General features: G+C 41.8%; 1 protein-coding gene across 8 annotated transcripts; it reads right to left on the bottom strand.

Annotated features, from left to right (window-relative positions):
* Window positions 1-44,325: 44,325 nt before the first annotated feature.
* Slc35b3 (solute carrier family 35 member B3) lies at window positions 44,326-76,117 on the bottom strand. 8 transcript variants are annotated; one of them, XM_076939155.1, is made up of 10 exons: window positions 75,896-76,117; window positions 70,886-71,173; window positions 69,369-69,490; window positions 56,809-56,963; window positions 55,393-55,500; window positions 52,284-52,381; window positions 50,194-50,286; window positions 49,693-49,804; window positions 47,108-47,177; window positions 44,326-45,082 (listed from the first exon to the last, which is right to left on the bottom strand). In XM_076939155.1, exons 1-10 carry the CDS (start codon window positions 75,938-75,940, stop codon window positions 44,932-44,934), a joined length of 1,242 nt encoding a protein of 413 aa, XP_076795270.1. In that variant the 5' UTR covers window positions 75,941-76,117; the 3' UTR covers window positions 44,326-44,931. The 8 variants fall into 8 exon arrangements, with proteins under 8 accessions (XP_076795270.1, XP_076795275.1, XP_076795272.1 ...); XM_076939160.1 differs by having other exon boundaries at window positions 71,058-71,173; XM_076939157.1 differs by lacking the exon at window positions 75,896-76,117 and adding an exon at window positions 75,728-75,846.
* Between the last annotated feature and the right edge of the window lie 68,062 nt (window positions 76,118-144,179).

Genomic DNA, 144,179 nt, shown 5'->3' with positions numbered 1-144,179 from the left:
TTAAAGAAAACTATACTCCTGAAGCTATCGACCGTCCATAGTTTCCCAGTTAGTGTTGGGGAGATAAGGAATACCTTCCCGCTATATGCCTGAATGTTGATTGGCTTCATCTTGTCCAGGACTTGTCCAGGTAAACACAGCTATTATGCATTCATGAGTGTGAAGGCTCTGGTCCTTCCTGACTTCTGGATCTTACAACATTTCTGCCCATATTCCATAATGTTCCCTGAGCCTTGGGGAAGGAGTGTTATATAGACATATCATTAGCGGCTGAGTATTCTGTTGACACTGACAAATGTTTGTTTTCTACACTTTGACCAGTTGTGAGTTTCTGTACTAACCACCGACTACTGCACAGGGAAACTTCTTTGATGAGATCTGACAGATGAGCTAATCTATGAGTATAGAAATTTGAATGTACAGGGCAGTTTGATACTATGTCCATTTAACAGGACAGTAATAGAGGTTTACCACTTTGGCCTGCAAGTTCCTAGCCATTAGTTCGTAGCCAGATTTACAGTACCAGGCATGTGTTTGTTTCTGTGGACTCTTTACTGAGCCATCTCCTCAATCACTCTGGTTTTATTACAAAACTATAAATTGCTAATAGTAATGAGCTAAACAGTGCAAAGTCTGATAACTACAACATTTACAATTACCCATGCTTCTATGGAGTGTGGAGGGATTGACCAATAAATATACTTCCAGACTCATTTTACCAAGCAAGGCTCATTGAGCCCATACTTGCTTCCTTTCCGATGTTACTCAATGCCAGTCAGTCTCAGCTTCAAGACAAGAGTGCAGTGTCTCTGTGTTATTGAGCGTTCAGTGATGGTAGGCATCCTGGGAATGGGTATCGACAGCTGAGCTCCATGACTTATTTCATGATTTGTGCAAGTGCTTTGTCTTCTTTGACACATGTGACTCATGTAAGTAAGAGCGTTATAATAACACATAAGGTGTATTTAATTAATACAGAGTATCATGGACAGCACCAAGAAAATGCTAAACAGCAAATGTCTTTCTCATGAAAAGGACAAGTGACAAGAATGGCCCTATGGTAAATGGGAATCTAAGTACACACAAATGACACCAATAACAGCTGTAGCTATTAAGTCCCCTTGAAAAAACTATGTTTGCATAGCTCTAGAACTCCACAACGACAGGAAACCTCACCACACTTCACAACTTAAACATTATGCTTCACACTTAATCAACAGGTGAACATTTTGAATTGCATCATTTTTGTCTATTATCTATTATTAATAATCTGAAATCTGTAATCTAAGAAAACATTTTTTTTTGCTCAGAATTTTGGTGTCTTTCTGAACTCATTCATGTCTCTGATGAGTTTTAAGATTTTTTTTTTCTGTTTCTTTAAAGAATGACAATGGTGATTAGATGGGAATTGCACTGAATCCGTGCATTATCTCATTTCTAAACAGTTTTTATTAGCATATATTAACAACTGTAATGGATTTCATTGTGACATTTTCTTTTTTGTGCTAATTCTCAGTTTTCCTTTATTTATATATATATCCTTGTATCCCCTGGACAACAAGGAACAATTAGATCTTGCATCTAATTAAGACATGTGTTTTCACATTAACTGACATAATATAGGTAATCCCTTGAAGTTATCCCCAGAAACCCTTATTTCAGGTAATTGTTGACTCTGTCAAGATGACAACACAGAATTATCATACATATGAGAAGATTCTTCCTTTATCTTTCTTACCTTGCATGGCTTCATATTCATAGTATATAGCTCAGTCTTGCCTTGATTCATTGTGACATTTTCATGTACATACATCAACTATTTTGGTCATATTTTTTCCCATTGCTCTCTCTTTCTGCTGGGCTTTTTTCTCCTCATAACCAGTTCCCCTAACTTTTATGTCTTTTTTTTTTTTTTTTTTTTGAGTTTACTTGGAGTTACTCACAGGAGGAAGAATTACTTACAGGAGCCTGGGAAGGTTACCACGGAAGAAAGTGCATCTCCCCCAGCAACTAATAATTGCTCATAGAGCCTCAGGATTGGGTGGGGATTCAGAGGCTTTCCTTCTGGCAGCTCTTACTGTGGTTTTACTTCTTTGGGTTGGATATTTACAACTAGAACTGTTGGTTATAAGGCAAATTTATGTTTGATTTGATACATTCTCTTATATGGATATAATTTGTTATGAATTGCTTTTAGGAATGATAAAAACATCAGTAAAAACTTGAGCATAATTTTAAGACAACTATTAAAGCATTTGTGTTGTAGAGTCTATCAATTTTAAGTGCGTAATTAAATGTTCCTAGAACATTCAGTAAGGCATGTACCTATGACTGCAGGCTAGGCTTGGGACATTTGCATCCTCCTAATCAGATAGTGTGCACCTGCTTGCAGCTAACCTCAGGTCCTACCCAAGATCCAAGTACTCCTAACCTACCTTCCACTTCTAAGGCTGCCTTTTCAAGACATTGGATAAGTGGACCATACATAATATGCTTTTGTGTATCTGAATTCTTTCAGAAAATATGATATTGTCCCCATTATGGACTCTATCAATATTTCTTCCCTTGTACTGATGCATGGTTTCTTACTGTATGACTTCATGTCCAACAATTGATGTATATTTAGATTGTATCTCATTTCGACTGCTAAGGATAATAATATCCCATGACCATTTATGCATAAATTTTTGAGTGGTCTTATACATAATAATTATATTCCACCATGATATTCTGATTGATGTATACATTAGATGAATAATAACTAGGGTAGTTGAATACATATACCATAGAACTTTCTCATTTCTGTATGATGAATCCACTCAAAATTCATCCTTCTGGCTGTTTTGAGATACAGTTTGCACTGCTGCTAATTGTGGTTGCTTTACTGGATCACAGGACACACAGCTTACCTCTAGGGAGCAGTGGGATGTTTGGCTCCAGGTAGTGTTCAGGTTATATTGCACCTTTAACTTCAGCTGCTAACCTGTTTTCCAAAGTGACTAGTTGGTTTTGCATTTCCCCAAGCAATGCATGAATGTTCTACAGACACAATTTTAAAGTCAAAATTAAAAAAAAAAGATATACAAATTTAAATGGTGAATTTCCATTCTCTGACGTTAATTATCTGCTACAGTTTCCCTCTCATGAAAGATCAGGGAATAACTTCTTTTAGGGCACCAGGATTCTCATTTGCTATATATTGCTGTTTTTATAGAGAGGGGCCTCTCTTGCCTTGTTCACCCGGCTAAATCAGTGATAGCTGCCTCCTGCTCTACCATTTCTGGCCATCCCTAAGAGACTCTGGAAAGTGCAAAGAAGATTTAATAAATGAAAATTTTGCTCTCAGGGTCTGGCAAGAAAGGAGTTAATGCAGTTTGTAACAATTATTGACTACAAGATCTGCAAATGATTGCATAAAAATTTTAAAATATGCCTGCAAGCTTCTCTTATCGATGCGGTGCCCTGGGGGTATACACATGGGTTTAAGTATCTAAACATTTTATTAATTAAATTGCTATGATTTACCTCTCCCATGCTAGCATTTCAGTTTATGAAACAACCCCATAATTAGAAAATGACGTAGCACCGTTGCTTGTTTACTTGTGGGTGAAATATTGTACTCACACATACATAGGTATTTATATACACACTCACACATGTGGAGACTGTATTTTCCCTGATCAACCCTCACAGGCTACTTTATTTCTAGTCCAATTAATAGGCAATTTCCAGTGGTGCATTAAATTGCTTTTGGGTGGGGGAGGATGGTGGCTGAGAAGCCTCTGCCCTGCTGAGGTATGTAATAGCATCTGTGTATGTTTGTTTATATGTTTCCCTCTACAGGCAGAAAACTAAAATCATAAGATTTTATTATTAAAAATGTATCTGCATACAACAACCAGAGATGCATGGAATGACTGTAATTTGTCCTGTCTGCAGAGGACTAGAACAGAATTTGTGAGTGGTACAGAGCAACAGGATGAGAGATAATATAAGTTTAGCATCGGACTGTGTAAAGCAGGTGCTTCTTATACTTCCATTCACCTACTTTGCAGATATTTACCAAGAACCCAAGCTATAGTTGGCACCATACTATGCACTTAAGCATATAAAAGGATTTTTTTTTTTTTTTGGAGACAGTCTGTGACATTCAGAGTCCACAGTTCCATAGGAGAATGTTTTGTTCACAAATATTGAACAGAATACATGGAATTCAGGAAAGACAGCCCAGCAGAGGAAACAAGAGAATCTTCCCAGAATAGAGGCTTGGGGTATTTAGGAAATTCATCTTGCAGAAGTTTAAATCTGAGTGGAACTGTAATGTGTGAAGAGTGAACAGGAAACCCCAAGGACAGATCACTGAAGTGTGGGGGCAGAGTCAGTCGGGCAAGCACTAAGGAGCTGATGCAGGAAAATCTGTCTTTGGTGATCATCACCATGGAAAAGAAAGAACAGCTCTCGCCTTTATTCTGGGTAGACATGGGAAAAGGTCAACATTTGAACAGTTTTTTGAGACGAAGCAACTTTCCTATGGATGGGACTTGCTGTGGTGTATCTGATACAAACAGTCATGGGGTGATGGTAGCAGTTGGCTCAGTCCTTTTGTAAATTCTCTGAGATGGGTAATTAACGTGAGGGAGGGTGGACGGCTTGGGGTAACTGGTCATTAAGGCTGGCAGATATGTATAGAGTGAAGACAAGAAGGACTGAGTGATGAAGGGTGGAGAAGCAGCATCTACAGCAAATTGTTTTTAAACACGAAAAGCAGTGTTGAGCTCTTTATATATAAGCTAAGCCAATTAAAACTTCATGCTGGATAGCTGTGCAAGGGTAATATCCCCTGATGAGCAAAAGTGGACATATCCTTGTAATTGTTTGTGTAGGCATTTGTCAGGACCCACATGTGTGGCAGGGCATGACCAGGACTCCCAGAGATACCACAGGCCCCACACACTCAAGTCCTTTACATAGAATGGCACATCTTAAGTGTAATTCAAATTGTCTCTAGATAGCTGATGATAACCAGTGCAGTGTGAATGCTATTCAAAGCATTTCAGTACTGCATCACTTAGGAACAAGAGGCAGAAGGAGACAGACAGATAAAGGAAATGGGGCAAGCTATTGATATTACCTACTCTTGCTTCTGGGCGTATGAGAGTTTGGTTAAGCCTATTCTGTTTCTTAATTTTTCATAGTGAATTTCTTTCTGTCTGTCTGTTCTTCTTTCCTCCTTCCTTCCTTTGGTCCCTCCCTCCCTTTCTCCCTTCTTTCTTTTTTTTCCCTTTCTTTCTTGACAAGGTCTTACTCTATGGCCTGCCCTGGCCTTGAATTCACAATCTTTCTACTTCTGCCTCCCAAGTGCTGGGATCACACACCCAACTTCAGAATTTGTTTATAATTTCTGCTTCTATCTCACAAAAAGAATCTTAAGATTCTATTATTTTAAAAGATTTAGTTTTAACTCTCTCTCTCCCTCTGTCTCCCTCTGTCTCCCTCCCTCTCTCTCTCTTCCTCCCCCCGCCTCTCTCTGACATTATGTGCATGGGAGTTATATTATGAGCTACTAGACATGGGTGCTGGCAACTGAACTCCAAGTCCAGCCACTCCTTAAGGCTCTTACTAAACTTTATTTTGGGAAGTCCAGATTAGGGTTAGGGTTAGGTTATTTAAATCTTTGTCTCATTTTGCTTGCCTCTTGAGCAGCCTGTCACTTGGGACCATTTGTGTGGTTTAGAGCACACATCCCTTGTCTCACAACATCACCACGCTCCAGATTCCTCCGTTGAGTGACACTCGTCAGCTCTGCTACAGCGATGCTCATCAAGTCCCTTCTCTTGGTCACAAGGATGAGCCTGAAAGTTATCTAAAGGACAAACACTCCCTCCTTTAAATCCTTTCTGCTTTCGTCAAATGTCCAAACTCTTGTTACAGTCGAAGGGACCTTGTGATCTGCTTGTATCATTTGATCACACTTGTCTTTCGATATTATCCCTTTTGTCTACAGCTGGATGTTCTCCTACCTTCTGTCTCTTAGATTTCAGCTTAAAAGATTCTTTGTCAGGTCTTCAGACCTGTTCTGCTCTTTTATTGTCTGCTGTGGTTTTTGTTCTTAATACCAAACACAGATGGAATTTAACTCGTATAAATGTTATCGTGAGTTTATTGCCATTCCCTGCATTAAACTCAAGGCATGGTCTAACATGTTGCCTGATGCACAGCATCTATTCTATTGATTATCTGCCCCAGAAAGTCGGGGCATATCAAAGTGCAGCAGGTAGTAGGTGCTCATATTAGAACTGTTATGGGAGGTTGTTGATGTTCTGAGTAAATGCCGGCTATGATCATCAACACTAAAATGTTAACAGAGGAAACCGTGCAATGATTGAAGGGTGAGGTGTTTACCTGGGTAGCTTCCCCTCATGAGCCAGTCCCCTCTCTTCTACAGTTTATAAACCTCACCCTGTCTTCACTGTAGCTGGGCTTCATTGGAAGTAAGGTGGGAGATTTGGAAGGGTTCAAATGTTTTGCTCCCAAGACTGAAGATCACATATCGGAATCCAGATGCCAGAATGTCTGACTTCCATCTTGAAGCCTGTTACAGAAGGTTGGAAAGCCCTTTGAAAAATAAGCAACTTTCTCTCCTACTACCACATCTAGCCCATTTAAAACCATACAGCTTGCTGTCTGTGCAAAGATCCCAATGAGGGCATCTCTGTCAGAGTGGAATGGAACTGAGCCACTATGTATTCCCAAGTCACCAGTCTGTAGGCTTCTTCCAGTTCCACAGCCCTCTGATACTCAATGTCAGGGTAATCAGATGTCTGGTTTCTGGTCTTGGTTTTGCAGTCTCAAGGCAAGATAACAGATAACATTTAACCACTTAAGTATCAAAATCACAAAAATGTGCAGGGAAATGTGTTGTTTAGTAAATCAGTGGATATTGATTGCTAAGAAATAGATGCTGCAATTTCTTTAAAACCCCAAGATTGCTCTAGCTTGAAGCTGTTTTGGGGGTTCATGTGCACTACAGGTACAGTGGATGACACAGATGCTTCAGCCACATCATTTTGCCTGATGATACTTTGGTAACTATTCCAACAGGCATAGGTCTGTTCCTGCATATGCTACAAAGAACTGGCCTACAATGGTGAGCTTAGCACCTAGTCTTTAATTCCTTTTTCTTTTTAAGGATGCTTAAGGGGGAATGGGTCTTAAGAATTCCTTCAATCTGTATAAATGGGGTTTTTGGTAACATGACCTAGCTTTGCATTCTAGGTATTTACATTAAAAAACAAAAACAAAGCAAAACAAAGAAACTGTCATAATGGCATATTCTGTAACCCCATTTTTTGGGAGGAAGAGACAAGCAGATCTTGGGAGCTCATTGGCCAGTCAACCTAGCCAATGAGTTCCAAGTTCAGTGAGAGATCTTATCTCAAAAAATAAGGTGGGAAGCAAGAGAGGAAGATGTTTGATATATGCCTCTGGCTTTCACACTTGAATGCATACATGTACACACCCACATACATGAACACATGTATACACACACACACTTTTTTTTTCTATTTGCAGATGTTCTACAGGGCTAGTTAATGGATCATAATTGCCTCTGTCTATCTCTGCGTCTCAGATTAACATAGACAACCTACTTCTCCAAGCCACAGAGTGTGTTCACTGGTCTCAGTTCTTGTCTAGACTAACAGTGAGAATGGACTCAGTTAAAATTCATAGACTGAGCTAGTGATGGGGAAACCCAGGTAGTGACTCTTTCTGAGGTACCTGAAAGGTTCAGGTGAGATGAATTCCTTGGGCACAGGTCCCTGTACCTGCAGTTTTCCAAATACCAGGGGCCACATTAACCACATCCACATACAAGGCAGCTGGAGGAGAACTTGGTCCTGATGCCCGGTCACATGTCATAGCAGAATTGGATATGAACATATTCATATATTCATATGAGTGAACATATTAGTTCATGTTCATTCTCCATATTAGTTCATGTCCTTAGATACATTCTGTTTTAAAACAAAACAAAACCTGTTAAACTCTGGTAATATGACCCTTCCTGTTCCTGTTGGTTCCTTGACCCTTTATGTGTCTTTCCTGGTACTTACAGCATAGCTTATATTTCTTTAATTTGGAATTGAGCTGGAAGCTTGGAACTGAAGAAAAATTGTAAGCAAGGCCCTCAGTTTCATTTGCTTTCAGTTATTTGACTTTAGATGGTTTTCAAATATCACCAGTTCTGAAGGTCTTGCACCCAAACCACATGTTACTAGACTCACAGCCTCCATGCATGAGTTATGCTGATAACAGTTGCTTGGGGGTATTTTTCAGGGACTTGAAGGTCCCTTCTGCTAAAATCACCCCTCTTCACTGGCTGCTTTGCAGGAGCTACACAGGTGATCTTGTGATGTCAGGGACGAAAATGCTGTTTCAGATGAGCTGCCACCATTTTCTGATACACGTCCACAGAAATCCGTGAGGATCAATTACCCATGCATGACCACTGTTGACTTATCACGGATTGCCCTTGGCAACCCTCAAACCACCTCGCTTCTTTACTCCATAAAAATCCAAAATATGTTTCTCAGGGAGATGAATGTGACACCTGGGGAATCCAGTCACCTTGTGCTTGGCTACACTATAAACAGGCAGCTTCTTTCCATTTTGTAAAACGTTAGTTTCAGGGATTGACACACTGTGAAGGGAAATGGGCCTGATCAGAAATAAGCTCACCACTGACTTCCTCTATCCCAAATAGAACGGTTTCACCTCAGCCTTCATTAGCATTGATGTCTTCCCAGTGACTGAGGATCTGCATTCTGCAGATGGTCTGTCTGCTCAGTTACCTTTAGGATGAAAGTTGATATCCACATAAGATTCATAAACTAAACCTAACCATGAGAAATAAATTGTTATTTGTATGCTTCATACTTTGTGGCATTTGATTCTGAGTATTTGGATGGGTCAAGTCATGATTTACTGTCATTTCCCTAACATCACATGCACCTGGCCTGTCACTTGCTCTTCTTCAGTCTCTTTGTCTTATACCCTTTGTCTGTCAGCTCCCTCTGCCTCAGGACTTCATCTTTCTCTGTCTGTTGCAGTAGGGAAGGTATCCATTCTCTCTTCCTTCATAATGGTGGTCTCTAGCATCCTACTGTTACCTCCACCTAAGAGGCATCTCATACCCACTGACCAATGCCGACAGAGAGGTCAAGTCATTAGAGAAACCATCACAATGCATGTGTTGTTTGCATGTCTCCAGCATGCCAGGAGCCCTGCTAGGGCTTTGAAAACAAGAACTACTGAATTCTCCAACAAGTTGAGAACGAAGTATTGCTACCCCATTGGGCTGTGAACGATGGGAAACAGAGATGGGAGAATGCAGAGGAGTTTAGCCAGTTGGCCCAAATCCCACAGCAGCAGCGGTGGAGTTGAGAAAAAGTTCCTTTTACATACTAGAGCCATTATAGCCCAGCAGCCAAGCTATGTCCTTGTGTGCACATTCAGTCCTGGGTTCAAGGTCAAGCTTCTTAAATTAATGACTAAATCCCTCAACAGTCAAACAGCGAAGGTTAATGACACCACCTACCTCCCAGAGCTAGTGGTTATGAAAGAGTCTGGTACAATGCCTGAAACAGAATTCTCAATGAAATTTGTCAAAATTATTTTAATTGCACAATAAGCCTGAGTCATGTTTCTTCCATGATGACTCTAACTCTGCTTGCTCATCTGGAACTTTCATTGTATATATAGCAAAATACCTAAGAATCTGTTGTGTGCTATACTACCGATACGTGGTTATTTCCTTATTTTTATTTAAGATTATTGTGAAGATGGTGACCCTGGAGAATATTTGCTCCTTGGGTCTCCCTGTAGACGACGGAGCATTCTGTCTCTCATGGGCTCTGCTAACCCCGCTCAGAGGAAGCAGAGCCCGATACTAACTCCATATCCTTACAGGGACCAGCAGCTGTCAGGACACATGAAAGGACTTCTGAGAAGTGTCTCTGTAGTTTCAGAAAGGGAGACAGGGCACCTCACTTGACAGATATGAAAGACAGATTCAGAGCACGTTCACTCTCCAGCTTGTGAGGAAAGCAAGGTCGGCTCTAACAAAATGCTTCTCTTTGGGAATCCGGGAAGGTAAATTTCTCATGGACTGTAAAATGACTCTTGTCTCCTATATTGGTATTTTCTGCTGGAAAATAGATGTGTTTTTGCATTATTTAAATAGAACATAATTAAGCACCAAGGGCTCTGTGTTCTTTGCACCTAGAGGACAGGCAGTGGGGTATGCAGTCCTAGAGGGCTGTGGATAGACATGGCTTTCAGATCAAGAGTGTGTGTGTGTGTTGTGTGTGTGTGTGTGTGTGTGTGTGTGTGTGTATGAGAGAAAGAGAGAGAGTGCGCGCACACGAGAGAGAGAGAGAGAGAGAGAGAGAGAGAGAGAGAGAGAGAGAGAACAATAGCAAGAAACAGACAGAGACCTGGGGCCAAAGGAAGAGAGAGGAAGTGTTTAACATTCAGAATTTGTCCACAGCCGATAATTTATTAGAACTCATCTATAACAAGGCCTGGCAATGATTTATAAGTTGATTTGAAAAATAAATAAAAGTGATAGAAACCTGCATTTGGTTTTAATGATAGACTGTTGCAGCGTGAAAACTGAGGATATGAAACATTGCAGGGAAATTAGATATTATGCCCCGCAGACAATCGCGGCTACCAGCCCATTAATTGTTAGATATTTATTATTAAAAATTTCTTTTCATGAGTGACTGCAGAATATTTGTGTTACTCAAACTGTTGAGTTCTGACATGAATGAAGGCTGGGGAGACCATTTGCTTCTCTCTCTCTCTCTCTCTCTCTCTCTCTCTCTCTCTCTCTCTCTGTGTGTGTGTGTGTGTGTGTGTGTGTGTGTAAAACTGACAGAGCAGCTGACCAAAATAGGAGACATAGCTCTTATGGCAAAAAAAAAAAAAAAAAAGAAAGAAAGAAAGAAAGAAAGAAAGAAAGAAAAAAAAAAAAAGAAAAAAAGGAAAGAAACAAATTACAAACACAGAGCAGCTGCCTTTTAACCCAGCACAGGAGGGGGATGCTACATGCTCACCATTTCTAAAGCCACACCATACTACTGTCACAAGTGTCATTGTCACCCCTACCATCCTTATCACCACCACCACCACCATCATCCTCTTCCCTACCACCACGTGATCGTTTTTTTCCCACTCAGCTATCAATCTCACTGTAAAACAAGCGAGATCTTCCAACATCCAACATCGATAAAACACAGTTCGGAAGTTACCACCAACAGCATCTCAGGAGGGCTCCACAAAAATTAAAAAGCTGCATTCTGATTTCATCTGTATTTAATTTATCATGTTCCTCTTTGGTCTGGGAAGACCCAGAGGGTTGTCAACTGAGCATGGAATGGTTTTGATTATCATACACAATGGATGTATCCAAAGCAAAGGTATTCCTCATCTGTGTTATGGTATTCCTAAAACTACTTGCTTAAAAATAAAATAATGTATTTATTTTCTCACTGAGAGGGAAAAAAAAGCCCATCTTTAATTAACTGGAAACAGCATACCATTATACTGTAATGTTTAAATAATTTTTTGTTTCATTTTAATCATATTGAAAATGTCCGTGCTTCCTTGATTTGCTAGATGTTTTGGTGCAGAGGCTGTTTTTGGACAGATCTATATTTTTACTATGTAATTAAGAATACTGTGTATCTTACAATTACATATATTACAAGTTCACACATACATATTTATAAATTGAAACTCTCATTCCAGCTAGTCTTACTTCACAATTCATCCAGGGCCACTTTCAGTTTAAATTTGGAGAAGCAGGTAGACATAAATGTCCATAGAGAGGTCAGGATAGGAAAGACGGTGGTTTAGGCCAATGGCATATTTTAGCCTTGAGAGCTTGTCTGGTTGTCCTCGTAGGGAGCACAGCCAATTATACAGCCTTGATTGGAGTTTGGGTCTTTCTTTGTCCAGGGAGGGCCGTCCCCTTTAACTGAGTGTTCAGCTTCAGGACAGGTACACACGGAAGGGAGAAAGGAAACACCTAGCCAGCCGGATCCGCTGAATGAACTCACATCACAGCCAGATCATCCTCATACACAAATGGTGTGTTTTAAAACAACCATGGTGAGTTGCAATTTAATGCTTAACTTGCCATTATTACCATCGAATTAAAACAGTCTAGCCAGTGGAATCTAGTGACATGCAGCTTAACCATCAGACACTCTGCAAATTGGGGATGTGTGTGTGTGACATGTTGGATTCTGTGATAAACTGCTCAAGACTGGATCAGAGACTTGGACTTGAGTCTTAGGTGGACTGGGAGCTTTTAGAGAGCGGAGACTGTGTCTGTGTAACCTTTAGCCATGTAACTTTGTGTATGTGTAACGGTGTAACTTTATCCGTGGTTAGGTGTGCTGTGAATTCACTACCTAGGCTAATCTAAATCAGCCCAGGCTCAAGTGCCAGTCTTTCTCAGTCTTTCCAGCTAAAGTAAAGCATAAATTAAATGCTAGTGAGATCACAAGACTGCCTTCACTATTTCTACATTGAGTATATTGAGAAAGGGCCGATACTGTACCTTGTGCAGGAAGGCATGAAGGGGTCGTGGAGAGCAGCTGAGCCTTGGCACTGGGAGAAGCCAGAAGAAGCCACTGGTGAGTGTGCAGCCCCAGTTGAAATAGAAACCCAAGATTTAAGGAGTTCTTGGAGAGAAGTTGAGGCTTGGTACATGGAGCAGGGTCTGCATCTCTGAAGGAAGCCCAGGAGAGACTATTGTGAAGATGCAATCCTGTTGCAGAGAAACAAGAGGAAGAGCTAAGAGTCCCCATGACTTCTTCTATTCTCTTAGGGCACTCTCCCATGATCCAGTGATGATCAGGATGATCCACCTCTTCAAGACTCCACCACCTCTTAAATAGCAGAACCCTGGGGGGGGGGGGCAGGTAAGCCTTCAACACCAAAGGGGACACTTACCATCTAAACAAAGGTGGTTTCTGATTTCAATGGTATGTCATAAAGTTGGTAAGACTTTTTTTGAGGTGGGGTCTCGTCATGTATTTTTGGTTTGGCTACTTTGCAACTTCCTAGACAAGGCTTGCTTCAAACAAACAAACAAACAAACAAACAAACAAACAAAATCTGCTTGCCTCAGCTAGGATTATAGGTAGGCCAAAGACTTTTCCTCTAATGATCCAAGTAAAAAATATTCTGCGCCTCTAGGCCATAGTCTCTATTATGAGTATCTGATTGTTATAGATGAAAGCAGGCACATAGGATACAGAAAAAACCAGGCTGCAGGTCTCTGAATAAGTATTTGTGTCTTACAGGTTTCAATTGGTCAAGGTTGTTTTTTAACATGACTCTTGCCTCTTCTGTAAACTCTGAGTACAACTAGAGAGAGAGAGAGAGAGAGAGAGAGAGAGAGAGAGAGAGAGAGAGAGAGGTGTGGAAAAGACTTGTCATGGCCACACCCCTAAGGAAGACTGACCCTCCCCTCACCTATACCCACCAGCTGTCAATAACTCTTCAGCTAGGGATGGGTCCACAAGAGCCACTACCTCATCCCTGCTCGAATACCAACTGGCTTAATCTTGTACGGGTCTTGTGTGGGGAACCACAGCTATATGAGTTCATGAGTGCCACAGCCCTGTCTTGTCCAGAAAATACTATTTTGCAGCAGCACTTCCTGACCTCTGGCTGTTAAGGATCTTTGATCTTTCCTCCTCTTCTCTGCTGTTGCCTGATTGGGGGTGGTGGGAGGAGGATTATTCTATAGAGGTCCGATTTAGTCCTGAGCACTCCACAGGCAGTCTCTGTGTTTTGACAGTGTTGAGTCTCTGCAATCCACTACAAAAAGAAGCTTCTCAGTGGAGGGCTAAGCATCACACTTCTCTACCACCATCACTTCCTACTGGTAAGCATGGCCAGAAGTGCTTTTGGAATACCAGCATAGAATGCTGATGTCAGGATAAATACCCCCACCCAACTGAATAATTTAGTCTCCGTCCTTCCTTTTCCTTGTATTACCATGGTTGCTCAGAGCTTCTTAACAACATCCCAAATCTCGCTTTCACTCCTATTCTCCTTCTTCCCCATCATGCATAAGACTCCATCCTTGACCTTCCCAAACATCATGTCCATCGACTCATGCCCTGGTCCACAAATATCAGCCGTTCTTGTTCCTACAAAGTCAATTCCAGGTGATTCATTTGGAATTTTGAATGTTGTCTGACCAATTCCATTTAGTAATCTACCAAAGTCCATTAAACACAGTGAAAATCATAGTATAGCAGGAGATGTTTACGCTGCATCCAATGTAAAAGCCATAAAGTGGAAAAAATATCTGCCATAAGAATATGTCTCCCAGGCTGGCTTTATTTAGCGTCTGGATCCTCGTCTCTAATTTCCCACGTGCTGGGGTTACAGATATGTTCCAGCACGTCTGGCTTATTTCCAGTCACTCAGAAACTTTCCTGTTACATTTTATTTTTCAATAATGTATAATATTTATTATTTTTGAGACAAGATCTCATTAGGTAGCCTTGTCTGGCCTGGAACTCGATATGTAGACCAGGCTGGTCTCAAACTAGCAGTAATCTACCTGCCTTTGTCTGCCGAATTCTGGGAATAAAAGCACGTGTCACTATGTTTGACAATGGTGTAATTTTTAAATGAAAAACGAGATAACATCACTGAATTCAAGAATTTATTTTTCTATAAACTGATAAACCAACACTACTGTTTGTTTGATTTTTATAAGATGATGCCTAATCTAATTCATCTTCTGTGACAATGCTGGTGTATATTCAGATCTCATAGCCTACTCTAGTCATATTCTTTTAAAAATACAGTTTTCTACCTCATGGAAGTGAGTTCAAATCCAATCAGAAAGTGTCTGGTTACTCCTGTAACATTATCACCACTATTGCACTGGTGGGCCAGGCCAGGTTATTATTGTACCTTGCAGGACTCATTCTTTATCACATCTTCTAAGATTAAGGGATCATTGCAAAAGGAATGTAAAGATTGTAAGATTCAGAGGGCAGTGTACAGGCGCAGAGAAATAGTATGTGTTTGGCATGACAGGGCCATTGCACATATAAACTCATAGCACCTGTGACTACATGCTCAGGTCCTACACATGATTAAATCTGCCCAAATCCCGGCATGGAAGGAAGGAGGGCTCATAAACTCCAAGCCCTAGGAAGGAGCTAGTGGCAATTGATGGCTGCAGATAGAGTGAGTCAGTTTCTTTACTAATGTAATCACAGAGCTGCTACACATGCTCCAGTAGTGAATCCTACACCTACATCAATAGAAGGAGCTCTAAGGAGATTCAGTGTATTTACAAACAAAGCATGTGCAGTTGGGCAGGAAAAGTGGTGAAGGGTGTGGTGGGGGAGGAATTGGGGAGATTGGCACATGGCTTTCATTAAAACACAATGAATATATATATATATATATATATATATTCATTCTCCAGTCCAGCTGGACAATCAAATAGGACCCTTAGACCCTGTAGAGAGGACTGAGATGTGTGAGAAAATAAGGAGGCACAGCAAGTCGAGAAGTCTGATCAAGTTGGCAAAATTTTTATTGTTCACACAGGTTATATACTCTGAAAACAGGATATGGGGAGGGGTAGGAAAGGAAAGAGGGCTTTGCAGGTGGAGGAAGCTAGCTGCAGCAGTGAGGTCTAACTAAGTTATTCTCACAAAGCCTTTCCATTACCAGGGGTTCTAAAAACATCTAGCAGGATGTTGGCTAAATCTAGAGATCAGGAGGAAGGGTTACTAAGGTGGGTTGCTATGAGGCCTTGTTTGAAGTTCTGAGAACTGACAAGTGAATCCTGGAATGTAAGCAGAAAGAAGAATAGTAGATAGGAGAGCCAAGGGTGAGTGTTTACCAAGAGTAAGGCCTTGCCATGGCTTTCCACATATGTGTGTGTGTGTGTGTGTGTGTATTAAAATACATATTATGTGTGTGTGTATGAAATTCTCAAACATTAAGAATTTTTAAAAATATAGTTTTTTTTTTTTCATGCTACAGTCTACCTGCATTTGTATCCTTGCTATTCAGAGCATAGGCAAGGACCAGAGGCATCAATATCACTTAAAAGGCATCACTATCACTGAGAAAAGTCACTGGTCTAATTGGCTCTGATCTAATCCTAAGATTTTAGTTAGCTTTAACTTGATCCAGATAACAGGAGAGCTTCAGTTGAGGGGTTTCCTGCATCAAATTGGTGTATGAGCCTCTGGAGGGCAGGGGAGGATGCCTTGATTATTAATTGGTGTAGGAAAGCCTACCCCACTGTGGGCAGTGCCCTCAAAAGGTCCTGGGTTGTAAAAGAAAGATAGCTAAGCATGGCCTGTGAGGCAACCAGAAAGCAAGCCAGTAAGCCACATTCCACCATGGTTTTACATTCCTGGTTTGATTTTCCCTTAGGGATGGATTAGGACCTGAAAGTATAAGCCAAAGAAACCCAATTGTGTCAATTTGACACACACTGGATTCACCTAGCAGAAGGCAACCTCACCTGAGGAATTACCTCCATCAGATTAGCCTGTAGGGAAGTTTATGGGGCCTTTCATAGATTGATGGTTTGTGTGAGAGGGCAGTGCTGGTCCTGGACAATTGGTCCGGACTGAGAAGAAAGCAGGCCGAGGAAGCAAAGCAAAGCAGTGAACAGTATTCCTCCATACATCTTGCTTCTTTTCTTTCTTGAGATCCTGCCGTGACTTCTCCTAGTGAACAACTATAATAAGAACATGTAAGCCAAAAACAAAACAAAACAAAAACAAAAACAAAAAACAAAAAACCCTTTCCTCCCCAACTTGGTTTTGAGTAGTGTTTTTATCACAGCAGAAAGCAAAATAGAGCAATAATGGTATCAGTCAAAACAGTGGAGTAAAACCAAATATCTGAACTTGAATCTGTGTTTGGAAAAAATCACCAGTGGCCTTTCTCATCACTGTGACCCAATACTTAACAAGCAGCATCCTCAGAGGAGGAGGGCTCCCTTGGCTTTTCCTATGAGGGCGTCAATCCATCATGGGGAGGGAAGCATGGGGCCAGGCCACTCTGTGGTAGCAGGAGCTTGTAACTGTGACTCCCTCTCTCCTCACATCTCAGTGGCACTGAAAGCAGGGACAAGAGAAGACACAGGATTGAGCTATAAACCTCAGGGTCCACCTCCCAGAGACCTGCTTTCTGCCTTTGGGCCCCAGAATTCCACCATCCCCAAAGGAATACCACCATCTGTGACTAAGTGCTCAGTCAGAGGAGTGATGGGGACATTTTACATTTAAACCACAAAGATTGCCATTGTAATCAGTGTATTTGCAAAACCCTGTTAAGAGGCAAAACCCAAACTTCACTTCTAATCTTTAAAGAACAGTCTCTTCCTCCTGGGTCTGCTGTGACCCAGAGCATTGTGCTCTGTAACTGAAAAGTGTATTTTTCATTTGGGGAATTTGCTGCTGGCATGATGTGTTTGCCCTCCTCTGCTCCCTCCTTCCCTCTGCCTGGACCATCTTCCTGGCTTTCCCGCTAATATTTGAACTGCTTCTGTCTACTCGGGGCTGAACTGTGTCCCTCCCAAATTAATGCTGAAGTCTCAGTCTACATGGCCTCCAAGCAGCATGTATTTTGATATTGGGCCTGGGAAGGGAAAATCCAGTTAAATGAATTGTTTAGAGTGTGCCATAATCCAAACAGATTTAGAGGAAATTAGGAACAAACACACACACACACACACACACACACACACACACACACACACACTCACTCACTCACATATATGCACTCATATGTACACTCAAACACACACACTCACATACACTCATACACATGCATGCACAAACACATGTACACTCATTTCACACACTTATACAAATGCTCTCACACACTCAAATATTTACACACACAGTCACACACTAACACACACACTAACACAAACTGAAACACGCAGAGACAACTCTTATACACATACATTTATATATACATACTCAGACAAACTGTCTCACACACTTACACATACTCTTACACACACGATCACACATTTTCACAATCACTTCCTCACATATACACACTTCCACACAAACTAGCACACACGCTTACATACATACTCACAGACATCTCTCACACACATACTTAAATACACATACACATACTCTCATACAGACTAACACACACACAATCACACATTTATAAACACTCCCCCACACTCTCAAATATTTATAAACTCACACACACTCACACATACATACTCACATATATTTATATGTACATACTCACACACTCATACACTCTAATAATACAATCACACATATTTATAAACACACAAACTCACACATACTCATGCATACACACACAGAGAGACACACATACAACTTATAAATATTTACACTTATATTTATACACATTCTCTTATAAACACCCTTACACACATGTTCACACCTATATTTATATACACATTCACACACACACTCAAAAGTTCATTGAAGCACAGTTTAAGGACTAGGACCTAGGGGAAATCAGCCTTTTATAAGCTCAGACTTCAGCTTCCAGACCATGTGGGAATGACCTGGTGCTGCCCAAGTCCTGTCAGCAGTGCATTGCTCAGCCATACTTGGGAAAAGAATGTGTTGTCTTCCCTTCTTTTCCTCATTTCAGACCATGTGCTGTGACTCAGCCCTGTCTCTGCACAAACACAGTGGATGAACTTTTAGTTGACTTGACAGGGACACATGTCACATGACATAACATTTGCATTATGATTCCAGATACTTGAGAAATTGTATCCAGTGTATCCTACTTGCCTGTGGCCATCTCTAATCAATAATTCTTTGCGGATCAATTGTTTAAAGAAGAGTACCATTCAGGACTTCACAGCCCTATCTCAAAGGTACCAATTTGTCCTTCTGACTCTAGATTAAACAAAGCCAAGTTTGCATTTAGTCCATACTATGTATGTGTTGGGATTGGTCTTGTGACATAACATAGGAATAATATGTCATTCAAATTTGAGGAATCATACACTGTGGAGACAAGAAAATCTTGATAATTTTGTTTGTTTGATGTGTTGTTCAAATGTGTTGTTTGTTTGTTTTCTTCTGCTTTAATTTTTTTATTTTATAGAAAATGGATTCTTCTCTCATACAATTCATCTCCACAGTGTCCCTTCGCTCCACTTCTCCCAGCTCCTGCCACTCACCTGTCCTCTCCTCAAGATCCACTTCCCTTCCATTTTCCCTTCACAAAGGAGCATCTCTCCAAGAGAAGACAGCCAAACAGGACAACCCAAAATACAATATGAATAAGTACACACTCTCATATCAAGTCTGGACAAGGCAATCCGATAGGAGGAAGAAAGTCCCAAGAGCAGGCAAAAAGAGTCAGAGACAGACCCATTTCCTCTGTTAGGAGTCCCACAGAAACGCCAAGCTAACAACCATACAGATACACAGAGGACCTGGTGCAGACCCATGCTGGTCCTGTGCTTGCCACTTCAGTGATAATTTATCTGTCAATTTGAAATTTTTGAACTCCTTATTTTATCTGGCCTCTCATTCTTACTTTATCCACAATAATCTCAGTTAAGTAAAGATTTTGTGGCTCCTACTTGAAAGATGAAAATCAAAGGTTAAAGAAAGGCCGGGAGACAGCCACTAAGACTATTCAGTCGGGGGACGAGGGTACTTGTCACCAGGCCTGGCAAACTGAGTTCAATCATCAGAGCACACATGATGGAAAGGAGAGAACAGATTCTTATAAGTTGTCATCTGACCTCAACATAACCTGCCCCAAATAAGTGAGTAAACATAGTTTTACATTCTATATATAGAAGAACCTTTGGTGCCTACAGTTAATCACAATTCATTATCCGTGCTGAGGGCAAAGGTACACACTGTTATGGCCATAAAGCAAACAAATAAAATGAATGTGGTATATCAGAACATGCCTGTAATACCAGCACTTGAGAGGCAGAAGTTGTGTTTCAGGCTATCCTGGTCTACAGAGCCAATTCCAGGCCAGCCAGGGCTACATGGTAAGATTCTGGCAAAAAAAAAAAAAAAGAAGAAGAAGAAGAAAGGAGGGAGAGGAGGAGGAAGGAGGAAGAAGAGGAAGAGGACTATATTAGACCATGCATTTATTAACTAATTGTGCTTAACTATTTTATAATATATACTTATTTCAAAATGTCATGATGGAGGTGATAAATCCTGACAACATTTAGTTTACAATTAAAAAGAAAGGAAAGGTTGAGAGGTTTCTCCGAGGACCATGACTAGTGAGTTTCAAGAAGAGCAAACAGGGAGCTTCTGGGGCTTTAGCAATGATCCAGTCGGGTGATGACATCCCATCATTAAAATAGAAAACAAAGGAAGCACAGAAGAAAACCAGAGCGCCAAAGCACCAGATCTCGCCTATGAACAAGCAAGAAATATATTTTTCTGTCTCGCTGTGCTGCAACTTCTTGGATTTAAAAGCAGTGAGAGAGATGGAAAGCAATCTCCACAGAGTCTCTCTCAGGAGAAATGACCTACTTCAGCTGACATTACTCCCCGTCGCTGCCCTGAGCCGTGGGAATTACCTTGTCCGTGTATTTTCATTCAGAATGGATGCTTTAATATATTTCTTTAATCATCTGTTGCATCTGAGAACACTGTTTCATGCATATTAAAGACCCGAGCATGTAAAAGACGGGAGCTCTGACTAATACATGCACTCAAAGCATGTCGCCGTTCTTATTGCCTTTCTTAGCTGCAGGATAGATGTATTTTATTTGGCAACAGATAATAAGAAGAACAGGGATGGGGACAAGGACCATAGTAGTTCTTCTGTTAAACAAAGGAAAGTGTTTTATTTTAAAATGGTGTTGGGGCTTGCAAAGATGGCCGCCTTTTGGAGGACTTAGTCGGTACCCTCTTTCCAGGCTGCGTCATCCCCCATTCGAGAACATCAAACGACAAATGTTGGAAGTTTCTGTGGGCCCAGCGTGAGGCTGGGTGACGATGTTTAGATGCAGCTTCTCCGCAGCCGGCCTTCTACTCTGGTTTGGACATACCATACTTACAGGAAATAAGGTTGAAAGATATGAATCGCATGCTCCAGGGAAAGACTCAGAAAAGGAATCACAGAGGAATAGACTTGAGTGGAGTTTAGTTAAGAGTGAAGCATGGGAAGGCTGGACTGAAGACTTCTGGAGGTGCGAGGCCGGTTAAGAAAAGCAGAATTTGGTTTCCGGTTTAATAAGCGTTTACGGTTCCACTCACCCATCTATGAGGTAGTGTCACAAAGATAAATGCCATGGTCTCTGCTATGGAGTTAAAGATGAAACTGACTATAAAGAAACTATTGCCACCCTAAAGCAGGCAGGCATGGTATTCTCCCTGAGAGCCAAGGGAGGTCACGTGACTCTGCTGTGGTGAAGCAGGAGGAGAAAAAGTTTCTTGCAGTTGTTTTGCTTTACAGGAATTTTACAAGAGAAATGCTAAGACAAGAAGGAATTATCTCGAATTTGGTTGGAACTGACACTAGGTGAATGGAATCATTTGGTGAGGGAAAGAAGAAAGAAATACTATATCGTCCTTCATAAAATGAACGATTACCATATTTATCAATTTAATCCAAGTTTAAGGAGCCGGAAATGCTACTAACTCATTTGCTTCTGTCACATGCTATACCCGTGTGCCAAATTATTACACCCTATCCCATGGTTTTCTGTAATTAAGATAACCATTAGTAAAAAGGGACTTTTTAAATGAGTGAGTGTCTTCCTTTAGTTACAGTGAGTCTTGTGTGCTGGAAACAATGAGAAAGAATTATGGAGAGGCAGGCTGGAGCCAAGCCAGGGCCACAGTGGTCTACTGTAATAGGGGATTCTGACATCAGTGATGACAGGACATAGATAATCTACCAGACATGGAGAAAGGGGTCAAAGACAGCGCAGGCTTGTGAGAAGAATTGGAAGGCAGCAGGGATGAGGAGAAGAAAGGGAAGTCACGTGGACTCTCTCTACCTTCTCATGACATTGGTGTTGATCTGGAAGGCCGTCAGAGTCCATGGTCTTGTTCTGGCATTCTTGTTGCTAAGGTGATGTGAGTCTCCTGTGCATGATACCATGCAGTCAGATGATCAGTTCAGGTTGCAGGAACAGGGCCATCAAACCCACCTGCTCCAAGTTGGCCCATAGCACACAAGACCTAAACAGAGAGTTCAATGCTTCACTATACCAGTTAAGGCCAACCTTCCTCAGCTAACTATCTGTTTTCTGATGTGCTTAGTTTCCATGTACCATTTAGCATGTCTGTGTGTGTGTGTGTGCTCAAACAAACCTGAATTTCATAGAGACATTTTTTTTGAAAATTTGCCAATTTAATAACCTCAACAAATTGCATTTGCCCAGACCATGTTATAATTGAAAACAAACAAACCTTGTAGACATTGTCTTCCTTCCTTCCTTGATTTAAATGCTGTCAAGAAAATGGTGGGAAATCAAAATATTTAAGAGAGACTCTGCATGAACAATTTCATTGTGGTCAGTAATGAATTGATGAGAAATGTCCCCCATATTTTCTGGTGTATGAATACTTGATACCCAATTGGTGGCAATTCTTGGAATACTTTAAGTGACGTGACCCTGCAGAAGGAATTATGTCAATTATGAATAGAGGTTTCGAAGCCTTTCCCCATCCTCATTTCAGCCCCTTTGCTTTATGCTTGTGGTTCAGAATGCGAGTCTTCAGCTTCCTGCTCCTGACTCCATATTACTCTGCCACTATGGACTTTAACATTCTGGACCTGTGGGCCTAAGCAAGCTTCTCTAAGCTGCCTTGGTCGCGGTGTTTTATCACAGCAATAGCAACATAACTAATGCATGCTCTCTTCATGTGATTCTGAATAAAACCACGCAATCTTGTCATGCAGTTTACTATGAAATTATCCCCTAAAGCTCTCTGTTAGAAACTTGCTTGGGATGGATGGTGTAACAGTTACGCTGTAACTAATGTCAATTTCTCATATTACTTCAGGATTTATTGGCGAGATGGAAGATACTGGCATTTAGAGTTCTTGTGATTTCCAAGGATCAGAAAAGAAGTGTCTGCCGCACGGCAGCCCAGTGTGCTAGTACATAGTGACAGTCCCAGCACTCAGGAGGTAGAGGCAAGAGACTTGCTGCAAGTTCAACAGCCTGGGAGGCTTACTGAGATCTTATCTCTAAAAACAAAAGGGTGGCATTATCCTAATGGGCTTCTGTACTTGCTAGGAGTGGGGTGAGGAGATAAGGGAGCAGAGACATTAGAAACTCTTTATCAGGTCCATGAGACATCCAGTAATAGCTTATTTTCAGAGAACCTTAAGTATCAATGGATATTATACCATCTAAAATTGTATACAATAGAATATTTACATAAGAACAATATTTTAAAAGTATTTTTAGTAACATTTATTAGGTGTACCTATTAATAAAGTTTAACAAAATACTTAAACATTTGGGAGAAGCAGATAAAGTGCCACAACATTTGATGACATCCCTCAAACCGTGGGCAAAAAAATTAGATGAGCTGTTTGGGAGGTTGTCCCATGGGTAATGATCTTACTTTGAAACTAGGAGGACCGGAGTTTGGATTCCCAGCATTCACATAAAAGCCTGGTGGGTGTGGCTGCTAGCCTGCAATCTTTGGCTTGTGAAACAGAGCCTGGAGATTTCCCCAGGGGCAGAGTGGTGAGCTAGACTAACAGTGAGTTCTGGTCTCAGCAAGAGAACTTGCTCCAAAGTAATGCAAAGAGCAATTGAAGAAGATATCCAGCATCAATCTCTGGTCCCCACAAGCATGCAAGTACACACATGTACACATGTACCTCCTCATATACAAGCATGCATGCATATACCATTCACATGCACACACGCACTATGAACGGTAAGCCATTGAGAACACTTCAGTAAATGGTATACCTAAAATAAATGTAAGAAGTTAACAAACTGTTAAGAACAATTGAACAAAAAGTTTTATTATAGAACTATCTACAGACAATCATACTAATAATATCTAAAGGTACAGACCAGTGGTTCTTAACCACTGACCCTAATACAGTGGATCTTTATGTTGTGGTGACCCCCAACCATGCAATGTATTTTATTGCTACTTCATAGTTGTAGTTCTGCTAGTGTTAGGAACTGTAATGTAGATACCTGATATGCAGGATATTTGATATGTCACCCCCAAGGGGATGGCAACCTGCAAGCTGAGAAGTACCACTCTAAGAAGAATTGGCTCTAGTCTTAGATCTTCACATACACGCACTTTGTCTCATGGAGTCCTTATACAAGGCTTCGTCTAAAAACCCAGGACCAATGTGTACAACTGACTAATGCTAAGCTGTACCACTGGACCTATGGAATAAAAGAAGTGTTCTACTACAGTAGTGGGCAAAAGGCCTGGCTGTCAGACTCCCAGAGAGCAGGGGACGGTTTGGATACAACAGGGTGAGAGCAGAGGAAACCTTGTACAGATGTTTCTTCAAGGAGAACACAAGAATTGGTCTGAAGAAGCTCACTCTTGATTAAGTTCTCAGTGCTCAGGGCTTGGAGGTGGGAAACTGTGGATTCACAGGGGGCAACTTAGCGTAGAGAATACAGAAGCCAGATTCTCTTCCAGGTCACTCTTGTGAAGATTACATTAAGAATTTAGACACTATGTAGTTCTCCATCTCCTTATTTTCTTTTTGATAAAGCAAGATTAGGTCACCATGAGGTGCTTTCCCCTACCTTGTCTGATTCTGGGGATTGCACCACCTCTGTGAGAGAAGGCATATGCTACTTTTATTTTTCTAGAATATTTCATAAATAACCCAAGGAAGCCACTCCTCCCCTCTCAGATGTTGGTGGGTCTATAAAGCCAAGCCTCACTCCTAAAATCATGAAATTCTGAAGTACAATCTGGAAGCAACTATAATTTGAGAAGTAGTAAGGAAGAAAAGCATCATACAATACCCAGCCAATGGCCTTATTTCCCCCAATGCCATCATGTAGTTAGAAGTCCTTTATTTAGAAGTCATTTAGCTTTAATTAGCCTAATATGGTTTGTGTAGAGCTCAAGATCAAAGGCTGGACTAAATCTAAGTTTATGTGTTTAAGACAGGATGTTTTTCTTTACTAGCTCAGAGTTTTATTTAGCAAATGCTGCTTTTAGCTTGTTAGACAATTCAAACTATGTACACGTATGGAATAAAGACACTAGTGTGTGAGCACACAACTGTAGGGTAGGAACACATGGCCATCTTTCATGTTTAAGAAGGGAGATTGTGTTTCCTGACTAAATTCATCAAGTTAAACATCTTACTCCAATTTATTCTTGAAGAATTCTTTCTCCTGCCCTAGGATTTGCCATAGCCTCTATCAGCCAATATAAAGTGTGCTTTATTATTTATAAGAAATTTACTTTTCTTACTGCTGTGACCAAACACCTGCCAAGACTAACTTGAGAAAGAAATGATTTGTTTTGGCTCACAGTTTGAGGGTATTGTCCATCAAGACAGGGACGGTGCCCATCAGGAATGTAAGATGAATACCCCACCACAGCCACCATCAGGAAGGAGAGATGAATTCTGGTTCTCAGCTGGCTTTCTCCTTTCTGGAATCCAGGGCTATAGATGAAGGGATCCTGCCACCAACCTTCAGAATGGGTCTTCCCCTTTTAGTAAAGCCTTTCTAGAAACACATTAACTTCTGGGGATTTGTTTCCAAGGGGCTACTAAATCCAACCAAGTTAACGATGAAGACCAGCCATCACAAATCTACCTCTTGTCAACCCGACACTCAGACCTACCACTTTAAATCGTAAGATTACACTTTTGGCCACTAAAGTTTCATTTTCATCCCATAATGTACAGACACATTAATCCAGTCTTTAACAGTCCCAATAAAGTATAAAAGTCCAAAGTCTCCAGATAAGTTTCTAACTCCAAGTCTCTGTAATAATCAAACAACAACACCCCGAACCCCCCCCAAAAATCACAAGTTACATCTAATAGCCAGTGGCAAAAAGTAAGTAAACATTTCCATTCCAAAAGTAAGGGATGGGGGATGGTAAGAGAAACACCACTGAAGCAAGACTGAAGCCCAGCAAAGAAGAACAGCAAACTCTACAAATCCATATTGCAAATCTGGGATCATCTCGGCTCCATAGTTTGGGAAGCTCCATCCTTCCAGTTCTCTGATCTTCAGCACACATGGCCTCTCTCTCTCTCTCTCTCTCTCAGGCTGACTCCCCTCCATGACTGCCTCTTGCCTCTGAGGATGAACATGGTCCTCCATTCGCCAACATTCTGGTGTTTTTATTGTACCTTGGGCCTCATATGCCCAGCGTCATACAGTGCTCTCCCAGGACCTCCTTGTCAGGAATACAACCCTGTCATATATTGTCTGGCCTCAAGAATTTTCTAGAACCTTGTTGTAAGTTTTCATTAGCACTTAACTTTTTTTTTTTTTTTTTATGTTTCATGCCTTAAAAAACAATCCACATGAATGATGCTGCCGAATTCTGCTGTCCTTTTGAGATGTAGCCTTGCCTTTCTGGGCCACAGTAGCTGCTTGCCTTTGTGTGCTTTTGAGGCCAACCATGGGGAAACTAGTCCCTAGGGGGTAGTTTCTCCTGTTAGTGTATTCCTTCAGGGGTCTTCTTAACAATGACTCCTCTCTTTCAAATGAATTTGCATTTTCACTGGTTGGAGCCTTTGATGGATGGATCTAGCCCTGAGGGCTTTTTTTCTATTGTCCCAGCACAGAACACTAGGTTTCACTTTAATGGGGGGGGGGGGGGAGGAATAATCTATTTAACAATTACAGCCGCCAGTTCACCTTCTTCTCTGTGGCTTTAAACTTGTTCATGCTGTGTCTCTCCTCTCAGACAGAAGGTCTGAATACAAAGAGCCCACAAAGGCTACATCACAGCCTGGATGACACACAATTGAGTCAAACTCTCAAGACAGCAGCAGCCAAAATATCACACCAATGACCGGTAACCCAGTTTCCACTAGTGTTCTCTAAAACTTCATCAGACACAGCCCTCTATTGTCTGCTTCTCTTGTTATTATTCCACATTCTCTCTCTCTCTCTCTCTCTCTCTCTCTCTCTCTCTCTCTCTCTCTCTCTCTCTCTCTCTCCTCTCTCCACCCCCTTTGTTTTTCCAATACAGTCTCTCTATGTGGTGCAAACTGTCCAGGAATTTCCTGTGTAAACAAGGCTGGCCCCCAACTCCTAGAGATCTGCTTGACTCTGCCTACCAAGTACTGAGATTAAAGAAGTGCCTGGCTCATACCAATTCTCTGTATTAGTTACTTTATCATTGTGTGAGCAAATACCTGACAGGAACAACTGAAGGGACAAAGAGGTTTTTTTTTTTTTTTTTTTTTTTTTTTTTTTTTTTTTTGGGATGCTTAATTCTGGCGGGGAAGGTCTAGCAGGAGCACACGGCAGCTTGGTCCTATCACTTGTGCAGTCAATGGGTAGAGAGGTCATCTCTGCATCTCAGCACCTGCTCATGTTCATTCAGTGCAAGATCCGAGTCCACTGGATGGTGTCATGCGCGTCCAGAGTGTGTCTTCTTTCTCTAGTTAAAACTTTCTGGAAATGCTCTCACAGATACACCCAAGGGTGATTCTAAGTCTAGTCAAGGCAACCACGAAGATTAGCCATCACAGCTGCTAACTCAATGGTAGTTAAATTGATCTAATCTGAAGAAAGCTTTTCTAATCCCTTGGGGAACGAGCTTGAAACTCCTTGTCTTGGATTCTTCTGTAGAAATCACAGTGTTCCTAGTAATAAATCTGCCTGCCACCTTTCCAAGCCACTTAAACAAAGCTACTTAAATGTGACTTTGGTGTCACAATTCCCTTCTCTGCACAATTTTTTTTTTAGCTCATTTTAGAATTTAGCCAATTTTAAAGTTGTTGTTTTTTTTTTCAGCCAGCATCTCTTCATTTGCTCTCTCTCCAAAGCAAGTCTGCATAATTGACTCAAATAATTAGCAATACGTGCTAATCCAGCCAAATCAGGCCACAGATTGAACTTTAATGGATGTCTAACCTCAGCAAATGATCTGGCTCAGTTTCCAACTTGTGTGGTTGGTTAAAAACGAAGGGCTGGTTCAGAAAACACATTTCCACTGCAAATCCATCACCAGAAATCTAATTAAAATGCTGAGTGAGTGCAGGCTAGTCATGTCTGTGGGGGGAGTGAATCAGTTATTTGTCACATCTGTTGAATAATTTATACCCACAAATGCCTAACAGTGATTCCCAGACCTCACTGAGAACCAGGGAAGCTTTGTAAACACAGATTTCTTGGCCCATTCGAAGCTGTGAGTAAAGAACCTGTAGAAGACAAGGTCAGGTCTAGAAATCTGTAAATAATTCTATAGGTGATGCTGAAGATTAGCATTAAAGACCATTATTTTAGAATATTTATGATAGCCAGTGGAAATTTTATAATTGAAAATAAAATTCTCATCAATATAGAAAAAATGTGTTTCTATATACCAACAATGCACATGGAGAAATTCAAGTTAGTATGAAGTGCAACTTACAGTAGCTTTTAAAGCCACAGTTGGCTCTAAATCTAATGACATGTACAGTGCACATGATGAAAGTAAAGAAACACAGATGAAATTAAAGAAAGCATGAATATGAAGAGAGACAGACAACAGGGAGAAATAGAAAGTTAAATAGTGCTAAGGTCACTATTGTCCTTAAAATTTCCGCTCAATTCCAATCAAAATCATAGCAGCAATTTTAGTGTAGAAATTGAAGAGGCAATTCTACAATACGCATAGAAACATAAATTCAAATACCCTGCAAATTTCAGGAGAAGCAGAACAAATGTACAGAATCTACCAGATTATTTTAAGACTTACAGAGATACAAGATAGTACTAACTTACAGATACACAGGCAGAATACACACAGTGCAGAGGTGGATCCACGTAGAATCCATTGAGGAGTTTAACAGAGGAAAGTACATCTCTCCAGCAAATGATGCGGGTACATGCTGTGTACGGGAACATCAATGAAGTTGAGCCATGCTTTGTATCGTATGGAATTATTAACTGTGCAATTATATAATCGAACTAATTCTGCTGACCAAAAGTAAGACAAGTATGTCTTAGAACCCAGCAGACCACGTTCCACAAAAGAAGATAAATCAGACTACATAAAACCAAAAGGCTCCTGGTCACCAAGAAAATGAAATCAGTGGCCAGAGATATAACTCCGTGGTAGGCTCTTGCCTGAAAGCCATAATGTACACACGGAGGGGCAGGGAGGGACAGGGGGAGGGGGAGGGGGAGAAGGAGATAGGGTGGGGTTGGTGAGGGAATGACTGGGCCAGGCATGGGCTTTTGAAATCTCAAAGTTAACTCCTGACAACATACCTCATGCAACAAGGCCACACCTCCTCCAACAAAGCCAGACCTCTTAATCCTTCCCAAATAGTTCCATTAACTGGAGGCCAAACATGCTAATATATGAGCCTATGGAGTCCATTTTTACTCAAACCACTACAGTAGGTATATCCCTATCCACATATACATGTAATAATGAAGAAAACAAAGCCATGGATTTGAAAAAGAACTGCAAGAGAGTGTGTGGGAGGGATTGGGAAGGAAGAGGGAAATAAGGATATAATTATATTATAACCTCAAGAAATAAAAGTAATAAAAATAAGTAGGGTGAGAAAAATAAATAATAACTGAGCTTACTTATCAAACACTGAAATATACATTCTGCTGATTTCTGGATAATATATAAAATCAAATTATATCATGGCATATGGTATCCAGGTGTCAAGTTGTTAAATTAAGTATGCATGCCATAAGCGTATATACTTAATAAGAGAGGAGGGAAGAGTGTCACCACAATTTTACATTTCAATTAAACTCAGGGCCTAGAAGAACCTTCTAGAATTTGTCATCATTCTCATTCTCCAAGAAAATCCGGCATAGCTTTAAATCAAGTAAAACTTTTAAGTTGATGAAGACAAGAGAACACTAAGCCATGCTCCAATGAATTCACTTTAAGTGGTGCTGGGAGGCCCTCAGCCAACTGCCTTTTGCACACGTGCCTGTGTCACAACCTTGACTAGAAAGAAAGGGCCTGTGTGCAGCCTATCATCAGGTATTGGGGTAAAATATAAGCGAATCTCCGACTATCAACAAATATTTGTGTGGACAAATGTAGTGACTACAGGACAAGAGTTGAGAATCTTACTGAATTATAAAGATTTATATATACTTAACACATTTAATCCCATAATTCTCCATCTCCCTGCAGGATCTCAAAAAAATTTAACAACTCCCCCTCAACTGTTCAGCAGCGGGGATTGCACTCAAACATCTTGTGCCTCCAAGAACCTCTGCTTAAGTGAAAATGTAACAAAGACATAGAGGCAGTTTTCTTACAAGGTACACATTGCATTGTCTTCTCCCATGAAGTCACAGTAAATGCATCTCCAATCAAGGGATGCTGTGGGCCAAAGAATGACCATGGAAAACACATTCAAGATCTAATAGACACAGGACTTCCCAGGGAAAATAGACAGACTTCTTTTCTCCACCACTAGTTCTCAATAGCACAGCTAGTGTTGTCTGTTTCCTACAGCCGACATAATAAGATCTCCAGCTGCATAAAGGAGCAATTGCCATGGACAAAACTTTGTGTGGTTTGTTGTTAAGGAATTCTCCAGTGCCTTAGCTTCTTTGTGATGCCATTACTATTTATGTTTGACGTCAGTGATACCAAGCAGTTGCGTGCACATGTATCACTATTTCACTGGAATAAATCATTGTAATATCAGTTTAATAAGATGTCCAGAGACACAGATGATCACAACCATCACTAGCTTGCAATGCACAGATCAGGAACAGTGGCATATTGAGAACAGTTTAATAATGTAAGATAAACTTAGGGAGACACAGGACCAGAAGTCCACGTGGAGATATGGTCAAAGTGAAAGAGAAATTCCATTTAAATTGATGGAAGCAGATAGTTCTTCACTTTGGCAGGTGATAAAAAAGGGAGGTACCCATGTTAAAGTAGATGGGACTGAGGACTGTGGTCAGGGAAGGTGAAGTCAGACCAAAGCCCTTGGTTTTCTGGGACAAGCAGGTTTTATTGAATGGTATTAATACAACAGTGTTTTAAGGTACTGAGACCGTTATCAGGAGCAACAAATCTGAGAGAGTGCAAACAACACTGCCATGAAGATCAGGGTGGTTGCCCCCAGCCTTGCTACAGTGCAATGCTTGCAAGGCTATTCATTGTCTGAGCCACAATTAGCGAAAGAAGGATTTGCAGTTCTGGGACCATTGCAGTCTCAGTGGAGAGGGGGTTTGCACGTGCATGTTTTATAACTAAGGCTGATTCCCATTAGGGTAGAAAATCAAGTGTATGATTCATAATAAGAGATTGCTGCCTTTGAAATCGCTTCCTCCTATAATATGGGGCCACTTCATTACAATGGTAATTAGAAAGGAAAGAACCAGAAATGGCCATTTGAAGGGAAATTAGTGCTTAATTTCCAGGACTGTTTTGTTTCAACGTATTGCCACTCTGGCAAGATTTTGCACTTAAATTGCAAGCCTAAGAACGGCGGGGCTGGTACTTCTGATCTGTCTTCTAAATGGACATCATTTAACACAGCCTTCGATGATGCAGTGCACGTCGGGTAGTTACATAGACTGTGAAGGAAGGGTTTTGAAGGGAAGATTTCTGTGTAGTTATATAACCTGTCACTGCTGTCATTAACCAAAAGACAAATGTTTTAGTGTACACATGGAGCTTGGCTAAGAAGAGAGTTTGGTTAGAAGAAAATGTCATATTCTATTAAAATACCCAGTGCAACCTTAAAGGATGCTTTCTCTGATAAAGAAAAAAAGATCTAGGATGAAGAAATACCATAGAGTATTTTTTTTAAGCCACCTTTTAAAAAAGTTTTTTATTTCCCCTTTTTAGAAAATTCTACTTTATTGGAAATTAGTATGCCTTCTGGAAACTGCACTGTGTTAGTCAGATATTCATTACTGTGACAAAAGAACCAGCTTCAGAGATTTTTTGGGGTGCGGGGTGGTTCATGGTTTCAGATGATTTGGTACCAACTCCAAGCCAGTATTTTGACCCTTGCTTTGGGCTGGTGTCAGCACTGTGTCTTATGGAGAGATTGTGTGGCGGAGGATGCCTGGCTTTCGTGGTGGCCAGAAAATAAGAAAAACCGGGCAGAGAGAGTTTGTGGGACAGTTAAAGTGGGATCTGCCATTTTCCCCAATAGTATATAACCAAGGACTAACAAGCAAGCTTTTGGAGGTGGGCAGACTTGAGGTCATGCCTTTAGCATCTTCTCTTTGGTCACCCTTCAAATCTCATGTCCCACCAGAGTGAAACTACACTCAGTTCACAGTTCAAAATGTCCTCAGTGTTTCAGCATGACTGAAAATCCAATCTAAGATTGGATTCTTCTGAGACTCCTGGCAAACTTAGATAAAAAAAAAAAAAAAAACAACCATTTACATGTCTGAGACATGATGGCATGGGTAAACATTTCCGTTCTAAAAGACAGGACCAGGGAAGTAATAATGAAGAGTGAGACCAAAGCAAGACCAAGTAGTCAACAGAGTCGCTGTTGACTCACAGAGGTCCATGTAGGGCATCCGGAGCACACGCTGGCATGATCTGAGGTCTCTGGAACCTGGACAGCCTCACCTTTGCCTTGTTCTCTGGAGTCCCCCGGGACACTCTATTGAACGTGCTCTGCTTGCTTCTTGCAGTATTTTTTTCAGGTGGGTGCTCTATAATCCTTAGTGGGATTTCCATGACAACACTGCTATGCTACACCATCATCCCAAAGAGCTATCTGCAGGGACTCTGACACTCCCATACCACACCTGGTCTCCTAGCCTTTTCTTTGAAATCTTGGTGGCAGCCTCCACAGCCTTGGAAGTCTTGAATTATACATGCCTGGAAAAGCAGCACCATGTGGAAGATGTTGAGTTCTGTTGCTGGCGTGAACTACACTGGGGACTGTCCCGAATCACAGCTATGGGAGCAACTTCTGTATGTCCGGGTAACTGAACACATGCAGCAAAGTCCCAAGGAAACAGGTCCTTGGTCAGCCCTGTATGCATAGGGCATGCTGGGGGATGTAGTCTCACGAGAAAGTCTTTGGAAGAGTTCAATCATATCTTTAACTTGTAATTTGTGGTATCTTGTTGATACCGGAGATGCCTTTAAGGCTTCATCTTTCTTAGTGTTCTAATGCAAAGCACTTCTTAAAAAACAGTGGTGCCAAACACCTTAAGCTCATGTACCCTTCTAGGCAAAACCATGATGTGCCTTCCTTGACCTTTTGTTTGTTTTTGTTTTTGACAGACTGTAAAGTTTCCAGATACTTTTCCTCTGCTCCTGTTTGTACCTGCATATATAATACTATATATATATATGAATGAAATAAAAATATAAATATATAATGAATGAAATAAATACATAAATGCAACAAAATGTATTTTATAGAAGTAAGCCATTAATACCCACGGTGAAGGCTGTGCTGTCTTAACATTTCATCAACCAGAGCCTTTCAGTCCAGTTCCCATAGTGGCCTTGTTTCAATTAGAAGCCCCCTGAATACAAGCGTTGCAACTGCTTTTCTGGAATTCTTGTCTTCTCGGTGGCCATGGTAATGACCAGTTAAGTCCCTCTCTCAGCAATCTTGGGCTTCAACTGTTCATCTCTCCAAATGTTTCAGACTTTCTTCCAAAATCCCAAAGGCCTCTGATCCACATTGTCACATTGTAGTCATAACTATGATTCCATTCTGGGTGCCAATTTTCTGTGCTGGTCAGCTTTTTGTTACACACACACACACACACACACACACACACACGAAAAAGGTAGGCACAAAAAGCTGACCAGCACACACACAAAAGAAATATATATTCACACATATATAAACATACATGTATATATATTTTCCTTCTTTCTTTTATCTTCTTTTCCTTTCTTTCTTTCTTTCTTTCTTTCTTTTCTTTCTTGCTTTCTTGCTTTCTTGCTTTCTTGCTTTCTTGCTTTCTTGCTTTCTTTGTTCTTTTCTTTCCTTCCTTTCTTTTCCTTTCCTTCCCTCCCTCCCTCTCTCCCCTCTCCCTCCCTGCATGCATGCCTGCCTGCCTGCCTTCTTTTTTCTTTCCACTGTTACTTTTCTTTCTCTTACTCTTAAACACATGGGAATTGAACTGAATAGCTTTCTTTAGAGATGACCATTTACCTCCGTTCTTTTTCATGCATGACCACAGATATTTTAAATTTACACATATACTCCTTGATTACTCTCAATAACCTATATTTTTCTGGTAGAGATCTTACATTTACCTTTTATATATTTTCCAAATAATTTCATGGTGTTTTATTCTAATGTAAATAAAATTTAAAATTCAATTCAAGATTCTCCAACTGTTTGCCGTTTCTGTCTACAACAACAATGTAATCTTTGTGCATCTTAAATCTTGGATTTAGGGTTTGCCAAATCCACTTTTTAAACTTAATGTATTATCTGAAGTTTCACGTGCATTTTTGTATGTTTACAAGTTGTCTCATTTGTCAATACAATGTTTTTGTTGTAATTTTATTTTCTTGCTTTTTATATCATGGAATGAATTGCAATAAAACTTTAATACTTCCTCCATCACAGAAATGCCCTTCATTCCTGAAGTAAAAAAGAATGCTTCTAGCAATTTACAAAAGGTGCCCCGCTCAAGTAGGTTTTTTCTATAGATACTTTATTAGCTATTGCTAGTTCGCTAATATATCATGAGTTGACGTTGAATTCTTTTCAGTAGTTTTAACACATCCATTGAGGTTTTATTTCTTTCTATTAATGTAGAGAACAATACTGATTTTCAAATGATGCAACAGCTTGAATTGTTGAAGGATGAGGTATTTACCCTGTGAGCGCTCCCATGAATGTGGTTTGCACACTCTTGGGCTTTTCCTGCCGTGTTCACATGTGCACTGAGCACTGGTCACAAATTCCCTTTCCCTGGGAGGCTTCCCTCTCACAATCATCCTGGCCTAAGGGGAGAATCAGGACAGTCTTTGAGAATGTTTTGGTAAGACTGATGGGTGTTTTTTAAAGGTTCAGTGAAGTTCTTGAGAGGGACAGCTCTTAATTACATGTAATTTATCCTTAAGAGTAGATCAAGAGCTATTCAGATTTTCTGTTTTTCTGTATCTTCTAGGAAAACTGTATTATAGTAGAAATTGGTTGGTTTCATCTACATTTTTAAATCCATAGACAGAAAGTACTTTAAAATTTTTAGCTCTTGGTAGGATATTTAAGATCATCGCTTTTCACTTAAGATGCTGGTTATTTTATCTAATCTGCTGATCAGCTAAGTGATTTTTAAAACTCAATCTTTTAAGATAACCATTTTTCTATTTGTATTATACTTTTAAATTTACAATTTAACATGCCCATTCTTTTTACTTACCCATACTATGTTAGAATTTACTTACTGCATATTTTCTCTAAAATGGTGCTTAGCGTAACAATTACATACATAAAACGCTGTTCCACTTGCCATTTTGCTTTTCACAATCACATTGCAAGAAGACATGTTAATTCTGTATTTTCTGATGAAAATGAGGCACATCATTTCCCCAGAGCTGTGAAGCTACAATTCCAGTCTGGTCTCCATGTACAGGCAATCTACACTTCTAAAAAGTCTTCAGTACAATTAAGAGAAGGCAAACTTGCCTTGGCTTGGACCATTGACTACTTTCATGGAAGGAAACTTCCTGTGGCCCTCAGAGCTGCTTGTTTAGCAGCTCCTTGGCTTTAATGTTCCCAGTCCTCTTCCTATGTCACCATTTATTTCCTAAGGGTCTTCCAAATTCTCTACCACGGGCTTTGCCAATGGATGCTGCAAAGAAGCAGATTGCCTTCTCAGTGGCTGACTGTAACTTAAGACTTTTCTGTGGTTTAGGTCCCTGGATTGTCACTGTTTTCAAATGTCAGTTAGGATGGGACTATTCATCTGAGTGGACTTTTGCCACAGGGCTATAATAAAGCCATTTGACTTTATAGCCACTTCATTTTTAATAGTCATACAGATTTGGGATGACAGACAAACCATAATATTGAAATTCTCTGCCTAGAAACACATAAGATTGTGTAATCTGAATTTTGAATATCATAATTTTTAATTAACAAGACTATCATAAGAAGCTAATTTAGCTTTGTGGGAAGAGATATGTATACATCTATATATTACATATATTTTATGTATAGATAATATATTATTTACACATATATGTATATATTTATATATTTGTATATAAATCTATCTATATACATATTTATGTATATAATTATATAAAATATATGTAATACATAAAATTTGTTGTAATATACAATATAATGTAATATATAAAATATATTCCATGTTTTATATGTATATACATACATATATTTTAAATATTTATTAATTTTTAAATGTGTGTGTGCACATGTGGGCAAGAACGCCTAACCTCTGAGCCATCTGTCCAGCCCCAAAGTTGTTTTTAGTCTTAATTACCTCTTTGGCATCATGGTAAATGAACCACAGGTGGCAGTTTCTGCTAACTCCTATTTCATTACTGACAGCAATTCAGATTCATAGTTTACTACAGTAACAATGTTTCCAGCTTTCAAGAGAGTTCCATGAAATCATTAAGTCCAATCTTTTGCCCACTTCCATTCCCAATCTTTTTGCTCACTGTTCTGTTATTCCGGCCCTCTTGTTAGGCTTAGTCTCACTGGGTCCATTGCTGAGAAGATGCCTTTTGTTTTGAAGCTCTCAGCTCAGCAAACCAGATTCTCTCATCTCTTTTCTGACCTTGGAACCAGAATTCTCTGTGATTATGCATCTGCCTGGTTATTTTCAGTGCTGTCTCCTCTGTCTTGACATCTTACTGTGCTCAGTGCTTTCTGATGATAGATTGGTCCTTTGACTCCACCCTTTCTCCCAGTATCTAAAGCATCTCTGTGTGCTTCAGCTGCCAGTACATTACTCAAGGCATCTGCCTGAAACCCAGACCATCCCTTCACACACAGGTGATCTGGCTGTCTGAGGATAGGTAGGAGGAAGGTATCTCTTCATTACTGCTGTGTCTATCTCGCAGGGCCTGCCAGGAAGACCAATTCCTTCTGTTGGTTAATTGGTATGTGAATGGATTGTCTATAGTCCCTGGAAAGAGTCTCACCAGTTTAAGTGGGCCAGAGAAGACAGCCTGGGAGAACAGGCAACTTGGCAAGCATCAGTCATTACCTGTGTATAGTGTTGGGAAGGGGAAGGGCTCCTGAATAGAGGGTTGACAGATGCAGGTTGACAAACAATTCAGGTCCTGAATTAGTGATTTTTCTGTGACTGTGTAGTTAGCATGACCCAAAGCAACTTTTAGATGAAGGCCTTTATATGAGCTTAAGGTTCCAGAGAGAGGAGAGTCCATCACGGTGCCACAGAGGCCCTGGCAGCAAATGGTAGGAACTGGAAGCTGAGATGTCACATATCAACTTCAAACCAAGGAGCAGTGAGAACACCTGGAGGAGGCATGAGACTTCCAACCCTTACCACCTGCCCGAGCACCAAGTTGATGTACTTCCTCCTTCAAGGCCCCGCCTCCTAGAGGTCCCATAACCTCTCTAAACAGACCCACCATCTGGGAACCAAGTGCTCAAATGCAAGAGCCTAGGAAAGACAGTTTGACTTAGACAACCTCAGCTTTCCTCTGCCACCTACTGTATGTGAGCCTTACTCATGTGCTTGAGTATCAGCCTGAGGCCCTTAACTAATGCCTGAGAAACGCTACTGATTTCCCTTGAGGTCTAGTTCACTGGACTTTGTTCCATGATTTACACTGGATAACTGAAGCTCTGGCGACTCTCACAAGGTATATGAATTTGTGTCAGAGCTTTATGATAAAGAAACACTTTCTAAACTCTGCCAATTAGAGATATATATTAAAACAATCTTCCCTAATTAGCTATGAGTATCAACTTCTGTTTATCATTAGGAGAGAATAGCTTATATTTCTATCACTTATTTTTTTCTCTCCGATTTGAAGTCCTTGTTTAAATCATGAACATTAAAAATACTGCTTACATTTAAATTCTACCAAATTACACTGGCAAATGAAATATATCAGAAATAAATAGAACCAAAGACAGCAGCCAAGCTCACAATGGGAAACCTGAAAAACACGAGTATAAACATGAGAGAAGATTCAGAAATTCCAATTCCAAAAACCACCAGGAGAAACTAAGATAGAGGGAGAGATGAGAGGAGGATGCTGAGAAAGAGGGAGAGAGCAGGAGGAGAGTGAGAATCAGACACAGGAGAAAGGAAGTGAGTCAAGGAGGGAGAGAGGAGGGAAAGTGAGAATGAGGGGATGTTTTAGTTTCTCTTCCTGTAACAAAACACTACCAGTGTGATAATTTATATATGCTCAGTCCAGGCAGTGGCAGTATTAGGTGTGGCCCTCTTAGAATAGGTGTGTCGCTGGGTGGTGGTAGTGCACGCCTTTAATCCCAGCACTTGGGAGGCAGAGGCAGGCGGATTTCTGAGTTCTAGGCCAGCCTGGTCTACAGAGTGAGTTCCAGGACAGCCAGGGCTACACAGAGAAACCCTGTCTCGAAAAAAACCCAAAAACCCAAAAACCAAAAAACAACAACAAAAAAAGGAGTAGGTATGTCACTGTGGGCATGGGCTTTAAGACCCTCATCCTAGCTGCCTGGAAGCCAGTTTTCTGCTAGCAGCCTTCAGATGAAGATGTAGAACTCTCAGCTCCTGCACCATGCCTGCCTGGATGTTGCCATGTTCTTGTCCAGGGGCAGCAGTGCCCTCTGCGGGCTGGGCACTCCTACATGTATCATTCATCAAAATGCCCCAAGGCATGTGACTAGACATGGCCCCCAGGCCAATCTGATAGAGCCAATTCCTCAGTTGGTATTCTGTCTTCCTGGGAGGTGGGAACACTAATTTTTGTCAAGTTGACAAAGACCAACCAGCACAGAGGGAGACAGAAAAATGGAGTGTGTGAGAAAGACTGGTAAAATTCAGAGATGTATATGTCTGTATATCCCAGCACAAACCAAAACAATATGGGGAGGTCCTGGAAAGACTGAGGGCGATCTACATGATCTGTCAGAGACACTGAGAAGAAAGGTTGGAGAGAAGCTGCCAATGATAAAGTGAATACTATTAGGGGACACAACTGGGGGAAAAATCTGCCATTGGAAGCAGAATGAGTAGAAGAGCAAACCCAGGACTTTAAATTGTTCCAAAAAACAAGGATACAGGTTAAAATATTGTTGACATAAAACATGTTAAAAAACAAATTTAAAACTCTAAATAGAGATATAAGGTCTGAATGTGTAACAATGTTGGTGTGAAAAGTTTTCTACATGGGGAATAGGTGTACAGCAGAAGTGCATGAAACATCTGTATGGGGAATGGGTGCACAGCAGAAGTGCATGAAACATCTGTATGGGGAATGGGTGCACAGCAGAAGTGCCTGAAACATCTGTATGGGGAATGGGTGCACAGAAGTGTCAGAAACATCTGTATGGGGAATGGGTAAACAGCAGAAGTGTCAGAAACATCTGTATGGGGATGGGTGCACAGCAGGTATCAGAAGCACTTGCATGGGAATGGCTATACAGATGAAGAACAAAGCAGGCTGCAGAGCAGACTAAAGAACATCAGCACGGAGCATCAGGCTGGAAACTGTGAAAGACAGCTCAGGATCAGAAGACAGGTCAGGTGAAGAGCAAATTGTTAAATGTTCTTAAAACTTTGTAAACAGACAAGTCTTTGGAGTCATAATACATATACAAAAAAAAAAAACAAAAAAAAAACAAAACAAAAAAAAAACAAAAAAAAAAAAAAAAACAAAACCCAACAATGATGGGCATTTCTGAGAGGCAAGCTGATAAGAAATGGGTAAGTCATATGTCCTGGGAATGCAGAGAGGTAGAATTTCAGTGTGTGGCCTTTACTGCCTGCCCTCCCTCCCTCCAAGTCTTTGGAGTCATAATACATATACAAAAAAAAAAAAAACCAAAAAAACAAAAAAAACAAAAAAAACCCAACAATGATGGGCATTTCTGAGAGGCAAGCTGATAAGAAATGGGTAAGTCATATGTCCTGGGAATGCAGAGAGGTAGAATTTCAGTGTGTGGCCTTTACTGCCCTCCCTCCCTCCCTCCCTCCCTCCCTCCCTCCCTCCCTCCCTCCCTCCCTCCCTCCCTCCCTCCCTCCCTCCCTCCTTCCCTCCCCAGTGCAGCCCTAGCTGGGTCCTTGCCTCTGCTCTCATGGCTGCTGTGCTGCAATGTTCCCTTCCTGCTTTGTTTAATCCATCAATAAGGCCTACTTGGATCTACGTCACCAAACTGTTTCCCCTGGCTTCATGGAAGGTCCTCACACATCCAGATGGTCCTCAGATTTTACAGGCTTGCATTGCTCAGCACAGATATTGAGGCCGGTATTATCAACAAAATATAATTAGAAGCCAAAGATGATTACTTGCCCTTATGGATTGCGCTCATCACATACAAAAATACATCTTACACTCAGGCTATAGATCAGCAATGAATTATTCCAGAGAAGATGAAAAATTCATTTCCAAAATAGTTAAATTTCTATGTACTTATGTACTTCTGAGACAGGAAGTTGACAAGCTTAGTCATCTGCTGAATTCTTTTTCACTGTATTAGAAGAAAAAGAAGAAATCTAGGTTGTGATCTGTGACAGATGCCACAGTCTCAGGATTATTATCTGTTGTGATATTATCCACATCTGCTTCTTTACTTAAACCTTGTATTAAAACTGATTAAAATGACCTACAATGCTTTAGAGACGGGGGTATTATAGGATGAAATGGCTAATAAAACATTTTGTGACTGACATTCTTAAGACCTCCTAAGTGTTAAGACTATGTCTCCTATTTCTGTAATGTACAGTTCACTTTCCAAGAGCAGCAAACCACTGAAGTATTTTCTTCATGTCATTACAACAAAAACTTACTTTAACTGCCTGTCACGACATTACAACAATATATCACGGCTGGGAGGAGATTAAGGGTTTAAAAGAGTCAACTTTATGGATATATAATGAATATTAATGCCTCAACCACCTATTATGATTGAAGAAAATTTTACTGCCACTAGAAGCTAACTTCTTACTTTTACTTTCAACAGAGACTCTGAGAGCACTTATGTACAATTGGGACATGGGAAAATGGGAGGAAAATCAGGTGAGAATTAGTCAAGTAAGGTATGAAGACACTGGGAACCATCTGAAGCTTGGACCTGCAATCTCGGGTGGTCTGAGGCTCAGCAGCATCCACACTGCATGGGGTTTTGTTGGAGCAGATCTCAAGCTTAGTCCAACTCTACTTAAGCCTTATAAATACTCTAACAAGGATCTTAGAACACGATGCTCAGGCTGGGCTAGTGCCCCAGGCCAGCAGTCCCATCTACAAGGAAGGCTGAACTAAAAGAATTACAATTTCAATACTTTTTGGGGATAAACATGTTCATGGCCATTTCTAAGCAACTTAGTAAGACTGTGTTTCATGATACAGAGTTCAAAAGTTGGGGAAACAGCTGAATTAGTAAAATAAACCTATTGGTTGGTTTGGGAGGCTTGCGAGGCACTCCCACCATTTAGGAAATTTCGGGGATTTAGAGGCTCCCTGCCAGGCTCAGAGGATAATGGCCAATCCAGTCCTTACTAGAGAAGGTCTTAATTGAGAAATCTGACCTGTCTAGTTTACGTACAGATTAACTATTAATAACATGATTGAAAGTTCTTAGAAAGATTTTGTTATTTTTCCGTATTAAGGGGAGAGGGGGAGAAGGAACACAACATAGCAAAAGTCTCAATTTTTCAGTGTTTTTGGTTTAATGTTATTGTTCTTTGGTTTCTCTTGTATGACAGTTATTGACTGTTTATATAAGACAAAGATAAATATGGACACAGGTGAAGAAATAATCTGTATTCACACGTTTAAAGCAAATATATCTATCTATAATCTAATGTATATGTCCCCCATGATCCCAGCTTATTTTTCTTACAAATTCTTCACTTAGTACTTTATCAGTTATGGCTATCACAAAACATCATTGCAGAATTTTCTCTCCCATTCTGGAGGCTGATGTCCAAGGTCTGCTGAGGGCATCCTTCTGGGCTTCAGTTTGCCAATTTGTTGTACCTCCATGTAATAAAGTAAGGGGAGGTTTTCTGAGGTCTCCTAACAAAGACACAATAGTTTCATTCACGAGTGTTGTCTCTATAGTTTAACCCCTTTCCAAAGGTTCCACATCCTAGATCATTGCTTTGGAGGCCAGAAGCCAACATACTGGGAGGGGACAAACTTCAGCCACAGCACTCATATTAAATGTGGGTACTTAAATATTGAGAGTGGAGTATGATGGACTGAAAAATACTTTGGAGTCTAAGAACTGGCTCTGAAACTCATGTGAGGCCCTGCAGGAGTTGTGTGATCTAGAGCTACAGAGTACTACGTCAGCCTTCACAGCTTTGAGAATGTGAGCAAGAACAGTCTCATCTACTTAGGTGACATGTGACACTGACCAGACTGCCTCGAAGACAGCTCTGTTACACTAACCTGTCACCTTCAGGAGCATCAAGCATTCCGGCCCAGCTTCCTTACTTGGAGAAGGACAGTATTTACACTCAGTGATGTAGTTAGGATAGCATAAGCAATTACATGTAATAGTCCCCGGAACCTGATACACACAGAAACATCTACAATTGCATTTTAAGTCTTATTTTAGTGGTTGGAACAAAACAGTGTAATTGAAAGATGTTACAATGCCTGGCTCAAAATATACACTCAATATCACCTTTACAAAATTTGTTCGACCAATTCACTGTTCATTCATATAAATGGTGAAGTGTGTCTCCTCATCTGACGAGTGAGGAAGCAACCAGTGCAATAACTGACAGGTGACAAAAAACCAAGGCTGGGATGATGAGCTGGCAACAGGCAAAGGGAACAATCCAAGAAAAGTATGAGGGCAGAGTGATGCATGGGAAAGCCAAAATGTAATTTTCTCAAGGACCGGGGAAAGCTGTCTAAAGCACAAATGCTTAGCATGTCAAGGCAGCACAGTGAAGCTGATCTGAAAATTTTCCCATTTAGGATAAGGGAACTGTAAAAGAATCATCACAGCATTTGATGAATAAAATCCAAGAACAACTCCTTACCTGAGACACTTCCATAACTGCAGGCTCAGCAGAACCCACACAGCAAAGAATTGGTTAAGTATCTATTAGGTATAATGGAATTTAAAAGTAATCATCACAAAATATGATGGTCACAGCAGAAACACTAAGGGTTTTAATCATATTGATTATGGCGAAAATAAGGAGTAACAGCTTTTACTCATACATTCAGTTATGTGTGAATACATGCATACACACAGAGAGAGAAGAGAGAGAGAAAGAGAGAGAGAGAGAGAGAAAGAAGGGATGCATACAGCAATTATAAAAATCCCCACTGAAAGGCACCAAATCTCAGTTTAGACTCAAAAGTACCAAAGTAGTATGGTTATGTTCTGAAGTAACAGGCTATGTTTATGTACCCCATACTCACCTGTTAGATCCCACCTCCCTACTGGCAGCATTAGAAGACCAAGTCATGAGGGTGGGGTCTTCATGCTGGGATCAGAACTCAACACCTAAGGACACAGCAAGAAGTTGCCATCTGGAAAGGAGGAGGCTGCCCTTGCAGGTTTGCTGGCACCTTGTGCATGGTCTTCCTAGCATCCAGAACTGTCAGAAAGAAAGCTATCCAGACTGTGAGATTTCATTAGATTCTGAGAAGCAGTGCTGTTCAGGTTTGACAAATGTACCTGTGTTTCCTAAATCCATCCCACTTCATCTCAACATTCAAATCAAATTTCATCCTTTTACAAAGAACTAGGATAATTTCATATAACTTAAGATGTTAACTTCAGTCCTTCAATTAAAAAGTCCAAAGTAAAGGCAAACACCATGGCATTCTCTAGCCCCAGCATATGTCCTTTAAGGACTTCATCCTGTGGATAGATGAGAATGCTTTCAGAATAGTTTTGCAGTATTAGTGAAAACACAATTTTTAAAGTACATGTTAAGTCTTCTTCCCACCTTGATTTTCCTTAATAACAAATTTTATTGACACATTGTTTTAAAAAAAAAATCACAGGATTTTATTTAAGTGAATGTTATTTTCTCTAAACTTTAAAAACCCAAGTTTTAAAGTATACATTAGCCCTTTGTTCCATCTCCAGTTTCCTCCATAACAAATTTTATTAAAACACCATTTAAAAAAGAAATCACAGGATAATTTTATTTATAAATGAATAATATTTTCTCTAAACTTCAAATCATCAGTTCACTCTTATAACAGAGAAGCAATTTAAATGACACCACCAAAACAGAATGGAGACAAGCAGTGCTACGACCCAGCACCACGCTGCATGTTAGAAGGATTTCCAATCAGTCTTGCAACACGATCCATTTCCAGTGAAATGTTCAGGACACTGCTAGGAAGCACTTTCCTTCACACTGACTTTATTGCAACACGTCCTAGGTGTGGGCTCTTGATCGTTTGGAGTTGATCAAAAGCGTGCGTTCTGTAGAGGCGGATGCCAAGGAACAACCGAGTGTACAATCTGCTCACGACAGCAGCCTTCAGATCCTTTGGTTTTTAATCACAAGCCTTTGGAAAGTGAATTGATTACTGGTTGTTCCCTTAGAGTTTTATTGGAAATAGGCGAACACAGTTCCTACACAGTCTGTGCCAACGTCCTTGACTTTTTCATGTCCACGGATTTCTTTATCAGATTGTACACCGATGGCAATCTTATTTTATCCATATTTTTGCTGTAAACATTGAGAAATATGCCAAGGACAACTAACAAGCCAGACCATACATACCTAGAATAAAGAAATGAAAAAGTGGATATTATTAAGGTAACACTTCACTGTTAATTAAGGCATATAATAACTTTAATCACATAAAAACTTGCTATTAGAGGTTTAAAATAATAGTATTAGAATTGAATGTTGGTTGGAGAGGGGAGGGGTTCATGAAATCACATAAAAATTTGCTATTAGAGGTCTAAAATAATAGTATTAGAAATGAATGTTTGTTGGAGAGGGAAGGGGTTCACGAAGCCTGGTCCAGTTTGCTTTCCATTGCTATACTAAAGACCATAACCAAAAACAACACAAGGAAGAATGGCTTTGCTTGGCTTCACCTTTCCATAGAGGAAGGTGAAGGCAGGACTGAAGCAGAGACCATGGAGGAACACTGCTTACCTGTTCCATCTTTCTGGCCTGCAGAGTTAGTTTTCTCATCCACCCCGGGGCCACCTTCCCAGGGATGGTACTGTGCACAGTGAGGTGGGTCCTCACGTATCAGCCATAAGTCAAGAAAATGCCCATAGGCTTGCCTGTAGGCCAACCTGATGGAAGTTTCCTCAATTTAGGTTCCCTCTTATAAGCAGACTCCAGACTGTGTCTAGATGACATAAAACAGAAGCAGCAAGAAGCCTCACCCTAGCGAAGGTACTGGCAGTTGATGGCAGCTAAGGGAGGGAGTATCAATTTTCTTTAGGGATGTAGCCCAGGTTAGTTACATATGCTGTGGATTTCCCTACATCCACTCACATACTAGCTGCACCAATTAGACTCAGTAGTTAATGAGAGAGAGTAGATTAAATTGGGATAGAAATGTCAGGTGGGGAGGCCAGGAGCAGTTGGAAGAGGAGGGAGTAGGAGGTGGATTTGATCAAAATTCATTGTCTACATATATAGAAGTCTTAAAAAATTGTGTTGATTACATACAGAGAAAAGTTATACAAAGTGAGAATAATTTAAACTTTGGGGTTATCTGCATATTCAAAGTCTAACACTTACCAAAAGACTTAGACTATATTTAAGCTACCAGATTCCTATCTATCAAAGGCTACGCTGTATTCAACCCAGCACTCCAACTAGCTATCCCAGTTAAGTGGAACACAGATGATAAAAAGATGACACAGTCTGCAGGAAGAGAGGCTCACTATAATTTAATTACTAAAATATTATAGTGTATAAAAAGGTTATCTATAAACAATACACAACTTGTAATACATTGATGGGTATTTACTTTAAAATTTTATTTAAAATTACAAATTTGTAAACTAGGTTTGAAATTATTGAGCCATAATATTCACACAAATTACTTTCAAACACCTAATAGATAGTAAAAACACTGCTGAACACTTTCACAAAAGCCACAACTAAATCATTAGGATACAACTTACAGAGTATCTTTCTATTGTTTATTGCTGTGGAAAGAAGCCATAAATAAAAGTTTTACACACATGCACTCTTAACATATAATTTACATATATACAAGTGGGAAAGAAAAATCGCTTACTCAACACATGCATACCACTCGTGCTCACTGCCATGAGAAACAAACAGTCAGTCAGTCATTCTGTATTGGACACTCCACTCTCATAGGCACACTGACACACTCTACTAACACTTGGTTACACTGGTACACACACCCCACTAACAGTCACACTGGTGCACACACCGCACTAACACTCAGTCACATTGGTGCACACACCCCACTAACACTCAGTCACACTGGTGTGTACCCTTCACCGACTCAGTCACTCTGCACCCATCAAATACTCCCTTCTCATGCAGTCACATGCTAAGAAGACCACATTTCTGCTGGGCATTAGCCGGGCAACTTAAGTATATAAAATGACATCCACAGATTCTTAACAGAGGAAAAGGCACTTAATAGCAAAGAGATTAGGATGAAAAGGATTCTTTGTAGAGGACAATAAGCTAACACATATTAACATAAATTAGCACAAAGTAAAAGAAAATACTGCTGTTTAAGAGGAAATATGAAATCCAGAATCTAACTTTGGGACCCTTGTATTACAAAGTACTTACTGAAATGTGAACGGCTTAGCAAAGAACAGAAAGGACAGGACGATGGTCATTGCTTTTCGTCCTGTAGTCACTGCAGGGAAAAGAGTTAGATGCATCTTACTGTCGCAGTAGTATTGGGAAATCACCTGTTTACAAATATTTATAGCTCTGTGTCTGCCAGAATCACAAAGATGCCAGAAACAAGACAACCAACCAACCAAATTCACACTGCTGCAGAGGTAAAGGTTTGGAGCTGCACTGACCAATCAAATGTCTAAGCACAATTGTAGTAACTGGTCATCAGCTGCCACAGCACGCTGCAGCCATGATGAGAGGCTTTCAGTGTAAGAAACTATTGGGTAGAGCAAGGGTTATCTGAAGTGGAAGCTTCTAACTTCTTTGGGTAAGTTAGTTACGTCAAATGATGGCTTGTGGGAGCACACAGGTGAAAGGATGTCTTGCTAAAGCAAACACATGAAAGACTGTTTTCCTGAAGCAGACACAGGTGAAAGGACATTTGATGAAGGAGTATAAATATGACCCCACAGACAGCAGGAGATAAGCACTGAGCTTTGGTTTGGTTTGCTCCACCTCGATATTCTTCACTAACAAGACACATGTATTGGTTTGCCTTACATAGCATTATTGAGCTCCAACTGTAATAATGGTGCCATTGAGAGAAACTCGCCCAAGAACTGCTTGTGAGGTTCCTGTGGCAGCTTGCTGCTTCTGCAGCCTCGCCCCAGGCAGGTTGGCAAGCCTGGTAGTTTCTTTAGGATTGAACTACAGCTGCCTGGTATTTACTTGCTGAAAGGACTGGTCGCAGCTGCTGAATCATATTTTGTGTTTGCTATCGGACTGAACTGCTGCCCAAGAAGATCGAGCTTGTCCCCAAAGAACTACGGCTGAACAGGTCCACTTCCCCCATATCCTAGTAACTTTTCTCTTCCACTACGTCTGCTGGGTGGTGGGCTACAGGACAGGTTGAACCCTTATTAAAAGTACGTTGCAAAAAAAATCTATGCCTACAGTTATCTTTTAAAACAGTGAAAGGTGCATCAGTATCCGGGTATTCTGTTTGTTTCTGAGACAGGTCTTGCCTTGTCTTGCTCATCCTGCTCCAGCCTCCAACCCACTGAGATTCCAGGCATGCACTCCACTGTGCCTTCCAGTATTTAGGCATGGTGACCTCTGTGGATAGGACAGTAATTCTGACAGTCCTGATCATTACACATTTATATTAACACTTCTTCCCACTTTGGGTATTACCCAGCAACCTCTGCTCTAAGGCCTGAGATTGTCCAATGGAGCCACAGAGTTCCCCATGCTCTACCTTCACACTGCTGCTCTCTGTCCCAGGCCTTATGTCTCAGACTCCCACTTCTGGCACTTGACATTCAAGCGTGAGTAACTGAAGAGCTTGCTCTGGGAACACACATCAGGGCCTGAACGTCAATGACTGGTTTAGGGCACCTATTTGAGCTGGGTAGGTGTTTCTGTCTTTCCTACACTTAGGAGTGGTCATGTGACAGTCTAAGGCCAGGAAAATGTGGGTAGATGTGTTATTTCAAGGAGTGCAACATCCTAGAAAGTTTCCACACAGAGGACAGTATGTCTTGTAAATTCTCAGCCTCCATGCAGCAGCCCAGAGGAGGCCATGACGGTAGGGAGGGCACTGAGGACCATCCAAGGAAGCATGGTGAAGACAGCAGGCACAGAGCCAGGGCTTTGCCTGGAGTCCTGACTCTAGCAGGCTATCGAGTGAGCCACTTAAGCTCTCCACACGCATGTTTATCTGAGTTTATGGTGCTAGTTGGTTGGGACTCACCCAAAATGGTGTCTAGTACACAGGAAGGGCTCTGTGTTAGCTATTACTATTCCTCCCTCTGCCTTTTATTTGACAGTAAAACCTTTCAGCCTCTGTCATGGAAGCAGGTGTGCATTTACAGCTCTGGAAAAGGATGCAGCAGTCACTGGCTCCCCTTACTCTGCTCCCCATTTCTCCAAATACATCAAAGGCAACCTTCAGTCCTTTACAGTGCGGACATGGACACACTCATCATGGCTGAAGAAAGACACTGATCTGGGGGTGGTGTCAGGAAACATCCAAGTGAAAGACTTGCAAACTGTAAAATGCACCCGCCATACTAAGTGTGAGAAAGATTGGAATTTCAGTGATCAATTAAAAGTATATGAAAGATGTATTTCCCTGAGGGAGTTTCATTCCATCATAGTTTTAGAGCAATTGTTTTCTAACGTATTTAATGTTTGTCATGAAAATGTATACATATGACACAGAAATGAAGCCTGCAGGGCCAGGGATGCAGCTCTGTGCAGAATGCGTGCCCAGCATGCTGAGGGCCGAGGGTGTTTCCTCAGTACTCCAGAAAGGAAAAAAAAAAATGAAATCTTCCAAACAGGAAACTAAGACCAAAACCATTTCCTTTAGAAGTCCACACAAGCTACTGGAGCTTAAGATGGAGACAAGTACCATTTTTAGGGAAGAGGTCATGCTCTTCTGTTCACAAAACATCAGAAAAATGTTAACTTTTACTTCAATGTAAACAATGTAAACATTTACTTCATAGTCTAAGCAAGTCTCCTACCTGTTACAGCCAGAAGAGCACCAAAGATTTTAATGAGGGCCAGAACAAAGGAGATTCCAAAGTATCCAGTGAGGGAAAACAGGAAGGCATAGCCATAAGTCCGAACAGGGTTCTGCAAGGAGTAAAACGGCCTGTTAGAAAAGTACAAGCAAACCCTGAGGTATCACATGAAATCAAGCCAGAGATTTTAATCAACCTCTTGAGCGGCACTAAGTCATTGCACAATGCAGTCAAGCAAACAATACTGAGTTTTTATTTAATGGGAAAATATCGATGAGATGAAAAACCCTTGATTGGTACATTATGAACTTCTTAAAAATTAACTTACAGGGCAGAGAATGAATAAAAAAATTAAATACCAATCATTTCTGAGGATCTGTAATGTTGTATTCAAAGAGTTACCAATTTATATCAACAGCAGCCATTTTTGAACTAGGCAAAAACAGGACAGAGAAAATTAAATGTAAGATATTTATTTTTAAAAATACGGTGAGTACTTACCTTTGAACAAAATGCCACTGCAGGGCCCAGTCCACTAGTGCATGACAATCCCAATAAAATGTACACAAAACCGATGGAGTATGAATACAAAACCTGGGGGAGGCAGAAGCAGGAAATGACTACCACACTGAAAGAGGAAATGGAGGGGTCTGAACACACAGAATACTTAGTCTACTCAAGCCGTGCTACAAACAAAACGTTTCTAAAGCAACATTATTATCATTGCCCTATGGCTGAAGGGCACTATTTCTAGAAACACTGGCGCATTCTAGTGGCCCATAAACCAGTATCTAGATATATAGCATCACATAACAAAAATCCATGGCCATATGAAACCTTCTATATACATTTACATTTTACTTATTTCTGATTAACCGCTAATTTTGAAGCAGATTTTATCATTCCAAAAGCACAAACACAACAAAATCCTTAAAGCCACTTACAAGATATGAAACATACCCCGAACACTGGAGGGTATAAAAGATAAGAGAATCCTCACTATAACTTCCCCAGCCACTTTTCATGTCAGCTCCTTAGCTTCTGACAGAGCCTGCTACAGGTCAGCTACGCTACCTGGTATGTGAACTGTTCTCCTGAATTCACACAACTAAGACTTTTGACTTTTAAATGAAGACACTGAAGCTTGAGATTGCAACTTTACCCCAAAGGAAAGTTAGAAGTATCCTAGGTAGGAACCAAGGCTTCAGTTTAAAGTCTGTGGCCCTCTGAGTTCCCAGGTGTCCTGCCTGGTCTTAACTCTGAGACCATCTTTACCCCAGCCATGAAGTGTAGTGACAGTGATCATGAAAATGCTTACCAAAGCTCAGGTTTCTGATACTGAGATGTTACTAATGATGCCCCATGCTGTGCCCAGACAGCAAAAGGAAACAGTTGCTTTAATGCAGTGTGTTCCATCTGAACAACAAAGCAAGTGGGCAGTTGCTGTCTGTCTGTCTGTCTCTCTCACACACATGCACACACACAAACACACACTTTTCCTATATAAAAACAAAACCAGAATATATTTTATCTGAAGAATACTTTTAAATCCAGTGGACATCTAAAAGGAACAATTAGGACGATTGGAGAAACAGCTCAGGAATTAAGAATGTAGACTGCAAAGTCAGGTTCTTAGTACTCATGCTGGGTGGCTCACACTCCAACTCTATGAGGATCTTGACCTCTGCTGGTACCTGTGATCATGCACTAGTGTACAGAAACACACACACACACACACACACACACACACACACACACGCACGCACGCACACACACAACTTTCTCCCTCTAATATTATACAATTAAAAATAAAATAAAAATATTTTTAAGACATTTGAATAAAAGAAAAGACCTTGGTCTTCCACTGAAAGAATTAAGTATACAGATGTCATGTCCCTAAATTATCTTAGAATTCAATGTTCCACCAGTCACAATCACAGTGGAATTTCTAGTTTATGGGAGGCTTATAAAAAAAAGGGACAAAGGTAACTAGCCCTAATGATGGGGAACAAAGGAAGCTGCTTATGTTTCTATGGGTGGAGGCAGAAACCAGTTTTAGAGAATGCAGTTCCAATCCTTGTGTGAGGATCTGAGATTTTTTTAAAAAGGCATCTAAAACAAGTGGTAAGGATGGCGTGTTTAATAAACAGAATTGGGCTTTGGCAGGATTTATTTACTAAAAATTGGAAATTATAAAACTAGTAAGTATCACGGGTGAAAAATTTAAAATCTTGAGTTGAAGGCTTTGACACAGCCAGAAACACATAGCCATATCAATAAGAATTATAAACCTCCACACTGAGTGTAGCACAAAGAGGAATACAAACAGAAGAAAAACAATGTCACAAGGTTTTTTTTTTTTTTTTTAAAACAGATAAAAGATTACAGAAATTAATGAGAAAAGTATTGATCAGTCATACAATGAGCTCTTAAAGTGGCAGGCTTTCTTCTGACCTTCCACATTATTCTTAGCATTAGGTTCAGGACAGTGATAAAGTAGATTAAAATGCACATTAAGTTTCTGGCACTGTAGCTATTTCATAAAATCAGCCGTGCACCTTACAGACTCGAGGGAAGTGCTGGGTGCTCACCATTTCAGAGTTGGAAGCATTGTGCAGTTTCATAGCTTTCTCCTGAACGTTCCCAATGACAGCGTCTGCACACAGTGCCAGGGAGATAAGCATCACACCTTCAAAGAATAAGAGAATGCTCCTCTTTAACACACTGACTGGAAGCAAGCTCCACCGGAAATTTAACTGGGCTAAAAACTCCAAAGCAGACTGTCACCCCCATTTGGCTGGAATGCTGCCTGTTCTGATCTGTAGCTTGTTTTGGTAGGCATATAGTGATGGTATTAACATAAAAAAAGACAGACACCAACAAACTGATTACTGCTGCCATCAGGACCACACTTCAGCATCACATCAAAGTTCTCCTTTTAGCAAGGATGGTGTGATGGAAGAACAAGTGTAGAAACTCTTGGATCTATTGGGATTGGGAGCTGCACAAGAGATTTGAGGGGGAAAACACAAACCCCAAATATTTAATGGGAAAAGTCACATACACAAAATGTCCTTCTAAAACGTTCAGTTTAGAAGGAACACATGGGCCTTTGCCAAGGTCATTTCTGTGGCACAGCCCCTGCCTGGAACTCTACACGCTCTCCTCTATAAATCATACTCATATTCACTGTCTCTACACTTTCCAGGTAGCATCCGTTGACAAGTGCAGTTATAACTTAGGATCTGCCCTCCCTCGATTCCACAGCTGAATTGGCTGCATCTAATGCAACAGTGACACTGTTAGCCTGCTGGTCAAACTGTCTTCAGTTAACTGTTCACATAAGCAAGCATCCCTTTCATGTCCCTGAGGATAATATGAACAATATTAAGTTACCACACACTGAATAGTATCAAGTCTGGGTGATACCACTCACTCCTAGGGAGCAGCATGCAGGTGTGCATGAGAACAGGCCTGGTTGCCCCTGAGCTTCATGTAGGAAGGAGAGGGAGTCACAGTTCTATCTGTGGGTTTTATGAGGCTCACAGGCTTAACATATAAGCTAGTGGTTCTCAACCTTCTTAAAGCTGCGACCCTTTAATACAGTTCCTCATGTTGTAATGACCCCAACCATAAAATTATTTCACTGCTACTTCATAACTATAATTTTACTAGTTATGAATTGTAAAGCAAATATCTGACATGCAAGTTATTTGCTATGTGACTCCTGTGGAAGGGTTGTTCAACCCCCAAAGGGTCCTAACACATAGGCTGTGAACCATTGCTCTAAAAACAGTGGGGACCAGTGCTCACTAGGTTCTTTCATGAAGCATGCTAGGTTCTAATTCTCCCAAATGTACCCATGAACTCAGAAATGAGAAGTTCCCAGTGCCCAAGGTGTACCTTGGCTGTCTTGCCTGCCCCTGCTGCCCTCTCACTGCTCCATGTGTGTGTTCTCAGCCCTCCAGCCTGAGGTGATGTCATATGAAGTCTAGACAAAAGTGACTAACCTTTGGTGCCCTTTACCCAAGAATAGGCCTGATTTGTTCATCAGAGTTCTGATCTCTCTTGATCTGATCTCTTCTTTCAAACAAAGACCACCTTTCTTAATTACTAAAAAGCACAGCAAAAGGGCTATTGAAAAGGAATGAGTACATGGAATGAGTAAGTTTGTCTTAATCTTTTACAGGACTTTTGGAGAGACTGCTTTTCTGACTCTATTGACTTGGAACAGCACACCCAGCCATACCTAGATGTTATCATTCTATAGCCACTGTGTTGCTTTCAACACTTCATTGTGTTGTCTAGCCATGTGCAACCTTATGCACACACACACACTGTTGAGTCAGGGGCATGAATGGGTCACCAAGAAGTAGGGAATATAGAACATCAGAGTCCAAAACATAGGCTGATTACATTGTTTTTATTAAAGGTTACATTTAAACAGGATTAGGATACAGCAGAATGAATGCGTAATTATGAATCACCTCAAAGCACACTGTTAGCCTGGTTAGGTTCAAACAGCATGAAAAATGATTCCCACCCCTTCTACCATCTCATCCTCTCTTCCCACCAGCTCTGCAGGAGGCAGTGTTCTCTCCACACTACAGAAGGAGAGTAAAGGGCCTGCAAGTCACCCTTCCTTACTTCTATTTTTACTAAATTTAATTTCACTCATTGCAAATTTGTGTCTTCTCTAACTTTGTTTTTCAACTAGAAGAGCCAAGGATATCTGTTTTCAAGTAACCTCTTAATGTGAAAGTCTGTGATGTAAAATAAAGATTTCCTGAAAATTCTTGACTGATGGCCAGAGGTGTGACTGTGAGCATTCTCTGAATAAGCAGGGAGGTCCCGATGAAAGCTGAGACACCAAGTGCCTCAGGACTGCAGCTGTTAGAGGGCTGTCCTCAGGCCCAACTGGTTCTAGTTAAACACGTGGCCCAGGCTGATCACTAAGGCTAGGAAGACTGATACCTGTTCTGATTTTTGAGAACTGTGGATCTAATGTAACCAATATTTTTATTATACAAATAATTAGTTTATACCTCGTGCTTGCTGGTACTCCAATACTGCCTTTCTGCTTGATCTCTTCTGTGTTTTCTTGTTTTTGTTTTTCTGATATAGAAACTTTAAATGCAATTTTAGTCAAGATAAATGATGCTATGACATTGTCTTCTCAGTAAAACTCTCTCAGTAAGTTCAGGAAAATACTGTATATACAATAAATGCCCCATATACCTACAATTTATCTGAGTGATTATTAAAATAAAGACAGGATTCTAATGTTTAATTTTATCCCTGGACATATTGTAATACTTATTTGGCTTTTAAAAAATTTAAATTTAATTGACAAAAGTTAGCATAGCACACATTGGAGGAAACTGTAAATCACACATGAACAGTTCCATTCATATCATCATGGTTACTTCCCCACACTCCTGTGTGCAGGTACAGGTCAACACACACATGTCAACTCTCATGTCTCTGACAGCTATTGATGTAACCTGGAGCTTCCTGTCACGTAACTCAATGTTACAGCTCTAGAGCTATGATACTTTTACTTTAATTTGGGAAGTCTGAAAGCCTTGTTAGTGTGAGACTCACGGTCACTCTAACATCATTTAGAAGCCTCAGGAAACTTTACACATTCTTATTCAAAATAAAATGCAACTTAGGAAGGAATACAAATCCATTCCTCACCTGTCAGATTAAAGTTTGGTGCAATTGTGCTGTCAGCGAGGGTAAACCAGATCAGGCCAAGGCTCATGCACACTGCAGCAGACACATCTGCAAGGTTGTAGCGCTTTCCTATGTGAGACAAGAGAAGCTGGCCTCGTTATCCAAATATTTGCCCAGCCTATCGCCAGATCACAGTGCCTCACCAAGCAGAATACGGATGTGCTGTTCATGCCTAATGCCAGAAACATAAAGAGCACTCAGATCACGCCTACAACCATCCTAGGAGGTCAAGTAAACCAGGCACCACACGCTCTTGTAAGACAGAAATGGAATCCTATTTATTGTGACAGGAAAACAAAACTCAAAACCACACACATACATCGACCTCTTACTTCAGAGTATGTGGCCTAAGAAAACACCTGAGGGGGATTTTTGTTGTGACATCATCAGGACATTCACACAGACTGAGATGGACGTGATGTCACTGGGTAAATTTATCTCAGGAGAACATTTTTATAATCCCAGTCTATTGGTGACTAAAGCTTCCTTATATATTGCATGACTACAATTTGTAAAAACTAAAAAAAAAAAAAAAAAAAGGAATACTCCTCAATTTTAACTGTTTATAGAAATGAGAATGTCTTTTATTTATTAAGCGGCTACAGATTTTCTTGCAGTTTGTACGCTTAAGACTTCTGAGTTAAGAGAGTAATAGGCCTGACTACTTTAAGCACCATTTCAGCTTATAAATACCAATGTGAAGACCATTAGACAGGGGAGAATTCATTCATTCTCCTTCCCCTCTATTTAGAAAATGACATGTATTCTAACTTTTGGTAAAGATTCTAAGGACATATATGTGCCTATATATATGAAGTTTTAGTAGAGACTGAAGTATTTTTTCCCCCATATGAACAAACCACTATCTGAAATGTCCAGGGAGGTGGCTGGACATTTACATTCCCACTGTAAAAGAGCAACTCTGGGAAGGTATCTTGATGCACACACTGAGAGCAAGCTGCTTACGCCCTTCAGTAATGGAACAGCCTCAAGATAGGGCCAGGCAACAACCTGATCCAAAGCTTGCTGCTCTGACTGCCTCCTCTTTCTATCCAGCTTGACCCAGATGGGCTCTGCCTCATCAGAGAGCTGGTGCGGTCAGGGAAGTGGGTCTACTCAGATGGGCTTCACTATGCAAATACAGCATTGTGGGGATACATTAAATTCCAAGATAAAATAAAACAAAATACTGGCTATTCTCTCTTATATCCAAGTTATGAACCTCAAATCAATATTTAGAGAAATATCAATGTTTTTATGACACCTTATTTTTACCAGATACTGTCACTGTTGTGGACATTTAACCATTTTTCCTAATGCCAGATGCCACAACATAGTTGTGTGCTTCAAACAGTATAAAACGTATCATTACTGTACCTTGAATAAAAACTCCTCCTAGCATAACAGGAATCAGTTTGCAGCACTTGAAGATGACTTGGGTTGGGTAATTCAGGTAGCCCAAGGAAGTGTTTGATAAGCCCATAGTACCCACAGTTAGAAAAGCTATTATCATGTAGGTTTTTCCTGGTATTCTGGAAGAGACAATTTTTAAAACCTTCATTGTGGGACCCAGTTTGGTAGTACTTTAAAGATGATGGCTTACAATGTGCTTCCCTGATTTCTGGTTAATGTTTCTGGAAGCATATGTTTAAAAAGTCATTCTTTTCAAGTTGTAACACTGCTTATTTGTATATTATATTGCTAAAAATCACAATATACTTTTACTGAACGGCATCAATGAAGAATCTCAACCATGTGTTGTAATAGTAAGATACTTACTGAGATTCTAACTCATATAAATGCTGATCAAAGATTTGTTTTTTAAAGTAGCTCTAGGTATAGATAAAAACTTTCTTAATCTAATTAATAAAAAAAGAGATGACTTAAAAAGAATAGGCCTCTGCAATGGCAAAAGGCCCCAATCACTAGTGTTGTAAACTGACTTCTACTGCTGTTTCCCAGCCTTTCCATCCAGCATTAGGGAAAATCTGACCACCAGAGAAGTCAAAGAACTTCTCAAGAGCAAGCTCCTGGGCTTGACAACTCTATGTGTGAGGTTGCTACAGTAGCCGACAAGTCACTTTTCTATTTTCCACATTACAACAACCAGCTTCAGGTAAAGTTTCTGATGCCGTTTTTTTGTAACCTCTAATTTTTTTTTTTTTTTTTTTAACATTGGCTCTACAAGGGTTTCCTGAGTCCGAATTTTGTATCTTTAGAACTTTAAGCCATATATGGGCATATAGGCACATTTTCACTCTGAATACGTATTAATAGTTTAAAGTAATAATCTGGCATATTGGTGTGATGGACATAAAAAGAATTATTCATGTAATTTGATTATGCTGTGATATAACCTACATTTAGGCATTTACATTTAAATCAGACACAAAGTCATACTTCCTCCATTTTTATTTTCTTCCTCCTTTATTTGAGACCAGTTCTCTAGCCCAGGTTGGCCTCAAATTCCTTATGTAACAGGAAAACCTTAAGCTTCTTCTGATGGACTTCCTCTGTTCTGGGATTACAGGTACATGCCCTGAAGCCTGGCATATGTGGTGTCAGTGACTGAACCCAGAGCTTTAAGCATGCTGGGCAAAGACTCCACCAACTGAGCTCTACACAAACTCTATATATCTTTTATATGGGTCGATATACACTAAAATACCTTATTAAAAATTCAATTCAAACATACTATTTACCCTTTCAACTTTGACGTTTTTTCTACTTAAGCACTACTGCAGGAGTAAACATTTAAAATCCAGTGCAAAGAACTGGCCCACCATAGGGCCTTCAGTTACTACAACTGTACTTCCTCAGTGTCCTGGAGTCTGGCCAGTCACTGTCCTAATCAGCAAAGGAGGAAACATCACTCTCCTGGCTAATGATAAAAACCAGAAAAAATCCCATAAATTTCCTCAAAGATAAACTGTGAACAATGGAGGTCAGAAAGCAAAAATACCAATCAATAAACTTGTGAGGAAAGGTTACAAAAGCAGAATACAGGTAGAAAGGGGTTGTTCTAAGGCTTAGGGGCTCAGGCAGAAGCTCTAACCCCCAGATGAACTTGCTACATGACCTTACAAAAATGCCAGCCCTGCTCCAGGTCCTGTTTCCTCATGGGTGATGAGGAAAGGCAATGGCTAAAAAGTTATTTGGCAAGCAATAGCATCACCATGTTTCCAACAAGGGAGCTGTGATGTCACTCCCAAAACACTCAAGCAAACCCAGAGCTCAGAGCCTCCCCAGGCCTTGACAGAGCTGAAGAGAGGCAGTGGCCAAACCCACAATCTTTACATTTTAAATCCTATCCTTGTGCTAATGTATCATTTATTACCTTACAGAACCAGGGAGAGAAAACAACTAAGCAGAGTGTAGGTCAAAGGCTAAAGAGAGTAACAAGTGAGGGATTTCAGAAGCAAGAACATTAAAGACAAGGAACCCTGTGGCTGAATGAGACTTAGTTGTAAAGCATCTTTAAATATGTCAAGACAACACGCCTCATAAAAACACAGCTTTGGTTCACAATGGTGTTGGCTTTAAGTCTAGAAATTTATTCCTCAAACTCTTTCTATGTTTAAGTAAATGCAAGTTATTTTATTTTCAAACATTTTATGGTCACATGGCTAGAAAGTGGAGATAAACCTAGCCCACACCTATCTCATCAGACAGGCCTTACAGGGAAGCACTTCTCACCAGGATGGCAGATACAGAGAGGCGCTTCCTTCTCAAACCCAGCAAACAGGAGCTGTCTTTCCAAGAGTTAATGGATCATCAGCCCCGCACTAGTAGTTCTGGGAATTGTATTTACTTCCTTTCTAGTCCATACGCCTAAGAGTTTTATCTTAGAGTTTTAGAGCATGAAAGCAATACAGATATTCTCGAACTTGAGTACTAACTACAGCTGCTGTAACAGTTTAAGAGCAATACAATTTGGGAATAAAATCTATAAAGAAATTTGTTAGATTCTTCCAATAAGAATCTTGAATAAACAGACTTGAATATTTAGAATTAAATAGTTATCTAAGTATATACTTCAAAACACACGTAGAAAATTAAAAACCCGTGATGTTTTTAAGGCACTAAACATTTATAGAAAAGACTGAATGTCAGTATTGTCTTTACTATCTTTTAACTGTCCCACAGAAACACGAATATATGCATCCTAGACTCGATGAAAAGATAAACACGCCTTCCGGTCTGGGCCCAGGAACTGAGCAGATCCAAGAGGGCAGCTCTGCCCCAAATCACACAGAACCCAGAGGAAGTGGGGCTCCCAGGAACTCTAACCGGGGCAGTATCTTAGGTAAGCAGACAGCAAGTTCACCCCAAACAGGGAGTAACTGGGACCCACAAGGACCCAGGAAGTCACTCCCGGCCCAGAGCACTGGTTCCTTCTGGTCTGGGCCAGAGCACTGAGCAGATCCTGGGTGGCAGCTCTGCCCCCAATCTCTAAGAACCCAGAAGAAGTGGGGATCCCAGGTGCTCTAACTCAGGCAGTATCTTGGGTAAGCAGACAGCAAGGCTCACCCCAAACAGGGAATAACTGGGACCCACAAGGACCCAGGAAGTCACTCCCGGCCCAGAGCACTGCTTTCCTTTGGTCCAGGCCAGAGCACTGAGCAGAACTTGGGCGGCAGCTTTGCCCCCAATCTCTAAGAACCCAGAGGAAATGGCCCCCAGAGCCCTAACCTGGGCAGTATCCTGTCTGCGCTTGAGCACTGAGCTGATTTTGGGCCCCAGCACTTATCCCAGTAGTTACACCCACCCCACAAAGTTCTGACAAAACCAAGATAATAAGAAAGACAGGCTCCAGTCAGTGACAGGGCAGGTAGCATTAAGGAGATACAGATAGCAAAAGGCAAGCGCGAGAACATAAGCATCAGTAACCCAGGGTACTTGGCATCATTAGAACCTAGTTCTCCTACACTAGAAAGTCCTGAATTCCCCATATCACCAGGAAAGCAAGATTCAGATTTAAAATCACTTCTAATGATGATGATAGAGGACTTTAAGGACATAAATAACACTCTCAAAGAATTTGAGGAGAACACAGGTAAACAGGTAGAAGCCCTTAAAGAGGAAACACAAAAATACCTTAAAGAATTACAAGAGAACACAACCAAACAGGTGAAGGAATTGAACAAAACCATCCAGGACATAAAAATGGAAGTAGAAACAATCAAGAAATCACAAAGGGAGACTATGCTGGAGATAGAAAACCTAGGAAAGAAATCAGGAGTCATAGACACAAGCATCACCAACAGAATACAAGAGATAGAAGAGAGAATCTCAGGTGCAGAAGATACCATAGAAAATATCAACACAACTGTCAAAGAAAATGCAAAATGCAAAAAGTTCTTAACACAAAATATCCAGGAAATCCAGGACACAATGAGGAGACCAAACCTACGGATAATGGGTATAGATGAGAGTGAAGATTCCCAACTTAAAGGGCCAATAAATATCTTCAACAAAATTATAGAAGAAAACTTCCCTAATCTAAAGAAAGAGATGCCCATAAACATACAAGAAGCTTATAGAACGCCAAATAGACTAGACCAGAAAAGAAATACCTCCCGTCACATAATAATCAAAACACCAAATGAACAAAACAAAGAAAGAATATTAAATGCAGTAAGGGAGAAAGGCCAAGTAACATATAAAGGCAGACCTATCAGAATTACACCAGACTTCTCACCAGATACTATAAAAGCTAGAAGATGCTGGACAGATGCCATACAGACCCTAAGAGAACACAAATGCCAGCCCAGGCTACTACACCCAGCAAAACTCTCAATTACCATAGATGGAGAAATCAAGATATTCCATGACAAAACCAAATTTACACAATATCTTTCCACAAACCCAGCATTACAAAGGTTTAATAGCAGGAAAGCTCCAATACAAGGAGGGAAATTATACCCTAGAAAGAGCAAGAAAGTAACCCTCTTCCAACAAATCCAAAAGAAGACAGCCAAAGATAACTTCACCTCTAATAACAAAAATAACAGGAGACAACAATCACTGTTCCTTAATATCTCTTAACATCAATGGACTCAGTTCCCCACTTAAAAGACATAGGCTAATGGACTGGATACATAAATGGGACCCAGCATTTTACTGCATACAGGAAACCCACCTCAGTGCAAAGACAGACTCTACCTTAGAGTAAAAGGCTGGAAAACAATTTTTCAAACAAACGGTCCTAAGGAACAAGCTGGATTAGCCCTTCTAAAATCTCCAGCCCAAGAACACAAAGGGGGGGACTCGTGGCTCCACCTGTATAGGTAGTTGAGGGTGGCCTTGCCAGGCATCAGTGGAAGTGAACAACCTTGGTACCTGAAAGTTTGGATTCCCTAGTGTTGGGGAATTGCAAGCAGGGAGGCGGGAATGAGAGGATGGTGGGACCACATGTTCATAGTAATTGGAGTGGGGGAATGGGGTAAGGGGTTAGGCATCAGTGGAGTGGAGGGCCTAGGTGCCCGAAAGTTTTGATTCCCTGATGTTGGGAAATTTGAGAGCAGGAAGGCAAAAATGGGAGGATGGTGGGAGCACACCCTCATAGACACTCCCAGAATTATATGAATTAGACATGACAGAGGCAGGCCACCAGAAGTCTAGATTCCAGATTTCAAACAAACAATTATCTTGATACTAAAATTTGTTTTGAGAATTTTTATATTGCAGAATACATAGCCTTGGTGTATCTACTCATCAGGCAAGCTGAGCAGACCTGCTCGAACCTCTGATGTCCTGGAATTCCAGCTGGATGCAGTGAAGACACAGTGTCAGAGGCTTATCAATTTACTCTTTCCCCAAACCCTCTTCTAATATCTCAACACCCATAATCAGGTTGAAGAAGTTAATGAAGAGTCGGTGCCCCTATTCCCTGGGCTTGGGGACTGAGGTGGTTAATATTGGGCTGTCTTTCTAGGGTAAAGTAGTGGTTTTGGTGGAACAGGGAGGATTAGCTAGGATTTATTGCATGGCCATAACCTACTGGTAGAAATATGTATAATTGTTATTACGATGAAGTTATACTCTCTTAAATGGTACAAAATTTACTTTGATTTCAAATTTAAGGTTTACATTGGTATGAGCTTCTTATCAATATAAAAGTGAGATGAATATTGTTACTATCATAGGCATTGCGTCTGTATGACACATTTAGGAATACAAGGCTTAGACCCAGTCCTTCTTTAACTTTTTTAACTTATTTGAGATGGTCAGCCTGTGAGTTAAGGGCCTATAGCAAATGCATGGCTTTGAGTTTATCGTTAGGGAGTTTTCTATATTTTCTTTAGAAATAGCTGAGAGGAGTTAACAGACAACAGTCCAGATTGCCTTACATAAATAGTTGGTTTTCAAAACATCAGAAATCCACAGAATTGATGTTACAAACATTTCTGTATTAATGTTCATTTTGATTAGAGACCTGTCTGCTCCTGACAGCTTCCTGTCTTGGATTCCAAGAAGAAATTGAGCATCTTTGGAGTTATTCCAATTGTGGTGAGTCAGCCACTAGGCAAGAATTGCCTCTTTCCATCTACAGACAAATTACTGTCCAGAAAAGGACACACTTGCAGAATAGTAGACTGATTATATCTGCCAAGACAGAGTAATCAGCCCTTAATAATTCTGCATCACTAGGTCTGTCAGATGATTCTGGGCCAGAAGGCTGAAGATTGGATGCTCCAACGTTCTGTAGTATAGGGACTGTCCAGGTGTTCAGTGGTCTCTATAAACTGGCTATGTTTTAGAAGCTATGCTTTGTGCTTCCCATAATTTCAGTTAACTCAGTCATTCTGGATTTCTGATGGGGTTGAAAACTTATAGTCTCATAGCCAATCCTTGCTATTTACTTTGAGAGAAAAGATTTGAGAGGATGGTTTTCAGCTGACATTCATTCTTAAGCCAGGGGGGCAGGGGGAAGCCAGGTTCAGAACTAAGTCTTTTATTTAGGAGAGATGACAGAGGTTCTGCTTAGTCAACAAAATGATGGACTGGATATTAGGTCTATCTTGCACCTTACTGACATAAATTGGTATAGTTATGCTCTAACTGTATTTTAAGAGAAAACTTTTATTTTAACAGGAAGGGTGATATGTAGGAGGAGTTAAGGTGGGAGGAGTAAGGAGAGGAGGAGTAAGAAGAGGAGGGGAAGAAGGAGAGGAGGAGCTAGGTGATGAGAGAGAAAGAGAGAGGGGTGCCAGACATGGAGGCAGATGTCCACATGCCTCCGCCTGTCAAAGATAGTTGATATATCTAGGTTGGGTATTAGGTTACACTTCTAATTGATATTGAGCATTACCAAATTTATAAAGCCATTGGTTAACATTAAAAAAAATTGTATAAAAGCAAAAAGGAGAAGTGGGTATGGGATAGGGGTCTTCTAGGGAGGGGAAATGGGGAAAGGGGATGGCATCTGAAATGTAAATAAAATATCCAATAAAAAAAAAAAAAGAGAGAGAGAGAGAGAAAGAAAAGAAAAGATAAACACGATTCACTTACTCCCAGATTGCATGCCCCCATTCCTAACCACCTTCTGCTTATGGTCACAGTATTACTGCATTTTGTTTTATATGCCATTAAAGATACACCAAAGTATTTTTTTCAAATCTATATGGTTACTAATTGAGAAGATTTTCAAGTAAGAGTTCTGGATTTAACAAAAGCAATGTGTGTCTTCAGTATTTAGGAATACAGATTTCTAAACCAAGACAAGAAGGTGGCAAACAGACTTGTAGGGAGAAGGGAAGCTCACAGGGCTGGGAGGGAGATATGGAAGGGTGGGGTAGAGTGCGTGCACACACACACACACACACACACACACACACACACACACACGTAAAACAGATCAATTACAAGAATAGAAATAATCTTGGGCTCTCAGGCAAGGCAGTATTAGCTGCCAGCTCCTCCTGACTTGGTGAAGAAACATTAGTATAAAAAAGTTTCTATTTCAACATAGTGGGTATACCAACAAGCATGAAGCTAAGCCAAACAGCTCTGGCTGTTGTTGGTGGGTGGGGATTGGGGTGGTGCAGGAGCCTCATCCAAAAGGGAAATCAGTCTTGGTGAAGACACAGGTAGCTCTATCCTTGAAACAGGCCAGAAAAAGCCTCTGATCCAGTGGTTGGTTTTGATGAGATTGGTATTTCAGTCAGACAGGTCAGTGTTGGAGAGGAATCCCACCCAGAGGCAGGTGCTTGGAGCTGCCCTGAGGAAACCCACTATTCAAAACTTAACTACGTGGGGGTGGCCTTAAACCAGGGAACAAGTCAGAGAGCCTGCTGTAGGAGCTGAGAACCCAGCAGGCTGCTTGACATCCACAGCTGCATCCTCTAAGAGAGTGATCAACAGTCAAGAGGGCTGCAAAATAGAAACAGGTTGCTTTGCACACATCTCAAAGCTCTGTGTGTGTCACACTCCAGACACTCCGGCACACTTAGGAGATGTCCCCTTCCAAGAGGAATTTTAGTGACACCAAGGGATTCTAGGTAAGGAGTCACAGGGGGTAAGGGTCTGCCTACCCCACAGACTGCAGGGATTCTGCTACAAAGACAAGATCTAAACTCAACATAGGCACTTGTTCACCACCACCCAGACCACAGCAAAGACAACAGGCTACAAGACCACCTGCCTCTGTCAACAAGGAACTGGCAGGACCCACAGGGAGACGGCCGTGGCTGCACTCTTCTGTCTCCCAAGCTTTTCCTTCTTGGGAACATTCAGTAGTATTTTTACTTTATTGTATTTAAATACATGTTTGCCTCCTTCATACACTCATCTAATTCTATTTAGCCATTTTTTCATTCCTAACCAAGTATTTTTCTTTTCTTTTTCTCTTTACACTTCCTATGTTTTTCTTTCAATCCCTTTACCAACACTGTGACCTTATTTTAGGAAAGAAATAAACCTATCCTTTATAAAAATTCCCTTTCCTAATATTGGTCTAATTTTGTTTTGAAACTTTCTCATTACTGGAAAAGCTGCTGTTTATTGTGTGTGTGTGTGTTTTGCTTTTTTCTCTTTTGTTTTGTTTCACTCTCCCCTCTTTCCTCTATTTACCCTTGCTGCTTCCCTACTGTCCTTCTTTTCCATCTCATTCACTGTTTCCACATTTACCACAATCCTGCACAACACACAATAGCAATCCGCTGTTGGTATTTGCCATTTTCTGTTTTATGTCCTTGGTGATGTGTGAGCTGTATTGACTTTAAGTGTATTTCATCCTCTTTGATGCTGTTTCTGCCACAGTGTGTGTGTGTTCTCCTTTCTGAGATGTAGTAGGTAGGGAATGAGCCTTCAAGAAAAGGGTGCTCAATAAGAGGATCTACAGAGAGAACTGAAGGAATATTCAAGCCAAGAGATGTGTTACACAGCTACAAAGAAAACACACACACAAACACACACACGAGAGAAGGGGGGGAAAGGGAGAAAGAATAAGCACACAGTGTGATTTCAAAAGACCCTAACTCAATGATTGAATTCAATGATATTACTAAAATGGTAAAGTGTCAGATGAGACTTTAAGAATCTATTAGTCAAAATGATAAGTGACCTTAAAAAGGATACACACAAGCTGCAGGTAAAATCCAGGACTTGGAGTGAAGTCAGCAAAGTAAAAAAAAATTAAAAAAAGTGTTTGTGCGTGTGTTTGTGTGTGTGTGTGTGTGTGTGTGTGTGTGTGTGAGAGAGAGAGAGAGAGAGAGAGAGAGAGAGAGAGAGAGAGAGATACTCAGGAATATAGATAAAAAGTTGGGTAAGGGGGAAAAATCAACAAGGAAATTGAGATTTTGAACAAAGAAACTTGGAAATAAACTCAATGAATCAAATAAAAAACAGTGGAAGCATTGCCAAGAAACTTGACCAAGAGGAAGAAAGAGTAACTGGATTGGACGTACAATAGACAAACACTGCATTCCAATACTCATAAAGAAAACAATAAAGGGGTTTGACCTCAAAGCCCAAGAAATCTGCAATCCAACCTAAGAATTGTGGGTAGAAACTTAGGTAAGAATGGCAGGCATGCAGCCCATAAAACCATACCAGAAAATTCCACAGACCTAGAGAATGAAATGGACATCAAAACACAAAAGTTCACTCAGAATGCCAAATAGACATGAGTAGATAAGAATGTCTCCAAGGCACATAATAGCCAGGACAACAGAAATACAAGGAAAGATTAGAAGCTGCTAAGAGGAAGACATCCGCTTACCTACAGAGACACAACTATCAGAGTAACACCGGACCTCTCATCAATCACTTCAAGTCAGGAAATCATGGAATGATACAGTTCGAGTCTGCTGACCCAGGTGCTATATTCAGCAGCTTTATCTTTGAAAACTGATAAAGAAATACAAATATGTGAAGATAAGCACGGATTAAGGCAGTTCATGACCACCAATTCAGCACTCCAGAAGATAGTTAAAGGATTATACACAGAGGAAGACACAAAACCACTCTCAGTCATGAGAGAATAAGGGGTAAGACTTTCACAGAGGAGCAGACACAACGGAGAGCTCAGAGGAATCTATCACGTCTGCTGCAGTAAACCAGCAAATCCAACAGGAGGGAAGAAGAAGAACAGTCTAAGCAACAGAACTACAGTGATGAGCACATAATTTCTAAGAATAAATGACCTCAAGTGTAGAAGACTACAACTCAACAATGGAGAGACAAAGAAACTAACGTTTCCAAGAAGCATCTCTCTGAAGGATACCCACAGACTGTGAGTCAAAAGACGAAAGTCAGCCTACCAAGCAAATGGAAACCACACAAGGTGGTGCAGTATTTTGATAGCTGATAACTTGAAATCAAGTTAGGACAAACAAAAAGAAGGTCAACACATTGTAATAAAGAGAACAACTGAACAGCAGTTATAACTACTGTAAATAAATATGCAGCAAACATGGTGGCTCATGACTTCAGACTTGAGCAGGCATTAAAAAGGCACTTGGGTGTGAGTACAACACAGTGGGAGATTCTATTGCCAGTTCTCATCTTTAGACCTGTCATTCAAATTAAAAATCTACAAGGAAACTCTAAATTATACCACTGTTCAAATGGATTTAGCAGATATATTAGCTTCATCTCAGAGATGAAGGGCTGGCTCAAAATACACAAATTAATGTAATACGCCATATATAAATAATCTTAAGAACAGAAATCATAAGATTGTTTCACTAGATGTAGAAAATAGGAAAGATCATGGACAAAATTCAATACTCCTTCCTGATTAAAGAAGGAATTACTCTTTAAGACGAGAGGAACAGAAGACACATCAACAAAATCAAGGCTCTACATGACAAACCTATGGCCAATGTTATACTTAAAGTGCTCAAAAACCTTAGCTAGAGGGCCAGCAAAAGGCCCAGTGGATAAAGTCACCTGCTGCAAAGGCTGATAACCTGGGTTTGTTCCCCAGGACTTGCATGCAGTATAGTTAGAGAACCGACTCCTGAAAGCTGTCCTCAGCTCTACTCTCAATGCTGTGACACTCGAATTTTCTCTTCCTTCCTCTGGCACTGTTTGACACACACACACAATCCAATTTGAAAATTTAAAAGTATATATATTCTTTATTCTAGAATATTCTATATTAAGTATGAGAAAGAAAGAAAAGGGACACATAAAGAAAAGAAAAGAAAAGAAAAGAAAAGAAAAGAAAAGAAAAGAAGTCAAACCATCCTGGCCAGGGATATTTGAAACATGGTCAATATCCTTAGCCATCAAGGAAATGCAAATTCAATCTGCTCTGAGATTCAGCCTCAATCCAGTGAAAATGGTTAGCAGAAAGACAACACACAGTCATAAGTGCTGGAGAGAATGAGGGAAAGAGGAATGTTTATACACTGCCTGTGAGAATGTGAACTGGTGCCAACACTATGGAAATCAGCAAGGGGTTTTCTAAAACACTAAAGAATAATATCACAGCACATGGCCCAGCTCTGCTGCTGAAAGGATGGCATGCTACAGAAATCCCGGACACCCATGCCATCTGCACATCCATGGCAGTCAGGTTAACCTCAGTAGCCAGGTAAGAGAACTATCCTAGCTAGACACGTTACAACCTATGAAAGATAAGAAAACAAGGTGTGACTACACAATGGAGCTTTACTTAGCCATGATGAGAAATGGAATCCTGACATCTGCAAGAAAATGGATGGAGCTAGAATTCATTCTGTTAAATGAACTAAGGGGGAACCATGAAGACACAGCCATATGTTCTCCCCCGTATAGGTTACCTGAGTTGATGTATGGGGAGGTACTTGAAAGTAGACAGGGGACAATGAAGATGGAGAAAGAGATCTAGGTGGGGAGAGGAGGAACCTGACAGGGTAATCAAACATTCATGACATAAAAGCAGGAGAGAGAGGGAAGGGAAAAAGCAGGGCAGGAAGATGTGGGGGATGGGATGAACTAGAACAACACATGAGGACACATGAATATGAGAAAGCCAGAATGAAACCCTTACTATGAACTCATTAAAAAATAAAAAATGAACACAGATCTCAATTACTAGGCACTTCATCCCAATATCTGCAGGATATAGCCCACTTCACACTTCAAAAACTATTAGAGAACTGAATACTGGCTTTTCACTTAGCCACTGTGATGCTGGTACATTTTCAATCTTTCACTAAGCATATACCTTTTTTGGTCGAGTTATGAAAAATCTGCATCTGAGCACTGTGTTTGAGGGAGTTTGCTCAATCATGAATTGACTTGAGCTCTATTGTGACACTGCACTTAAAACTCTTTTCTGATGCACAAAAGAAATAGACTTATTATTTTAAGTAAGTAGCTTATAGTGATAAGGATTCATGATCAGATGTTAGCAGAAAACAGAGTTCATGCACATTCAGCAAGCTGACTTTTTTACTCCTAGATTCAACTGATGAGAGTAATGTTAACTCCCCACCACCTACCTTCTTCTTTTGTCCTGAGTGAGCTGGAGCTCTATTAGGCCAAACAGGGAGTAAAATGCAAACTGCACTAAGGTAAGGTACCAGCCATAAGGCTTAAAGCCTTCCACTGAGAAGATCAGCTCCTGTAGAAGACAATGAGTCTGTTAGGCCCGAGGGAGAGAGGACTTCCGGTCAATTGTTACAACACATCTTAAAAGAAACTAAGCCAGACTCCCAATTCCACTCTACCCCAACTCCCACCAAACCACAAGGCTTCATAAGATAACACAGGCATAAAAATCAACAGAGAAGTAACTAAAATGTAACATTTTCTTATGCTTCTCCATCAAAAACAATTTTTAAATAAAAATAAAAAATTTTAAAAATAAATAAATAAAACAAAATTAAAGTTGCCCCAAACAAAATTGGGTCAATTCAAGAAACCACACTAAAAGCCAGGCATCTACAAGCTGCTTTTGTATAGGAATATGGTTCAAATTTCAGCATTTTCAAAATTATGTCTCAGATTTTATAAAAATCTTCCTTGTATAGATGTTTAATTTCCCTAATATGTATCCATTTCCTTCCTTTCTTCCTTCCTCCCTTCGTTCCTTCCCTTTCCTTTTCTGAGACAAGGTCTCATGTACACAGGCTAACCTCAAACTCACTACTTAACCTAGAATGACCCTGAACTTCTGAACTTCCTGCCTCTATGTCCACAGCACTAATATTCAAAGTGCATACCATCCTGTTTATGAAAGGTTGAGAAATAAACTTAGGGCTTAATGCACATTAGGCAAACCCTCTACGAAAAGAGCTAAATTCCCAGCTCTAAATACAATATTATATTATGAAGAAACATGTATGTTAGTTACTAATTGGCCATTTTAGCAAATCAATAAGCAGACATTAACCAATGCCTAACTCATCGTCTTTTTAAAAATCAACGTGTATGCGTGCGTGTGTGTGAGAGAGAGAGAGAGAGAGAGCAAGAGCGAGAGCCAGCCAGCCAGCCAGAGAGAGAGAGAGAGAGCTCAGAGGTCAAAGGCACCTGCTGCATCTGCAGTGGCCCAGGTGCACTTCCTAGTATCTATGCAGCTCACACCCTCCTTTCATCCCAATTCCAGAACACACAAGGCCCTCCTCTGGCTTCCCTGGGCAACAGACACAAACGTGGTACACTTAACATAAATGTAAGTAAAACACTTAGACAGATAAAAAGTAAGTGAATACATTTTTAAAGATATGAACACACAGCTACAATTATGTATGTTTCCTTAAATATTCACAAGTTTACTTTCATAATTTTAATTTTGTAAGATTTCGTTCCAACTTAAGATAATTTAATTTGCAGATTCTGATCTTTACTCTTAGCAGCCCCTTAGGAGGCTATTATTATTCTGTAAAAATCTCAAGCTAAGAGTCAACCAGTAGCCTGTAAATAAAAATATCATGGTGAAAATAAGTATTCAAAACCAACATGGACATTAAGTGCTAAAATAACTAACAGTTTTATTGACAAATGACTACTTTTTTACCTGTAAGTATCCATAAATTAGGTAAAATACAAAAACTCCAGCAACACATATGAGAAACTGTGTGAGCTTGTTAAACTTGCTGAGGCTCATGCCCAGCACCACAACGTCCTCTACTGACTTGATGTGCGGTGACATTGTCTGGGTTTTGGAGGGCACGGTGATGGAGACATACTTCCTGGCGCTGTTGAACTTGAGGTCCATTGTTTTTGCTTTGCCACATTCAAGGCCTGCAACCTTGTCTCTGCTCTTTTCCACTGCTGGGTCCTGTCTTTCCTCTGCTGGCTGGGCCTAGGGAAGGGAAGAGCAGTTATGGTAAACTACTTTGTCTATGAAGTATCAGACTCAAATAATAATCCAAAATATACTTTAACATTTATAGATTTAAATTTATTTTCTGGGTATCAGTGTTACCAACCACACCTCCGCTCCCAAAAAAGCAAATACAAGACTCCATCCCCTATACTCATGCAGCATTGGATAGCATCATATTCATCTCCATAGCAACCAAAACTAGGGCTACACATGGTAGTATGCGTATATCATCTAGTATATATCTAATTTTAATAAAATGTAACATAGTTTCAAATTATAGCCAACCTTGTAAGAGAGTAAAGAGTGATGTTTAAGGGCTGACATACAGTCTATCTGCTACTGAAGCTTTAAAAATGAAATGTGAGATTCAGGTGTGAGACTTAGCAACAACATTCCTTAGGCTGAAAGAAAAAAGAAATGTACATAGTCCAGGCTGGTGAGGAAGTGACAGTCCTCCTGTCTTAGTATCTTGAGCACTATGGTTAAAAGCATGAGCCACCATCATGACTAAGAAGTCTTATACCCTATGGAGGAAAGTATTCTACTTTAATGGCTTTGGAATGTAAAAGCCAGAAAATTTGTCATTTTGTCAGGAAAAAAAAATGTGAAGGCACCACTGATGACTGTCAGTTTCTCTCTACATTTACATAAATGGAAAACAATGAATTCAATGTAAACATAAAGGGAAGTGCAGAATCATAGAGCACACACAGGAAGGAAGGACTATCTTCCTAGATAAGTCTCACTGCTGGCATTTCAGGGAGCACAAATCTGAGGGCAGGAGAGAACAATCATGGCAGGGGGCTTCACTTTAAAACAATATAAAAGAAACTGTCATGTGATAGTTTGAAGTGACAAGAACTAGAGTCATCTCTTGCTGATTGTTATGGGGGCAAGATTCTGTGTACAATCAAACTAGTAATACATAAACACCAAACATTTATTCTGTGGGACACGTACCCTGTGTCTAAACTTTATAAGTACTTTTATTAAGTGTTTTGGTTTCTTCTTTATTCTGTCTTCTCTTGCTGTGTTTCAATCATTTGTATCTCCATAAGACTTTTTTTTTAATGCCATATTGTAGGACATCCATGAAACAGAATTTTTATGATAAGCCACATTTTAAATTGCCCACCACCCATTGTCCTGTGTTTCAATATTGAGGAAAAAAAACTCTTCTGGCCTTCTTTCTATATTCACCTCAACAAAGCACAGGGCACTATTTAAATAAACATAGGTTCTGAGCTTCTCTTCCCTGATGCCTTTCAATAAAGGGTCTAAAGCACTCATCTACTCTTGATACTGCAGATTTCCAAATGCCCTCCTGTTCATAATGTCCCTTCTGCTTGATGTCTTCTTTCTTTGGGTCAGATTAAGTTCAGTGTTGACACACACCTTCCCCCCCCCCGCCCCCCCGCCCTGTGACACCCTTCACTAATCTCTCTGGTTAGAAGAAGACACAGGCAAGAGCAAACTTTACTAGTTGCTGCACCTTGGTATCTGACAAGCATTTCTTATCCATACCAGAGGACAAATAAACCAGCACACCTCTGACAGCCACTCTCAAACTCCAGCTCACAGGACCCTTCACTTGGATGGACATCGTTTTGAAAAGACTATGATGTTGGTAAACTTGATTAGCAAGACTGAGAATCCACAGCAGATAACAACAGAAGAATGCAGATAATGATGCTACAGGTAGGCAAACATGCATGCAGAGTGAGTCTCATAAAATCCTTTCCCTACTTTTACCGACAACAAAATATTTATCCAGAAGGCACTTTGCCAACTTTGTTCCCTTCTGAAATGTTTATAGTTAAATAAAATGCCAAGTATATAGCATCAACTTAACTACAGCTAACAGTACAAGAAAGTACCCCATGATTTGGAACTTTGAGATCTGAGCTATGACGCCACCTGTGGAGTCTTGAGCAAAGTAATCTCTCTGAGATTCAGGTTCTGTATCTCTACTGGGCAAAGTAAAATGAAGTGATTAAAGAATCTTTTCGGAATCCATGAGATAAATGTAAAAGTGCACAGCACACAGTATGACAGCCCAGGCATGTTAGCTTTTGTTATTCAGCTTTTCAGAAACGTTGCTGAAGCGGTGTGGTGTGTGCTTAAGTTGACTCACCCTCCCGACATGAAGGAGGAAACAGGGATCTGGATTTCCCACCTAGCCTGCCCGACAGATGTCTCTTCCATCACCCACTGTTACAAAAAAAGATTCTCTTGTGCTCTATTAACCATGTGACCAACAATATTTCGCTGCATTCTCCCCCACCGCTTCAACAGTCCTGCACACTTCCTGGCAGCCTTGTGAGCTGCAGCTTTAGGCTGCACGCGTAGGCAAACACCTTCAGCATTACCCCTTTTCAAATGTGTCCAACACAATAATCGTCTCTCCTGAATTCCCTACCAAACACTTGTGATGGACAAGGAAGTGGATTTACTGTCACTGCGAACATGATGTCTCAGTACCACAAAATCTGCCCTGTTAAAGTCTGGCGTTCAGCATGCAGCTTTACGCTACTCACCAGTAGATCACTGGTCAGAAAGCATGATGGAGGAAGGCCTCTGCTACTCTCAAACTATGATCCCCGATGCCTGCAATCTTACTTCTGTTTCTATTACTAATAATTGATATTGTTATTTTAAGAATCAGAGTCAGGACTGGAGGGATGGCTGGGTGGTTAAGAACGTTTATTGCTCTTGCAGAAGACCCAAGTTTGGTTCCCAGCACCTGTGTTAGGAGGTTTGCGACTGATTCTAACTCTAGCTTCAGCTTCCCTTCAGATCCCTCTCATGCATATATCCACAAGTACATTCATGCGCGCGCGCGTGCAGACACACAGACACACACACTACAAAAAAATCTTAAAACAAACAAACAGGGACAAAGTCCTTATGGTCCAGGGGGAAAAGCCTAAACCACATAGAGAATTTAACAACAGCCTGGGCTACAGAGATCTTGTCTCAAAACAAACAAACAAACAAACAAACAAAAGCTCAAGAACAGGATTAAAAGTTTTCAAACCAAATAGTCAATATCTTGCTTTGCTTTAGAAATTCACAATAACCTCTGAAACTAAAACAGAAAGAAATCATGAAAGTGGCTCACTGCCTCAGGTCTCTTCTTAAACTCAACAGACACTTAGCACATTGAAGATAGACATAACTGCTAAAATGGAATTAAACAGAGTGCTTAGGATAAGCACACACTGTACACACGCACTCTCACACAATCAGAAACAGGTGATGTTGCTTTACAATGACACACTGAAATAAAAGCTTATTTCTTTAAACAAGTCTGTGTGTATATGCCATACATCGCAAGTAGAGGTCAAAAGACAACTCCTGGGAACTGGTTCTCATTTCACTTAGTTGGTTCTGGGGACCAGGCTTGGCCTCAAGTGCTCCTACCTGTTGTGCCATCTCCCTGGTCTCACCTTAGCTCTTAACCCAGTCTTTTTCTAACGTGAAAGTGGGAAGCTTTCTATTACAGAGCTGGAATGGGAAGACAACTTATGTGCACAGCCTGGAAAAGTCCCAGCTCCACTGGTAATCTGCAACACTCTAGGAACAATCATGTCTTCACAACTAGGTTCCAGGTGTGGGATAAGATCATAGAGCAGGAAAAACAAGATTGTGATTTCTTCTGTACCTTATCACACCAAGGGTGAGAGACTGGTGATTTCTGAAACTCCTTTCCCCTCAAGGGCTAACACTAGGATTGAAAGTAGACTTTAAGCAGAAGTAATGCCATCTAAAATATTTTTCAAATGTTGTCAGCATCTTTCCCCTCCAAGTCTCAAACTATTTCAACTCACTTGTAAGAGAAACGTTTACCTAAAATTCGGGATTCTGATAATCTACTGTAGAAATAGTGCAGATGTAATTCATTAAAATGCATAAATAAAAAACAAAACAAACAACTCGTGAGAGCAAACTAACAAAATCTTTCAGTGTTTTTTTCCGGAAGAAGAGAAAAGGAAGGAGGAAAGATGGAAGGCAGACAGAAAGATAGACAAGGTAGGAAGGAAGAAAGAAAGGGAAAGAGAATTCAGCTGCAAAGCCCGAAAAACTGAAAGAGAGAAAGGAAGGAAAGAAGGAAGGAAGGAAGGGAGGGAAGGAGGGAGGGAATTCAGCTGCAAAGCCGGAAAGAACTTACAGAGGTTTCAGCGACATAAACTTAATAGCCCTGCAAGAAGAGTCAATTCGCTGCAAGGCAAATAGACACCGGGTAACGGAGAGACGGGACACAGACCCGGAAGTGGCTCTGAGCTGCAAAAACGGTCAAGCGAATCCGAGAGACCAAGTCTCTGAGCACAGAGAGCAGGCTAGAGGAGGAGTCCGGGCGGGGGTTCTCAGGCCAGGAGGGGAGGATGCTCTTCCCGGAAGCGCGCGCCCCCGACCACCTCGACGGCGGCGTCCACCTTCTCGGTCGACACGGTGTGGGCGCCCACCCGAGTGCTATCTGACGACGCCTGGCCGCGCGACAAGGCTCCCTCCCAGCCCCGCCGCTGTCACCTCCTCCGCCTCCGCCTCCAGTCCAGCTCCTGCGACGGCCACCTCGGCCGCCACCTCCCCGGAAGGTCTTCACACGCCGGACCCCGCGCGCCACTTCCGCCTATGCGTCTTTGTGCGCGTGCGCCGGCGCGTGACCCCGCCCCTTCGCCCGCCCTACGCTGTTTGTACCTCTGGCGCCTGCCCCTCGGTGTTCTGAAGCTGAGTTTTGTCCATTTCGTGGAGTCTACGATCTAGTTGACTTCATAGCCGCGATCGGGAGCCGAGGCGTGTGAAGGAGGCCAAGTTTAGAATGTTCGAACCGGATCTAAGCAGCCTGAGGTTCCCTTTCCGCAGCCTCCGTCTTTTGATTCAAAGGAATGAAGTTGCTTCTCAACTCCTGTCCTGTCCCAGCTCTCTGGACTCATTCCTGCCCTTCTGGCCAAGGTGGACTGAAGAAACAGGGAGTTCACGTCACATGCCCTTACAGTGACGATGGTTTGTAATTGGCCAGAAATTAACCAGGGTTTATGTTGACAGGCCACTCACTGCTTGGAACGTAATCCCCTAGCTTGGAGTCTGACAAGTATTATAAAATCTATGATATTTGATCTCCAAATATCATAAAGTAACCCACACTGAGAGCTACACCTACAGTTATTGCGATACAATGAAGAAAAGGCCAAATGGGTTTAGCGATAAGGGTTATTACGATTACCATAACTGGAATAGTATTCGAGAGTCTGCTTTGGTAGAAAGAGAGGTGAATAGTGGCAACAGAAACGTTACGATCCAGTCAGTTGCATGTAAGTTTTAAAATTTCACAAGAATTACGCAGGAAGGGAAGCATTTGTACCTTGGGAGTGAAGTTCTTAAGTGGTGGTGGTGGTGGGGAAGGTCCAGCTAGACATTTTAAAATGCAAACCCTGCTAAGCCAGTTTTGTATGAAAGTTGAAACTAAAAGGAAAGAAAAAAAAAATCCTAAAGAGAATGACAAAGCCCATTTAGAGATGTTGTTCTGCCATTCAACAATAGCAAACGGTAGCCGTTGAACAACTGTTAGCCAAAAAGGAACATAATTTATCAAACACCTATTAGCATACTTTATAAGTAGCTTATAAGGGCTTCCTGCCCTTAAAGAGTTAGAGGACACAGGTGAAACAGTAAATGGTAATATAAACCCAGAAAATAGAAGGGTCAAGGTTCACCCACTCTTGCCTGGGCAATCACAGTAGCCTAGCGGGCTTCTTTTATTTTTTACTTCCTTACAGCCTAATTCTGCCCAACAGCAGGATCTGATGTTGTTTTGCTCACAACCCTTTAATGGCTTTTACCATCTCATTGAAACCCAAAATCCCCTCCCCATGGTTTGCAACTTGTGCTTGATGGGTCACATCCAAACAGCCTTTTAAAGTTCATCTAACCCCAGTCAGGCACAACTTGCCTCACGCTCTGCATTTCCTGTTCCTTTGGCATGGCACATTGCCCTCAGATATATCCACTGGGAATGGAAACGAAGCATTTACCAGCTGTTGCCGTGGAATTAGGGATGAGGTGAGTGATAGAATTGCAGGTAAGACCAGCCCTGTTTGCCAGTAGGAGCAAGGGCACTGCAGTTATGGCCAGCCACAAAGCTAGAGCAGAAACGGGGCTACCGTTGCCTGTGGACTCATGAAAAATGCATGCTCTTCATGTGAAGACAGATGTGCAGTCGCATTGTGTTGATTGCTTTGACTAACCACAGAACAAACAGCAGAACCAAGAAACTACTCCCACAGACAATAACCTCATGCCCAAACTCTTTCCTTGAGGGGGAAACAGATCTCCCTCTTGCTTCTTGATGAAGAACACTGCATTGCCACTGCAAGTACTTTCAGAAAGTGTTCATCTCCCAACACACTTGAAAGTATTTGCACAAGGACTTACTCTGTGGAAAGCAAATTACCAAGTCACCAAGGGACACTGCCCACAGATGCTGAGTTGATACTGATATTGAAGACTCAAAAGTGCAGTCCTAGTGGTAAAAGGCATGCTGGCCATAGTATGTCTCACAAAGATATCCCCGAGGTCTGTAGAATCCTTCAGAGAGTGAGTGATATCCATGTGCTTAACAACAGACAAGGTCTTCTCTGATCTGTGCTGACTGTTGATGCTAGGAAGGGGCAGATGGAAGCACCTGAAATAATCAACCTCTTAGGGCCCAAGGTAGGAAATGAGAGACTAATTGCACATATAAGGAAATTTGAGATTTCATTACTGGGCAGACATGGATAATGTTCAGGTGTTCTCTTCTCCTAGTGAGGTATCATTTTTTTTTTCAGCCAACCTGCATAGATCTTGTCTGCTGGACCTGGGATCTGAGGACCTGAAAGAGAATGGGGCAGACTATGGTGTAATGTTGCAGACAATCTTAGTCCAGTTTCGGTGTACAAAAAGCACATGAGTATAAAACTAAAGAAAGCAATAATCCAAATAAGATTTGAGTTCAAAAAAAATCATGATCACAGAAACATGTAAATAACTGCCAGTAAGCACAAACTAAATATTAACAGAGCAGCCCTTTCCCAGAACTTTCTCAGGACAGAGCAATTGAAACACAATTGCCTGGCATGTACTATAGATTATATCTGGGAAAGCATGAAAGTGAGGCAGAAGGCCATATCCAGATTCGGGGTACGCTGACCATATTGGGTTTTATAGCTATGATCTGCAAGTTGCCATGGGTTGTTTGGTACTCTGCAGTAGTTAGGTAAGCCATGATGTGCAATCCTGGGCTCCAGTAAACCTATCCAAGTAGCTCCAATAGCAGCTGCTATGAAATAAGTGAGGCTTTATGAGAATGCAAGTTTTTTATGTGATTACTGAGCTGGCAGATGCCCCATTAGTCAAGTAGAACAGGATCAGTTGGCTCCTTCCTGAAAATAACTGGAGTATGCAGTTATGATCCAGCCCTGCAGGAATTGTGACTGACATAAGGGGCTGCAGCTTACCTTGCTTCTCTGTAGTTTCAACATGCTAATTAGATCTAGAGAAGAGGCCAGAGCTGTGTGCTGAGAGAAGATGTACAGGTGAAGTAGGGTGGATAAGAAAATTATTGTGGACATCTGATTTGGAGAGTGCTTGTGACATTTTCTTACTTGGGTTTATCTCAACCAACGATTTGAGACTGAAGTATGCAGGCAGCAGAAGGTAGATAAGGGAAAGACCAATAAGAAGAAAGGCATTCCAGATCTCATTGTGGAGGTTGTTGCCATTTGAAGGGGGTGCAATTTTATCAGGACTGAAATCTCAAATGGATTTCCTGTAAAGATCAGTAGTTTGCCTTAAAGGAAATTGCTAGCTCGTTTGAAATGAAGTTGTTCTGTTCACAGTTCCTTTGCCTGTGCTCCAAAATAATACTTACACACTTATCTGACAGATCAACACTGACCACAGAAAGCATTCATGGTAAGGAGATGACACAATGAAGCATGTGACTTAAGGGATAGATATACTGGCTCTGCCATACATTAACACCTAGAGGTCATTGGTCTTGGCAAGCATCCTCTTCGAGCACCAGCAATGCTCCTTCACCAGGAACAGTGACCTTAGCAGGATGGGGATGCTGTTGTCTGAGATACTCACAGAACCAGAAGCGTGTTCTCTCCAGTAGCTAGAATAGTCACAGGCTGAGACCCAAAACTTAGACAAGGAATGGCCCTTCTCGTTGTGAGTTCCATTGACTCGGTAACAGAATTTGTGTTGCCTCTTTCTCTAGATTGGAAGCTCTGGTTTCTGGGGAAGAACAGTTCTACCAGGGAAACAAACAAATCAGGCTTCCCATAAGCACCGAGCCTGGATCGCTTAGAGATCTCCAGACCCCCCAACACCAAATGGTACTTTGCCCCCAAGGAGCATCCTTCTAGGAGCATCCTTCTAGGAGCATCCTTCGAGGAGCGTCCTTCTGGAGCGTCCTTCTAGGAGCATCCTTCTAGGAGTGTCCTTCTAGGAGCTTCCTTCTAGGATCGTCCTTCTAGAGCATCCTTCTAGGATCGTCCTTCTAGAGCATCCTTCTAGGAGCGTCCTTCTAGGAGCGTCCTTCTGGAGCGTCCTTCTAGAGCATCCTTCTAGGAACGTCCTTCTAGGAGCATCTTTCTAGGAGCGTCCTTCTAGGAGTGTCCTTCTGCAGCGTCCTTCTAGGAGCATCCTTCTAGGAGCATCCTTCTGGAGCGTCCTTCTAGGAGCGTCCTTCTGGAGCATCCTTCTAGGAGCATCCTTCTAGGAGAGTCCTTCTAGGAGCGTCCTTCTAGAAGTGTCCTTCTGGAGCGTCCTTCTAGGAGCATCCTTCTAGGAGCATCCTTCTAGGAGCATCCTTCTGGAGCGTCCTTCTAGGAGCATCCTTCTAGGAGAATCCTTTCTAGGAGCGTCCTTCTAGAAGTGTCCTTCTGGAGCGTCCTTCTAAGAGCATCCTTCTAGGAGCATCCTTCTAGGAGTGTCCTTCTGGAGCGTCCTTCTAGGAGAATTCTTCTAGGAGAATCCTTCTAGGAGCGCCCTTCTAGGAGCGTCCTTCTAGAAGTGTCCTTCTAGAGCATCCTTCTAGGAGCGTCCTTCAAGGAGCATCCTTCTAGGAGCGTCCTTCTAGGAGCATCCTTCTAGGAGCGTCCTTCTGGAGCATCCTTCTAGGAGCATCCTTCTAGGAGCATCCTTCTGGAGCGTCCTTCTAGGAGCATCCTTCTAGGAGTGTCCATCTGGAGCGTCCTTCTAGGAGCATCCTTATAGAAGCATCCTTCTAAGAGTGTCCTTCTGGAGCATCCTTCTAGGAGCATCCTTCTAGGAGCGTCCTTCTAGGAGTGTCCTTCTAGGAGCGTCCTTCTAGGAGCATCCTTCTAGGAGCGTCCTTCTGGAGCGTCCTTCTAGGAGCTTCCTTCTAGGAGCGTCCTTCTAGGATCGTCCTTCTGGAGCGTCCTTCTAGGAGCGTCCTTCTAGGAGCGTCCTTCTAGGAGCGTCCTTCTAAGAGCGTCCTTCTAGGAGCATCCTTTTAGGAGCGTCCTTTTAGGAGCATCCTTCTAGGAGTGTCCTTCTGGAGCGTCCTTCTGGAGCGTCCTTCTAGGAGTGTCGTTCTGGAGCATCCTTCTAGGAGCGTCCTTCTAGGAGCATCCTTCTAGGAGCATCCTTCTAGGAGCATCCTTCTAGGAGCATCCTTCTACGAGCATCCTTCTAGGAGCATCCTTCTAGTAGTGTCCTTCTGGAGCGTCCTTCTAGGAGCATCCTTCTAGGAGCATCCTTCTAGGAGCATCCTTCTAGCAGCGTCCTTTTAGGAGCATCCTTCTAGGAGTGTCCTTCGGGAGCGTCCTTCTGGAGCGTCCTCCTAGGAGTGTCGTTCTGGAGCATCCTTCTAGGAGCGTCCTTCTAGGAGCATCCTTCTAGGAGCATCCTTCTAGGAGCATCCTTCTAGGAGCATCCTTCTACGAGCATCCTTCTACGAGCATCCTTCTACGAGCATCCTTCTAGTAGTGTCCTTCTGGAGCGTCCTTCTAGGAGCATCCTTCTAGGAGCGTCCTTCTAGGAGCATCCTTCTAGCAGCGTCCTTCTAGGAGTGTCCATCTAGCAGCGTCCTTCTAGGAGAGTCCTTCTAGGAGCATCCTTCTAGGAGCGTCCTTCTAGGAGTGTCCTTCTAGGAGCATCCTTCTAGGAGCATCCTTATGGAGCGTCCTTCTAGGAGCGTCCTTCTAGGAGCGTCCTTCTAGGAGCATCCTTCTAGGAGTGTCCTTCTGGAGCGTCCTTCTAGAAGCATCCTTCTAGAAGCATCCTTCTAGGAGTGTCCTTCTGGAGATCCTTCTAGGAGCATCCTTCTAGGAGCATCCTTCTAAAAGTATCCTTCTGGAGCGTCCTTCTAGGAGCATCCTTCTAGGAGTGTCCTTCTGGAGCGTCCTTCTAGGAGCATCCTTCTAGGAGCGTCCTTCTGGAGCGTCCTTCTAGGAGAGTCCTTCTGGAGCGTCCTTCTAGGAGTGTCCTTCTGGAGCGTCCTTCTGGGGGCATCCTTCTAGGAGCCTCCTTCTAGGAGCATCCTTCTGGAGCATCCTTCTGGAGCGTCCTTCTAGGAGCCTCCTTCTAGGAGCATCCTTCTAGGAGCATCCTTCTAGGAGCGTCCTTCTAGGAGTGTCCTTCTAGGAGCGTCCTAATAGGAGCATCCTTCTAGGATCGTCATTCTGGAGCGTCCTTCTAGGAGCGTCCTTCTAGGAGCGTCCTTCTGGAGCATCCTTCTAGGAGCGTCCTTCTGGAGCATCCTTCTAGGAGCGTCCTTCTAGGAGCGTCCTTCTAGGAGCGTCCTTCTAAGAGCGTCCTTCTAGGAGCATCCTTCTAGGAGCGTCCTTTTAGGAGCATCCTTCTAGGAGTGTCCTTCTGGAGTGTCCTTCTGGAGCGTCCTTCTAGGAGTGTTCTTCTGTAGCATCCTTCTAGGAGCGTCCTTCTAGGAGCATCCTTCTAGGAGCGTCCTTCTAGGAGCATCCTTCTAGGAGTGTCCTTCTGGAGCATCCTTCTAGGAGCATCCATCTACGAGCATCCTTCTAGGAGCATCCTTCTAGTAGTGTCCTTCTGGAGCGTCCTTCTAGGAGCATCCTTCTAGGAGCATCCTTCTAGGAGCATCCTTCTAGCAGCGTCCTTCTAGGAGTGTCCTTCTAGGAGCATCCTTCTAGGAGCATCCTTCTAGGAGCGTCCTTCTAGGAGCATCCTTCTAGGAGCATCCTTCTAGGAGCGTCCTTCTAGAAGTGTCCTTCAAGGAGCATCCTTCTAGGAGCATCCTTCTAGGAGCGTCCTTCTGGAGCTTCTTTCTAGGAGCGTCCTTCTAGGATCATCTTTCTAGGAGTGTCCTTCTAGGAGCATCCTTCTAGGAGCGTCCTTCTAGGAGCGTCCTTTTAGGAGTGTCCTTCTAGGAGTGTCCTTCTAGGAGCATCCTTCTAGGAGCGTCCTTCTGGAGCTTCTTTCTAGGAGCGTCCTTCTAGGATCGTCTTTCTAGGAGTGTCCTTCTAGGAGCATCCTTCTAGGAGCGTCCTTCTGGAGCTTCCTTCTAGGAGCGTCCTTCTAGGAGCGTCCTTCTAGGAGCGTCCTTTTAGGAGTGTCCTTCTAGGAGTGTCCTTCTGGAGCTTCCTTCTAGGAGCGTCCTTCTAGGAGCGTCCTTCTAGGAGCGTCCTTCTAGGAGTGTCCTTCTGGAGCATCCTTCTAGGAGCGTCCTTCCAGGATCGTCTTTCTAGGAGTGTCCTTTTAGGAGCATCCTTCTAGGAGCGTCCTTCTGGAGCTTCCTTCTAGGAGCGTCCTTCTAGGATCGTCCTTCTAGGAGTGTCCTTCTAGGAGCATCCTTCTAGGAGCGTCCTTCTGGAGCTTCTTTCTAGGAGCGTCCTTCTAGTATCGTCCTTCTAGGAGTGTCCTTCTAGGAGCATCTTTCTAGGAGCGTCCTTCTGGAGCTTCCTTCTAGGAGTGTCCTTCTAGTATCGTCCTTCTAGGAGTGTCCTTCTAGTAGCGTCCTTCTAGGAGCGTCCTTCTGGAGCTTCCTTCTAGGAGCGTCCTTCTAGGAGCGTCCTTCTGGAGCTTCCTTCTAGGAGCGTCCTTCTAGGAGCATCCTTCTAGGAGCGTCCTTCTGGAGCATCCTTCTAGGAGCGTCCTTCTAGGATCGTACTTCTAGGAGTGTCCTTCTAGGAGCATCCTTCTAGGAGCGTCCTTCTAGGAGTGTCCTTCTGGAGCGTCCTTCTAGGAGCATCCTTCTAGGAGCATCCTTGTAGGAGTGTCCTTCTGGAGCGTCCTTCTAGGAGCATCCTTCTAGGAGCGTCCTTCTAGGAGAGTCCTTCTAGGAGCATCCTTCTAGGAGCATCCTTCTAGCAGCGTCCTTCTAGGAGAGTCCTTCTAGGAGCATCCTTCTAGGAGTGTCCTAGCAGTGTCCTTCTAGGAGAGTCCTTCTAGGAGTGTCATTCTAGGAGCATCCTTCTAGGAGTGTCCTTCTAGCAGCGTCCTTCTAGGAGAGTCCTTCTAGGAGTGTCATTCTAGGAGCGTCCTTCTTGGAGTGTCCTTCTGGAGCATCCTTCTAGGAGCGACCTTCGAGAAGCATCCTTCTGGAGCATCCTTCTAGGAGCGTCCTTCTAGGATCATCCTTCTAGGAGAGTCCTTCTAGGAGCATCCTTCTAGGAGCATCTTTGTAGGAGCATCCTTCTAGGAGCATCCTTCTAGGAGTGTCCTTCTGGAGCGTCCTTCTAGGAGCGTCCTTCTAGGACCATCCTTCTAGGAGCGTCCTTTTGGAGCGTCCTTCAAGGAGCGTCCTTCTAGGAGCGTCCTTCTAGGAGTGTCCTTCTAGAGCGTCCTTCTAGGAGCATCCTTCTAGGAGCGTCCTTCTAGGAGCGTCCTTCTGGAGCGTCCTTCTGGAGCATCCTTCTGGAGCGTCCTTCTAGGAGGTTCCTTCTAGGAGCATCCTTCTAGGAGCATCCTTCGAGGAGCATCCTTCTGGAGCATCCTTCTAGGAGCGTCCTTCTAGGATCATCCTTCTAGGAGAGTCCTTCTAGGAGCATCCTTCTAGGAGCATCTTTGTAGGAGCATCCTTCTAGGAGTGTCGTTCTAGCAGCGTCCTTCTAGGAGAGTCCTTCTAGGAGTGTCATTATAGGAGTGTCATTATAGGAGCGTCCTTCTAGGAGTGTCCTTCTGGAGCATCCTTCTAGGAGCATCTCTGTAGGAGCATCCTTCTAGGAGTGTCGTTCTAGCAGCGTCCTTCTAGGAGAGTCCTTCTAGGAGTGTCATTATAGGAGCGTTCTTCTAGGAGTGTCCTTCTGGAGCATCCTTCTAGGAGCGTCCTTCTAGGATCGTCTTTCTAGGAGTGTCCTTCTAGGAGAATCCTTCTAGGAGCGTCCTTCTAGGAGCTTCTTTCTAGGAGCGTCCTTCTAGGATTGTCCTCCTAGGAGTGTCCTTCTAGGAGCATCCTTCTAGGAGCGTTCTTCTGGAGCTTCTTTCTAGGAGCGTCCTTCTAGGAGCGTCCTTCTAGGAGTGTCCTTCTAGGAGCATCCTTCTAGGAGCGTTTTTCTGGAGCTTCTTTCTAGGAGCGTCCTTCTAGGATCGTCTTTCTAGGAGTGTCCTTCTAGGAGCATCCTTCTAGGAGCTTCCTTCTGGAGCTTCTTTCTAGGAGCGTCCTTCTAGGATCGTCTTTCTAGGAGTGTCCTTCTAGGAGCATCCTTCTAGGAGCGTCCTTCTGGAGCTTCCTTCTAGGAGCGTCCTTCTAGGAGCATCCTTCTAGGATCGTCCTTTTAGGAGTGTCCTTCTGGAGCTTCCTTCTAGGAGCGTCCTTCTAGGAGCATCCTTCTAGGAGCGTCCTTCTAGGAGTGTCCTTCTGGAGCATCCTTCTAGGAGCGTCCTTCTTGGATCGTCTTTTTAGGAGTGTCCTTCTAGGAGCATCCTTCTAGGAGCATCCTTCTGGAGCTTCTTTCTAGGAGCGACCTTCTAGGATCGTCCTTCTAGGAGTGTCCTTCTAGGAGCATCCTTCTAGGAGCGTCCTTCTGGAGCTTCCTTCTAGGAGCGTCCTTCTAGGAGTGTCCTTCTAGGAGCGTCCTTCTAGGAGCGTCCTTCTGGAGCTTCCTTCTAGGAGCGTCCTTCTAGGAGCGTCCTTCTAGGAGTGTCCTTCTAGGAGCATCCTTCTAAGAGCGTTCTTCTGGAGCTTCCTTCTAGGAGCGTCCTTCTAGGATCGTCCCTCTAGGAGTGTCCTTCTAGGAGCATCCTTCTAGGAGCGTCCTTCTGGAGCTTCCTTCTAGGAGCTTCCTTCTAGGAGCCTCCTTCTAGGATCGTTCTTCTAGGAGCGTCCTTCTAGCAGCGTCCTTTTAGGTGTGTCCTTCTGGAGCTTCCTTCTAGGAGCGTCCTTCTAGGATCGTCCTTCTGGAGCTTCCTTCTAGGAGCGTCCTTCTAGGAGAGTCCTTCTAGGAGCATCCTTCTAGGAGAGTCCTTCTAGGAGCATCCTTCTAGGAGCGTCCTTCTGGAGCTTCCTTCTAGGAGCATCCTTCTAGGAGCATCCTTCTACGAGCATCCTTCTAGGAGCATCGTTCTAGTAGTGTCCTTCTGGAGCATCCTTCTAGGAGCATCCTTCTAGGAGCATCCTTCTAGGAGCATCCTTCTAGCAGCGTCCTTCTAGGAGTGTCCTTCTAGCAGTGTCCTTCTAGCAGCGTCCTTCTAGGAGAGTCCTTCTAGGAGCATCCTCCTAGGAGCGTCCTTCTAGGAGTGTCCTTCCAGGAGCATCCTTCTAGGAGCGTCCTTCTGGAGCGTCCTTCTAGGAGCATCCTTCTAGGAGCATCCTTCTGGAGCGTCCTTCTAGGAGCATCCTTCTAGGAGTGTCCTTCTAGAGCGTCCTTCTAGGAGCATCCTTTTAGAAGCATCCTTCTAGGAGTGTCCTTCTGGAGCATCCTTTTAGAAGCATCCTTCTAGGAGTGTCCTTCTGGAGCGTCCTTCTAGGAGCATCCTACTAGGAGCATCCTTCTAGGAGCGTCCTTCTGGAGCGTCCTTCTAGGAGCATCCTTCTAGGAGTGTCCTTCTGGAGCGTCCTTCTAGGAGCATCCTTCTAGGACCGTCCTTCTGGAGCGTCCTTCAAGGAGCGTCCTTCTAGGAGCGTCCTTCTCGGAGTGTCCTTCTAGAGCGTCCTTCTAGGAGCATCCTTCTAGGAGCGTCCTTCTAGGAGCGTCCTTCTGGAGCGTCCTTCTGGAGCATCCTTCTGGAGCGTCCTTCTAGGAGCCTCCTTCTAGGAGCATCCTTCTAGGAGCATCCTTCTAGGAGCATCCTTCTAGGAGTGTCCTTCTGGAGCGTCCTTCTAGGAGCTTCCTACTAGGAGCATCCTTCTAGGAGCGTCCTTCTGGAGCGTCCTTCTAGGAGCATCCTTCTAGGAGTGTCCTTCTGGAGCGTCCTTCTAGGAGCATCCTTCTAGGAGCGTCCTTCTGGAGCGTCCTTCAAGGAGCATCCTTCTAGGAGCGTCCTTCTCGGAGTGTCCTTCTAGAGCGTCCTTCTAGGAGCATCCTTCTAGGAGCGTCCTTCTAGGAGCGTCCTTCTGGAGCGTCCTTCTGGAGCATCCTTCTGGAGCGTCCTTCTAGGAGCCTCCTTCTAGGAGCCTCCTTCTAGGAGCATCCTTCTAGGAGCATCCTTCTAGGAGCGTCCTTCTAGGAGTGTCCTTCTAGGAGCGTCCTTCTAGGAGCATCCTTCTAGGAGCGTCCTTCTGGAGCGTCCTTCTAGGAGCGTCCTTCTAGGAGCGTCCTTCTAGGAGCGTCCTTCTAAGAGCGTCCTTCTAGGAGCATCCTTCTAGGAGCATCCTTTTAGGAGCATCCTTCTAGGAGTGTCCTTCTGGAGTGTCCTTCTGGAGCGTCCTTCTAGGAGTGTCCTTCTGTAGCATCCTTCTAGGAGCGTCCTTCTAGGAGCATCCTTCTAGGAGCGTCCTTCTAGGAGCATCCTTCTAGGAGCTTCCTTCTAGGAGTGTCCTTCAAGGAGCATCCTTCTAGGAGCGTCCTTCTGGAGCATCCTTCTAGGAGTGTCCTTCTGGAGCGTCCTTCTAGGAGCGTCCTTCTAGGAGCGTTCTTCTAGGAGTGTCCTTCTGGAGCGTCCTTCTAGGAGCATCCTTCTAGGAGCATCCTTCTAGGAGCGTCCTTCTAGGAGTGTCCTTCTGGAGCATCCTTCTAGGAGCGTCCTTCTTGGATCGTCCTTCTAGGAGCCTCCTTCTAGGAGCATCCTTCTAGGAGCATCCTTCTAGGAGCATCCTTCTAGGAGCGTCCTTCTAGGAGTGTCCTTCTAGGAGCGTCCTTCTAGGAGCATCCTTCTAGGAGCGTCCTTCTGGAGCGTCCTTCTAGGAGCGTCCTTCTAGGAGCGTCCTTCTAGGAGCGTCCTTCTAAGAGCGTCCTTCTAGGAGCATCCTTCTAGGAGCGTCCTTTTAGGAGCATCCTTCTAGGAGTGTCCTTCTGGAGTGTCCTTCTGGAGCGTCCTTCTAGGAGTGTCCTTCTGTAGCATCCTTCTAGGAGCGTCCTTCTAGGAGCATCCTTCTAGGAGCGTCCTTCTAGGAGCATCCTTCTAGGAGCTTCCTTCTAGGAGTGTCCTTCAAGGAGCATCCTTCTAGGAGCGTCCTTCTGGAGCATCCTTCTAGGAGTGTCCTTCTGGAGCGTCCTTCTAGGAGCGTCCTTCTAGGAGCGTTCTTCTAGGAGTGTCCTTCTGGAGCGTCCTTCTAGGAGCATCCTTCTAGGAGCATCCTTCTAGGAGTGTCCTTCTGGAGCGTCCTTCTAGGAGCATCCTTCTAGGAGTGTCCTTCTAGGAGAGTCCTTGTAGGAGCATCCTTCTTGGAGCATCCTTCTGGCAGCGTCCTTCTAGGAGTGTCCTTCTAGGAGCATCCTTCTAGGAGTGTCCTAGCAGCGTCCTTCTAGGAGAGTCCTTCTAGGAGTGTCATTCTAGGAACATCCTTCTAGGAGTGTCCTTCTAGCAGCGTCCTTCTAGGAGAGTCCTTCTAGGAGTGTCATTCTAGGAACATCCTTCTAGGAGTGTCCTTCTAGCAGCGTCCTTCGAGGAGAGTCCTTCTAGGAGTGTCATTCTAGGAGCGTCCTTGGAGCGTCCTTCTAGGATAGTCCTTCTAGGAGCATCCTTCTAGGAGCGTCCTTCGAGGAGCATCCTTCTGGAGCATCCTTCTAGGAGCGTCCTTCTAGGACCATCCTTCTAGGAGAGTCCTTCTAGGAGCATCCTTCTAGGAGCATCTTTGTAGGAGCATCCTTCTAGGAGGGTCCTTCTAGCAGCGTCCTTCTAGGAGAGTCCTTCTAGGAGTGTCATTCTATGAGCGTCCTTCTAGGAGTGTCCTTCTGGAGCATCCTTCTAGGAGTGTCCTTCTAGGAGCGTCCTTCTAGGAGCATCCTTCTAGAAGCATCCTTCTAGGAGCATCCTTCTAGGAGCGTCCTTCTAGGAGCATCCTTCTAGGAGCGTCCTTCTAGGAGTGTCCTTCTGGAGCATCCTTCTAGGAGCGTCCTTCTAGGATTGTCTTTCTAGGAGTGTCCTTCTAGGAGCATCCTTCTAGGAACGTCCTTCTGGAGCTTCCTTCTAGGAGCATCCTTCTAGGATCGTCCTTCTAGGAGTGTCCTAGGAGCATCCTTCTAGGAGCGTCCTTCTGGAGCTTCTTTCTAGAAGCGTCCTTCTAGGAGCGTCCTTCTAGGAGTGTCCTTCTAGGAGCATCCTTCTAGGAGCGTCCTTCTGGAGCTTCTTTCTAGGAGCGTCCTTCTAGGATCGTCTTTCTAGGAGTGTCCTTCTAGGAGCATCCTTCTAGGAGCGTCCTTCTGGAGCTTCCTTCTAGGAGCGTCCGTCTATGAGAGTCCTTCTAGGAGCGTCCTTCTAGGAGTGTCCTTCTAGGAGTGTCCTTCTGGAGCTTCCTTCTAGGAGAGTCCTTCTAGGAGCATCCTTCTAGGAGCGTCCTTCTAGGAGTGTCCTTCTGGAGCATCCTTCTAGGAGCGTCCTTCTAGGAGCGTCCTTCTAGGAGTGTCCTTCTAAGAGCGTCCTTCTAGGAGCGTCCTTCTGGAGCTTCCTTCTAGGAGCATCCTTCTAGGAGCGTCCTTCTAGGAGTGTCCTTCTAGGAGCATCCTTCTAGGAGCGTTCTTCTGGAGCTTCCTTCTAGGAGCGTCCTTCTATGATCGTCCTTCTAGGAGTGTCCTTCTAGGAGCATCCTTTTAGGAGTGTCCTTCTGGAGCTTCCTTCTAGGAGCGTCCTTCTAGGAGAGTCCTTCTAGGAGCATCCTTCTAGGATCGTCCTTCTAGGAGCATCTTTCTAGGAGCGTCCTTCTGGAGCTTCCTTCTAGGAGCGTCCTTCTAGGAGAGTCCTTCTAGGAGCATCCTTCTAGGAGAGTTCTTCTAGGAGCATCCTTCTAGGAGCGTCCTTCTAGGAGTGTCCTTCTGGAGCATCCTTCTAGGAGCGTCCTTCTAGGATCGTCCTTCTAGGAGTGTCCTTCTAGTAGCATTCTTCTAGGAGCGTCCTTCTGGAGCTTCCTTCTAGGAGCGTCCTTCTAGGATCGTCCTTCTAGGAGCGTCCTTCTAGGAGCGTCCTTCTAGGAGTGTCCTTCTAGGAGCGTCCTTCTGGAGCTTCCTTCTAGGAGCGTCCTTCTTGGATCGTCCTTCTAGGAGCGTCCTTTTAGCAGTGTCCTTCTAGGAGCGTCCTTCTAGGAGCGTCCTTCTAGGAGCGTCCTTTTAGGAGTGTCCTTCTAGGAGTGTCCTTCTGGAGCTTCCTTCTAGGAGCGTCCTTCTAGGAGTGTCCTTCTGGAGCATCCTTCTAGGAGTGTCCTTCTAGGATCGTCTTTCTAGGAGTGTCCTTCTAGGAGCATCCTTCTAGGAGCGTCCATCTGGAGCTTCCTTCTAGGAGCGTCCTTCTAGGATCGTCTTTCTAGGAGTGTCCTTCTAGGAGCATCCTTCTAGGAGCGCCTTCTGGAGCTTATTTCTAGGAGAGTCCTTCTAGGATCGTCCTTCTAGGAGTGTCCTTCTAGGAGCATCCTTCTAGGATCGTCCTTCTGGAGCTTCCTTCTAGGAGCGTCCTTCTAGTAGAGTCCTTCTAGGAGCGTCCTTCTAGGAAAGTCCTTCTAGGAGCATCCTTCTAGGAGCGTCCTTCTGGAGCTTCCTTCTAGGAGCGTCCTTCTAGGAGAGTCCTTCTAGGAGCATCCTTCTAGGAGAGTTCTTCTAGGAGCATCCTTCTAGGAGCGTCCTTCTAGGAGCGTCCTTCTAGGATCGTCCTTCTAGGAGTGTCTTTCTGGAGCTTCCTTCTAGGAGCATCCTTCTAGGAGAGTCCCTCTAGGAGTGTCCTTCTAGGAGTGTTTTTCTAGGAGTGTCCTTCTGGAGCTTCCTTCTAGGAGCGTCCTTCTAGGATCGTCCTTCTAGGAGCGTCCTTCTAGGAGTGTCCTTCTAGGAGCGTCCTTCTGGAGCTTCCTTCTAGGAGCGTCCTTCTAGGATCGTCCTTCTAGGAGCGTCCTTTTAGGGGTGTCCTTCTAGGAGTGTCCTTCTGGAGCTTCCTTCTAGCAGCGTCCTTCTAGGAGCGTCCTTCTAGGAGCGTCCTTTTAGGAGTGTCCTTCTAGGAGTGTCCTTCTGGAGCTTCCTTCTAGGAGCATCCTTCTAGGAGCGTCCTTCTAGGAGTGTCCTTCTAGGAGTGTCCTTCTGGAGCATCCTTCTAGGAGCGTCCTTCTTGGATCGTCTTTCTAGGAGTGTCCTTCTAGGAGCATCCTTCTAGGAGCGTCCTTCTGGAGCTTCCTTCTAGGAGCGTCCTTCTAGGAGCGTCCTTCTAGGAGTGTCCTTCTAGGAGCATCCTTCTAGGAGCGTCCTTCTGGAGCTTCTTTCTAGGAGCGTTCTTCTAGGATCGTCCTTCTAGGAGTGTCCTTCTAGGAGCATCCTTCTAGGAGCGTCCTTCTGGAGCTTCCTTCTAGGAGCGTCCTTCTAGGAGCGTTTTTCTAGGAGCGTCCTTCTAGGAGCGTCCTTCTAGGAGCGTCCTTCTGGAGCTTCCTTCTAGGAGCGTCCTTCTAGGATCGTCCTTCTAGGAGTGTCCTTTTAGGATCGTCCTTCTGGAGCTTCCTTCTAGGAGCGTCCTTCTAGGAGAGTCCTTCTAGGAGCATCCTTCTAGGAGAGTTCTTCTAGGAGCATCCTTCTAGGAGCGTCCTTCTAGGAGGGTCCTTCTAGGATCGTCCTTCTAGGAGTGTCTTTCTGGAGCTTCCTTCTAGGAGCATCCTTCTAGGAGAGTCCTTCTAGGAGTGTCCTTCTAGGAGCATCCTTCTAGGAGCGTCCGTCTGGAGCTTCCTTCTAGGAGCGTCCTTCTAGGAGAGTCCTTCTAGGAGCATCCTTCTAGCAGTGTCCTTCTAGGAGCGTCCTTCTAGGAGCGTCCTTCTAGGAGAGTCCTTCTAGGAGCGTCCTTCCAGGAGCGTCCTTCTAGGAGAGTCCTTCTAGGAGCATCCTTCTAGGAGCATCCTTCTAGGAGCGTCCTTCTAGGAGCGTCCTTTTAGGAGCGTCCTTCTAGGAGCATCCTTCTAGGAGAGTCCTTCTAGGAGCGTCCTTCTAGGAGCATCCTTCGAGGAGTGTCCTTCTTGAGCGTCCTTCTGGAGCTTCCTTCTAGGAGCGTCCTTTGAGGAGCGTCCTTCTAGGATCGTCCTTCTAGGAGCGTCCTTCTTGGAGCATCCTTCTGGAGCGTCCTTCTGGAGCTTCCTTCTAGGAGCGTCCTTCTAGGAGACTCCTTCTAGGAGCATCCTTCTGGAGTATCCTTCTAGGAGCATTCTTCTAGGAGCATCCTTCTAGGATGAGTCCCTGCTGCATATCCTGCTGAGCCCCTGCTTACCCCCACTGATCAGATTAGAGTTCTTCATCCTTCTCCTGCACAAGTCCAGTGCCGTCCACCCTCCCCACAAACAGGTTAAAAGACTGTGGTTCCTTCCTCCTCCTCTGCAAACTTCTGTCACTCAGCACTTGCCCTGACTGGATAGGTTGAAGTTTCCCAGCCTTCTTCCCAACTATGCATTTCTGCCTCTCAATATACTAAGCCTGGACAAGCAGGTTGGAGGTTTCGGGGTATCCAGCCCCAACCAAAATTTTCCCCCACCCCAGTTGGGAAAGCTAGAGGCAAACACCTCCTCTCCTTGCCCCAGTGCACATCCCTATCACAGTGTGCACTCCCCAACTGAGCAAGTGAAGAGACAGGACCCACCCATACCAATCATACATGCACCACACTCTTCAAACACCCTGGCTCAGAGAGGAAACATGATTCCAGCCCCCACAAACGTTCCTACAACACTTTATGAGCCACAGTCCCTGAGGTTAGAAGATGCACAGCACCAGTGCAGTTACTGCAGTGATTGTGGCTTATGAATTCATAGGCCTTGTCTCCCGAGTAAGCAGGCTCCCTAGAAATGCTTAGTCAAGCCAAGACCTACAGAGCAGAGGAAATGCCAAGAACCTTAATAAATGCTCACTCATTGAAAGTGTCTATATATATATGTGTGTGTGTGTGTGTGTTTATGTATGTATGTATATGTGTGTTTATGTGTATGTATGTGTATATGTGTGTTTATGTATATATGAGTATGTATGTATATGTGTGTTTATGTGTATGTATGTGTATATGTGTGTTTATGTATATATATGAGTATGTATGTATATGTGTGTTTATGTGTATGTATGTGTATATGTGTGTTTATGTATATATGAGTATGTATGTATATGTGTGTTTATGTGTATGTATGTGTATATGTGTGTTTATGTATATATATGAGTATGTATGTATATGTGTGTTTATGTGTATGTATATATGTTTATGTGTATGTATGTATATGCAATATGTGAATGTTTGTTTATGCATATGTATGTATATGTATATATGTTTATGTGTATCTATTTGTATGTGTGTATATGTGTTTATGTGTATATCTATTTGTATGTGTATATATGTGTATGTGTGTTTATGTGCATGTATGCATATGTGTATATGTGTATGCATATATATGTGTATGTGTTTATGTATATGTGTTTATGTGTATATCTATTTGTATGTGTATATATGTGTATGTGTGTTTATGTGCATGTATGCATATGTGTATATATTATGTGTATGTATGTATATGTGTGTGTATGTGTTTATGTATATGTGTGTATATGTGTATGTCTGTTTGTCTCTCCACATGGTGATTACTTTGATATGCTTTAGGTCTTAGTGACAATACGAGCCAGTGTTCATGTTAGAAATGCTATGGGTGACATGTATTCATTAGGCATTTAGGTTCTGTGATATTGTCTGAGAATGTTATTCCACATGTCTTCTTAACATAACATCAATCTGTTGGATTCCTCTAGAAAAAGGGAATGCTGTTAGGACCAACATAGCTTGGAGTAAATAGGAATGGCAGCATCGGGTGTGTTCCACCTCACTCCACTGTAACAACGGAGATGGTGTTCTTCTGATCCTTGCTTTCATGCTTGGGCTTACGTGCAGCCTTAACGGGTCGATCATTAGAGCAGGTCTACCATCATTGCTGAAATGACCAATGATATCATTCACAGTTTTGCATTTTCATGAAATCTCTAGTCAGAACACAATGTTTGGTGTTATTCTGGATGAAGTTTGCAAAGGAATAAAAATTTAAAAGTGATATTAAACAAACAGGTTTATTTTACTTCTTCTGTATCTGTACATGTGTGGTTATGTGTCTAGGTTTGTTTCTTATGGAAGAGAACAATTTCAGGACTGAATTAAACTAGATCATTTCATCTCCTTATGGTCAGTGAATAAGCTGTAAATTACTCTAAAGGCCAAAGAGGGTGCCACAGCCACGCTTTATCCACTGATGAGATTTTAAATTCAGTCTATAGTTTATTACCTTCTTAGTTTACCTTGCTATTTATAATTGTAAAATTACATTAGAAAATACAGTCACATAATTAAAAATTAAGTTACCAAAGCATAAGTGGTAAAACTTTAATCACACACTTAATTCTTTTAATTTTCCCATTCTGTGGCGGCTAATGGACCTGGAGCTTCATGTTCTTCCCGCAATAGCACATGCATGAGCAATGCCCACCAAGGTTTTTACTTTTTAAAAACTTAATACGGTCATACAATATATGACTTTTTGCATCTTTCTTTTATCTAAAGTTACATTTTTGGAGATTGTTTTTAGGTTATAGGTGAAAAATTGTTTAGATTGTGCAGATGTAATAAGTTCTTTTTTTTTTTTATAAGATCTTTTTAAAAATATTTTTTAATTGATTCTTTGTGAGATTCATATCATGCACCCCAGTCCCATTCATCTCCCCGTCCCTTCATATCTGCCCTCTGCCCTTAAAACCTCTCCCCTAAAAAAGGGAAAACAAACAAATGAAAAACAAAATAAAGAAGACAAAGCAAAGCATAGAAAACATTTCATCTTGGAAGCTATAGTGTGTCCCACAGTTACCTCTTTATCCACATATTTTTATTTGCAAATGTTCATGAGTCATTGGTCTGGTGTGAGGCCTCTGGCTTCTGCTACACTATCAATATTGGATCTTCACTGGGACTTCCCCCTGTGTCTTGGAGATCCTGCAGGTTTGACCAGCATGTCTGGCCCCGTCACATGCTCCAACAGTTCATAGATGATGTAGATTTTGGGGTGGCCAACTCAAAGCCCTAGCTCTGGGTCTGCATGGTAGCTAAGTTGGTCAGCCTGCTGGCTCTCTGGTTATCCCCACCAGCAGGATGGGCTTTCCGGCACTGCCCTGCTAGCTCACCCAATGCTGTCACCGGTAGGGGGCAGAATCAGCTCTCCAGAGGCTCACCGGCACTCACATGCCACCAGAGCCTGCTCCACTGTGCTGCCCAATTGAGGCACGAGGCCCACTCTTTCAAGCGCTGCAGTCAGTGAGGAGCTAGGCCAGCTCTCCAGTGCTCACACCCTCTGAGCCAGCTTATCTGTACCCCCCATCAACCAGGGCCAGCTCTACTCTGCTGCCCAGATGAGGAGGTACATGAACTACTCTCCAAAGTGCCCAGACCGGGGATATACACATAATCTCTACTGGTAATACTGAACCACAGACATCAACTCTGACCCCTTCCCCTGCACGCATGACCATGGACCCAGGCATGGCCCTCGGCAGCATAGGCTGGGACTTTACCATGGCCTCGGGTAGCAAGGCTAGCTACTCATAATAAGCGATTCCTCTCCAGCCTTGAGTTTCTGTTCCCTCTCCATAATGCTCAAACAGTTCTGCTTCTCTTTCTCTTTTATCTATCCACCGCATACTTACATATTGTAGTGGCTCTCACTGTGCGTGGACCTCACAGCTGTCAGGTCTCTGGGTGACCTGCTCTCACTTTGCCTCTAGGGATCTACAGGCTGTCCATGTGTGTGACAGTGTAAGGGTCCATAATTCGAGGAAGAATGATACCTAGACTCAAATAGTATGCAAAAGCGAAGAGCATTTTATTCTGTAGAAGTCCAGCATGCTGGAGTCTACCATCTACCAAGATGGAGGCGCCCCAGTGAACTCACAGGCCCAATTTAAAACATGTTAGGGGAATTCTGGGGAGGGGTAGGTGATCTTTTTCTTAATCTATTGGTTTTATCTCTAGGACATTCTAGAACCATTGTTGAGGTGTGGGAGGCTGGAAACTGTTCCTGGGGAAGTCTGGAAACTGTTGCTGACCCATTGCCATCGCCTCAGGCCAGGTGGCAGGGCAGCTTCTGATGGCAGAGAAGTTTCTGGCTGGCTACCAGAGGCCTGGGGTTTTTTCAGTAACTGACTTGCCTGGATTTGCCCAGTTCTTGGAAACAGAGATTTAGGCCTAGTCTCCTGAACTGCCAATTTGAAGCCTGTCATGGAGTCAGCCTGTCTCATTGGCAGGTGGGTCTCTGGGCATTTTCCCCTGCCTGCTCAGAATGTTATGGTGATGGATGGCTCTCTGGATGTCATCTTTCTCCCTTGTGTTGTGTGGTGGCAGGCAGGCCTTTGTGTGTCCTCTACCTGCCTGTTCTGCATGGCAAATAAGTTCAATACACACACACACAGAAACACATTTGTATACTATTGTTTACATTTGTATACTATTTAGAGCTGTCCTTACATTTATATTTTTACACACACACACACACACACACACACACACACACACACATATATATATATATATATATATATATATGTCTAAATGGTCATTATGCATTTAATTGTGACATTCAGTTTTATCAACTGTTCCTTTGAAACAGGTGATGGAGAAAGTACCAAAGGACGCATGTGTCCAGCCACTGTACTGGATTGTCCTCAAATAGTTAAGAAAGTATGTTTATGTGGCCACGGAGGTAGGGCTACAACTAAACTGAGATATGAAATTGTTCTTCTGGGTGTACGGTAGATTTCCAAAGTGAAATGGGCTGTGTCACGAGGTCATAGCCAAGTGTGAGTGAAAATCCTCTAGGATGTACACAGGGCCCTGGACTGTGGATCCCAGTTGGAGCTCCCCTCAGGGTTCCTGATCTTAAGATGCTCTTGTCCAGACGACTGCTTTTTATACAAGCATGCCAATCCGTTAAGGTCACTTGATAGCTACAAGTCTCTTTGGTGCTTCATTCCTAATAGACAGGAATACTTTCATGGGCCCACAGCAGCTTGTGGCTGTGGCCAGTGTGAGTGGTTATAGATATTTTTTCCTTTTTTATTGGATATTATATTTACATTTCAAATTTTATCCCCTTACCCCACTCCTCCCACCACCCAGGAACCCCTTATCCCATCCCCCCTCCTCAACAATACCAACCAACAAGAGCTCCCCAGGGTTATAGATATTTTATGTGGCAGTGCCAAACAGGTATTTTGTTACAGCAACAGAAAGTAGGCTAATGCATTGTCCTACATGATCAACATATTTATCATGGGTAGGAGGAAGGACGTCATCAATAACATTTATTCTCTTGAGTTTTCATTCATTTTCTTCAGTTACGATCTTCAATTTTATTCCAAGTTCTGCAATCCTACAAATTTGGAATCGTCTCTTATGCTTTGTCATGGCTTCTTTCTCTTTCTGATACAAATACATAAGTACTTGATTCAAACAGCTTACCTTTTGTTCATTGTATGTAGTGCATAAAATCTGTGTGGCTCACCAGAGGATGAACAGACAATAAAGCTTTGATCTGCCCCGTCCTTGTCAATTTCCTGTGCTTTTAGACCTCACATTAGCATGCTGCTGATGCTAAAATTGACAAGGCAGTGTGATGCACCATTGTTGGTTCAAATCTACAGTTTACATTAGGGGAATGCACTTGGTGCTGTGCATTATGGGTCTGAAGAAATGTACAGTGATGCGAACCCACCAAGAGAGTATTATGTTGAATAACCTGCTTGCCCTAAGTGCCCTCTCTGTCTCCTCCTCCTCAAACCTTCTTTGCCTGTGAGCTCAGGGCAGTAAATGAATTTTTACAATCTAGACAGTTTTACTTTTTTATTTTTATTTCTTTTAGATGAGCATGTCATTAGAATCATGCAATTTATAGCTTGGTTTGATTGTTTTTTTTGTCTTCTTAGAAATGCTCATTTAAGCTTTCCGGTACTTTGTGACTTGTTTTTGGATCAAGCATAAAAGCTCACACATGCTTACACTCTATCACTGAGCGTCTCTCAGCCTTCGCTCTTATTTTTGCTTTGAGACAAGGCTTCAAATTGCCCAGGCTGGTCTTGAACTACTCTATATGAGGCTGAACTCAAACTTGTGGTTAATGCTCCTGCCTCAACACCCTGAGCAGCTGGGGTTACAATTCCATGCTGCTACGCCTATGCTTTATTTGTTTTTACAATTGTATAATGTTCTAGTGCACATTTGTACCCTAGTTTGTCTATTCACCCACAAAGAACACTTCTACTATTTTTTAAGGAATACTTTTCTCTTAATTTTAAAAGGTTGACTCAATGCATGAGTCGAAATTAAATGTTAGTTGGTTTACTTCCGGAAAGAGTTTAAAATGTGCTTCATAGTGAAGAATTTAGTCAAAGCTTCTTAAGCTCTCCAAGTCTGGTACCTATATTGAAGGAAACAGAGGCATTTAGATCTTAAGATACATACAGTTTTTATAATCACAAAATTAAACATTTTTCTAAAATTTTCTGCATAACCAAGTTCTCTTAAGCCATAAGTAGAAATATAACTTTTCCTTTGAATTTTAATTTTCTTTCTATTATACCTCACTCAAACATTTAGCTGTTTTAAACAAACATTTTGTTCAGGTGTCTGTTCTGTAGCAGTTTCCTCCCAGGATGAAACCTTCCATCTTGGGGTGTAAAAGTATTTCTAGTCCAGCCATTCTCTGGGTCTGAAATTTTTTTCTCTTATATTGCAGGCAGGTTGGTTATAGCTTACTTATCTTTTAACATTTTGAATGACAGGATGATCGCTCTGGGAAGTGAACTGGCTACTTTTTCAGATCACTCCAGTCATTTCAAAGCTCCATCTTTTATTCAACTAAGCTCTGTTTTCCCATAATTTTTACTCATCTGCTCTAATTCAGTCACATGAATTATAAAGTACAAACTTAATCTTTTCCCTCACAGTAGCCCCTTAAATATTTTAAAGAGAACTGTAATGTCACTTTGCACATTAAGCTTATTAACTACCTTATCATCTTCGACATTTCCCTCTGAGTGGCTTTGCTTTGTAGCTCTTTAAAAACATTTTGTGAGTGTGTACCTTACACCTTTCTCCATTTGTTCTCTCATTCATTCACAAACCTCTCTCCCTCCCCCTCCCTCCTCCTCTTCTTCTTCCTTCTCTCCTCCTTCTCTCTTTCTTTCTCTCTCTGTGTGAGTGTGCATGGGCGTGCCTGTTGTCTACAAGACAAAGGATTTTGGGAGTGATTATAAAATGAACCACAGTGAGTCTTCCATTTGAAATATACAAGGGAAATAAATGACATCAGTTGGTGGGGGAAGTGGTATTCAGGTACAGTGAGCCAGAGAATGTTCTCTAGACAGACACATGCATGTGTGGAGGCATTTGGAGATAGAAAGGTTAGTGAACTCTAGGAAATAAAAGGTCATAGTGACTAAAAAGCAGTAGGAAAGGGCACCTGTGTCTTAACATGTCTCCAAACTCCCACCTAAATGGTGGACTAATTTTTAAGTCTGGTTGAGACTTAGTGATTCCTCTGAGTGCACAGAATGGGGTAGAAGTGAGGCTTTGTGACTTGGGAGGTTAGGTCCTAAAGAAGACAGCTCAGCCTTACTTCCTTCACATGCAGAAGGCCATTCAGAGAAGCCACCTGCCATGGTGTGAGGTCTCCTATCAGCTGGGGTGGATGCTATGGTCAGGAACTAAGAGCTTTGCCAACAACAGATACCAGACTATAAACTGAGATATACTAAATTTCTGGTTTAAGTCCCTGTGTCTGAGGTAATTTGTTATGCAAATATATTAAGGGGAGGTGATTGGAAGACATTTAACTCCAGTAACACAAGAACAAATTACAAATTTCTAAACCTGGTGTGGACTTTGTTGTAGCACACGATAACTGGCTCAGTCTGTGGAGTGCTTTTTATGTAAGCAAGAGGACCTAAGTCTGACATCAGAACTCACATAAAAATACTGGCATGGTATATACTTACAGTACCATTGCTGCGGGGAAGAGACATGAGAATTTCTGAGGCTCTATGGCATGAAATGTCTTGCCCCCAAGCAGTTGCTGCCAGGCGAAATAGACAGGAGGAGATGCTGGAGAGATATGTCAACCAATGGGCTGGAGAGGTTTGGTGTGTGTGTGTGTGTGTGTGCGCACATTTATAGGGAGGGGAAGACCAGGAGTCATGTGTGGAAGTCAAGAGTTCCAATTTGTATCTGTTCAATCTGAGATATCTGAAAGACTTCTAAATTGGCACACCATAGGTATCAGGTTGACTTTCATGTATGGCCTGAGAAGAGATAAGAATGTAAGTAAGCACGGACTGGGGTGTAGCTCACCTTATAGAATGCTTGCCTTGCATTCGTAAAGCTTCCATCTTGTATGCATGGTGCATGCCTATATCCCAGAACTCATACATCTTCAGCTATACAAAGAGCTTGCAGCCAGCCTGGTATATATAAAGTTTTTTTTTTTTTTTTTTTTTTTAAATTTGTTGTTGTTAGTATGTAGGATCAGCAAAAGATGGGTTTCGAATTTATTTAATTGATGACTTGATCATGGGAGTGGATGGTAACAACAGGATGGAAGTCAACAGCAGAATCTAAACAACTTCAGTCAATGACAGCTGGGGAGGGGAGGGCAAGGAACAAGAAGGAAAACCGGGCAGGGTCGAGGGTAAGCGGAAGCAGCTAGCCAGGGAGCAGTTGTCTAGGAAGCAGCAGGTGGGTGGGTAATTGTGTCCTGTTTGCCAAAGGTTGAACAAAATGAAGACATAAAAGTGACCTTTGGATTTAGCGCAGCCGGTTCTGAGAGTTGGCATGGAAGAGCAGGTTCCTCAGGGTATTGGGGGAGAAATGGAGCAAGCTAGTGAGAACAACTCAGGACAGTCTGCCTGAGGGAGAGAGCAGGGCTGAATGGAGAGGGGCGATCAGGGAGAAGGCAGTTAAGGTATGAGTGCCGAGAAGATGAGTGGGCTAATGGCAATGCGCCCACACAGAAAAGAATGACGGATCATGTAGACAAGTGAGGGACAGCTGAGACAGTTAAAATTCACACCCCCCCTGCACAGGCATCATTTTATGTGCAGTTTTAAGATGAGTGCTTAGTATAGAAATATATTCATCAGAAAGGTGTTCAACTTGGTATTAAATGGATCTGTTCATTAACAGTGTGTGTGTGGGGGGGTGTGTGTGTTGTGTTATGTGTGTATGTGTGTGTGTGTGTGTGTGTATGTGTGTACAGGTGCATGCATGTCACAGCCCTCCGGTTGCAGTCATAGGGCAACCTCAGGTGCCAGTCCTTATCCCTCCCCTCATTTTGAGACAGCGTCTGGGAGATTCCAGGGAGCCTCCCATCTCCCTGAGCTCTAGGAAGACTGACCTGCAGTACCACATGGACCTCCTCCAGCTTTGCTTTTCTTTTGCTTTTTTTCCCCACTTTTAATTTGTATTTTTAGCACTTAAAACACTTTTAACTTTAAATACCTTTTGATCCTAGTCTTTCTCTTCCCCAAGTCCTTCCAAATCCTCTCCTCCTCCCTACACACTGAACTTTCTTTCCCCAAAACAAAAAATCAACACAACAATAACAAACCTGAACTAAAAATAATAAATAATACCACACCCCAAAAAGAACAAAAAATAAAATAAAAGCACCAAAGTGTAATCAAATAAAAGCGTGCATGTGTCCGCGTGCACGTGTGCGTGCGTGCGCGCGCGCACACACACACACACACACACCAAAAATCAAAAGCAATAAAACACAAAACAAAAACAAAAAGCAAAACCTATGGAGGTAATTATATGTTGAACATGAGGCCTGCCTTGGAGAAGTTGATATACTCAGTGTCACTCTATTGGAAAAAACTGATTCTTCCCTCTCCCAGCAAGTATAAATGACAGTTCAGTTGCTAACTTTTACCCCAGTGGCTAGGCATTTACTCATTTGTTCGTTCATTTTTTAAGAAGTATAACAAAGTAATATACAATAAGATAAAACAAAAGCTACCACATCAGGTTGGGCAATATGAACTAACAGAAGAATAATTGCTCAAGAAAAGGCACAAGAATCAGAAGCTCACTTGTTCACGCACCCAGGAATCCCATAAAAAACATTAGACTAGAAGCCATAATATAGGTGCAGAAGACCCGGTGTAGACCCATGCTGGGCCTGTGATTGTTACTTTAGCCTCTGTGCGTTCTTGTGAGTGTTGTTTAAGTGGATTGACAGAGGCTTGTTTTTTTGGTGTCCTTCCATCCTCTCTGGCTCTTACACTCATTCTGCCTCTTCTACAGGGTTTCCTGAGCTCTGAGGAGAGGGCATTGATGGAGACATTCCATTTAGGTCTGAGTGTTCCAAGGTCTCTCACTCTCTACATAATGTCTGTCTGTGGATGGGTATAGACTAAGGGACTAGAGGGCCAGATGGATCTCATTAGGAAAGGGAAATGGAAAGGATAGTTATGGCTGGCTGGCTGGCTGGCTGGCTGGGTGGCTGGATCGATGGAGAAGCGGCTGGAATACGATGATCAAATGAGGGGGGGGGGAGAAAGGGTTGTAGGAGGATATGGTGAGAGACAGCTAAAATTGGAGGGCATTTGAGGGGAAGCGTGTAAGCTTAATGCAGTAGGAACTTCCTAAGATACATACATATATGAAGGCAATCAAAACAAAATCACCAAATAATGAGGAAGTCAGAGTCCCAACTGGACATCTCTTGTCACTAAACAAAGCTTCCAGTGCCAGGGTTTGGTTGCATGTAGTTGAGTTGTTGGGCAAAGGGGTTCCATGGAAATTCCTAAGCAAACCAACTGTTGCCAAGACTATAGGGTTGCTCTTCACAAACTGACAGCAAGGCCTCTATATTGCTCAAGACGACACCTAGACAACTCACTGACAATGGAGATGGTGAAATGGTGCCTACATAGAGTCTGCACCCATACATTCCAGGGTCTCTGGTATAGGAAGGTACTCTGCACAGTAAATGTAACACCAAACCACCCACAATCCCTTTATCTACAAGGTGTTGTCTTTGGGTTTTATTGCTATAAAGAGACACCATGACCAAGGCAACATTTATAAAGGAAAATGTTTAACTGGGGCTGGCTTACAGTTTCAGAGTTTTAGTCTATTTATCATCATATCGAGAAGCATGGCAATGTGCAGGCAGACATATGCTGGAGGAGACAAGAGTTCTGCATCTTGATCCACAGGCAGGAGAAAGAGATATTGTGCTCCACAATGGGTATAGCTTGGGCACATATGACCTCAAGGCCCACCTCCACAGTGACACACTTCCTCCAACAAGACCACACCTACCCCAACAAGGCCACACCTCCTAATAGTGCCACTTTCTATGGGTAAGCATTCAAACACATGAGTCTTTTGGGGCCATTCCTATTCAAACCACTGCAGGTGTCCTGCCTTCAAGAGATGCTAGGCACAATGGTGGCTTGTGGGAGTAACCAATAATTTGATTTAAGGCCCACTCCATGGGATGGAACACATACCCAACAGTGCTTGGGTGACCAAGAACCTGAGCCTAGATAGATAACCCATGGGAATGAAGGCAAAGCTAAGTACTACAATTCTCTCTTCTCTCTCTCTGTCTCTCTGTCTCTCTGTCTCTCTGTCTCTCTCTCTCTCTCTCTCTCTCTCTCTCTCTCTCTTTTGAGACAGGGTTTCTCTGTGTAGCCCTGGCTGTCCTGGAGCTCACTCTGTAGACCAGGCTGGCCTCGAACTCAGAAATCCGCCTGCCTCTGCCTCCCAAGTGCTGGGATTAAAGGTGTGCGCCACCACCGCCCAGCGTGCTACAATTCTCAAAACAAAACATGACTCCTAAGGACATTACCCTATACTCACAGATCAGTGCCTTGCTCAGCTATCATCCAAGAAGCTTTCTCCTGCAGCACATGGGAACAAATCCAGGGATCCAAACTCAGGTCCTCACGCTCCTGTAGCAAACACATTATCCAAAGAACAATTCTCAGGCCCTGTAGTAACTATTGCTTGGTGAGGAAACTCTGCAAAATGCCTAAGCACCCACACTCCTACAGAAATATTTGAGGGTAGAATTCAAATTAGCTCTGCGGCTTGAGGATTTCGCTGTGCTGCAGCTCCCTCGTTAATAAGTTGGACATTTTTTTTTTTATAGGATCTTCATCTAAGGCAACCGCCTTCATCTGCATGACTTGGTCACATCAGAGGCTGGTGTGTGGTAGATGATTTGTCCGCCAAGCACCTATCTCCTAGTAGATGCTGGGTTTGGTTTTCTTAAATAAATTAGGCTAAAGGTGCTGCCTTCAGAAAAATACATTGACTTAAACTTTATTCTGATTTTTACATTCTCTTTGGACTGTAGTGAATAAGACTTTTAAACAAGTGCCATGCTGAGATCTTTCCTCAAGAGAGAAAATGAAAGACCTGAACATTAGTAGATAAAGCATTTGAAATTGACGGGTTTCTGCCTGCTGGAAACTCTTGTTCTGGAATAAAAACATATTAAAATACGGTTGCCAAACAAGCATCAAGGACATGTAGGGGGGTGCGGTCCAGCTGCTAAATGGAGCCATGCCGAGTGAGGTGGAGGGCAGATGAGACTGGCGCACATCTTCTGAGTGTTTGCTCCCGACAAAGACTAGCTCTGTGGGAGCCTGCGGAAACAGTGTCTGCAGGAGTTAGCGCTCTGTGAGCATACAACACAGAGCTAGAAAAAGTCTCATCCTCACATGTATTCCTATTACAGATGAAAGCAGGTGATGGGGGTTACGACAGGTAGAGGGCGGAGATCCATTCCTTGACAGCGCCCCGACATCAGGGGCACGCCTCGCTCCGGTGTGTGTGGTGCTCTGGCAAGGTCTGTGTTATGGAGTGATTTTTCCTTTACTGCCATTTCCAGATCATCCCCTTTCTTTCACACACAAGGTTAATTCACTTCTTGATCATATTATTTCCTCGCCGCTCTTTGACAATATAAAAATTCTGAGTGGACAGCTCAATCCCTCTTCCATCTCAGATTTGATTGTTATGGTATTGCCTGGCGTCCCTCAGAGGCCTCGAGCAGCCTTTGCTGCTCTTTATGACACTTAAATGGCTCGGCTACAATTTCTCCATCTATTCACGAAACGCTGTTAATAACTCATTTCCAAAGAGGCCCTTCTTTATGTCCTGGCATTAAGGAATTTTTATTAGGTGCCAGGGTAGGTGATACACAGCCCCAGTAACCAAAGAGTTAATTAATCTGTTGAAATTTATTACCTTTTATACTGCACTCAGTGTGACAGTCCCTAAGAGAAACAGACACTGTATTTACAGCCTGGGCTGAAATATTCAGTAATATAGTCTGCATACTGACCTCCTCCATCAGCGCTGCCTTCTGCTGGAACATCCATTAATCACAGAAGACGAATTTGTGTAATCCATCTCCTTTCTTATTCGGAGATTCCAATAAATATTGAAATAATAATTTATTGATTACCTTGCAATATAAATGTGTGGTGAAAAGCACCCCAGACATTTGCATGGTAATGCATTTTTGGAAGTTCTGCACTTTCTGTGGGAATGCAAGGACGGGGCAGGAAGGAATGGGATGGGTTTCTCAGAGAGTGAAACAGATTTCTCACTGTGTGGCAAGAGATCAGGAGATGGCCACAAGCTGCATCTTCTGGGAGGCATATTCGCCGTTGTTAAAAGTTTGCAACTCTTTATCTCCATAATATTTTAGAACACTATCAATTTTTTGTGCTATAATTTTACTAGCAAAGCCATTCTGACCTGAACTTAGTGCCAGCAGAGACGATGAAGATATTTGTGTGTCTTGTGTGAACATCAGTGACACCCGCTGGGATCACATTGTATACTCTTTGGAGTGGGCTGTCGGTCCTAATGGAAATTCACTCACAAATTTTCCTGAGTTCTTATTACTCATGAGAGTGTTAGTTTCAGCATCTTTCTAGAATCCTTATAAATAGTATCTGCATCAAATCTGAGTTGATTCAAACTATTGGAGCCGAGGGCAGTTGTATAAAGACTCACAGAGCTCTGAGACATGCCTGCCTGTCCTACACTCTTATTGGTAAAGATTCCAAAGTCTAGATGTGTTTGTGGCTGGATATTTTCAGCATGCTTCTTCAGGGCTGGGTCAGGGTAAGCTGAATGACAGGCATCTCTGAGTCTGCACTTCTTTATCTACGTGCCACTGTCCCCAAGCACTGTACTCTGTGGCTTGACACCCACTCAGCTCTTCCAGTCCAATTCAATCACCCAGAGTTAATGTAACCCATTTCTGGTCTCCATCATAATTTATCTCAGTTTTGCACGGCACTTTATGGCCAGGATAACTCACGGAACAGATGAATTCTAATGTGTGGGGTTGGCTTTCTTGTGCTTTCCTGATAAGGTTAACCAGACAGGGAGATGTAATAGCTTGGGAGACCTAGCTTTGATATACGACAGCTGATCACCCCAGAATGATAACGAAAATGCAGAAGGAAAAGGCTTCTGACATTCCAAGTTGAGAAATAAAAGAAAATACACACACACACACACACACACACACACACACACACACACACACTTTAGTTAGAGGATAATGATATTATAGTTCAGACAGTTAAACAGCTCAGCTGCATATTTCAAAAAGAAGACAAACTGATTTGAAAATTTTGTAAAAAGAATATGTTGATTAAAAGTCAACAGGACTAATGGGAAAATGTAATTTAAAGTGCTCTAAAAGTGTTTAAGATATGGGCTTCAAAAGAAATATTTTCTTCAATATTTCAGCTGTGAGTGGCAGCAAGGAGCTCGGGTGTTTATCCCTGACACTTCATTTTGACAAATATTCAAGTCAGTGTCTAAGAAGACAAGACAGAGTTAGGTGACCCGGACATCACTCTGCTCTGTCTCTAGCCCTTTAGATACGTAGCTTATTCTTTGAAGATGGACAAAGCACAGTTTTTGTTTCTTTTGATTTTTTTTCCTGCATTTGGGTGATTTTAGCTGTGGACACAGGGAACTGTAGGGTCACAGTAGACAGCCTGTGCTTCTTACGGAGGAGGCTTTGCTGAGATGGCGTGCGAGCACGTGCTTGCTGTCATTGCGCTAAACATTAATGGTGCTCCTTTCTCTGCCCATATAAAGTTATGTTCTTTCTCAAGTTCTCCCTGGTGTTTGGCTAATTGGACCATTCACTTAAAGTATACTATGTTTTATTACTTTATCTTTCGTGATATTTTACATTTTGGAAGGTCTGATTCGAATTCCTCTTCCACAGTGGCATAATTTCACAGTGGCATAATCTTGGGAATCCATTAAGTTTGGCCTTTAAAACACTGCTTTGTTTTTTTCCTCACACAGCAGTGAAAAGCTGTGGCATTTTCCAATGCCCGTGTTGCCTCTTTCTCTCTTTATAGTAATGTGGCTTTCTCTTCCTTTGATTTACATCTGTGCAACAGTATTTACTTCCTAAGAAGTCATTATCTGCAAGGTTTTATACTAGGTACTGAATATATGAAGCTGAGGGTATGTATTTATCTCTCAAAGCTGTTCAAAAATCAAAGCCTGTGACTTTAGACAGAAATCTGATAAACAATGGGCTGGCAAGATGGCTCAGCAGGTAAAGGAGCTTGCAAACAAGCCTGAGGAGCAGGGTTCAATCCCTGGAACTCATATGGTGGGAAGAAGGAACTCACTCCTGGAAATTGTTCTCTGACATTCACACACGCACGCACGCACGCACGCACGCACGCACGCATGCACGCACATGCATATACTTGCATACAATGCACACACTTGTACAGGCACACAACTCTATCTCTCTCACACACAGTAAATACATGTAAAATCACAAACAAATGGTATTTAAATGATCTTTTCAGCTATTTCACAACTGAGCCCTTATTCTGGGAAACTGGAACCCAGGAAGTTTGGAAGCTAGCCACTTATTGAAAATCCATTCCATGGGAAGTATTTCTATTAATACTTGAGATGGACAATATTCTTCCCACAATATACTCAGGGATTCTTGTTTCCTGGAAACCCTTCAGATACCAAGAGCCACAGCAATACTGAGCCATTATCTGACAGGAATCCAAGCCTGTGGCTCTTGGTACCCGGGAGGGAGATAACATTGTTGTAGAAGCTGAATGACTCAGGATGGTTGTGTGACAGCACTGGAGTTTTCATGCAAACACTCGGACTTTCTTATTCAGAACGCCTTTGCTGTCCTTGACCCCTGCCATTTGCTTATTTTGTTTTAAACCGTGGAATTAATTTTGTATGTAAAAGGACTCATAAAAATTCATGACCCACGTAGAAAGTAATAACTTAAAAAAAACCTCCATAAATGTACTACCTGGGCTAACATAAAGTATTGCTTTGGACTAATTCCTGATAGAACAGTCTTGGGTTTAATAATTCTCCGTAACACTCTCTTCTTCTCAAGTAATATTGGGATTATGGCTTGATGACCTCTTTTTCTTGGTTTTCTTAATTACATATGCAAATAACATATGAATTAGCTTTACTTGTTGCTACATTTTTTTTCTAGAACTTATTTTGTTCAGTGTTACATTTTGGATATTCATTTATGTAAGAAGACAGTTTATTTTCACTGCTTTGTAATATGTTCTATTAAACCAACACACTTCATTATCTTTTCCAGTATAGTACAACAATGTTGCATTCATTCCTAGAATGTTCAATTTGGAGCAATGCTCCTGTTGCAGGGTATTTAATCACACTGAAAACCCCAAGATTGTTAACTAGAAAAAAAAATCTGTTTCTTGTTGTGGTATGGCTCAGCCCTAGCCGAGCTCACACCTTGAATCCAAGAGCTTTCCGTTTATTGGTTTATTGTAAACAGGTTGTTGTGTGGCTCACCCCTAACACACGCACACAAACACACACACACACACACACACACACACACACACACAAAGAGCTTTCTGTAAACAGGATTAAATAAGTCAATGATAGGTCAAGAGGTGGAGCAAGCAACCATTTAATAGGGAGTTAACATAAGAAGTAGAAAGAAGAGACATTGTATTGAAGGATATTTAAGACAGCCTGGAGAAGGAGAAAAGGGTTTTTCCCTCTGGGACATCAGTGGAGTAGGGAGGTCAGCTGAGTGCTTTCTCTGACTCTCTGAGGTAGCATGCTTTGATCACTACATCTTGCTCCTGAGTCTTCATTAGTCAAATCAAATGTTTGGGTCTTTTTTTTTTAACTTATTAAAACAAAACAAAAAATCAGGCTGCTACCACCATGCCCATGCACATATTCTAATATCCACTGCGGGAGTTTCCTCAACTGTACACTGTGGTAGAAACCATGAGTCACAGAGTAAACTCATGAGTCTTTAGATATTTCAGTTAGTTCTATTATTGCTGATACAATAAGTATTTACTTGACTCATATCTCCACACTCATAGCACACCATTGTAAAATATTTCCCATTCTGCCTTTTCTATTTTGTTTCCTGAGTCTACTTATAATTTAGACTTTATGCTTTGTTTCAGAGTCTACTTAAGAATTTCAATATGTAGACTTTTTTTCCTAAGATGTTAAACCTATGAACTCAAGACCCTTGGCAACATAGTGCTTACTTGTGGAGGCTGGGAGGTGTTTTTCCAAATAAATCACGACATCAACTTGTGACTTGAAAGAGGCTGGGCTGGAGAGATGACTCAGCCATTAAAGGCTAGGCTCACAACCAAAAATATAAGAGAGAGTCAAGGCTAGACCTTCCCTTTAAGGATTCATTACATGGAAGGCAGATTCTGACCTCCACAACTCTAAGAGGAAAAACTCCTGTTGTGTTCAGCTCCATGGCTGTGATGCTGTCTGGTATCACCTGCTGGAGGATACAGTCACGTCTTATCACTACAGTGGATTGGATAACAGTTTATAGATTTGGCATTGATATTCACAAGTAGGCTTGCCTAACATTTTCAGTGATTTTTTGTGTGTATCTCCAACTGTCACCGATGCTGTATTAGACAATAAAATAAATTATAGGGTGGCATCAAATTGCTCATAATTTTATTACACATTCAGTTCACAAGTTGTCCAAATTATGTCCATTTACAAAAAGATTTATGCGTCTGTGTGAAAGGGGAGGGGAGGGTGCCTGTGGAGACCAGAAAGGCTGTCTGAGGCCTTGGAGCTATTGTTAGCCATCTGATTTGTGGTGCTGGGAACTAACCTTGGGTCTTCAGGAAAGTCAGCAAGCTACTCTGTAGCCACTGAGCAGTCACTTTAGCCCCAAGTTTTGTTCAGGTTTTAATGATTACCATCTAAAACTCTGTCCTTTACCATCATTGCCAATGGTTTGATAACCAGCTTTTTCATGAAGAACTCGCTTTTCATGGTTCATCTGCTTTGTATGAACCAGTGCTTTGCATGGATGGTCTCCCTTCTACATTCCAACATCTCATTTGGGGCTCATTTTCATGCTGTGGTGTTTCATACCAGAACTGCTTCATACTTGTTATTATTTTAACAATGATATTGCATAGCTTTTCCAATCATAATATGTTTTGGTTCTAAACCTTATCTTTATTGGCTGGTTAGGTGGTTCAGAGAATTAACAGCATGGACCGCACTTATGAAGGACAGGATTTCAAACTCCAGCACCTACATCAGGTGACTCACAAAGAACAGCTTGCAACTCCAACTGCAGAGGATGTGATGTTTTCTTCTGGATTCCACATGTATTCATGTCCACACCCCCCCCACACCAGAGATTTAAAAAAAATGTAATTTTCTTTTGAGTCGACTCATTGGTTTCTTTGGGTATTTTAAGCTTCACCAGTGTGCATTGTTTCCTTAGTTAGCTTTACCCTATGTATTGGGGTAATTTCATTTTTAGCAAAACATTTTTAACGTGGTTTAAATTTTTAACAGTTTTTGGTGGGCAAGTGCAGCCTGACATGCGTTTCTCAGCCATGGAGTCTTCTTCAGACTCTGGGTGGTTTCATCTACTCACTCACTGATGTTCTGTTGCACAATTCATGTTAAAATCTCTTGTGATGGCTACAGTTTACAAAATTTTAACTTTATATGCTTGGAGTATGTGCTATTTGGCTTCATTCAGATGCAGATTTGCTATAGCTTTCTGATGAACTGAGATCCCTCCTGATTTTTAAGCAACCTCTGTCTCTGTGGTGTATTTAGCACCAAGAAGGCTTGTTTAATACCCACAAACCAGGGCTATTTAGGGTAAATAGGTAAGTGTTCTCAGTGTGGTCTAAAAAGAAAGCAAAGAGGGGATGATAATTTGAGTTTCCTTATGGGACATAGAGAAGGACGAGGATTTTCCTACCAGTTTGTCTATATGCAAGGCACAAAGAGCAGAGGAAACAGGAAATCTAAAAATCTACCAAAATATGAAATCTATAGAAAATATGAAATGAGGGGGCTGCAGAGAGATGACTCAGCAGTTAAGAGCTCTTAGTGCTTTTTGAGAGGACATGAATTCAGTTACCAGAACCCATGTCAGTGGACAACTACCTATACCTTCAGCTTTAAGGGATCTGATGCCCTCTTCTGGCTTTATAGGCATCTATACACAAGTTAAACACACACCACACATGAACACACACACACACACACACACACACACACACACACACACACTGGAACTTTTACTGTAGAGACAATGTATCAATGTCTATATTCTATGTGATTGTGTTTTCCTGGTGAACAGAAGCCAGATGATGCAGATGAAACGTAGGCAGAAATTATGGTGAGAAAATGACCAAACTTATTGAACTATCTAAGTACCTAAGAAAATGGAAGACTCCAACAAGACAAACATAAAGAAAATCAGCTAGTCAAATTTCTGAAAACCCAAAGTACAGAAAGATGTCCTTTCATAGGACAAATACTTTGCGGATGGTTTGCAAGTCACAGTGCCAGTCAGGGTCCAGCCAGGATAAGGAACAACCATCATAACTACTCACCTCTGCAGAGAGAGGATCCAAAGATGTCAGGCAAATGCTGAAGGCCACCATCAGGCTGAAGAAAAGACGCAAGGATGGCAAAGTTGGAAGTTAGGGTTCTTTAAAGAATGCATGATAATTTAAGCCCCTTGAGCACAATGTTTAAACACAATTTAATTGTTTTTTTTTAAATTAAGAAAATTTCAAAGGACAGATTAATGTTCCATCTATAAAAAATATAGAACTCACTGAATTGAGCCGAACTGATATTAATACATTAAGTTCATATTGAATTATTTCACTTCTATATCTTCAAATCGTATCTCCTCTTAAGAGAAGGTAATGATTATAAATTATTAGTGACTGGACATTTAGCACACATACCTCATAAACTGTATAAGCATGGCAGAGAACAGAGCTCACTACTACCAAATAATAATGTTCTGTAATCTCAGCTTAGTGTTCTAGAGAAATAGCAGAGTATATTGCTACTTCATTTGGAATGCTGTCATTGAATTCCCTGGCCTCCTATCTCCTCCACTCTCCTAATGCTGGGTAACAGGCAGTTGCCACCATGCCTGGCTTCGAAGACTTTGATGCTGCTTGTCAGTACAGGAAATGATTTTTTTTTAAACTTAGGAGACTATGATTTTCATTAGAAGAATGTACTAGTGAGATTTCTGTTGCTATAACAAGATATCTAGGAAAACCAACTAAAAAGAGGAAGGGAAACATTCTGCCTCAAAGATCTGTGTCCAGGTAGCATAGCCTGCTGAGACACAGATATGGTCTGTATGGTCAAAGGTGCTTACTTCATGGTAGCCAGGAAGTGAAAGAGAGAGACAATCATCCCACATACCATCTCCCTGCATCAAGCCTCACCTTCATCTCTGCTTCCGGCTAGGCTCTACTTTGCTTCCTCCATCTTCAGTGGAACCACAGGCCCAAGGGAACTTTAAATTATAGCATAGAAGTTATTCCTATCCTTCGTCTCAGGCTGCCTCTTCTTCCTCCAATTTCTGTCCCCTTTGTTATGATTCTATCACTTCTTTTATACCTTAACCTAGGTAAAAAAGAGTCTACCTCTTTCTGAGCCATTTCAGACCCTCAGGTGTGTGGGTTCCTTATTTTTTAGCAAGACTTGTCTTCTTTGTTGAGACTGGTGTATCTGCCTATGTGTTCCTTTGGAGAGTTGTCCAGAATGAGCTCCTGAGCATAAAGTTTTTCAGGAATACATGTTGTTATTGATTTGGCTAAAGATAAAAGGTTTCAAAGATGTATAACTCAAACATAAAAATAAATAGCATTAAGTTTTGGATACAGAAAAGAGTGTTCATGCATAGCTCAATGTACAGATTTGGAGACAGAGCACGTTGGTGTTTAAAACTGAAACTAATGGTAAAATGTCAACCGGGTAAGGATGTATTTCTGCCTGCAGAATATGAGTTACTATTGGTTGCCTTGTGCACTCATCTACTCTTCATCGACATTGTGTCATCTTTCCTCCCTAGTCTGGGATTGTCATAACCTGAAAGAGTTCAAATATCAGCTTCCCAAGATGTCTCTCTTTTTAACCATGATATGTCTGTTTTCATTTTATTTGGATGTTAAATTGTAATTCCCATTTTCTACACTGCTATTAAATATTGACCTTTTAAGGCATTCATTACATATTTATTGCCTTTGAATAGCTTAGTGTTTTTGCTCACCATATCCTCAATGAAATATTTCAGGATGGCCAAACAGTCCAGTTACTCTAAAGTCACAATGTTGTGACTCTAAGAGGAACTTGTAACGAATTTAAAAGTCGGAAAGTTCAAGCAGAAAAGAAAGGATGACTTAGAAATTAAGAAGGCTTAGCTTTGCCTCATAGCAATTTACCTTAGCTGCTAATGTGTGACTTGGTGTCTGTTTGTAAAACGAGAAGAACTGTTGTCTATATGTCAGCTCCACGAAAAACAACACGAAACTAAACAGGCAAAATTATGTTACTAATAAAACATTTTTTTTTCTGACCAAGGGATCAGAAGGCAGGACTTGAAAGACAAATTGAGAATGAGCTGAGGGCTGAAGAGATGGCTCAGTGATTAAGCACACTTATTGCTTTCACATGGGATACAGGTTTGGTTCCCAGCATCCATGTGGTGGTGGCTCATTGGTCTATGGATGAATCAAATATGGTATATCAATATAAGGATATAAGGGAATATTACCTAGCAATGAAAAGAAAGAAGAACTAATAACATGCTCCATCACTTATCAGCCTTGGAGACCTGTCCTGGCTAGTTTATTGCCAACTTGACAGAAGTTAGAGATACGTGGGAAGAGGAACCCTCAGATGAGAAAATATCTTTATAAGATTTGCCTGTAGGCAAGGTCATTGAGCATTTTCATTAAAGATTGAAGGAGAGGGCTGTTCACTTGGGTGGTGCCATCTCTGGGCAGCTGGAGGTCCTGAGTGCTGGAAGAAAGCAGGTTGAGCAAGCCAGGGGGAGCAAGCCAGAGGGAGCAAGCCAGTAAGCAGCATTACATCATGGCTCTACATCGTTTTCTGTCTTGAGCTCGTGCTCTTAATTCCCTGTGTGTGACCTGAGAGTTATAAGCTGAAATAAACTTTCTTAAGTTGCTTTTGGCCATCGTGCTGGTTAGTTTTATGTCAACTTGACACAAGCTAGAGTCATCTGAGAAGAGGGAACTTCAACTGAGAAAATGCCTCCATAACACCAGGCTGTAGACAGGCCTGCAGAGATGTTTTAAATTAGCGATTGATGAAAGAGAGTCTAGCCCACTGTGACTGGTGCCATCCCTGGGCTGTTGGTCCTTAGTGGTAATATAAGAAAGCAAGCTGAGCAAGACATGAGGAGCAAGCCAGTAAGCAGCACCCCTCCATGGCCTCTGCGTCAGCTCCTGCCTCCAGGTTCCTCCCTGATCAAGTTTCTACCCTTACTGTTTTTGATGACGTACTGTTAAGTGGAATTATGAGTGGACTAAACCATTTCCTCCTCAACTTGCTTTTGGTCATGCTTTTTGATGACAGCGATAGTAACCTTAAGACAGCCACAGTGCTTTCAGAGCAATGACAGTGGTATTTGCTTAATGGAACACACCAGACACATCTGTGGGAGCACGTGCTCTAGTGATTCTTCTGTCTGAAATAGTGAGCAAAAGCATGTCCATAGTGACAGAAGGCACTGGTGTGAGTGATTTCCAGGGAAGTGAGAAGAACAAGCAATGTGGAAGCAGTAACAGGTGTGGGGCTTCTTTGCAGGGTGATGAGTGGGCTTGGGAGTCAAATGATGAGGATAGTTGCACATCCTGTGAGTGGTGATGACCACTGAAGCTGGCTGTGGCAGTGAATGCCCGAATCTCAGTATTAGGGAAAGATCAAGGTCATCATCCTTGGACACATAGTGAGTATCATGGTCAATATAAAGTCTTGTCTCAAAAAAGCCAGAATGAATAAAGATCAACTAATTAACACACTTCAGTTGGTAATATTTTTGTTGTTGTTGTTTTTAGAGACAGGGTTTCTCTGTATAGCCCTGGCTGTCCTGGAACTCACTCTGTAGACCAGGCTGGCCTCGAACTCAGAAATCCACCTGCCTCTGCCTCCCAAGTGCTGGGATTAAAGGCGTGCACCACCACAGCCTGGCCAGTTGGTAATTTCTGTGGTATATAAATTACATCTTAAAAATAAATATTTAAGTTGGCAGTGATGGTACCTAGCACTCTGGAGTAAGAGGCAGGTGTATCTCTGAGTTCAAGGCCAACCTAGTATACAGAGTAAGTTCCAGGGCAGCTAGGGCTACACGGAGAAACCCTGTTTCAAACAAACAAACAAACAAGGAAGGAAGCAAACAAACAACAAAAACCAAACAAAAAATGAATATTAAAAAAGCAACTGGTCCAACTTAAAATGTCTCTGCCACAACACCTTAAGAATGAATGAAAGCCAACATGTTTGCAAATATTTCAGATGTCAAGTAATTTTTTTACAAGTCTGTCTTTGGCACACAAAAGTGATGACATCTAAGAAGTCATGATTATGGTACGAAGATACATTCATTATATGTGTATGTGTGTATAAAATTTACAAATTTATATACATAATATGTGCATAAGTATATATACAATATATATGTAATATAATCAGAATGTGTGTGTGTGTGTGTGTGTGTGTGTGTGTGTGCGTGCATGCCTGTGCAAACATTCTTCAGAAACAGTGCTAAAACCCAACAATGATATTGTTGTAAGGACAACATGAACCTGGCCTCTGACACAGCTTCATAAGGATTGAACCAGGGACAGAGGATATTTCCAAATAAGACCGACTAGACTGAGGGTTTACTTGCCAGCGTTACTGTTTGATATTTGTAGCTTAGGGTGTGTAGGAAACGTCAGGAGACAAATCACCATTTGGTGTGAAACAAGAAAAGAGCTTTCCGAAGCAAAAACAGACACAAGAGAGCAAATGCTGCCCATGTAAGAAAATTCAATAGCAAATACATAGCAGAGATGCACAAAAGAAAGTAGGGGAGGGTCCAAAGAGAAAAAAAATCATTGAATGATTATGATAAATATGAATGCATTTTAAGGCATAGAAATTCATCTTGACCAGGCCAAGGCAAAACAAATAAACAAACTCCCTAACCCAACATAATACAACCCAAACTAAAACAAAGCTAAAAAAGGAAATTAGTGTTTGAGATATAAAAATCAAATAAAGGGTAATCGAGAAACGAGGTGAGGAAGTCATAGTTTGACAATGTCAGGAGAGGGTGGATGGTAAGTGGGTTATTTGCGTCATTTTTCTGTGCTGAATGCTATTCCACCAGAACACACACTGTGAATCTGTAACAAGCTGGCCCGGGAGTGATGGAAACATTTGCTGGAGGTTTGAATTGCCTTTCCCAGCCAATGAGTGCAATACAGACCTTTGTAGTACCTCTTTGCTTCCATTCAGCTTGAGATGGAGAAATATCCTTCTTTACGAGTGGTTTCAAGGATTCATGACCTACTCCTGGCCTTTAATAAGTGCTTGGTAAACAGCGTCTACCATCACTGTCCTTAACCCACAGGTTGAGAACCACTGGTCCTAGAGTGTAAAAGTATATTCTGATGTAAATATCTTATGTGCAGGATATCATATATGCGACCCCCAAAGGGATCGAGACTCACGTGCTGAGAACCGGTGTTTTACACTGTAGGTTGTCTCTTAACCTTTAACAGGCCCCTGTGTTGAAGATTTGGAGAAACCTTTAGGAGGTGGGTGGTCTTCATGGGGGTGAGTTAGGTCACTGAATGTGGGCCCTCCAAGGAGAAGTTGGGATACCAGCTTCTGCAGCTTGCTGTCTTTGCTTCCTAGCCACCGTGAGATGAGCAGGCCACTTTCACCCAACATTCGTCTGCTGTGCACTGTGCTACACAGGTCCAAAGCAGCAGAGCAGTGTGAGAACAGGCATGGGCCCTTGAAATGTGAGCTGACACATCCCTTCTCTCCTCCGTGGCTGACTGGTCCCATTACACCCTCAGTCAGAAAACAGAGCATGAACAGGAAGTGAGGGCAGACTCCTCAACTTCCAGATCTTTCCTCCAGTGAGCCACTTCCTTTAGCAGGACCCTCCCCCTGAAGATTCTACATGCTTCCTAAACGAGCCATCAGCTGGGGACCATGTGTTTAAAGATGAAAACCTTGCTACAGACACTTGTCTAAACTGCAGCAGTGACTGTCTGTAATCTGAGAAGTGACAACACTTCACAAAGTCATTCTCTCTTTACCTTCAAGCCTCAGGTTCCTGGTCCCCATTCTCTGTTGTCCCATCCTACAGCTGTCTTGTACAACGGCTAGTAAGCTTGTAGTTCAGGGAAGGCCACAGTCTACACAGCAATGCTTCAGCTGCTCGTCTCCAGTGACTGTGGCATCATGGGAAGATGGAGTGCGTCCATTTTTTGGGATGTATTCTATGACTAAAATCAGACTTCTTGTCTATTTCCAGCTGTTTTCTATTCCTGTGGAAAAGTAAGACTTTTAAATAGTTTTTTTTTCTGCAGTGATTTAAATTTTCATTTCTTGCCCTTCCTTCATTGACTCTTACTCCCAGGATGTTTTGATCCTCAGCCCCTTTTCTCTTTCCAAAGTCATCATTTCTCAATCTCCTACCTGCTGCCACCCCATCCCGCCACACCACACACAAGCCCGTCCGAAGTATAATGTAAAACTCCTCTCTCTCCACCCAGCAGATTCCAGTTGTCCATGGGTTCAGCTGTTTTGGAACCCAGCCATAATACAGCAGCTGAATTGATAGAATGCCCACTTAAAGCAGTGCGAGTGGATGGATTATTTAGTGGAGTTACCCAATATAGCTACCAGGACAAAGAAGATGCCTCCCAGTTCTTGTTGGAGCTCAGTCCACGAGATGAGTTCCTTTGGTCTCTTCCTCTGCCGTCTCTAGATAATAACATTCATCCTCATTCGCTCTACATCATGGCTACAAGACAGTTGCTGTGGTTCTGGATGTGGTGATTGCTTTCAGGCAGAGGAGAGGTAAGTGACGAACAATCAGTCCCCTTGTCATACATATATTCTAGTGTCAACTCTTGGAGGGTAAAGTGTATTTATTTCTAGAAGCAAGGAGAAGAGGAAGAAGACAAGGAGGGAGAGAGTTACGGAGCTACTAACATGGAAGAAGTAGAAGTCAAGAGAACATCATGGTGGATGCTCAGTTGGCATTTTAAAGCTGAGAATTCTTCAACTTTAATGTGGCCAAATTATCATTGGCCAAATTATCACTGAGATCCTGAATTAGTAGGTCTGAGGTAGTTTGTAAATAGTTCTGTGTGGTGATAACGATGCTGGGTATTGGGGCACTTTGAGTCTGCTAAGGAGTTTTGAAAAATTCTGTGGTGTGTGTGTGTGTGTCTTTGTGTGTATGTGTCTCTGTGTGTGATGGTATGCGTACAGAGGTCAGAAGACAATTTACAGAAAACTATTTTTGCTTCCACCAGAGGCGCTAGGGAGCTTGGGATTGAACTCACATCATTCAACACACAGGGCAAGGGCTTTTACGCAGCGAGTCATCTTAGCAGCCCCAAGGACTCTGAAAAGTGAATTCCTTCCTAACACAAACTGAGCTTTACAAAATGCCTCAGTCTGATTTTTCAAACCACTCAATGGTCAACACAATGCCTTATTTCATGTAAGTTTTGCCTTCTAAAGGCCTACAGGGTTCAAACTTCTTCAGCCCTGCTTCATTGGAAGCCACTAGCTTGTATTTATTTCCTTCAATGTGGCCATAGAATCTCCCTATATTGTCACCTTCTGCATGGTGTCTCTCTGATCTAGTTGCTACTCTGGTCTGGGTGTCTCCATGAATCCATGAGATTCTCCTTGTTCATAGCAGCATTAGTCTCCATATTTTTTCTAGCTTAGGCTCTCCCTACAAAGTGGTTAGTCTAGGTAAGATGAAGAACATGTGACCCACCATTTGTTCCGTCTTTTATGGATTTCATCTTGTGCCTTCAAGGTTCAAGAAAAACCTCACATGGGCCAGACCACCAGAGGCCAGATCACTCTCTATGAATGGGCTATTTCCTGGTCTAGTATCAGGGTAGATACTCAGATATTGATTCTAATGCTTAAGTCAGACATGAGAACATTGCCCCCCATACCCCAGTCTCCCAAGTAAAGAGTGAATATGTATCATCTTTTTCTCTCAGGGTGGGGATACATGACTCTCTCCAAAGGCACCCTTCAGGTCCCAACAGACCCCATTTCTAGAATGCTTTAGACATTTTATTATCCACAATTCCAAGCTCCAACAAGCAAGCTCTTGTGGTAAATGTGCTGCTGTATTTTTACAGAATGAAAGTGGTTGGGGCTGAGCTTCTAAGAAGGGCTGCATGAGCCCAGCATTGTACAACTCCAGGTGTGTCTTCCACCTCTGAGGCACAGTGGATTGATACAGAGATGGCGATTTCCCTCCATCTTACACTCTCCCTCTCATCTAACGGCAGCTTATTTTGGCTTAATTTGCTTGAAGTCTTTAGAAAAAACAAGCAGGCTCATGTTATTGGGAGAACTTACTACAAATTTAGAAGATACCACATCACCCTGTATGTATTTGATTTCTTATTTGTATCTAGTTGATGCTGGCGCTTGTCCATTCTATTGATTTTGAATCACTCACTTTCTCTGACTCCTTGGGAAGCTTCTATTCAATTTTTAAAAATTAAATATGAAACAGAAGGATTCAAAATTTGGTTGTTCATTTCTTTCAGATATTCCCCAGTCAACGACTTTTTCATATTTCATAGCAGTATTTCAAAGCACACACACATCTAGAAACCTAAGTTTAGCAGAATTTATTATTCTATACGTTGTTCCTTTGAATGAGATACAGAGTGATTTTTACCTATAAAGATGCTTGTTAACCTGCAGACTTACGATAAGATAAATTAGGCAAAGATTGTTGAATGAGAATTTCTCTTCTTGCTTTTTCTTTTTATAAAAGTCTCTTTTCTTTTGACATTTTGTAGAATATAACTTTGAACTTTTATTTTTGAGGCCTGTGGACAGATATAGATAGACCTACCGGGAGATTGAAATTCTTTAAATTATCCCAATTAAGTGAAATGTTTTGAGCCTTTGTCCCTGATGACTCTTTCACCATTCTTGCAGAACTGTGAAGAGGAATTGACTCCAGTTAGAACCTGAAGTAAAAAATCTGTGCAGCTTATATCTGTATAATTTCTTATTCTTCTCTCTAGAGCCATCAATGCCTATTCAACTCTGTATGAATAATCTTAGTTGACAATCAAAATATCTTAGTCTCTAGTGGCTTCAGAGAAATGAAGTTCATCATTTCTCATCCTGAAGGCCGTTGGCAAACAAGAGAATCTCACGCCTATGCTCTGGAAGCTTTCCCCAGTAAGAATCGTCCTAGGATGTGATTCCTGGATCTTAGACCCATGTTTCCTGTATCATAGCACTCTTTATTTTGCTGAGAGAATGTATAGTAAATTTTCATTGTTTCAGACCTGACTTCAAAGGCTGCTGGTGAAGACAGTCCTGCTCAGACTAGGAAAATCAAAATTCTCTCTACCTTTGGCCAGAAGGGGGAAGCAGTCGACTGTATCTGAGACTTGGTGCAGGGTTTCCAGCAAAAACTTGGCACCTCAGATTAATTAGGACTCACCAAGTTAACGGTTAAAACACCACACAGCAATCCCACATCACTTCGTAAGACTATACGTGCACAGTTATATATGCGGCGTGTCGTTCATTTACCCTTTGACATGATGTGGTTTCTCTCAGACTCTGGCTGTGTAAAACCCAATGCTGATGGTCTCTGCCTTGAATCGAAGCTTTACTGGTGGATCTGGAGATCAACAATAAAGCAACCACAAAGCCAGCCATGTTGTTCTGGGTGGTTATGTTTGCTTTGACACGAGGAAATGGTTTTTAATTAATTTGTGGTTACATCCAAGCCCATAGCAACATGCACTGCTCTATTTTGACCTCAATATGTACTTAAACTAAAAGCATGTGCTACATTGCTTTACCTACCTCTCTGAATGTAGTGACTCTCTCCGTAGCTCTTTTATTATCTGTTCTTTTGAATAGATTTGGTAATACTTAAGGTTTGCAAAAAATTATTTCCCTCAATGAGTTTGGACTTCGAAGGCCAAGTGAAGTTGAACACTGGAGACTTCCCCCCCAACCCTGGGAAATTCTATTGAAAGAAGAAAAACCAGACAGTGTCTGCTATTAAGCATAGGGGTTGGTGTATCTTTAGGTTGATAATGTGTCTGCTGCTAGATCTATTTAACTATTGTAACTGTCTTAGTTGGGGTTTCTGTCCTATGATGAAACACCACAGCCAAAAAGCAAGCTAGGAGTAAAGCTTACTCGTCCACATTGTCATTTACCACCAAAAAAGGTCAGGACAGGAACTCAAGCAGGGCTGGGACCTGGAGACAGGAGGTAATGTAGAGGTCAAGAAGGGGTGCTGCTTACTGGCTTCTTTTCTTTGGTTTGCTCATCCTGCTTTCTTATAGAACCTGGGACCACCAGCCCAGGAATGGCATCCTCACAATGGGCTGGACCCTCCCCCTTGATCACTAATTGAGAAAATGCCTTACAGCTGGATCTTACGGAGGCATTTCTTTAATTGAGGCTGTTTCCTCTCTGATGACTCTGGCTTGTGTGAAGTTGACACAAAACCAGCCAGTAAAGTAACTGAATGACAGATAGTCCTTCCAGGGTCTAAAGATACTCTGTGGTCACCCAGCCTTTATGGAAACAGACTTGTGAGTTGTTCTTGATTCTTTAGTTACAGACCTAGTTTTAGCAGGGCAACGCAAATCCTGGGTTTCAATTGTAATTTTTAATTCTCAAATATATTAAGCTTTTAAAAGTTTTTTTTCTTCATTTCACTGACAAAATTCTTACATGACACATATAAATAACATGTAGCCTAAGAAAGCTAACAATATCATTAGCTCAGAATCTATATCTGAGTGAATGAAGAGTCTGGGTCAAATTAAAGATGGCTTTGAGTTCTTTGAGATTGCTACCATTCTCAAAGAATAGGGCATGTATTCTCTTTCCTGGAACTCATGTGAGTTCTTAGTTGCCATTGACACATACTATCTGTTAAAAATGGTACTGGACTGGCTTTCTGTTTATGGCCTTCTGAGTCTGAAAACTCTTGTTTGTTGCCTCTTGGAGCATTGACTCCTAGACTCCAGCTGCCATGCAGTGAGGAAGCCCCATGTGTACTGTGGGGAGGATCCAGATGGAGAAATGAGAGGTTCTAACTGAGCAGCAGTCTTGATGATTTTCTAAGTGATTGTCAAGGGAGCAGTCCTGTTCAGAAGTACTTTTACTTTCTCAGGTCAGCTCCTCTCATCTTTGGAGACTACTAAAGATAGGTTAGCCTTGTTAATCCTTGTTCAAATGGCTGAAATGAGCCTGATATTGGTGTTGTGTGATAAAATTTTATCTGGGGAGATACAGCACAGGTGACTACTCATATCAGTTAGGGAACTTATGACAGACAAAGATGCGGATACCACCAAAGTCCAGCTTGGTGGAGCAATGAGGTTACTTATTATTGGGGCTTTTGGGGTTACTTATAGTGATATGGATGAGAGATTACATAGAGAAATGAAAATTACCCAAAGACAGATGTAATACCAAAGGCTACCCCAGCATGGGCAACAGCTTACAAAGCTAAGAATCTGGAGCAAGCTGCACAGCCTGCAGGCACCTCAGCAGGTTGGAGAGTATTCTTTCCAGGTGGCTAATTTGGTCTAAATCTCTTCCAGGCAGCTGGACTGGTCTCAGAGTCCTCTTTGCAGCTCAGCTTGTCTGAGTCTTCTTGGCTGCTCAGCTTTCTTTTCTGAGGGGAGCACTTAGCTTTTATTGCTAACTTTGGCAGGGCGGGACCTAGTGAATCTGTTCAATTTTAGGGACTTCCTGAAGCTAATTTGAGTTGTTTACCTTTCTACCTATGGAGGTTCTTGCAGGATGAAATATTTCAATCTTGAAAGAATTTTTTACACAACAAATGGACTTTTGCTTCTAGCCTTAAAAGTTTAGGATAGTTTGATATACAACATTACACACTGAATATAATTATTCAACAAAACACAATCTCTTTCCAAAGATGTTTCTTCAAGACACATGACATTAATCTGGCAGGTCTTCAAATGCCTCTGCCAGCCCAGGTGGAAAATGAACAACCAGCATTAGGGAAGAGAGATGGCGCTGAGGAGTTTTTAAGCCTTGTCTTGCACACTTCAGACTTGCAGTATTAATTGCTTCATTGCCTCTGAACAGAACCAGTCCATTTAGAATTTGTGCACCAAGAATGGAATTGTATAAAGCCATCATTTATGTGTGAGAACAGCAACACTTTCTGTAGACAAAAGGCTTGGAAGGCATTTTAGGAACAGTAATGAACAGGAACAAAACCTTCTTATTTGTTGTATAATGGTGTTCAAAGCTTGTTCTCAGCAACTTGAATTGTCAGAGAACAAGTAAAGGGAAGAGTGGAGAAAGTTGAGCAGTATTTTCCTGTTGTTCACTGAAAGGACCTTCAGACTGAGCTAGAAGACATGGGAATCCGGTTCTTTTAGAAGGCACATTCTCACGTTCACATGGGCATACTTATAGAATAACTCTTTAGAGAACAAAGATCGTTTTCTTCAACTTTAACAGGCTTCAGAATCACCCGAGGGCCTATCCAAATACAGATTGCACAACTGAGGAGATGGCTTAGTGGACTTCCAGGGAACCTAGAGTCAGTTCCCAGCACCCACGTCAGGTGGTTTGCTACCATCTATAACTCAAGTTCCAGGGACATGACACCATCTTCTGGCCTGTGGGGGCACTGCATACATTTGGTACATATACATCCACCAATCAGGTATATGCCCGTTACAAAAATGAACAAATGAGTTTTCAAAATAAAAACTGCATAGATCCAATCCTGAGCTCCTTATATGTAGATTAGGAGATATATTATAGGAATTTACATTTCTAACTAATTGTCAAGCAATGCTGATGCATACCAAGAGCTACTGTGTTAAAAGAAATAAGGCACAACAAATGTTAGGTGTGGTATCTGTTATTTAGAATTTGAAGATTAAAGCTAGGCATGGTGGCATGTGTCTGGAGTTGCAATGACTTGGAAAGCTCAAGCCAAAGGATCATCAGAGCTTAGAAGTTCAGGACCAAATTGCTTCACACACACACACACACACACACACACACACACACACACACACACACACACACTCACACGGGGATGGGAGGGGGTTTACATCACTAATATGTGTGTTTAGTGAGATATTGCTCAAACCTCATTAAATCAGAGAAGTATTTTTTTTTTTTCCACTATGTGGTGAATAACACACAGACCCACAATCAGTCAACACACAGAGATAAAAGACCTTAGAGTACTTAGCCCTAAAGATTATCTATATCATATTTTATGCCTGGAAGGCTCAGGGGTTGCTGTGGAGGGGGCTAGAAAGATTCTAAGAGCCAGAGATGGTGGGCGACTACAACAAATTGTTTTTTGGATGCAACAGGGTAGCTACATACAGGAACCTCACAATGGTTGCGATGCAATGAATGCACAAGACCAATGCAAGCTCAGGCTAGACAAAAATACCAGCACAGAAGGGGAGATGGATATGACGTACCATTTCTAGCTGGAAAGCTGCTAGCAATTAGTAACTGCTGGGAGGGGAGTCAGTATTTTTTAAGGGTGAGTGTTTGGTAGGTCAACCATTGGTCATGTTCCATACCCAAGAGAACATGGGCAGAGTTCATATAGCCATTAGTAGCTGCTAGGAGGAGTTTCAGTGTTTTTTAGGAGTGTGCACTCATAGGTCAACCATGCTCCAAGAGATGATCTCATACCCAGGAGTATATGGCGAGCACAAATTGGGTTTAAATAAAAATAGGACACTAAGCTAGGTGGCTAGGAAAGTGGAATAGATTGTGAAGAAGTTAGGAAGGGGGAATGAATATGATCAAAGTACATTGGATGAAACTATTAAAGAATTAACAAAATATTACTTAAATAGAAATAGATTAGTGATCACTGTTATCTAAAGTATCATCTTCAGAATTTTTTACACACACTTCAGAAGCAAACATTCATGGATTCCTGTGAGTCAGCCACTAAGCTGGTTGAAGAGCAACCACCTCCTCTTGAGATTCATGGGGCCCTTGCTGTAGGGAGTGACTCCCAAGCTGTGCCATGTTCTGATATGACAGAGTTCCCTGGGATAGTAGAATCTGGAGACCATTTCCCCTTTATTATTTTTATTTTCTTATGGACATAATACCTACACATATTTATTTGGTACAATGTAATATAATAAGCAAAGAATGTAATTCACATACCTACTGCCTTGGAGGCTGTCATGCCGAGCATTCAAAATACTCCAGTTACCTTGGGACGTGCACTGTTGTGATCCTGTATGTGATCCTGCTGTACAGGAGATGTCAGAACTAGTCCCTCCCGTCCAATTGTGGAGCTGTTGACCAGCACTTTCTGCCTTCCCAGGTCCTCAGAACTGCTGCTCTACCTTTACGCATTAGAAAGGACACCATGGGCATGAGAAAGACTCAACATCAGTTTCTACTGCAAAGCAAATGTTGGAGGAATAGAGAGAGAGAGAGAGAGAGAGAGAGAGAGAGAGAGAGAGAGAGAGGCCGGTGCAGTTTTGTTTCTGAGCAAGTAAATTTGAGAAAAGAAAGAAGATGCTGTTTTTGATGAGGAACATATAAAGAACTATTTTTAGTCACCATTGGCACTTTATTGTGATTAAAAATGTTTCTTCAAAATAATGAAACAGATAAGAAAGAAATAGGTGAACCCCCCCCCAAGCTGCCCTTAGAGTTTATTTGAAACCATTTCTAAATTCAGTTGTTTCAGGGAAAGTCTCTTTTTTGTCTCAGCTAATACACACTGCCAAGTAGAATGTCATTTCTAAGTAAAACTTAAGTATCAAGAACTCTCAACTCACATCAGTCAATGAATATGCTGTTAGTTAGATTTTATGTCATTCAAATCTATATACTGGGACAACATATTACAAAAGAACTGATCTACATAACATATAGTGATTATTCCAGGAAACAACTTCTTAACCTTCCCCCCAGATGATACACAAATACACACACACACACACACACACACACACACACACACACACGCCATATATAAAAATATCACAGGTAAATTAACAGGAACTGAAAACAGGTTCGGCTACCAGATAAACAGGTTGTAAAAACAGAATGTCAAGCACTAAGAGACAACTAGAGCAAACACCAGTCTCTCATCAGGCTCATATGAGAAAACAAATATCATGTATCTGTTTTAAGAAATCTATGGGAAACCAAGATCTTTGATAGTGAAGTCATCTAATTTTTGAAGTAAGTAATTTTTCGTTAAACCCAGGAAGTCAGGAAATGGCTCAGAAAGAGATTTGCATTTCACACAATATAAAAACCTGATAAACAGGAAAAAAATGAATTCAGGCCAGGTTCTGAATACTTAAACATCTTCTGTTCTCAGTGCTCAACAGGGCAAAACTCCTGACCAGGAAGGGCATAACCTTTGTATTTTAATATGGTTTCAGTTGGAGCCACTTCCATCTCTTATTATGAATTGCTGACATGGATACCATAACTCCTGTAATGTACATGGCTCAGGGAACAGCCACACACCTCCTTTCCTTTTAATGTGATGGAACAGACTTAACTTTTTACATTATTGCCCTGTTTGTTATATGAAGCTCGAATAATAATACTCCAAAATCATGGCAACTATTTTTGTTTTTGGATTTTTTTTTTTTTTATTACACGCAATTAATTTAATCCAAATTCCAAACCCTGAGAAGTCCTGGAAAAGGAAAGGACAAACCTTTCACTGTGACATCATTCTGGAATGTAGACGTTAATCCTGTGCTTAAGTAATGTGCATGTCAAGATAGCGAACTGACTTTCTGTAAAGGGCGTCTTTGAACTGGTTTTTACTTGTGGAGCTGTTTTGTGTACTGAAGAGTATGCACCTGTCAAGGCGTCTTACTGACATCCAGATGAGTAACTGCAGAGCTCACTTGATTTGCCCTGAGGACAAGCTTTATGTCAGTGATGACAGAGGAATGCAGAGTGAATGTCAGGGGAGTGTGTGTGTGTGTGTGTGTGTGTGTGTTGCTCTGAAGCTGCTGTTTGGGGTTCACCTTACTTAATTACAAAGTAAGCATGAAGCAAGGCCACACCCCTTGATGTCCCCTTCATTCTAAGGTTTGGCATCCTGTGAAGATCTTTCTCTTCTCTTTGGGTCTAGAAATAAGTTACATAAAAAGTAAAATAAATCAAACAGAAATGTGAAAATTTTATATAATGGTCTATTTTTTTCTTTAAAGACAGAAATGTTGAATTTTATAATTTTCTAGTGCATTGTAGACTTTTAAAATTTTAGAATTCATGAATCCCATGAAATAGATGTACATTTTGGACAATCGACTCCAGGTCAATTCATTAGTGTATTCTTTGGAAAGATCTCTCTCTCTCTCTCTCTCTCTCTCTCTCTCACACACACAAATAACTGATGATTAATCTCAAAATATTTATTTTTTAGATTATTTTGTAATTAAAATTCATCCAATCTTAATAAAGAAATAGTTATCTAAAAATCATGTTTATATATCTTATATGGCTTAAGTTGTTAAAAATTATGTGTCATAAATTTTGAGTAGACATAAATCAGGTGGTTTGTGCTTGAGAATACAGACAGATACAGATGAAACTACAACAGCCAGTGGGGAAAGCACCCTCAGTTTTTCGATAAATTGTGTGACTTTGGGGAAGTTTTTGTGTTTGTGTAGTAAAGGAAATTACCTAGGCCTGCAACATTCTCCTCCTAAAAATTCTATTATGGGTTCAAGGAAAGGGCTCAGTGGACAAGAGAGCTTTCTGTTAAATCAGAAAACACTGAGTTCAAATCTCCAGCATCCATGTAAAAGCTGGGCATGGTTGTACCTGTAACACCAGAGTTGGGAAACGGAGAGAGGTGCATCTTGGGAGTTGGCTGACCAGCCTGGCTGAAATGGTGAGCCTCGGGTTCAGTGAGAGAATAAGTCTCAAAACAGAGAGATGGAGAGTCATAGAGGAATGAGCTGGACATCTTCTATTGACCTCTGCATAAGTGAGCGCACACATGTACACACATTGCTATGTCCACATCACACACATATGAGTATAGGTTACACACATGCAAACGTGTACATACACACGAACACATCTGTAATTAAAAAGTCAACACATCCATCGGAGGAAAAGCAATATAATACTAAGCCTTATTTCTCCTTCTTCCTCTCTCCTTTCCTCTTTCCTTCCCTCTTTTACTTCCTAACTTCCTTTCAAGCTCCCCCCAACCCCTTTTTTTTGAGCTGAACTCACAAGTCCTTCCTCTATCAAGACTGAAGGAATTATATTAAATTGACTATGAACAGCTTATGCTAGATGCTTAAAAGGAGATGGCAAGGTTAAGGATAGAATTCAAAGAAGCAGCTACTGTCTGGGATTAGGAATGGTGTTTCTGGTTTAGCTGTTGACTATATATTGTCAGGACTCAGACACGGCTCTGCCAGGGGTGGCGTCAGGACTTAGAAAGGCATCAATGGCATCCCGTCAGCAGTGATCGAAAAGTGAGATCAGATGCTTACAATCGCCAAGATCACAGCCAGTCACTGTAAGCTGGCTCCACTCTGCCTTTGCGGCAATTCGTTATGTCTATAGCACCATTCTCATCAGATAGACCTCCTCAAAGACAATTACTTTCATGCTCAGGTAGTGCAGTTTCTTCACAGAGGAAGAAAGAAAGCAAGGACAAATGGGTTCTGTGTAAGGGAGAAGCAGGAAGTAGATGGTAAGAGAGTGGGCGTGGTCAAAACTCATGGAGCTGACGTTGTGCCTTAAGAGTTGATTGATACGAGCAAGGTCTCTGGAATCTTGTGGCTCCTCAGCAGCCACAGAAATAACAAGATGCTCACTGATGTCCTTACCTAGCAGTGTTGAGAGACAAGGAGGAAAACCTGCAACTAAGGGATGAGTGCTTTCCCACCTACCAAAGATGGACGAGTGCTGTCTCACCAACTAACTACCAAGGCACGAGTGCTCTCCTGTCTACTACTACCAAAGGACAGGTGCTTTCCCATCACTTTCCTGTCCCCTCCCTTCTCTTTCCCTTCCTCTCTTCACTGGAGACATAGTTTCCGAGAATAATGCCCTCTGAAATCCCAGGCAGACTTTGTTTAGCTTTCTTGTTGCTCTTTCACAGAACCCAGTTTCGGTTCCCAGCTGTCACATGATGGGTCACAACCATCTGTAACTCTAGTTCCAGGGGATCCAGTGCCCTCTTCTGACCTCCATGGGCTCCTGTATGCATGTAGTGTGCATAAGAGCATGTTAGGCACATGAACATAACAATAATAAATAAATAAATCTTCAAAAGATTGGCTAGTGGTGTTCTCTTAATTTGTCCTTAAATATTTTCTAATACATGGATGTCCTTAATTTTTTATTTTGTTTTAAAATATCTTCTGTGTGGCTACCCACATTAAACAAATCATGAAAATTATTTTTAAACTTTATAGGAAATATTTAACTTCTTGAAAAAAAAAAACTCCTGTACTTTATTAATGCATTACTACTAAAATATCATTATTTTATGGTGGGTATCTAATTTATCTTGTATTTTATGCTTGTCTTAGGAAGATAAATAAGCAATATGTGGTTAATTCTTTTCCAGGGTTACAATAATCTAAGGCTTTTATTTTATTATGGAGGAGTTTCATAAGATTAGTTTTAATTAATGATAGCATTAACTAAAATCCTCTATGAAGTATTAAATCTTTAAATTAAGATGAAATTAAATACAAGGCTTTAATTCTAACCACTTTAGAATTCATTATCTTCAAAAATGTTGCTTCTGTGAAACTTTGATAAGGATAACTCAGCTTGCTTATCACTTTTGTCTTCCATTAATTCTTACCCATTAGTGATCTCTAGAGTGTAATTTCATTAGCATGTGTTCTAGTTTCATTTGTGTTGCTATGATAAAATATCCCAATGAAAAGCAATTTAGGGGAGAAAAGGTTTTACTTTATGTTACAATTGCAAATTACAATTCATCATTGTGGGGACATCAAGGCAGAAACTTTATATATAACTAATCATATTTACAGTCAAAATCAGAAAGAAATTAATGAACACATATTCACCTGCTCACTTGTGTTCAGTTGTGTTTCTCCATTGTTACATGGCTCAGGGCTCACTGTGTAGGGAATGGTATCACCCACAGTAGGAAGAATCTTCTCACATCAATCAATGAAGACAAACACCAAAGGCATGCATACAACCCAATACTGTGGAGATAATTCTTCAAGGAGACTCTTCCCAGGCCATTCTGGATTGTGTCAATTGATGTTAACCACTAAGTCACAGCAAGTTTCTGTAAGGAGAGACTGTCTTGCTGAGTAATTTCAAATGGTTTGATCAAAGTCACAGGCAAGTTTCTTGCAAAAGAAAGCACTGGCCAAGTGCATGGTGTTGGGATTTAACTGAAAGGGCCTTAACCTTTGTGCTAGTTAAACAACATGGTTGAATCTAGAGAAAAGCCAAAGGCCGTTATGATCAGTCACTAGCCCCCAATAGTGCACTCCATTGGTTGCCATGGAAAAATTCCAAAACTTTCAACATGAATTCTTCACAGTGAATTTCATCTTAAGCAGTTTTCCACTTTAGTTCTTTCTGGTATTTAAAAAGGCATGTCAGCCTTTGTAATTAGTAGCCTTTGCTAGTGCATCTTGCTGGCATCCCCCTCCCCCATAAAAATACATGCTGGTTTTCAATCAGTTATTAGTTGCCAGCAATGGTCTCTTCCTCTTTCTCTGAGCTCAAAATTGTTCCACAAATAAAAAAAGTAAGGAACTGTAATGAATAAGAATATGGCATATCCTGGAATGCCAAAGTACAGCATGCAATTAACTTTTAAAACATAGAACAAATATTCTGACAGATGAGTTTGAATAATTCAAAGTACTATGGTAGTAAAATTATTACTTTTAAAAGCAGTAAATAAAAATTCATTATTTTTTCCATCCCCTGTATTTGTCTGAATCTGATAGAGTAAACTTGCCCCAAAGAAGCTGGTAACTGAAATATAAACTCACTGTCTCCTATAATAGGAGTTTTAACTGGGATGGGGGATCCGGAGCCAAGACTAGGGTTGATGTTCTCTTCATGGGTAACGTATTGCTGGAAGAGCACTGATCTTCTAAGGCACTATTACAATCATATTCAAGATGGCGAGAGAGAGGCAAAAAAATTTACCAAAACAACTAAATCATAACTTTCTTCCCACAGGTAACAAAATGCCACAATTATGCCAAACAGTTAATTGATCTTTCTTTCTTTCTTTCTTTCTTTCTTTCTTTCTTTCTTTCTTTCTTTCTTTCTTTCTTTCTTTTCTTCCTTCCTTCCTTCCCTCCTTCTTCCCCCTCCTCCTTCTCCTCCTCCTCCTCCTCCTCTCCTCCTCCTCCTCCTCCTCCTCCTCCTCCTCCTCCTCCTCCTCCTCCTCCTCCTCCTCCTCTCTTCCTCCTCTCTCTTCTTCTTCTTCTTCTTCTTCTTCTTCTTCTTCTTCTTCTTCTTCTTCTTCTTCTTCTTCTTCTTTTCTGAGACAGGGTTTCTCTGTGTAGCCCTGGCTCTCCTGGAACTCACTCTGTAGACCAGACTGGTCTTGAACTCAGAAATATGCTTGCCTCTGCCTCCCAAGTGCTGAGATTAAAGGTGTGCACCACCACTGCCTGATTAATTAATATTTCTTAAGCATCAATTTTAGGTATATTTATATTTTTGTAAAGTTTTATGAATTACTTTCTATTGGTCTTTCTGGCGATAGGAAAGAGATTTCATTTTTGCGGACACAATTTTCTGATCCTTACTGAATGTTTAATACAGTGACAATTCTGAGTATTTTGTGTGAGATTTTTAGGCATTCTTTGCAGCAATGGGGGAAACAAAGGGTTTTTTAAAAATTAATTAATTAATTTATGAGGAACTGAAAAGCAGCCCACAAAGAAAGCTCTAGTTTTTCCAATACAAAATCTATGAGAACACTTGAAGAGAGTTGAGAAGGGAAGCTCATTTACTGACTTTTTTCTTTTTTTTTTCTTTTTTTTTTGTTTTTTTTTTTCGAGACAGGGTTTCTCTGCGTAGCCCTGGCTGTCCTGGAACTCACTCTGTAGACCAGGCTGGCCTCGAACTCGGAAATCCACCTGCCTCTGCCTCCCAAGTGCTGGGATTAAAGGCGTGCACCACCACCGCCCGGTGACTTTTTTTCTTTAAGAGAGGCCTCACTCAGCTCTCAAACTCCAGAAAAGATATAAGAAAATGTATTACAGGCTGATGCTTCTCAGTGCTCTCAGATACAAAATGAATTAAGGGAAGTTCCAAATAGAACCTGCAATTATTTTTAGAAAGCACAATAGAGCCTGACTAACTTAAGTTGATCCTGGGAAAGCAGACAGTTAGCAACAGTTAAAACTCAATATGTGTTATTCTTCATGTAGACAAACCACTCTTCCCACTTCAAAGTAAAGAAAAAAATTAGCCAAACATACGATTGTCTTGGTAGAACTGGGAAAGTCAACACTGACAATACCATTTGGCCACCATATTTTCCTATGAGACTGTTATTTTAAAAAAAAAAACTATAACTCCCAGAATTCCAGGATGTTACTTGGTCATTGTGAAATGGTTTTGTCCATAAAAGCTCCCACGACAGGTGTCTTGGGGCTGTTCAGCTGAGTAATAGCGGGAGTGGTCCTGACAAAAGTCCATCTTAGTCAGCATTTAATAAAGCTTGATTCAAATTTGGTTCAAAAAAATTAAACATTGATTCCTGATCAGTTTTTAGGAAACCAGGAAAAAAGAAAATATTGCTTATCCTGACAAAGAGACCCGTGCAAAACCAATGGCTGTCATCACTGTTGAGGCTTTGTGTCTGTTGACAGTTCTCACTATTTTTATAAAGCAGGGCAAAGTGAAGTAAAATTAAAACTGAAACAGAAGATGAATAAAATCCACTTTTATTTCTATAGTTTGGCAGTGAGCGATTAGAAATTAATAATAGCATTTAAATGAGCACTGAAAGAAAATATTTGGAGTTAAATTAAAAAAAAAAGTAAGTGTGAATGTAATGACCTGAAAACCGAGGAGCCTTGTTGACAGAAGTTTTCAAACCTAAAAGAACTGAGAGAATGAAGAACGATGTCCTTGTCTTGGGAACTCCGTATTCTTAGGATGGTATTTTCTTTAAATTGATTGATAGATCCAATTTGATCTCATTCAAAATCTTCACAGATACTTGGCAGAATTTAACAAACTGATTTGGAAATGAGTATAGAAACAAATCACACAGAGCTGGCCCCAAAGCATCGATGAAAGGAGCAGAGTATATATTGGAGCTGAGGAATCTTTATTCTGCTCCTGACCCATTTCTTGCCACAGTCAATACCACACTGTTTGGCCTCTGTAGCATCTTCCAAAAGCAAGTACTGTAAGCCAAACCATGTGGCATTGACTGTGGCAAGGAATGGGCCGGGGAACAGTATATTTGATCAAAATATTTTCAGCAGGGCTGGGTCAATGGAAATGGGATAGCTCCTGCAGCAAGAGATTTGGGAACCCACCCAAGGTGATCCAAACACCCTGGCAGTAAGCATTTAAAATTACAAAATGCCTAGAGGTAGACACAGAAGGAACTGTCTGTGAAATCAAGGTAGCCACTAATTAGACTCATCAAAAGCAGAATCAAAGAAAAAAACCCAGATAAATTGGTCTCTATCACCATAAAATTCACTTAGTTGAAAGGAACTGTCAAGAGAATGCACTGAGTAGGCTAGGGTTGGGCATATGTAGACTTATAAGTAAGAAATTCATTAAAGCACTTATAGCCGGGTATTGAACGAACTCCCAAATGCCACCACAACAGAACAAGCCACACACTTTAAAAAAGTTAAAAGATTGGAGCTAACAGTTTACTCAAAAGATATAGGAAACATGCACAGAGCATATAAAGATGTGCCAAACCTCATTAAGGATTAAAGAAAGGAATATTAATATTACATGAAGTTTATAGTAAAAAGAAAGACTGACACTAGAGGGTTGGGAATGAGCTCAGTTGGTACAACTTTGCCTAGGATACATACAGCACTGAGTTTGATTCCCAGCACTGAAAAATTGAATGAATGAATGAACGAACTAACAAATGAAAGAATGGATGAACAACAGGGTCGGTGAGAAAATTATGAAACTTGATCTGGCATGCTCCTCTCAGGTGAGTTTAAAGTGGGAGACTACTTAGGCAGTATCTTGGAAATTTAAATATTCATTTGTGTAGTTTTCAGAAATTCCACCAAAAGAAACAAAAGCGTATGCTGATACAAGGACCCATAGCAACGTTAAGAGCCAACCATTGGAAAGAGCCCACATATTGGCGAGCAGGAGGATAAACATGTGGTGTGGGGAACAGAACAAAGATTCCTCAGCCCCGAGCATATCTGATCTATATGATCATAAGATGCGCAGCAGGCTGGGTCAGTGGAGAAGGGGTCATAGCTCCCACAACAATCTTATAGTGAAATAACATTTAACAGCAAAAGAGCAGTTACTCATTCTTCACCAGCACAGGCAATCACAAGGACCATTGGCTACCTGAAACAAGCTGCAGGATGCTGTTGCCAGGGCATTCACACTAGTGGCAGAAAGCAGTACCAGACAGGGTTAGCGAGCAGGGTGGTGTGGTAAGTGGGAGGCAGAAATGATAGGTGGGAAAACTTAGAGGTTGGATAATAGGTATACCCGCTGTCTTGACAGTGGTGATGGTTTTATGGGTGGGTGCACGTGTGTCAAAGTTATTAGGTTATACATTTTAATATTTGTTATGTTTTAAAGTAAGCACAGCTAAGCATTGAAAAATTGATGGTCTATTTAACATACTGTAAATTCTAAGTTATAAACGTAGGCTTGTCTGACCCGAGCTCCCAGATCTTTGGCCTCATCTGTTGCTACTTCATCAAAAACACTGGGCAGTAGAGTGAGTTAACCATAGTTCCCCTAACTGTCAGTACAAGAGCAGGGATAAACCAACCCAAAATGAAGCAAGGGGAAACAGAACCATGTTGGGGTGCCTCAGGAAGCTGTTCTTTAAAGCTCATTTTTAAGCATTGCCAATTCCAGATAACAATTATTTCTAATAATAAGGGGACCAAGATATCATTAAAACAGTATCTCCAGAAGGGCTACATTTCTACACTTGTGGTTATCCATTCAAAATGGACATCACACAGCTTTGAGCTTTTACATATACATAGCCTTTGGAAGGAATTTTGCAGGGTCAAAATTGGTGCAATTCAATTTTATTTTATCTTTTTTTTTTTTTCTCCCAAGAGTAAGAACATTGACATCCAAGGCCCACGAGAGTCTAAGTTCTGTCTCTGGTGTGCTATGTGACTGGGACCAAACTTATCTGATGCCTCCAAGATACACTAAGCCTTTATACATGCTTTCTGCTTTTCTCTGTATGAAGAAACCACACCAAGAGGGAGAAGTTTCACCCTGGGATTCAGCAACTTGCTTCTAGGTTAAAATGTGTCCATTTCTGCAAGAGACTGGTATTGTACATGGCCAAAAACTAAACAAGAGGTGAGTGCTTCTTCATGTTAAAACTACTTGGTGACATTTGTATTTCTTCCTTCCTGAAACACAGGAAACTTAGGTTCGTGACTGTTTATTTGACATCTACTAAATGGCAAATATAGACCTTGATGGAGAGCTACCAACCAGTGACTAAAACATAGGAACTGGAACCTGGATATTTTGCCAAAGGCCAACTCTTGTTTTGATTCCTAACAGGAAGGATCCTGCTGAGAAATTGCTCACAGCCAAGGATACAAGCAGTACCTGTTCATGGTTGGTTACAGCAGGCAGAGGTCTCAGAGCTGTGCCCCCTCAGACTTAAATGTATACAGATGTTGTTGCCCAAGAATCCCGTTAGCACACAGGGTCTGTTTCCATAGGAACTCTCTGCTGAACTGACAGATGTTGCTGTTGCCAGGCAGTGGATTGTCCCGTGAGTAGCAGCGTCTTGGTTGGTTTTTCATTGAACTCATGCATCAGCCGTATGAAGATTTGTTTTTCTAGCTTGCAAAAAGCAGCTATGAATTCCTAAGACAGAAAATCACAAGTGCCAGCCAAGGCGAGAGTTTTCTGTATGTGGCTACTCATGGCTTAAACTCAGTAATTTCTTTCTTGAGGCAAATAGTCCAAGGCTGGTAGGCTGCCGTTATGACCTCAGAGATACAGTCTGTCGTGTCGGGGTCAAAGACGGCTGTGAGAGATGGGTAGTTTTTAACTAATTAAGCAGGAAACACCCAGGAAGTGGGAAGGAAGGACATATTTTATACTTTTAATGATAACTCCTAGAACCCACATATAAAACTTTTTACAAATGTCTATGTTTAGATAAGCAAGGACCAATGTTCTTATCTAAGAACTGGGTTTTTGCTTTAAAACAAGGGGGACTGGAATCTTGAAGCCACTTGCCATTTCTGCCACAATCCCCCTGGACTGATTTTGATGACAAGGGCAATAGTTATCAATGCATTAAAAATTCAGTCCTTTAGTCAGTCATGACCTTGACTTGACCTTAGTCTCCTCCCTTGCCTTTTTAAAATGAGGGCCATGGGCCAGGATGCTGACAAGGCAGGAAGCTTGTAGGGGAAGTAGCGGAATAATGAGCCAGTGATGGAACCCCGGAGGAGGCACGTGGGTCTTGCCAGGTAGGAACACCACCTCCTGCCCGATGCACTCAGGCAGAGGCGGCTCCTGCGTGTCGTATTTCCTGCTGATATCTTCCGTTCACCCTGTTTGCAATACACAGTATGTCTTACTGTGGGAATTATTCTGCGGTTTCATTTGCCCCATGTCTCTCAACAGGGGCAACACTTTCAAACTGTGAAATACGTAGCATTGAACGAATAAAGGAAACTGAATTTTGAAAACGACTCTTTTCCTTCTCTTTTGGAGGCTACTTTGGCGCTTGCGTCCCTGTTTCCAGTCACAACTGTACTTCTTATAAAGGCTGAATCGCAGCTCTTGGGAAACTCGGGGGAGAGCGTTGGGAGCCAACTCCTAGCAGAAAGGCTATCATCTTTGCAGCCATCTCAGGCCATATACCCTGACAAGAGACTTGTTTTTCAACAGCCCACAACAGCTGAGCACACTCTGATAAACATTTTGGTTTTCTCACATATCCTGTTTTGTTGTATAGTGCCTACAGCTGCAAGGCAAGTGGCAAAGTGTCTTCAGCTGTGTTCCCCTGCTTGTGCCTATAAATACCCAGGCTTTCCTTTCAATAAACGGGACTTGATCAGACTCTCTGTCTTGTCTCCATTCTTCGAGTCTCTTGCCCCCTCCATCTCCACTCTCTCTCTTGCTAGATCCTGTTGACTGACCAGCACTGACCAGATCACTCTGCCTGTGATGTGGGGAAGCGAGGACTAGGTCAGGAGGGTGTGGGTAGTTTTGTCATGTGGCATCATCTCTCCCAACCAATGAGAAAGTGAGAATGTCAAGCATTGGGAAGTCTCAGTGTATACTATTTATAGCTTTCGAGTGCTAAAGGGAGGGGATACATAAGAATAATATGTGATTTAAAAAGGAGTAAAAACTTCATTATATGATCTCTTGCATGTTTTGCATTAAACATGTGATGTCCCATAAGATGCACAGGATCTCAGAAAGGCTGTATTTTAAGTAGAACAACACTGGAGCCTAATCTAGCCCTCACTCCTGTCTTTAGATATAGAGGCCCTGGGGGTTTATACAAGAGTGATTCCATGTAAGGACAGTGTGCTGTAATCTACATGGAGCCACCTTAAGTCCTCTGCTATAAGGAAATTGGAATCTAGAAACTAGTGAGCTTTAAAAACCCAGTCTTCCTTGCTGGCTCATGAAAAAGATAAAGCTCGCTTTTTTTTTTTTTTTTTTTTTTAAAGTGTATAAAATTAGAAGTTAAAGAAATACGCTTCTAGATTTTAGGGTTTTCTTTGACATTTAAAGTAATAAGGATTTTTAAAAATCTATCAACTTCCAATCTTCACTATAAACTATACAAACACAAACATTAACTTAATGTAAGGTGAAAGCATATGTGTGTTTTTATCTATTAAAAGAATGACTATACCCTTCAGAAAATAGAAGACACAGGATGATCTGCACAAATGAATCAAAACCAAGAAACATGATGTTCATGGGAGCCCAGGCCTGCCATCTCAGCTCCTTGGGAGGGCAAAGGAGGATTTCACAACTTCAAGACCTGCTCAAAGCCAGTTAGATAATAGCCAGACTGAGACCTTAAAAGAAGAGGGCTGGGATTACAGTTCCTGGCATGTAGGAGACTCCAACATTGCAAAAACGTTAAAAAAAAAAAAAAAAAAAAAGGAAATAAATGGAAGTTATAATTAGCTACCATATTGAATAAAACAACGTATAATGTTAAAGCTAGGTGTGCTGGCACATTCCTGTCATCATCTCTGACCTCCGAAGGGTGAGGCAGGAGGCTTGAGAACAAGAGACTTGGGCCATGTTCCATACTACCGTGGGCTATCGATAGTAAGAACATCTGATAGATAGAGAACATCAAATAACACAGCGCCGACTAACACGGATCATAAGCCAGTGAGAAGGGCTCCTTGGTAAGTGGTTGATAGAACAGTGTAGAGTAAAGGAACACAGAGAGGATTCTGGGCTTATCCTGTGGCTCAGGCAGGTGCCCAAGGAAGACTGACACAGCAGAGTACCTTCCTCATGAACAGGAGAGCTGGTGATTGCTGTTCACTGGCTGGGGAAGATCACTGAGGTGCTGGTGATTGACAAGCAGCAAATCTCTTGCTAGGGTGCCAAGAGAAAGTATTGGAAAAGAGGATAGCACACTGGGACCTCTAGGGAGGCACTGGGCTGCTTACCAGTCTGTCTGGGATGATGGTCCTGGCACCAGCTGAGCTTGCTGTGATGCTGCCTGGAGGGCTGCTGCTGCTGCTGAAACTTGGCGGGTGATTTAGTACCAAGCACATTCCCTCCCTGGCTGACATTGCAGAAGAGAGGCAGGAAAACACACAGCGGGCAGCCATGGAGAAGGCCTCCGGGCTTCTCCGCCAATGTCTGTCTAGCCCCCTCTACTGGCAGTGCCTAGAATCGCACCAGTAGGCTCTGCGGAGATGCTTGGAATCCAGCTTCAGGAATAAGGCAGGATGAAGAAGGGCAGTAAACCTGGACTTGGGAAAGGGAACACTGAGTGGAAACTGCACAGCTCTAATCCGCGCAACAACCATAATAATCAGCTGTATTTGGAAAATTAATATTATCTAGATGAATTCACGAGAGCATCCTATAATTTAAAGGTAAGGATCAATAGGATGAAATTAAAATACTTCATTCAAATCAAAACTTTTTAACTTGAGCTACTACTCAGTCTAATTTCATTGTTCTAGAAATTACAGAGAGAATGAAACCCAGACCAATTCTAGGACTTGTTCAAGACTGCAGAGTTAGAAGAAGAGAAGCGTTTGGGTAGCGAATGCTTCCTATCTGAATACTGGCAGGTACCAAGTATGGTCTTCGGCACGGGGATATAGTAGTCAACACAAGCGGCTGGTGCTTACAGCACTCACGTTTCTTATTCTATATTTTATTACGTTTTGCTGTGTAAGAAATTGAACCCAGTGCCCCACACGTGCTGAGCAAATGCTCTACCACTGGGCTACATTTCCCGCTGAAGCGTGTACATTACTAGGGGGGAATCAAAGTAAACGGAAAAGCAAACTACTGTGTAACAATTCAGCCCAGTGGGATGGCCGAGAAAGATGGTGGCGAATGGGACTGGGGTGGGGGGAGGCAGCAGTTGTTTGTGCTGATGCTATTCAAAGAGAGGCAGTCTGCTTTTACAATCCAAACTTATTATGATTTCTAGTTGCCCTTTGTATTCGTGCTGGCTTTTTTTTTTTTCTGGACAAGTATGCATTCATGTCCCTTTGATAATCAAAGGTTGGCGAGCTCAGCTGTCTCTGTCCGCCCATCTTAATTTTACAACTGTGGCCCGTTTGCGGTATAGCCTGTCATAGGGCAAGGCTCTGGAAAGTCGGCAGATGTTGTTCGCAATGGATGAAAGTCAAGTGTTTTCCAAAGTCAGAATGACCACATATTTTGGCAAGTTGTAACTGGCTACAGGGTCTCTGGTTGTTCAGGGAGGGTTCACAGCCTTAGGGCAGTGTTGAAAACCATCCATCAATGATTGGTGCACATAATAAGCCCCCAGACATGCCTTAGTTATTTATATGCGATCTCACTGTAAACGGTGACTACAAGTTGCTAAAAAACCCCATTAATGATAGCTATTGAAATTTAGCTTTTAGAAAGGGAGTTGAGATGACAATGATCATACCAGCAGATGATTTCCAGGCAAAGCACAGCTGATTGGAAATTCATGCCCGTGATATTCCTGCCATTCTGGGAAGCTTCGTCTCCAGTCAGAACTGTAGACAAAGACATACAAGAAAGTTTTGGAAGTCTGAGTGGAAACAGGTCTTTCTAAGCATTTTGAAAATGTCATTAAGTTTTTAATGGATTGCAACTGGAGCTTCTGAATTCCAAACTGTAAAATGGAGGAAGGAATACGTAGTCCTTTTTTTTGGACTGGTGTACATCCCAGTACGGCTCTTAACCAGTGGTTCTCAAGCTGTGGATCGTTACCCTCACTGGGGTAGCATGTCAAATATCCTGCAAATCAGATATGTAAGTTATGATTCTTAACAGCAGAAAATTACATTTATGAGGAGGCAATGAAATAGTTTTAGTTTGTGGGTCACCATAACAAGAGGGAACTGTGTTAAAGGGACACAGCATTGGGAACCTTAGCCACCACTACTCTTGAGTGACAGATGTGGCAGTCTTTGCAAACTGTTGTGCATCCGAAGTATATTTTACCAAACTACAATTCATTTGAAAGAGTTTATGTTAAAATTCTGCATCATCTATGGGTATTTTCTCATCAAATTATACTTATATTATGAAGATCATGCTGAATTCCTCTTTCTAGATTATAAATGAATGTCTATGTTAAATTTAGTCACAGCGGCAATATGACTGGGAATATTTTTGATATGTTTATCTCCTTACTTATGTATTTTAGGTAGGTATTCTGTCCTTTCTTAAGCCACAGAATGGGAAAGAAGGTTAAAATCTAAGAGAATGCCATGTGTTATGGGGTGGGAATAATCACTTTAAAATGTTTACTTTTTTTTTTCTGTATCCTTTAACTCATCTGAACACCAAAATTTTCTTAATTGCATTACAGTGTTTACCATACAATGATCCAAAAATGAAAAATCATTTTTTCTATGATTAAAATATATGCATGGTCCAATGAGATGGATTGGTGGGTAGAGGGACTTGCTGCTCAACCTGACAACCTGAGTTCAATCCCCAGAACTCACATCATGGAGAGAGAAAACTCATGGCTACAGGTTATATTGTGGCTTCACCAGGAGCACCATGGCGCACATGCACTGCCTGACGTCTCTACCTCTGTCTTTGTTTCTCTGTCTGTCTCTCTGTCTGTCAGTCAGTCTGTCTATATGCCTCTCTCTCTTTCTCTCTGTCTGTCTCTCTCTCTTAAAACACACACACACACACACACACACACACACACACACTAAATAAATAAATAAGAATGAAAATACTTTTAATATGTCCTTAAACTGGTAAGAAACAGGGTAGGCTGCCAGAGAGCCTCCCGCTACAATTGTCTGCTATATTTTATCTGAACACATCTTCAGTCTGGTTTTTTGAGCAACTCAGGAGCTAAGTAAATGTGCCTGGAGGCCTCCTGGAATCATTTGATTGCCATCCTCCAAGAGCTCACAGGGCCTCTTCCCCTCTGCTCTGCAGTGGGGAGCAAGCACTTGGCCCTGGATTTATGTTGGCCACATAAAGGAAAAAGAAATATTTTGCGAAGTGCCAGGCATGAAAAGGGACAAAAGTTTGAAGCAAGTTCCTTATCTCTTTTCAGTCCTCAGATGCCTTATGTTGAATAGCCCGATCATTTTATTATTGCAAATGCCAGGGCTGTAATCTTTTATTGCTTGCAGTAGAGGCCTACAGCATTAAGTTAGTGTAAAATTACATATAGTTTAATATATCTGTACAGCACCTTAAACAAGCTTCTGGAGGCAGGAAGGTTATCCGTCTTATAAATCTATTATTCCATTGTACATCTTGATAGGCTAGCATCGCTCCTAGCCATGTTTAAGCATTAAATAGTGCATTATTATTTCACATAAATCAACCAGAGATGTGTGAATTCATAAATTTTGCATTTGCACAGACAGTATTTTAAACGTTTTACTGCTTCGTTGGAACTCGGAGCACAGGGCTGTACACAAATCAGAACCTGTGAAATCTCAATAAAATTTAATATCACAATTACCTTCTCTCAGAGCCCATGCCTGCATGCTTTACAAGTCTTTTAACAGAGTCCAAAAGTAAAATTTGAAGAGTGGCTTTTTTTTTTTGGTGGGAGTTTAGTATAATAAGCTAATAACCACCCTGGGCTTTATTCTTTATGGCAAAATCATATAAAAAGGGCAAGCAAGGCCAAACCCAATTGTGAGATGATTGAAAAATATGTCACAATCAGAACTATTGGTAATTGTCCATAATTTATTAAAAGCAGCGCCGAGAGTAGAATAAGATGCATAGCTTATGCTATAATCAGTATTTAGCTTTATAACTGAACCTAAAATAAGTTAAAAATTCACAATTTGGGCTCTAAGTTACATATGAGCAGTCATTTCTGGCTCCTTTTAAGTACTTCAAAGTACTTCTGTTTCACATGGAACACACACCCACCCACCCACACCCACACACACACACACACACACACACACACACACACATATCTATGCATGTATATATACACATATACATATATATAATTTCTAAGCATGTTTTCCCCAGAAAATGTTGGTTTAATGTGAAAGTTTTTACTTAGAATGAGATGTCTGTAGAATTTAGTGAGTAGGCATGAGATACTTGGGGATATTTCTGCCTCATACATGTGTGGTGAAAATTACATCCTGTGGAAACAACTTCCAGTGCATAAAATTAGCTGAATAGCTGCTGTAGAAATTTGAAACTGGCATATTTATCACCTGAAAGGTGACGATGCAGAAAGATAATTTTCTGTGACTGTAGAGCTGTCTCTAATTGTAGCCAGATCCTGAACACTTAAAGGGCAGAGGAGAAAAGAAAAAAAATATTCTCAAGGATTTCATGACTATTCTCAACTGGAATTCTTTCTGTGGCTCATGGCAGGTAATGATTGAGATAATGAATTAGGAAAAGGCAGGTAAAAATAATATCACACTGTAGCATTTTCCTCCTGTGAGGAATGGTTTTTATGAAGAGAACTCCCACATTAGGAAGCAGATTTCTACGATCCTTCATAAACTTCAGATATCTTCTCTCCTATTTTGTATCCTGCCCTATCCTCCTTTATGGACTAAAAAGTTCTGTCCTAAGTTAACAGTAGGCAGAGTTGTTATTTGTTGTTGTTGATGTCATTGTTGTTGTTTAGGTATTAATCTTGCAGGCAGGACAAGTAGAAGAGACCCACTGAGCCTTTATAAACTGCAGCAGCTGGCAGTAATGACATTACCATACTGAGGGAGGCTTCTCAACGTTAAAGCAGATCTAGTTACCATCCATAAAAACACTAATGGAGGTT

This window comes from Arvicanthis niloticus, chromosome 8, assembly GCF_011762505.2.
Source record: "Arvicanthis niloticus isolate mArvNil1 chromosome 8, mArvNil1.pat.X, whole genome shotgun sequence".
NCBI lineage: Eukaryota > Metazoa > Chordata > Mammalia > Rodentia > Muridae > Arvicanthis > Arvicanthis niloticus.
This window is presented reverse-complemented; position numbering and strand designations above follow the sequence as displayed.

Excerpts from the sequence above, each read along its gene's own strand:
- Slc35b3 (XM_076939155.1), bottom strand. The coding sequence starts at position 75,940 with ATGGACAAAACTCAGCTTCAGAACACCGAGGGGCAGGCGCCAGAG. Across the intron at positions 69,491-70,885 it reads TAATTTATGGATACTTACAG|GAGCTGATCTTCTCAGTGGA; the intron begins GTAAAAAAGTAG and ends TGTCTTCTACAG. Across the intron at positions 56,964-69,368 it reads ACTCAGGACAAAAGAAGAAG|AATACCAGGAAAAACCTACA; the intron begins GTAGGTGGTGGG and ends TGTCTCTTCCAG.